We start from the raw sequence: 144,179 nt of genomic DNA, 5'->3' as shown, positions 1-144,179 counted from the left end.
ACCGTTTGGAGTTGCCCCCACGCGCCCGCATTCACAATGTTTTCCATGTCGGGGTCCTGAAGAAGTACCATGGCCCACTGCCGGAAGTTCCGCCGATGCTTCCACCTCTGTTTCAGGGTCGAGTACATCCAACCCCTGTCCAAGCATTGCGTGCTCGTATTGCCCGCGGTATCCAGCAGGTGCTCATTCACTGCGAGGGCCAGCCGGCGTCTGCTGCTTCATGGGAGGATGTTACAACCTTCCGCAAACGTTATCCAAGCTTCAAGCTCGAGGACGAGCTGCTTCAGAATGGAGGGGGAGATGTCATGTGGGGCCAGCCCTATAGGCGTAAGGGACCTGCACGGGCCGGCCCTGCACCTGCCAAAAGATATGTCCTAGTTTAATTACAGTCTTTTTAGATTAGGAGTCTGGGTATTAGTTGGAAAGGTTTAGTCCCAAAGAAGGTTACCCTGCCAACACCCAATTGTAATAGGAGTCTTAGTCTGGTCTTGTAATTAGGCTATATATAGCCAGCCCTTGGATCAATAAACGCAAGCAGAATATCCTACAACCTCTCCTCGCTTGCTCCTGCGCCACGGCGCCCTCCTCACCCCCTTCTCCAACCATAGGCAAGCGAGGGCCTCGCCCTCGTCCTCCTACCAACCACGACTACAACCTGCGCGGCAATCAGCCGGGCCGTGACATCCAGCCTCGATAATGAGATGAGAGTTGGGTGATGTGAGAGGAGCAGTAAGGGCACCATAGTTGGGCTCAGCACATTCAACAAGTGGTAGATGTGGAGGTGAGACGCTAACACCTCTAGACACATCAACAACGATACAAGATTTTTTGTTAAACAAAATGAGATGGCCAAAGGAAGCCCCCATGAAGGAAAACCATTCTAGACGTAGAGGAATTTCAGAGCAAAGGTTGGCACCTTGGTTGACTTTGGCTATATCTGTGACAAGATATGGACGATTGGGCACCAGGTTGTTGCTAAAGGGGCTAGCATTAGGAGGTGAAGAAGAGACATCAGGTTGGAGAAGGAGAGGTGGGAATGTTGCTATGGAGCCGGCAAAAGCAGTACCCCAAGAACGGCAGGTGGCAGCAAATGCGAGAGGATCTGGGGCAGAGCCCAGGCCCATCCTAGCGATGATAGAGTGCAGCAGGCCTTCTGGGAGGTCTGCCCAACCTGGGGTCCCGGACATGGCTTACACACAAAGACAACAGACCTTGCTCCAGCAAGTAATTCCAGCTTCTCTGCAGCACATTAGAAAATAAGAAGATACACACATTAGAAGAATGAATTTGGTAACAAAAGGAAGGAACTAATAGGATATGAAGTGCTAAGAAAAAAATAGCCAGTGCATGTATTGTTCCTGAACAATAGAGCATACAAAATTCTAGTAATGCAATAAACCTGCAAAGTACTTAAATGACTAGATTTGCATGAACTATTTCCCTACTAATATGACAACATCCGTGCAGTGTAAACATTGAACGGCTGTCACATCCTGACACATCAGCACGCTAGCAGCTTTAAGGGTTCAAGCAGAACAAAGATGTTCCCGGGCAGCTGTAAGTAATTTCGATCACATGTATGTGTGGCAATTGAGATGTTCAATTAGCGGAATGAGAATGATGTATTGGCTATCTGATCAACAATGTTTTCTTCGCTATAGAGCTGGAATTTGCCGTCCACAAGGACCACAACTAGCCAAATGATTGGACACTCAGCATGTGTTGTTCTTCATATGTAGTTAATGCATACTGCCTATGTATTCTTTTCCATGAAATTCCTACTGGGTACACATATAAAAGTTCTGATACACACTCGTTCAAATTTCAATATTTTTATGTTCAGGATAAGATACTACCATGTGTAGAAAAAAGGACCTATTTTAGTCAAATACCTCCATGCAGTTAAATCTTTCTGAGAAAGCGAGAAACGGTGGCAGAGGGTATTGGAGGGCAAAACCCCACCCCATCCCATCCCAATTTATGTGAGTAAGCTAATTTGGTGCCCGGTTGATGGCTGACATCAATAGTTATTTTTCATACAAATTAGCAAGCTCAAGTCCTCATGCTTGTCACCAGATGGTCAAATACATCAGAGCAACTGAAATTAGGCAGGCAAGGAGACATGGCGTTTCATCACATCCTTGAGTGCGCCCTACCCCTTTCCCTTATTCAGCTGCTATCCCTAATTTGGTTCATCCTAATTAATCTAGTAGTGCTGCAACAGTACATGCAGTTCACTGAGAACGCCCATCGGCCGCACCCCTTACGAATTTCTGCTGCCGATTGATGACAATCAAAATTCTATTTATATACAGTATGTCAGAGCAACTGAAATTAGGCAGGCAAGGAGGCTTCTAGTATTTCCTACTGCTGCTGTGGGTGATGTAACAGGACATGGCGTTTATTTCCCTACCCCTTACTGTAAGGGCCTTAAATGATTCAGCTTCTATCCCTAATATTTGGCTCATCCTAATTAATCTACTGGTGTCGCAACAGGACATGGCGTTATACTGGGAATGCCCATCGGCCAAACCGCTTTGCGCTTGGGCTGCTGATCGATGGGAGACAATTGAAAACTCTAATCATGTTTTGAAATTTCTTGTTTCCGTCTCCACCCAGCCCAAATCGGAGCCGATTCATGTACCAATTTCCGAGCCATACAAATTTATCCATGATCGAGAAACCTAACCACTACATTAATAATCGATGTATGTGTTCTCCCTGCAACAACAACAACAACAAAATCGCCTCGGGTAGCAACAACGCAGCATCTTGCCCTACCAAAACAACATCCAGAAATGCGTTCTTTGCTCTTGCGAAATGCTAAACTGAAAACGAGAAAACTAGGGTTCAAATGCGTGTGGGTGCGCGTGGGAGAGGGGGGAGAGGGACGGGAGCGGGGTAGAGAGAGCAGACCTTGCGGAGTTGGCGATGGCGGCCGGCGACGGAGACGCGGTGGCTGGTTGTTGCCGCCGCCGCCGCCTCCTCTGCTTCTCCGGCGGATCTCACTCTCCAGTCCTCGCCCCACCCTTTCTTTGTAGCGTAGTGTGTGTCGGGCCGGCGTGCTGCCAAAACCCAGCTAAAGATGGCCCGCTTCGCGCGCGCGCACAATACACAAGGCCCAACGAAGGACGCAACGACTATTTATCGCATTAAGCGAGTCGGATGTCTCGCGTAAATTTCCCTAAAAAAAAAAGGATGTCTCGCGTAAACCTGCATGGGCAGCCCCCAAATCACTAATTAAAAAGAACTTCTTTCAAAAATCACTCCCACCTCCTAAGGATGCGACGAGTGGCGCACCACTTTTTGCAACCTGGCAGTTTTCTTTTTTTCATACATCTATTTATTTGAAACGTTTTATCTCTTAAATCATGCGTCCAAATCTTAAATCGTTTTTACTGTTGGATTCTTCTCGTCGAGATCTTAAAAACTAGATCTCATGTTGATAGGATTTGAAAAACTTTTTTGCACGAAAAAAACCGGATGGAAAAACCGAATCGGGAGCACGTTTATTTTTCCTTTCCGAAAGAGGCACAGCCTTCCCTCTCGCAAAAGCACAACTGCGCCTCTCGCGGAAGCAATACCGTGCCTCTCGCAGAAAAAATAAAAAACCCATTTTTTTGTTTCCGAGAGGCACAAACTATGCCTCTCGCGGAAGCAAAACCGTGCCTCACGTGGAAGGGAAAAAATAAAACATATGTTTTTTCATTTCCGAGAGGCATGGCCATGCCTCTCGCGATAACATAACCGTGCCTCTCGTGAAAGCAAAATGTGCCTCTCACGGAAGGAAAAAAATAGAAAACACGTTTTTTTATTTTCGAGAGGCACAGCCGTGCCTCTCCCGAAAGCACAACCATGCCTCGCGCGAAAGCAAAACCGTGTCTCTCGCGGAAGAAAAAAAAAAGCTTGCTTTTTTCCGTTTATGTCTCTCGCGGAAGCAAAACTGTGTCTCGTGCGGAAGGGAAAAAACGTGTTTATTCGTGCAAAAAAAATTGAATTTTTTTGTTCCAAAAGCTAAGGAAGACCGGTGGAAAACCAAAATGTCAAAAAACACCAAAAAAACGTTTAAAAAGTTAAAAAGTCGTGCGAAACCATAAAAATACAAAAAACGGAGGGCACGCTCTCAGCCCACCCCCAAGTGATCGTTGGGAGGGTCCCGAAGATGAGCTCGCCAACTAGTTGCTCCCGGGCAGCCCGACGTCTGGGCCGGGCTCGGGCTTCACTTTTCCCACCAAGCCCAGGCTGAAGCCCAGGAAAAGCCAGGTAAAACCTATTTTTTAATATATTTTATGAAAAATAGGTCTAATATAGTATTATATAGCCCCGAAATTAGCTATTTTATTCTTTCTAGCAGACAAAATAGCCTTTTTGCCTGGCTGCGGGCCGGGCCAGGCCAGGCCCTGGCTTGGGATTTTGTGGACTGGCTTTTTTAAACCCGGCCCGGCCGGGAGATGCCCAGGTCCAGACTCTGTCGTGTTGAGGTAAACAATGTGGGGCCAACCCATTTTAGGGCATGTAGATTGAAAAAATCGGGAAGAAAATTAAGGGGCGCACCTAGAGACCCAAAGGTGAGAGCTCTTATACGCCGCCCGTGTACATGCGATCGTTGCGACTTCGCTTAAGCGACGTGCACACGGGCCGGCCCAATCATCACGCCATGAGGAAAATTCAAAAAAAGAAAAAAAAGAAGCGCATGCGTGGGATGGAACCTCGGACCTCACGGTGGATTCCAGTGAGGCTAGCTAGGCAATCGACCTCGAACGTTATAAATGCAGAGCCAGACTTGAAGTGCAAAGTACAGCCGCAATTCCTTTTTAAGAAAACGTTCAACATTTTTATATATACATTGATTTTTTTAAATACAGTGTTTTTTTGGTAAAAAACTACTGATCAGATTTTAAATACTGAAATGTATATTTATAGTATACATTGACCAATTTCTTAATATATGATGAACAAAATTTAGATACACAATGAACATTTCCTAATATATGTTGAATATTTTTATAATATACAATGAAATTTTTTGTAATACACGATGAACATTTTTATAGTGCAAGCTGAACCATTTCATAATATACGACAAACATTTTCTTAATACGATGAAGATTTTCGTAACACACGGTGAACTTTTTACATAATACACAATAATGACAAAAAGAACAGAAACAGAAAAAAAAGGAAACGTAAAAGATAGAATATGAAAGGAAAAAGGGAACCAAAACAGTAAGAAAAAAACAACTGAAACCTGGACAGAACAGTGAAAAAACTGAAAGCAAAAAAACATGGAAGAAAAACAAAAAATAAACCCCGCAAGAAACAAGGAAACAGCAGCGAACCAAATCTGTACGTCGGCCGGCCCAAGTGGCTTCCTTCAGCGAAGGACCGTCAAATAGCATCGGCCCCCAAATTTCACCTACGGCGCTCTCAGCCGCCGCCACGTGTCACGCTCTGGGTGCTCTTTCTGATTTTTATTTTTATTTTGTTTTTTCGGAGGCATTTTTTGCTTTTTAGTTGCTTTTGTTTTTTCCTATTTTTTGCTTTTCGGTTTTCTACCTGGTATTCTTAACTTATGAAAAAAAAACACGTAAAAAGAAATTTACGCGAAAAAAGACATAGATAGTGAGCATGATAAATTTGGTTACAACTACAACATATCAGTACTCCAATGAAACAAATGTACACAGAGAGGTAAGTCACAAAAGAATAATGAAATGGAAAGTTATGTGAGCCTGCCGGTTGTACTCCATCTCAGGTCAGACTACAATTACATAACATGGACTATTTGATATTGATGCTAGATACTACTATGCCTCAACATGAACAGGAAAAACTATATATATATAATCGAATGTCTCACAACCACCATTAATTATTCACACATACACATGTATATATATACAATTTCTCCTACATGTTGCCTTGGTGCCTTCGGAGCACGATGACAAGTGGTTCATGGGGTCGGTAGCGGGTAATAGTATTCTCCTTTGGGATCTATGACCTGGTCGAGCAAAAATCCCGTTATTTCCTCTTGAAGTGCTCGTATGCGCTCTGTTGGTAGGAGCTGGGCCCGCACCTCTTTGAACTGTTAAGAAGGAGATCAATATGCATGTGCATTAGTTGTGTGACTAGATATCGACAATCATATAAGATTTGTGAATAGTGTTCTGGCAAACGTACCCAGTCCTGTCTATCAGATCTGCTGCTTTCGGACGCCATCATGCGAATGTTCTCGCAAACGTAGTATGCACACACTTCAGTCCCCGGCGCCTGCTTCAGGGCCTTTACGAGAATAGAATTTAATCAGATAATAATTAATCAAGCATGTTAATTAATTAATGTTATTGAAACAAGAATTAAAGAGATGGTAGCTAGCTAGCTAGTACTACTTAATTACTTACCTTGGGTCGATACCAACATAGCTTTTGTCGCCATTTTCCTGGAGTCACCTTGATGTACTTTGCCCAAGCCCTGCCCGCCGGCAAAGAAAATTAGGGATAATTAATTTGGTGCCCTTAGTTGTGTCCCACTCGGCAGGTTTACCCCTAGTTTCCGAAAACACTTGTTCCTGCCCAAACCACTTTGCCCCTCTTATGCTTTTGCCCTTTGACCATTTGACCATCAGTTTGAAAACTTCGTAAAAAATTCATACTAACTCAGAAAAATCCAAATAAGATATCAAAATGTTTAGAAAAGCATCACCTATATGTGCATGTCATTTGCATTCATGAAAAAAGTGGCTAGTCCCCATCTAAGTTTTAGCTCATATGATCTTAGCATGAACAATAAAATCTAAAAAAATCTAAAAAATTTAAAAAAAATTGGTGGCAAACTTTCACCAATGTTTTGAGTGCTTGCCAAGTTTCATAAGGGAATGACATTCGTGGAAGTCGTGGTAAAAAAATGAAATTTTGGACCATTGATTTTTGTTTTTCTGCCATGACTTCCACGAATGTCATTCCCATATGAAACTTGGCAAGCACTCAAAACATTGGTCAAAGTTTGCCACCAAATTATTTTTAGAATTTTTAGAATTTTTTAGATTTTACTATTCATGCTAAGATCATATGAGCTAAAACTAAGATGGGGACTGGCCAACACTTTTTTCATGAATGTAAATGACATGCACATATAGGTGATGCTTTTCTGAAAATTTTGATATCTTATTTGAATTTTTCTGAGTTAGTATGAATTTTTTTATGAAGTTTTCAAAGTGATGGTCAAACAGTCAAAGGGCAAAAGCATAAGAGGAGCAAAGTGGTTTGGGCAAGAACAAGTGTTTTTGGAAACTAGGGGTAAATCTGCCGAGTGTGACCCAACCAGGGGCATAAAATCAATTATCCCAGAAAATTAATAAAGGGGTTATTAAAAATAGTTCATATCAGGAAATGACGAACTAAATAGGCCGAGATATAGTTAAGAATGATTGAAATAACCTGTCGACTATCCCCTTCATGATGTTGTAGTCACTATCTTTTTTAAGTAGTGAGTCCAGTACTTCAACTTTTCCTTCGTCAACTTTAATGTCTAACAAGATCCAGTGGAACCTGCATGCGCATACGTTTGCATGTATAAATTAAGCGGGCATGTGCATAACACTAATCAACTATAACCCTAAACCCTATACACTTATTAACATCTAGCTAGTAAGCAAAAACAGAATTTGTAGTACAAGACAGTGTGACTCACTCGAAGTTGTAAGGAAGTAGTATATCTTCATTGCTATTGAGGCGCTTCAAGAACTCTAGCATGTTTTTCTCTACATCTTGTCTACACCATTCCAATTATCATGTGTATTCATTAACGGTATTTGGGTCAATGAACCCAATGCCATAGCGTCCAGCTTTTTTCATTTCATACATCTTCATCCTGCATAATACCACAGAAAAGAATATATAGTGAGGATATATAATTACAGGTAATTAATGATCAATCAATGAGCACTAGAGCTAGCTTGAGACTTAAATTATAGAAAGAAATCACTTACAGACAATAGCAACTGACGATAGATTTGTCGAGTGCATCTTGATTGAATAACTGAAATAGTTCTGAATACTCAACGGACAGAGCTTTCTTATTGAAGTAATGATCTTCCTCGACTTGCACCATGAGGGACTCTTGATTGGAAATCTTGGTAATTTTCATGTACCAATCATGCAATTCATACATTCTCGTTGGGAGGTTCTTGACCTCCTCGAGCTCGACCAAAGGTTGGCCCCGGACATATTTTCGTTTTATTTCCTCCTCTCTAAGCGGATACATGGGCTCGATATCGAGGAGTTGTCCAACAGTGATCTTAAGCATTTCAGCCTGCATTATATGCTCCTCGGTTATTACCACATCGCCCAGCTCGGGAACGTAAACGGTTTGCCCACAATAATATTGGGCGCGCGTACTCTCATGTGTTGTTGGCACAACAAGCGGGGGGGGGGGGTCGATTGCGCCGCCTGTTCTCCCAGCTGGGGAACGGTTTTCCCGCATTTTTTGACAGCTGCTTGTTGGCTCGAGCTCGAGCTCGCTTCTTTCTGTAGTCGTGCTTGATGTGCCTTCCTTATTTGGCGCTCATAGTCTGAGTCAACAGGCTTGGGAGCTGGTGGTCTAGCCATACGAATGAAGTGGTCAATCTTTTCCTCAGGCACTTTCTCCCTCGGCGGCGGTGCCGGTTTCGGTCCAAAATGGGCGTCCACTTCGGCCCGCACTATTGCATCGTTTTGCTCCTCGGTCATGTCGTAAGGCCTCTGAGGAAGAGGAGCGAGGCTGCTTGGACCATATTTATATCGCTTGTATCCGCCTGTACTTCCTGTACTACCTCGACTCGTACCGCTACGCACCATAGCTGCGGCGTGTCTCTTCTGCGATTGCTTAGGCGGCGGAGACGAGTGACGTGGCTTAGTTGGAGCAGGAGGAGTGGCCTGACGCTGTGCCGGACTTGAAGCAGGAGGTGTGGCCTGACACGGTGTCGGACTTGAAGCAGGAGGTGTGGCCTGACGCTGTGCCGGACTTGAAGCAGGAGGTGTGGCCTGACACGGTGTCGGACTTGAAACAGGAGGAGTGGCCTGACGCTGTGCCGGACTTGAAGCAGGAGTCTGCTCATGCTTTCGTGGACTTTGAGGAGGAGTCGGCAAACGCGGTGTCGGTGGACTTCGAAAGATGATGCAATCCTTTCTCCATAGGATGATACGATGTATGGCCTCTCCCAGTGTGTGCTCGTCGTCACCTCCAGGAATGTCAAGCTGTAGCCCCGAATATGGGTCCACCACCTCATCAACCAAGACACAAGCATAGCCCGCTGGAATCGGGGCGCAATGGAAGGTTGCTTCGGGGGTAATTGTAAAAGCAACGGCGTCCGCCACCTTCATGGATATGTTCTTCATTTTGAAGTGTAGCTCACAGTTAGTGTTCTCTATGATGTCATCCACAGGGTATGTATCCAGCAGTGCGTCGCCCGGGGCGGAACCAACACTGCTTCTCGGCATGGATGGGACGGTGCTATCCAATGCCGGATGATCATCCGCTTGCTGCTGCCGCTGCTGAGACCCCCTTTCCTGGCTAAGTGAGTCGATCTGCTGCTGCTGGAATTTGAGTGCCAAGTCCGCGTGCCTTGCTTCTAGGCCTTGAAGGCGTTCCGCGTCCTGCTTCCTCTGCTCCTCCTCCAGCTTCCTCTTCTTCTCCTCCTCCTTCTTCTTTCTTGCACGGGTCCTGTAGTCGTCATTCCATTCCGAAAAGCCCTCATACCAGGGAATAACGCCCTTGCCTCGTGTTCTTTCCGGGTGTTCAGGATTTCCCAGGGCGCGCGTAAGCTCGTCGTTCTCTCTATTGGGCGTGAACACCCCCTTTCGAGCATCTTCTATTGCGTCAAGTAAATTTTGTTATGCTCCTTTTAGACTTGCCTTCTTCAAAACCAGGCCTGCCTTCGGTTCCAACGCCCCCCCATGCGCATAGAACCAAGTTCTACACCTGGGGGGGCAGCTCCTAGTAACCGGAGTGACCCCTGCATCCTCCATCTCTTGCTCAGACTTATCCCACTTAGGCATTGCCACCGCGTAGCCACCTGGACCCAGCCTATGGAACTGCGTCTTTTTTGCGGCATTGGCCTTGTTTTTTCTCGACCGTTCCTTAGATAATTATGATTCCTTGAATTTCACGAAAGCGGGCCAGTGTTCTCTTTGCTTCTCCAGTGTTCCCTTGAATTCTGGAGTCTTCCTTTCTGCAGCGAGGTAGTTGGCTCATACAGTTTTCTTGTGGGTGTTGAATGCAATTGCCATCTTCTTAAGAGCAGCGTCCTTGACTTTCTGCACATCTGCATCAGTGAAATAATCTGGTAGGGTGAAATGTTCCATCAGAGATTCCCAAAGCTTTTGTTTTGCTCTGTCGTCGACCCAAGTAACATCTGGGCGTTTAGTTTTTGGCTCTTTCCATTCTTGAATGGAGATCGGGAGTTGGTCCTTCACAAGAACTCCGCACTGACGAATGAACTTGTTCGCAATGTTCTTAGGCGTGAGAGGTTCGCCACTAGCTTTGATGGAATCGATGTTGTACTTTACACCCTCCTTCAACTTTTTGCCCGGGCCGCGCTTTGTCCTGCTGTCTGTAGAAGCAGATTTGCTCGATCCGGAGGGCTGAAAGAAGAAAGATCGATTCATTAATATATCTTCAAATAAAAAAAATGTGATGATCACTAGATGCCTGCTTATATAAATATACCTCGCCGGTAGTCTTTGTTATTTCAAGATCAACATTGTATTCATCATCATAATCATTGTCTGCGTCATCATAATCATAATCATAGTTCATGACTTCATCAGCTCGATCGTCGAGATCGAATATCTTATCATCACCCTCCCCGGTATTGTTCAGATATTGGGAGCCGTCATTTGCTTCATTCAGATCATCTGGCCTGTTAGGGCTGCGTATGATCTCGAACAGGGCCTCTTCTCCCTCTCTGCCGGTATTGTCCGCCATAGCTTTTATTTAACTAATACAGAAGAAATATAAAACAATTTAGTATTCAAATTACAATGCATGGATGCAATCAATAAGGAAAAACTGAATCATATAGTACATAATATGCATCGTCTCGAATAATATATAATCTCGAATACATCGTCTCGAATAATATATAATCTCGAATACATCACTAGCTAGGTAGCTAATAATGATCGAATACTATAGAAGAATCTAGGCCACTCGCGGTTCCTGGGGCGCGGGCGGTGGACACCCAAAGACAAGGAACCATCACAGGATCATATCTCCGGTCATCTGCCCAAAGAACCTGCCAGGTATTGGAGAACCTGACATCCATAGCAGCCACGTAGCGATGGACGTGCTCGTCCTCCTCCCTGACACGACGACGCACCACCTCCGGCGGGGCCGGCTCCCTCTGCACCGAATGTGGCCCACGCGAACGCCACCAAAGGAGATCAGGGTCGACGACGGGACCCGAGGCCGGGTTCCTCACCAAGCGGCGCACCCCTCCAGGTAGCACCTCCTAGTGCCAGCCCGGCGGAGCCCAATCCCGGACATGGGTCAGCCGGACGTCGTCGCGAACGGGTCGACGGCGAGGATGCGGGCTGGGCATCGTCGAGAACAAATACTATATGCCCGCAAAAAGTAACATTTTTTAAATGATTGGATTGTGATAACTAAAATTCTATATGCAAATTCTAACAATTTGACATTAATCTAATTCATCTAACTAAAACTAATTCTAAAATTTCTAACATTTCTATATATATATAACTAACATTTCTAATATTTCTATAACTAAAAAACAGAAAAATTGCTAAATTTCTATAAATATTTCTATAACTAAAAAACAGAAAAAAATATATAACATTTCTATATAACTAACATTTCTAATATTTCTATAACTAAAAAAATAAATTTCTATAACTAAAAAACTAGTGTGTGTGTGTGTGTGTGTGTGTGTGTGGACATGGCGGCCGGGGCAGGAGCTCACCGGCGAGGCGCGGCGACGGGGGGCCACGACGGGGACGGAGACAGGCGGTGACAACGGGGATGGGGACGGGGCGGTGACGACGGGGACGGGGACGAGCCGGGCGGGGACGACGGGACGACGGGGCGGGGCGCGGCGACGGGGACGGGGACGGCCGGGGCGACGGACGCCGACGGGGACGGCGACGGGGGCGGCGAGGAGGAGCGGCGGCGACGGGGCAGAGGAGAAAGAAGCAGAGGGAAAGATGAGAAACTGAATTTTTTTGAAGTGCTTTCTTATATAGAACACCCCTTTAGTACCGGTTGGAGCCACCAACCGGTACTAAAGGTCTGTTTTGGCCAGGCCAAGCGGCGGGAAGCGCACACCCTTTAGTACCGGGTGGTCGCTCCAACCGGTACTAAAGACCCCCCTTTAGTACCGGTTTGACCCACCATCCGGTACTAAAGGGGGTGCGCTGGCGCAGGTGCGGTGCGTCATGTTTAGTCCCACCGCGCTAGCCGAGGGGCGTCCGCACTGGTTTATAAGCCCTAGTGCGGTAGCTCTCTCGAGCTCCTCTCCAAAGCAGGCCTACTGGGCCTAAATGTTCTGTGCTGCCCTGTGGGCCTACTGGGCCTTTGCGGGCCTGCATCCTCGCCCAACAACAGGTTGGGTTTCTAGTCGTATGCAGGCCGCTGTGGCGCAGTAGGTGGGCTTTTTTATTTTCTTATTTTTTTGCTTTATTTATTTTTGTTTTATTTATTTTTGAGTTGTTTTTTGTTGTATTTAGAGTTTCTTTGTGAATATTTTTGCTTTAGGTACAAAAAATTACAGACTTTCTATTAGTGCGGTAGTTTACAAATTTGAATAGTTTACATTTTGAATTATTTGAAATTTGTGTGAATCACTAGTTTGTGAATAACTTAACTTCGAAAATAGATTTTGCAGTGATTCTTTTTTATTATGTTTAATATTAGTGTATTTTATCATTATATTCAATTTGGTAATGCTTAGGTTATTTAAAAAATGAAATGCCTTTGTAACGGATGAGTTTTCGTCCGAAACCCTGATACTTCGAAAGAGATTGTCCATTTTGTACACGAAGTGCATCCAGTTTTTGCGGTAACCCTCTCTACTTTTTTGCACATGCTACGTGGGTGAAATTATGATACCATGCCAACTTTCAACCTTTTCTGAGTTCATTTGAAATGCTTTTCAATTTCAGGGTCATTTAGCTGAAAAAATAAGTAAATGCATGAAAGTATTTGTTTGCACATAAAATTTCTTCGCGTTTCAAATGCCAAAACACATAACTACCCTAACTATTACAGAGATTCCCTTCTGGGTGTGAAACACAGAAGAAAGTGATGATAGCGAAGCCGATCACATCCCAGATATTTGGGTGTGAAACTTTTTCTTCGCGTGTGTCCCTTTGCGCCGTAGCCATGGAAAATCTTCATCATTTAACTGGATGCTCGGGTCAATATTCACTGTGAATGGAGCAATTTCATCAAACTTTTCATAATCTTCTGACATGTCTGTCTTGTCATCCACTCCCACGATGTTTCTCTTCACAGAAAGAACTATGTGGCGCTTTGGCTCATCGTATGATGCATTCGCTTCCTTATCTTTTCTTTTTCTCGGTTTGGTAGACATATCCTTCACATAGAAAACCTGTGCCACATCATTAGCTAGGACAAATGGTTCGTCTGCATATGCAAGATTGTTGAGATCCACTGTTGTCATTCCATACCGCGGGTCTTCCGTTACCCCGCCTCGTGTCATATTGACCCATTTGCACCAAAACAAAGGGACCTTCAAACCACGTCCATAGTCAAGTTCCCATATCTCCTCTATGTAACCATAATATGTTTCCTTTCCCGTCTTGGTTGTTGCATCAAAGCGGACACCACTGTTTTGGTTGGTACTCTTCTTATCTTGGGCGATCGTGTAAAATGTATTACCATTTATCTCGTACCCTTTGAAAGTCATTATATTCGAAGATGGTAACTGGGACAGCGAGTACAGGTCATCTTCAATAGAGGCGTCATGCATGGTACGTGTCTGCAACCAGCCGGCGAAACTCCTGGTTTGTTCACGTGTAATCCAGTCATCAGACCGCTCCGGGTGTTTGGAGCGTAGAAAATTCTTGTGTTCGTCCATATACGGAGCCACCAAGGCGGAATTCTGTAGAACTGTGTAGTGTGCTTCAGTGAGAGAATGTCCGTCCATACATATTTTTTGATTCCCTCCTAGCGTGCCTTTTCCATCCAGTCTACCCTTATGCCGCGATTCAGGAACACCAATCGGCTTAAGGTCAGGAATAAAGTCAATACAAAACTCAATGACCTCCTCATTTTCATGGCCCTTGGAGATGCTTCCTTCTGGCCTAACACGGTTATGAACATATTTCTTTAAGACTCCCAACTTTTTCTTGTCAGCTTCGCAATTCGGGTACAATAATTTCTTGTGATCCTCTAACATGCGCTGCAACTTCTTCTTCTCCAAATCACTTGCGCAGTTTCTTTTTGCATCGGCAATGGCCCGACCTAGATCATCAGCGGGCTCATCTGATGCCTCTTCTTCAGCTTCTTCCCGCATTGCCGACTCAGCTTCTTCCCCCATTGTTGTATCATCGTATTCAGGGAACCCATGGCCAGGATAGTTGTCGTCGTCCTCTTCTTCTTCATTGTCTTCCATCATAACCCCTCCTTCTCCGTGCTTGGTCCAAACATTATAGTGGGGCATGAAACCGGACTTAAACAGGTGGACGTGAATGGTTCTTGACGTAGAGTAATTGTGATCATTCTTACAGACTAAACATGGACAAGGCATAAAACCATCCGCCCGCTTGTTTGCCTCAGCCGCAAGCAGAAAAGTTTGCACGCCATTAATGAACTCGGGAGAGCATCGGCCATCGTACATCCATTGTCGGCTCATCTTCATTACACAACACCGAAAAGACCAAATTAATACAAGTTCATACATATAGTTCATACAAGACTTAAATGCAACAAACAAATAACTCTCTAACTAAAGCATTTAAATGCAACAACAAATGCGATCAAGATCGCAACTAAAGTAATAATTGATCCAACATCATAATTATACCAAGCCTCACTATCAACGACATATTTTCTAATCTTTCTAATCTTCAAGCGCATTTTCTCCATCTTGATCTTGTGATCATCGACGACATCGGCAACATGCAACTCCAATTCCATCTTCTCCCCCTCAATTCTTTTCAATTTTTCTTTCAAATACTCGTTTTCTCTTTCAACTAAATTTAACCTCTCGACAATAGGGTCGGTTAGAATTTCCGGTTCACAAACCTCCTAGACAAAAATATCTATGTCAACTTGATGGGCATAATTTGTCATAAACACGAAATGCAACAACTAGTTTTAAAAGAGAATATACCACATCCGAATCATAACAAGGACGAGGGCCGACGGGGACGGATATCAAAACCATGGTACTATGTATAACAAACAACGTACGGGTAAGATAATTATACGAGTAACTATATATCCAAATCACACAAACATCAATTTGGTAATGTAAAACATTCATGAACAAGAGGCTCACCACAAGGTGGTGCCGGCGACGGAACAGTGCGGGCGATCGACTGTGGTTACGACGGAGATTTAGAAGGCACTAAGTAAACCACACCTACATATGCAAACTAAGTGTTATTTTTGACCTCAAATTGCATATAAATCAAATACTAGCACATATATTTCCTCCCAAATTACAAAACTCATAAATTAATCACTATACAAAGCATTGCAAGAGCTAATCTAGCAATGAGAGATGAAAGGACAAAGTTGCTAACCTTTGTGATCATTTGAATGGATGGGGCCCTTCAAATCTTGACAAATTTTGGGCAAAATGTGTGATGAGCTCGAGAGGAAGAGGGGAAGAACAGAGAGTAGAGGGGAAAGGGGAAGAACAGAGCGAGCTCGGGTGGACGAAGGGTTTATGTAGGACGACCTTTAGCACCGGTTCGTGCCACGAACCGGTACTAAAGGTGCTGGAGGGGCCCCGGACTGACAACATCCTGCCACCACTCACTTTAGTACCGGTCCGTGGCACGAACCGGTGCCAAAGGTCGGCCACGAACCGGTACTAATGAAAGCGGCCGGCTAGCCGTTGGAACCGGCACTAATGCACACATTAGTGCCGGCTCAAAAGCAAACCGGCATTAATGTGCTTGACATTTGACCCTTTTTCTACTAGTGATCACACTTCCATCATGACGCCGTAGTATCATACCCGCCTCCGCCAAACCGTCCTCTTGCATGAAAGCCCCATCCACCGAAAGAGCAGCCCGGTCTGTCGGCGGCCGCGGCCAGTGAAGAGGGGTTCAAGGATTAGAGACCTCGACGGTTGCTTCCCAGACCATTGGCATCTTCCCTTTGAGAATTTCTTCCGTGGAGAATCTGCAACATAGGTTCAAGGAATTCATATAACTTTGGAGATAGTCTGACGTTGCCGTTACAGGAGGAACCGCCTTTCCATGTGTTATGTCGGATTGTAATGACCAGATCCTCTATATCAACATAATCGTGCAATCCCGCATGTGATCATCGCAGTTTGCTAGGACGTTTAAGAGCCACTCCTTCCCTGTATCATGAAGCACATCTTGGCTAGGGAGTCGCCAAACTGTTCTCATCTGAGCCCAAATCCTCCTCGCATGCTCGTAGGATACAAGAGCATGAAAGCTAGTCTCCTTCTCTCGGCCGCACACCGGACAACCATCTCTAGTAGAGATGTGTCGGTATTTCTTGCACTCATTTGTAGCGAGAGCCCCGGAGACAGCCTTCCACGCCATAATTCTCATCTTCAGAGGAACTTGAGAGCTCCAGATCCGCTGCCAAATGGGCCTCCGACCTGAAGAATTGTTACTTGACGAGATGAGTCGCATTGAGTACTGGACCTCCATAGCTAGGTGATATGCGCTACGGACAGTGAACTGCCCAGACCGCTCCGGGAACCAAGCGACGAAGTCCTGCCCATTCCTTGGGGATGTGCGGATCTTCAAAATCTCCCTTACATCCATGTCCCAAAAATGCTCCCGAAGCCGTTCCACATTCCATGCACCATGCTCGTTCAAAAAATCAGCCACCCAATTGTAACGACAATTCCTCTTACGTGTGACTGGTCTGAGATTGTGTCCATGGGGGATCCAAGGATCCCTCAAGTCTTTATCATTGTGCCATTGCCAACTCGCCATATAATGCCTTTCTTCACAAGCTCAAGTCTATGAACAACACCTTTCCACACCGCCGAACAGTTTGAAGAAAAAACCGTGTCCAGCAGGTTTCCCCTCGGGTAATATTTAGCCTTCAATAACCTCGCACATAAGCTATCTGGGCTATCCAGTAGGCGCCAGGCCTACTTGGCAAGCAAAGCCTGATTAAAAGCCCTCATGTCTCGGAATCCCATGCCCCCCATGTCCGTGGGTAGCATCATCCTCTCCCAGCTTAGCCATGCCATCTTCCTCTTGGCATTTTCCACCCCCACCAATACTGCCGCATCATCTTGGTTAGATCATCACACACTGAGGCAGGTAGTCTGACCACACTCATAACATAGTGTAACGCCCCGGATCCGTTGCGCCAGGTGTCTGCCAGTTATTCGCTGTCGTTGCCATCTCATTTGCTTGCGTGCTGCATTTTGCCATGTCATCATCTGCATTTCATATCATGTCATCATGTGCATCGCTTTTGCATACGTGTTCGTCTCATGCATCCGAGCATTTTCCCCGTTGTCCGTTTTGCAATCCGGCGCTCCTATCTCCTCCGGTGCACCCCTCTTGTTTTCTTTCGTGTGCGGGTGTCAAACTTTCTCGGAATGGACCGAGGCTTGTCAAGTGGCCCTAGTATACCACCCGGAGACCACCGGTCAAGTTTCGTTCCATTTGGAGGTCGTTTGGTACTCCAACGGTTAACCGGGTAACCGCGAAGTCCGTTTTGGCATTGCAGCAAAACCCCCTTTCAAACAGCCCCAAAACCCCTCTAAGTCTCCGCCATGCTCTCGGTCGTTCGATCACGATCGCATGGGCGAAAACCGCTCCTCGTTTGGACTCTCCTAACTCCCTCTACCTATATAAACACCCCCTCCCCCGAAATTCGCGGATGAATTCCACCCTAACCCTAGCTTCGCTCCCCTCGCGCCGCCGGACATGTCCGCGCCGCCGTCGGACATGTCCAACCGCCCCCGCGACGAATCCGGGCGCGACACCTGTCCGCCGCCGTCCCACCGCCGCCGCGGCCCGCGGAGCACATCCGGGGCCCGCGCGGGCCCGAGTCGCCGCCGCCGCCCGTGGCAGTCCCCGCCGCCGACGTGGCCCCGCCGCCCGGCCACGGCGCCCGCCGCCTCGCCTCCTCCGGCCGCCGGGCTCCCGCCGCACCGCCGCCTTCGCCGGCGCCGGCCGCGCCTTGCCGCCCCGTGCGCCGCCGGTGTGCCCGGCGCCTCCCCGTGCGTCGCCGGAGCCTCGCCGGCCCCGTCCTCTCCCTCCTCCCTCGGCCATGGCGCCGCCCCGCGCCGTCCGGCGAGCTCCCCGCCGGAGCACTGCCGCCTCTGCCCCCGAGCTCGAGCAGTCCATCCTCGATCCAGATCCACGGTAGCCCCCGTTGACTTTTCCTCTCTCCCTCGTTTTCACGGTCATTGTATTTCATCAGCATGTGCTCCTGTTCGAGATGCCCTAACTTCTTGCATGTAACTCCGATTCGCGCGTGTAATATGTCAAATTGTTCGCCTCGTGATGCTCTACATTTTGTTCAATTGCACCATGTTCATTAGAGGTCATCTTGATACTCTAATCATCGTTGCAAGAGTGCTAGTTGCTGTTATTCTCTGGTTCTTATCAGAACTTGGAGATTTGTCATTTTTGTATCTTTTAATCTGTGCATCTTTTGGGCCTGAGCTCTACATGTGTTTTGAAGTATGCCATGCCATCTTTCCAGTGGTGTAGTCCATGTATTTTTGTGATCTCTGTGGTGACTAGCACAAGCATGCAAAGTAGGCCCCGTAATATTTCTGATTTCAGAGACAGTGATTTCTCTAAGTCCTTGTCTGCTGTAATTTTGTTGCCATGTAAACTTGATGCTACAGAGAGATCCATGCATATTTTGAAGATGTTCAGTAAGGATGTTTTGTAGCTATAGTTGTAATTGATCCATTCCTGCAATTTTTTGCAATTATGGAGTGCCATAGCATGACTCAATCTTGCTCTACGTTTGCTATTAAATATTTCTGGCAGATTCTTAACATGATATGCATTTTTGCCAAGCTTATTGTAGTCGATCCATACATGCTATGCTATTGTTCTTGCCATGGTTAGCTTCATAAACATGCCATCTTGATGTAGGTATGCTTGGTTTGTCATGCATTGCTTTGTGGTGAGCGCATCAAGCTCATCAACATGCCTACATATTAATATTTCTGTCATGCTCTGTTTTCTGCTAAGTCTGAAACCTGATAACGAAACTTGCTATGTTTACATGCTTGCCATCATATCTTCTGGTTCTTTTTGGCTTACGGTCAGTAAGGGACTTTTGTTACATGCTTTGAGTAGATTCATGCCATGCCTTGTTTTGCCATGTTAAGTTCCTGTAGCATGTTGATTTCGTGCTCTGAACATTGCTACCTGATGTTATTTCTGCCATGTCCAGTATTTCTGCTAAGTCTGTGAATCTGTTATTATTTTGCAATCTTGCCATGTCATTTTGAGCATGCTCTAGTGATTTCTGGAGATAGCTCAGTGTTCATGTTTTGTTTTGCTTTACCTGTACATCATATCCATGCCTTTTGTTTTCATGTTCCGTTGCTGTAGCATATTGTTTTGATGCTTGCTAGATGTATAGTTGCTATTTTGGACAGATTGTTGCTATGACTTGTTTGGAGTGTATGTGTTGCACCGTTGCTCCGTTTTGAGCGTGCTCTATATGAAACTTGCTTAGTTTTGCATGTAGTCTCATATTATCATGTTGCATCCTTGTTTTGAGGTGTTTTCTTGATGTTTGTATGCATTTTGCATCAATGCCATGTTTATCTTGTCTTGCTCATATCTTCTAGGCCGTAACTCCGAATCTAATGAACTCTATATGTGACTTGACTAGAATTTCGTGTAGATCATCATGGTGCTCTTTAACTTGCTGTTTAATAACTTGAGCATAAGGCTTATTCAGTTCTGGACCAATTTCGAAATTTGCATATGAGGACTTACCGGATTTGTTATATGTTGTTTCCGGCCTCATTTAAACTTGCCTTGACGTGTTGTTCTTGTATGCATCATCTTTTGTCATGAGTAGCTTCGTTTAGCCTTGTCATGCATCATTCTTGGTTGAGCATCATGCCTTGTTCATGTGTGGTGTGTTTACCTTGTTGTGTGCTTCTTCTCGATAGTTCCCGTGTCGTTGCGATCGTGAGGATTCGTTCGTCTTCGTGGCTTATTCTTCATGGATTCGTTCTTCCTCCTAGCGGGATTTCAGGAAAGATGACCGTCACCTTGGATCTCATTACTATCATTGCTATGCTAGTTGCTTCGTTCTATCGCTTCGCTGCGCTACCTATTCACTTGTTCCTCAAGCCTCCCAAATTGCCATGAACCTCTAACCTTTGTCACCCTTCCTAGCAAACCGTTGTTTGGCTATGTTACCGCTTTTCTCAGCCCCTCTTATAGCGTTGCTAGCTGCAGGTGAAGATGAAGATTGCTCCATGTTGGATTATGTTTATGTTGGGATATCACAATATCTCTTATATTATTAATGCATCTATATATTTGGTAAAGGGTGGAAGGCTCGGCCTTATGCCTGGTGTTTTGTTCCACTCTTGCCGCCCTAGTTTTCGTCATACCGGTGTTATGTTCCCGGATTTTGCGTTCCTTACACGGTTGGGTGATTTATGGGACCCCCTTGACAGTTCGCCTTGAATAAAACTCTTCCAGCAAGGCCCAACCTTGGTTTTACCATTTGCTCAGCCTATTTCTTTTCCCTTGGGAGTCGCGCTCTCGAGGGTCATCTTTATTTACCCCCCCGGGCCAGTGCTCCTCCGAGTGTTGGTCCAACCTGTCAGTCGCCGGTGGCCACTAGGGGCAACTCTGGGCTGGCCTATCGGAAGCTTGGACAATCCGGTGTGCCCTGAGAACGAGATATGTGCAGCTCCTATCAGGATTTGTCGGCACATTCGGGCGGCTTTGCTGGTTTTGTTTTACCATTATCGAAATGTCTTGTAACCGGGATTCCGAGACTGATCGGGTCTTCCCGGGAGAAGGAATATCCTTCGTTGACCGTGAGAGCTTATCATGGGCTAAGTTGGGACACCCCGGCAGGGTATTATCTTTCGGAAGCCGTGCCCGCGGTTATGTGGCAGATGGGAATTTGTTAATATCCGGTTGTAGATAACTTGACACTTGACCTTAATTAAAACGCATCAACCGCGTGTGTAGCCGTGATGGTCTCTTCTCGGCGGAGTCCGGGAAGTGAACACGGTTTCTGGGTTATGCTTGACGTAAGTAGGAGTTCAGGATCACTTCTTGATCATTACTAGTTGACGACCGTTCCTTTGCTTCTCTTCTCGCTCTTATTTGCGTAAGTTAGCCACCATACATGCTTAGTCGTTGCTGCAACCTCACCACTTTACCCCTTTCTTTCCCATTAAGCTTTGCTAGTCTTGATACCCATGGTAATGGGATTGCTGAGTCCTTGTGGCTCACAGATTACTACACCACCAGTTGCAGGTTCAGGTTATGCGATGATCATGACGCGAGAGCGATGTTCGCTTGTTTGGAGTTCTTCTTCTGTTTCTTCTTCGATCAGGGGATAGGTTCCAGGTCGGCAGCCTGGGCTAGCAGGGTGGTTGTCGTTGAGTTTCTGTTTATGTTTCATCCGTAGTCGGATGTTGATCTTATGTATGTGGTATTGATGTATTCTTGCGGCATTTGTATGCCTTGTATGTATCCCCAAATATTATGTAATGTTGATGTAATGATATCCACCTTGCAAAAGCGTTTCAATATGCGGTTCTATCCTTGGTGGGACCTTCGAGTCTCTTTTGGATAGTATCGCATATGGGGCGTGACACATAGGTGGGTATCGCCTGAGCCACAGCCTTAATGAGAATCTCTTTATTTCCAACCGATACGTATTGTTCACTCCAATCAATAAGTCTTTTCCTCAGTCTATCTTGCAACGTCTCAAATTGCCCCTTATGGACTCTTCCTTCACGAACCGGTAGGCCAAGGTATTTTGGTTCAAACACCTGCTGTGTTACCTCCAATATATTCTTGATCTCCTCCGCAACTGACCCTTCGCAATTGTCAGAAAAAGGATGGAACACTTCTCGGGGTTTATGAGTTGACCGTCGCCGAGGAATAAGTGTTCAACAAGCCTTTAACAACATTCGCCTGCTGGCTTGAAGCTTCAAAAAACAGCATGGTGTCATCCGCAAATAGGAGGTGAGAAATCTCCGGTGCACCCCGACAAATGCTCACCCCGTTCAAGCTTCCCTCATTAACTGACTTAGACATGAGAGCAGATAAAGCATCAGCAACAAAGAGAAACAAGAACAGAGACAATGGGTCACCTTGTCGAAGGCCTCTAGATGGTGAAAAAACTTCCAATAGCTTCCCATTAAATTTAACCGAATATCGGACTGATTTAACACGTCATTATCCAGGCAACCCACTGATTAGAAAACCCCCATCTGCTAAGGGCCTTCTCCAGAAAGTCCCAGTCGACCCGATCATACGCCTTTGAGAGATCGAGTTTGTACGCGCAAGCTGCCCGACTGTTGCTCTTCAGAGATTGTATGTGATGGATGCACTCGAAAGCAATAATAGAATTATCCGAGATGAGCCGGCCTGGAATAAAAGCACTTTGGTTCTCAGAAATCAGCTCTGACAGCAAGGGACGGAGACGATTAACCAAACATTTAGAAACCAGTTTGTATATTACATTGCATAAGCTGATCGGCCTGAAATCCTTTAGCTCCTTGGGATGAGGGACTTTCGGAATGAGGACGATCACTGTATCATTAACCCCTTCTGGCATGGAACCAGAGACAAAAAACTCCAACACTGCTGCAGTGATTTCAGAATTTAGAGTGGCCCAATTCCGTTGATAGAACCTTGCCGGGAAACCATCCGTGTCCGGAGCTTTCAGCGGGCCGATTTGAAACAGGGCGTTGGACACTTCCTCCTCAGAAAACGGCGCGCTCAACATGGCGTTCATCTATTCAGTTACCTTAGGTTCAATAGCCTCAAGCACGACATCGGGTGTTAGAGTCGGGTCTTTGGTGTATACTTCCTTGAAGTACGAAGTGGCCATGCGTTCCATGTCCGACGGAGAAGAACACCACGAGCCATCAGTGCACCGTAATCTCTGGATGTAATTCCTTCGCGCACGCCACAATGCTCGTCTATGCAAATATGCCGTGTTCCTTTCACCCTCCTTCAACCACGTAATGCGCGACCTCTGTAGCCACACCATCTCTTCCCTATATAGTAGCTCATCAAGCTGAAACATCTTCTGCTGGATCAACATTCTGTCCACATCTCTTAGTTGTAAATTAGCCAGCTCGGCCCTTAACTTCTCCAGTTCTGTAGCAACATGGCCGAAGTTCTCCTTACTCCACGCCCGAAGGCCATTCATCATTTCATGCAGGGCGTCCCGCACAGCCGCCAGGTTGCCGGCTGGTTTACTCTTCCTCCACCTACTCGCCACCACATCTGACAGCGCTGGGTGGCGTTCCCACATAATCTCGTACCTTGGAGAGGCCCTAGTTCTCCTCGGACCCACGAGAGCAAGATGAACCAAGATCGGGCTATGGTCAGAACATGAAGATGCCAGATGAAGAACTTGCGCGGCAGGGAAGAGCTCCCTCCAATTTTCATCCGGACATGCTCGGTCAAGGCGAACTCGCACGTTCCTCTCGCTAAGTTGCCCATTATCATATGTAAAAGGATACCCCAAGAAACCAAGGTCCCACAACTCGCATGCCAACAAACAGTCACGGAACATCTCCATCTGATTTTCAGAACGCTGGGTTCTAGACATATGCTCATGCTACCACATCGCCTCGTTGAAATCGCCACACACTAACCACGGCTCCGAAGAGATCGCACGGAGCTGGGAAAGTGAACTCCACATGTGATGACGATTTTCCACTCGAGGTTCACCATAAACAAACGTCGTCCTCCAATTCTTGCCACTTGCCACATCTACAATCCGCACGTCAATGTACCGTGCACAGGAATCCAACACTGTCACTTGCAACTTCTCATCCCAATAGAGCACAAGTCCTCCACTGAGTCCATCACTCGACACACCCGCAAAACCCTTCATCTGTAATCTCCACTTTAGTTTCTACATCTTTGAAGAGGCCTGTCTTGTTTCCGAGAGAAAAACAAGCCCCGGGGAATTGGCTTTAATTAGAGAGGGCCAACACCTCACGAACTGTCCGGCGGTCCCCCCCCGACAGTTCCATACTAGGATATTCATTGCATCTGGCGGTCCTCCTCGAAGGAGGCCGCCGATCTATCACCTGACACACCGCTTGCTTGAGTCAACACGAGCTCTCTTGCTGTTATTGCTACTGGTAGGCGAGGCCCGCTCTCCATCCTCACCCATCCCCTGTGTGAGCGCCAACACACCACTCGGCCTTGAATAAGCTGTGGTATTGGCCCATGGTGCTACATCATCCATGGAGAGTCTCTTACGAGCAGCAGGATCTCCATGCTGGGCAATGTGTCCATCCTTGGTCGGGCTTGAAGCCGTATCTAGGATGTCCGGATCGACCATTGTCTTTCCCGGCGACTTCTGCTATTGAGATTGAGGTGTAGGTTGCTTCTGACTTCTTCCCCGGCCAAAACTGTCATTGGGCGGGGGTTTATTCAGCCCATCCGCATAGAGCCAAGAACCATATTTCTTGTCCTTCTCCTCATGCACACCTGATCTGCACTCTTTGCAGTCATGACCAATGAGCCCACATACGCTGCAGAAGCGCGCCAATTTCTCATAACGCACCAAATAAACTTGGTGCTCTTTTCCCCTTACAATACTGACATACTTGGTGAGAGGCCGACGAAAATCATGCCGAACCCTAACCCTAAAGTAGTCGCCACGGGTACTTCCGTTTAGTCTCATCTCCAAGATTTCACCCGAGTTTTTTAGCAGATTTTCCACGATGTTCTTCCTGCAGAAACCCTCTGGTATCTTGTGAATCTGTAGCCAAATTGACATGGACACCATGGGCACCTTCTCTGCCTTTGTGAACCCATCATATGGGACCATCAACACAAGCAAACTCCTGAAGAGCCAAAGCCATTGATACATCATGCGTTCCCAATCACCCAACACTAGTGCAGAACCGGGCTACAACATCGGTTCGTAAGGGCCTTTAGTGCCGGTTCTGCAACCGGCACTAAAGGGTGGGGACTAAAGGTCCCCCCCATTTAGTACCGGTTATGCATGAACCGCTGCTAAAGGGCCACCACGTGGCACGAGCCGGCGCCGGGGGCGGGGAGACCTTTAGTACCGGTTGGTAACATCAACCGGTACTAAAAGGTTTGGGGTTTTGGGTTCAGGGTTTCTTTTTCCTTTAATTTTGTGTTTTCCATTTAATTCTTTTTCGTTTGCTGGTATTTTACGATACTACATATTGTACACGTTATGCATATATATATAAATAGAATTTCTCGTAGAACCGATCATATATATATATATATATATATATATATATATATATATATATATATATATATATATATATCATCCATGGTGCAGAATAAGTTATTCTTCACCTGAGGTAATCTTACGATCACTTCATAATTAAATTACATTTGGAATTCAAATAGTTACATTCCTATTGATTCACTACGTAAAATTTGGTATAAGAAATTAAAATATAGGTCGTAAGACAAGAAAATTTGGAGTTTATGTATATTTTACACTATGTTTTTACGTTTGTAATTTTACATAACATAAAATATTTTTTACGGCGATTATATATTTTCTTACGGTCTTTTTTCACACCAGAAATAAGAAAAACTTATGGAACGTAAAATTACAGTGCATTCATGGTAAAATAGAGGGGGGTGAAGAATAACTATTCCTCACCCAGGGTGACGAATAGTCAATCCCTATATACATTGAATGTCTCGCACCACGATTCACACATACACATGTACGTATATATATATACAATTTGGTATATACAATTTCTCCTACATGGAGGCATTACTGCGGTAGCGGGTAATGAAATTCTCCTCTAGGATCTATGACCTGGTCGAGCAAAAATCCCGCTATTTCCTCTGCAATTGCTCGTACGCGATCCATTGGTAGGAGCTTCTCCCGGACCTCATTGAACTATTAAGAAGGAGATCAATATGCATGTATTAGTTGTGTGACTAGATATCGATAATGATGTAAAAATTGTGTATAGTGTTCTGGCAAACGTACCCATAGCTGTCTATCAGATGTGCTCCTTTCGGACGTCATCATGCAAATGTTCTCACAAACGTAGTATGCACATAAATCATTCCTCGGCTCCTGCTTCATGGCCTTTACGAGAATAGAGTTCAATCAGATAATAATTAATCAAGCATGATAATTAATGGTATTGAAACTAGAATTAAAGAGATTGCATGGTAGCTAGCTAGCTAGTGCTACTTAATTAATTACCGTGGGTCGATACCAATACAGATTTTCTCTGAACGGGCCTGGAACGTCTTTGATGAACTTTTGCCAAGCCCTGCCGGCCCGCCGGCAAAGAAAATGAATAAAGGAGTTATTAATTAGTTGATATCAGGACATATATATAATGATTGAAATTACCTGTTGACTATCCCCTTCACGATTGAGTACTCTTTAGGCTCCAGTACTTCAACTTTTCCTTCTTCAACTTTAATGTCTAACAAGATCCAGTGGTACATGCATGCGCACGTTTGCATGTATAAATTAAGCGGGCATGTGCATAACACTCATCAACTAACCCTAAACCCTATACACTTATTAACATCTAGCTAGTAACAAAAACAGAATTTGTAGTACAAGACAGTGTGACTCACTGGAAGTTGTAAGGAAGTAGTATATCTGCATTGGTATTGAGGCGCTTCAAGAACTCTAGCATGTTATTTTCTAATTCTTGTTTATAATATTCATATGACCATGTCTCTTCATTAATGGTATTTGTGTCAATGAACCCAATGCCATAGCGTCTAGCTTTTCTCATTTCGGACATCTTCATCCTGCATAATACCACAAAAAAGAATATAGTGAGGATAATTACATGTAATGATCAACGAGAGCACTACTGCTAGCTTGAGACTTAAATTACAGAAAGAAATCACTTACAGACAATAGCAACTGACGATAGATTTGTCGAGTGCGTCATAATTGAATAACTGAAACAGTTCTGTATACTCAATGGACAGAGCTAGCTTATGGAAGTAATCCTCTTCCTTGACTTTCACCATGAGGGACTCTCGATTGTGGGTCTTGCAAATTTCCATGTACCATTGATGCAATTCATACATTCTCGTTGGGAGGTTCTTGACCTCCTCAGGCTCGACCAAAGGTTCGCCGCGGACATATTTCCGTTTTATTTCCTCCTCTCTAAGCGGAGACATGGGCTCGATTTCGAGGAGTTGTCCAACAGTGATACCGAGTATTTCAGCCTGCCTTCTATGCTCGTCGTTTATTGCCAGATTGCCCAGCTGGGGAACAGTTTGCCCACATATATATAGGGCGCCGGTACTCTTATGTGTTGTTGGCACAACAAGCGGGCGGATCGATTGCGCCGCCTGTTCTCCTAGTTGGGGAACGGTTTTCTCGCATTTTTGCCAGCTGCTTGGCTCGAGCTCGAGCTCGACTCCTTCTGTACTCGTGCTCGATGTGCCTTCCTGATTTGCTGCTCATAGTCTAAGTCAACAGGCTTGGGAGCTGGTGGTCTAGCCATACGAATAAAGTAGTCAATCTTTTCCTCAGGCACTTTCTCCCTTGGCGGCGGTGCCGGTTTCGGTCCAAAATGGGCGTCCACTTGGGCCTTCACTATGGCTGCGTTTTGCTCGTTGGTCATGTCGTAAGGCCTCTGAGGAAGAGGAGCGAGGCTTGGACCATATTTATATCGCTTGCCTCCGCCTGTACCTCCTGTACTACCTCGACTCATACCGCTACGCACCATAGCTGCGGCGGCTCTCTTCCCCAATTGCTGAGGCGGCGGAGACGGCTGACGTGGCTGAGTTGGAGCAGGAGGAGTGGCCTGAGGCTATGCCGGACTTGAAGCAGGAGGAGTGGCCTCACGCGGTGTCGGACTTGAAGCAGGAGGAGTGGCCTCACGCTATGCCGGACTTGAAGCAGGAGGAGTGGCCTCAGGCGGTGTCGGACTTGAAGTAGGAGGAGTGGCCTGCTGCTGTGCCGGACTTGAAGGAGGAGGAGTGGCCTCACATCAAGGAGGAGTCGGATGACGACGCGGTGTCGGTGGCCTTCGAAAGATGATGCAATCCTTTCTCCATAGGATGATACGATGTATGGCCTCTCCCAGTGTGTGCTCCTCGTCACCCCCAGGAATGTCAAGCTCCAGCCCCGAATATTGGTCCACCACCTCATCAATCACGACACGAGCATAATCGGTTGGAATCGGGTTGCAATGGAAGGTTGCATCGGGGAGATTTGTATAAGCAATGGCGTCCGCCACCTTCATGGATAAGTTCTTCATTTTGAAGTGTACCTCACAGTTAGTGCTCTCCATGATGTCATCCATAGGGTATCTATCCAGTAGTGCGTCGCTCGGGGCGGAACCAATGCTGCTTCTCGGCATGGATGGGACGGTGCTATCCAATGCTGGATCATCCGCTAGCTGCTGCCGCTGCTGAGACCCCCTTTCCTAGCTAAGTGAGTCGATCTGCTACTGCTGCCACTGGAATTTGAGTGCCAAGTCCGCGTGCGCTGATTCTAGGCCTTGAAGGCGTTCTGCTTCCTGCTTCCTCTGCTCCTCCTCCAGCTTCCTCTTCTTCTCCTCCTCCATCTTCCTTCTTGCACGGCTTCTGTAGTCGATGTTCCATTCCGAAAAGCCCTCATACCATGGAACAACGCCCTTGCCTCGTGTTCTTCCCGGGTGTTCAGGATTTCCCAGGGCGCGCGTAAGCTCGTCGTTCTCTCTGTTGGGCATGAACACCCCCTTTCGAGCATCTTCTATTGCTTCAAGTAACTTATCTTCGGCTCCTTTTAGACTTGCCTTCTTCGAAACTAGGCCTGTCTTCGGGTCCAACGCGCCTCCCCATGCGCATAGAACCAAGCTCTGCACTTGGGGGGCCAGCTCCTAGTAACTGGAGTGACCTCTGCATCCAGCATCTCTTGCTCAGACTTATCCCACTTAGGCATTGCCACCGCGTAGCCACCTGGCCCCAACCTATGGAACTGATTCTTTTTGCGGCATTGGCCTTGTTTTTTCTCGACCGTTCCTTAGATAATTCTGATTTCTTGAATTTCACGAAAGCGGGCCAGTGTTCTCTTTGCTTCTCCAGTGTTCCCTTGAATTCTGGAGTCTTCTTTCCTCCTTCGACGTAGTTGGCCCATACAATTTTCTTGTGGGTGTTGAATGCAATTGCCATCTTCCTAAGAGCAGCGTCCTTGACTTTCTGCACATCTGCATCAGTGAAATGATCTGGTAGGGTGAAATGTTCCATGAGAGATTCCCAAAGCGTTTTTTGCTCTGTCGTCGACCCAAGTAAGATCTGGACGTTTCTTTGTTGGCTCTTTCCATTCTTGAATGGAGATCGGGAGTTGGTCCCTCACGAGAACTCCGCACTGACGAATAAACTTGTTCGCAATGTTCTTAGGCGTGCTTGGTTCGCCATTAGCTTTGATGGCATCGATGTTGTACTTTACACCCTCCTTTAACTTTTTGCCCGGGCCTCGCTTTGTCCTGCTGCCTGTAGAAACAGGATTTGCTCGATCCGGAGGGCTGAAAGAAGAAAGATCGATTCGCTAATATATCTTCAAATAAAAAAACATGTGATGATCACCAGATGCCTGCTAATATAAATATACCTCGCCGGTCTCTGTTATTTCAAGATCAACATTGTCGGCGTCATAATCATAATCATAGTTCATGACTTCATCAATTCGGTCGGCGCGATCGAATACCATATCATCACCCTCCCCGGTATTGTTCAGATATTCGGAGCCGTCATAGTCTTCACTCTGATCATCTGGCCCGCGAGGGCTGCGTATGATCTCGAACAGGGTCTTTTCTCCCTCTCTGCCGGTATTGTCCGCCATAGCTTTTATTTAACTAATCCATAAGAAATATAAAGCAATTTAGTATTCAAATTACAATGCATGGACGATGCAATCAATAAGGAAAAACTGAATCATAGTACATAATATGCATCGTTTCGAATAATATATAATCTCGAATACATCGTCTTGAATAATATATAATCTCGAATACATCGTCTCTAATAATATATATAATCTCGAATACATCGTCTCGAATATTATATATCGAATACATCACTAGCTAGCTAGCTAATAAAGATCGAATACTACAGAAGAATCTAGGCCAGTCGCGGTTCCCGCACTAGTAGAAAAAGGGGCTTTTACCCCGGTTGGTAAGGGCCTTTTGTCCCGGTTTTCGAACCGGGACTAAAGGGTCGTTACTAAAGCCCTAACCCTTTAGTCCCGGTTCTTACACGAACCGGGACAGAAGGTCCTCCACGTGGCCGCTGCTGCCAGCCCAGGCAGGGGGGCCTTTGGTCCCGGTTGGTGACACCAACCGGGACCAATAGGCAGGGCCTTTTGTCCCGGTTGGTGTCACCAACCGGGACCAATAGGCATCCACGCGTCAGCATTTCAGGGGCTGGGGTTTTTGTTTTTTTTGAAGGGGGGGGGGGGTTGGGGGGTTTTGGGGGGTTAATTTAGGTGTTTCATATATTGTGTTAGCTAGCTAATTAATAGAGAGAAGTGTCCTCTCTTATCTCCGTGCTTGGTCGACGCTACGTACTATATACGTATGGAGAGGACTAGACACGCTAGCTAGTAAGCAAATGAAGGAAACAAAAGATCGTCATGAACATATGCATACAGAGAGAAGTGATATCGACCACCTCTCCTTCTCCGAGAGATTGGTCGAACAACAAGTTCTCGTATATCTATCTGACACTACCGGCTACATATATACAATAATTATCTCTTACAATATAATCTCCTAATTAAATTGTAAGAACACAGGGCCCACATAGTATTCTCCGTTTTCAGCGATCACGTGGTCAAGGAAGAATGCCGCCAATTCCTCTTGAATTGCTCACATACGATCTGGTGCTAGGAGTTCATCCCGCATCCGAAACATCTAATTTGAAGAAGGGGGTCAATACATATATATATGAATAAATGAAACTCGAAACAAATGATGGTAATAAAATAAAATTGTGAATATTATTACTTACGCACTTCATATTGTTCGTCAGAGTAGCCCCGCTCACAGGTCGTGTGGCGGATAGACTCGCAAACGTAGTATCCACAGAAATCATTCCCTTGTTCCTGCCACAACCACTTTACAAGAAATAGAGGTCAATCTAACTAATAAGCAAGCATGCTAAATGGTATTGATGAAACTAGCGCTTGAATCACTAGGAGATGTGCGGAACATGCTACTATAGTACTTACTTTCGGGTGTCTAAATTGCAGCTTCTTCGGCAGTCCCGGAGCTTTTGTGGTGAATTTTCTCCAAACCCTGCCAGACAAAGAAAACAATTACTTGATATCAGGAAATGAACAAAGTTGCTGATATGGTGGATAATGATCGATTTAACTTACTTGTCGAGCATTTGAGTCATGTCCGCATAGTCCTGGGGATCTTTTCGTCTCGAGTATAAGACGATTACTACTCCCTGCTCAAGCTTAATCTCTAGGAGAATATAGTGGAAGCTGCGCATGCTTGCATAAGTCATCAATTACATTACCATAACCTGGACTAATAAGGGAAACTGAATATGCACAAGACAGTAACACTCACTTGAAGTTGTAAGGAAAGAGTATTATATCTTTGTTTTGATTTAATACCAACGATCATAGCAAGTTGGCCTCGGCTTCTTTGGCATGTTTTTCAACCGTATATGCATCTATGAGATTTGTGTTAATGAACCCAATATCACCGATTTGTCTTTTCTTCAATTCGGCAATCTTCAATCTGCATAATATAGTGAGGATAATTATAAATACATGCAATGAAAGAGCTGACCTATATAGAGAGACTTAATGACAGAAGTAGTACTACTTACAGACAGTAGCAACTGATCATTGATTTATCGAGGGCCTTTTGATTGAAAAACTGGAAGAACTCCTCAAGTGGAACATTCAGCAGTTCAATTCCAACGAGGTCATGCTCCGGTTTAACTCTCAGTGTCAAAGTATTCATCCCATCAGACTCTCTGCAGGTTTTCATGTACCAATCATGTAATCTTCGCATCATCGTTGTTAGAGATCTTTCATCTTTGATGAGAGGCTTCCCGTAAGGGTATTTGTGTTCGTCCACCTCCATGATTTCATAATGTACACCGTCGGGCAGGTAATCTCCAAGATTGCTATAACCGGCCACCATCCTCGGATCATTAGCGACGATGTCTTTAGACACCTGGAGCGGGGGGCACGATTGGTTCGCTTGTTCGCCGAGCTGGGCAATTTTTTTCCCAGCTCGTCGTTCTTTTAACCTTTGATCACTGACAGTACTTCCTGACCGCTCCGCTTCGACAAATGTCTTTGCAATAATGCGCTCATAGTTGCCTTTCGGCGGAGACTTTGGTGGTTTTGTCAGGGCAGCCAGAGTGCGCTTCGCTTTCACCAGATCTACCTTCTCCTCGGAGGTGGATGTTTCTTCGCTTTCACCCTTTCAAAGAAGTTCTTCACTTCGGCTCACACGATCTTCGCGTTCTCCTCCTCGGTCCTCTCGTATGGTAACTTCTCTGGAGTCTTTAGAGAAGGACCGAATCTGTATTGCCTCCCGCCTCTGGCAGCTGTACTGCTAGACGCCGGCAGAGCAGACGGAGCGGCTGCGGCTGTCTTCTTTCCTTGCTTACGAGGCGGAGGAGAAGGACTACGACGCGCCGGAGCAGCCGGAGCGGCGGCGGGTCTCTTCCGCCCTTGCTGACGAGGCGGAGAAGGAGGAGGCGGGCTGCTCTGGCACGCCGACGCAGGCGGAGAAGGAGGCGGAGTGCCGCCACGCGCCGGAGAAGGAGGCTGAGTGCCCTGATCACTCGCCGGAGGAGGAAGCGGAGGAGGAGGCGGAGTGCCGCCACGCGCCGGAGAAGGAGGCTGAGTGCCCTGATCACTCGCCGGAGGAGGAGGCGGCGGAGTGCCCTTACTCGCCGGAGGCGTCCAGTTCGGAAGGTTAATGAGCTCCTTCCGCCATAGGCACGGAGTCTTCAGAGCTAAACCCAGCCGAGTCTCCCCTTCACCGGTAGGGTGGTCAAGCTGGAGGTCCTCAAATCCCTCCGTTATTTCATCCACCATCACCCTAGGATATCCTTCTGGAATCGGCCGGCAGTGGTAGGTTGCACCGGGTTTAGGAGGTAAAACAGAGCCAACAGCCGCCTTGACTTTGAAGTTTTGCCATTGCGCCATAAGGTGGCAATGTTGAGACTCCGTGATAGCATCCACGGGGTAGCTAGCAGGAGCCGTCAAGACATGCTCCGGCTGAAGCAGCTCAGTGGAAGCCACGCTGCTTCTCCGCTGAGATGGCAGAGTAGCTTCGGGGGTAGTTTCGGCATGTCGATTGCCGTCTCGTTCCTCTAGCGCTTGAACCCTTTCGTGCAGCTTCTGAATTTGGGTCTGCTCCATTTTTTTCCTCCTCTCCTGGCTTTTGTTACCGCCTGCGTCCGGAAAACCAGCCATCCACGGAACGGAGCCTAGCGTGCCTCGTGTCCGTCCAGGGTGCTCAGGATTCCCGAGGGCCATTGTGAGCTCGTCGTTCTCTCTGTCTGGAACGAACGTCCCTTCCTGCGCTGCATCGATATATTGCTGAATCTTCTTGACTGGTATTCTCAAAAGCTCGTTCGTCCAAACGCACCTCCCTGATACAGGGTCCAATTTTCCGCCAGCCCCGAAGAACCAAGTCCGGCAACGGTCTGTCCAGTTCATTGTCTGTGGTTCGATCCCTTTTTCAAGCAGATCATTCTCAGCCTTGGCCCACTTAGGCCGGGCTTTGAGGTAGGCACCTGACCCCGTGCGATGGTGAAGCTTCTTCTTCGCAGCATTCTTCTTGTTTGTCGCTGACATCTTCTTACTCTTTTCCGATGTCTTGTGGGCCACAAATGCGGGCCAGTGATCTCTGATCTTCTCATACTGGCCGATGAATTCTGGTGTCTCTTCTTTGTCGACAAACGTTTTCAGCTCATTCTTCCACCTCCTGAATAGGTCTGCCATCTTCTTAAGAGCATGAGACTTGATTAATTGCTCTTTAACTGGCTTCTCCGGATCCTCCTCTGGTGGTAGGGTGAAATTTGCCTTTAGCTCAGTCCAAAGATCATCTTTATTCATATCATTGACATAAGACACCTCAGGGTCTTCCTTCTTAGGCTTATACCATTGGTGGATGCTGATCGGGATCTTGTCCCTAACAAGAACCCCGCACTGAGCAGCAAATGCTTCCTTTGTCCGGATGGGTTCAATCGGTTGGCCGTTGCACGCGATTGCTGTGATCTCAAACCTTTCATCCGAGCGCAACTTTCTCTTCGGGCCTCGTCTCTTTACCGAAGTTGTGCTTGATCCGGAGGGCTAGAAAAAAGAAGAAAGACGAGAGTTAATTAATATGTGTACATACCAAAACAATGAATGCATCAATTAGCTAGTCAGCACAGGCTTAACTAATATATTTACCTGGCCGGACTCTGTTCGGTCACCGGAGCCGTCACCACGGGCTCCTTCTTGCACCAGCATTGGGTCACCGGAGCCATCATAATCATGTCTTTCCTCCTCCACTCTTCGATCACCGTAGCCTGCTTCTTCACCCTGTTCTTCCAGACCATCATTGTTGTTAAGATACGACAAGATATCACCTCCGGCTAAGATTATGTCCCCCAACACCTCTTCTGCTTGCTCGTCTCGTCCGTGCTCCATTGTTTCTGCAAATATTACAACATGGCAATTATTACACAAACATGACAGCAGGTGGATATATTAGTGCAAACGTAGACCTAGCTTATTCCGGGTTTGGGGTGGCCTCGGCAACGCTTCAAGGGTAGGGGCGCGGCGGGAGGGGGTAGGAGCCCGACATCTTTTTTCTAGGGTTTGGGTGTCCTCGAGAGTTTTGGTCGAGCGAGAGGGCCGGGGGGTGCTCCCGTGGTATAAGTTATCACGGCCGAGAGGGGGTATAAATATCGACCGTCCATCATGTCGAAGTTATCTGGGAGGGAGTTATATATATCGACAACGACGACATACATACATGGGAAAATAATGTTATCGGGGAGGGGGTATATCGACCCCCCCCACGTGTTGAAGTTATCGGGAGGGGGTTATATCGACAACGACGACATACGTACATGGGAAAATAATATTATCGGGGAGGGGGTATATCGACCCCCCCTCGTGTTGAAGTTATCGGGAGAGGGGTATATCGACGACGACAGACCCGATAAAACATAAGAAAACAAAGAAGAAATAAAAAGAGGAGAAGAAGAAAGGAATAGAGGAGAAGATCGAAGAAAAAAAAGAAGAAAAAAAAGAGGAGAAGAAGAAAGGAATAGAAGAGAAGAAGAAAAAATAGAATTTTTTCTATTTTTTCTTCTTCTCTTCTATTCCTTTCTTCTTCTCCTCTTCTTTTTCTTCTTTTTTCCTCTTCTTATTTATTTCTCCTCTTCCTCTCCTTTCTTCCTCTTCTTATTTTCCTTTTTCCTCTCATTCATAAAAAAATGTTCAAATAGAAAATTTCGAAAAAAGTAAAGGTTTTGCCTAATGCATTGTTCATATGAATATACAAACATTTGCATATTCTACAATAATTAATATCATTAAAAAAATCTATGAACAGAAAAAATCCTAACTTTTCTAAAAATCTATCTTTTGCATATATACATGAACATATATATACATAGAGAACATATATACAAACATATATACATTTTTATAAAAATGCAAAAAAAAGATCTAAAAAAGCACATATAAACAGATATACACACATACATATACTCATACATATACATATAATCAGGAAAAAACATCATATATATGTGCAGAAAAAACAGGAGAGGAAGGGGGCAGTGCCGGCCCTGACCAAAGGATGAGAGGTGCGGCGTGGTCGGGGTAGGGGCAGAGGCGACGGCGGCGTGGTCGGGGCAGGGGCAGAGGCGACGGCGGCGTGGTCGGGGCAGGGCGAGGCAGAGGCGACGGCGGCGTGGTCGGGGCAGCTGGGGCGACGACGACGTGGTCGGGGCAGGGGCGCGCGGCGTGGTCGGGGCGGGCCGCCGCCGGCGTGCTCGGGGAAGGGGCGGCTGCGCGTCGACGAGGTAGCAGAGGGCGGCGACGGCGTCGACGGGGCGAGCTCGGGCAGCCTGGCGGCGTCGTCGGGGCGGGGGAACTGATGCAGAGATGAATCTGAAAAACGCGAAGTGCTTTCTTATATACTGAGAGCATTGGTACCGGTTCGTGGCTCCAACCGGGACCAATGCCCCCTTTAGTCCCGGTTGGTGCCACCAACCGGGACCAAAGGCCTCTTTTCAGTAGCCCAAAGGGCGGGAAGCGGCGGCCTTTGGTCCCGGTTGGTGGCACCAACCGGGACTAAAGGGGGGGCATTGGTCCCGGTTGGTGCCACGAACCGGGACCAAAGGGTGGCATTGGTCCCGGTTCGTGCCACCAACCGGGACCAATGGCCTTGCACAACGGCGTGGTGGTGGGAGTTTAGTCCTACCTCGCTAGCTGAGAGAGAGCCGCACCTGTTTATAAGGTGTGGTGCGCCTAAGCTGTCGAGCTCCTCTCTAAAGCAGGCTTACGAGCCTATCCTCTCTGTACATGCCTGTGGGCATACTGGGCCTTCTGCGGGCCTGAATCCTGGCCCATGGATGGGTTTCTAGTCGTATTCAGGCCGTGGTGGCCCAGTAGGTGGCATAATTTTTATTTTTTGCCTTTTTTTGTTTTTTTTGCTTTATTTATTTTGTTTTGTTTCTACTTACAACAAAAAACTTATTTATTTTATTTTATTTTGTTTCTAATTACTTATTTATTTTACTTTATGATAATTCTTTTTGCTATTAAAGTTTCTAACAAAAAAAGATCTTTATGAAAATTATTTTTGCTTTCAATGATTTTGAACAGAAAATACTTCGATAATTTTAGTTTCAATAATACTAGAGGTTGCTTATAATGTTTTGAACAGAAAATAATTTGATAATTTTAGTTTCATAAATTTTATTTATGTTATTAAAGTTTATTTTATTTTGTTTCTACTTATATATTTTATTAAAGTTTATATTATTTTGTTTCTAATTACTTATTTATTTTATTTATTATTTTTCATGCACCATTTTTCATGCATTTACTGATTATTTTGAGCTATAAGACCCTAAAATTGAAAAGCATTTCAAATGAACTCTGAAAAGGTTGAAAGTTGGCATGGTATCATCATTTCATCCACATAGCATGTGCAAGAAAGTTGAGAGGGTTACGGCAAAAACTGGATGCACTTCGTGTACAAAACGGACAATCTCTTTCGAAGTAGGAGGATTTCATACGGAAACTCGTCTGTTACAAAGGGATTTCATTTTTTTAAACTTATTTGAACTCCTGACTTTTTTTGTGTTCAAACTGCACCATTCAAAGCCACATCATCAATTTTCAACCCTTTCTGACTTCATTTGTTATTTTTCATGCATTTACTAATTATTTTGAGCTATAAGACCCTAAAATTGAAAAGCATTTCAAATGAACTCTGAAAAGGTTGAAAGTTGGCATGGTATCATCATTTCATCCACATAGCATGTGCAAGAAAGTTGAGAGGGTTACGGCAAAAACTAGATGCACTTCGTGTACAAAACAGACAATGGTGGTATCATACTCGTCTGTTACAAAGTTGGCATGGCATCATCATAATAGTTGCGGGAGAAAGTCTTCACTTTTTCTTCGCTTGTGTCATTTTCTTATTGCGCCGTAACCATGGATAATCTTCATCGTTTATCAGGATGCTTGGGTCGGCCTTGACTTTGAAGGGAGGAATTTCATGAAACTTTTCATAATCTTCAGACATGTCTGTCTTGCCCTCCACTCCCACAATGTCCCTTTTTCCTGAAAGAACTTGTGGCGCTTTGGCTCATCATATGATGTATTCGCTTCCTTATCTTTTCTTTTTCTCGGTCTGGTAGACATGTCCTTCACATAGATAACCTGTGCCACATCATTGGCTAGGACGAACGGTTCGTCAGTGTACCCAAGATTGTTCAGATCCACTGTTGTCATTCCGTACTGTGGGTCTACCTGTACCCCGCCTCCTGACAGATTGACCCATTTGCACTTAAACAAAGGGACCTTAAAATCATGTCCGTAGTCATGTTCCCATATGTCCATTATGTAACCATAATATGTGTCCTTTCCCCTCTCGGTTGCTGCATCAAAGCGGACACCGTTGTTTTGGTTGGTGCTCTTTTGATCTTGGGCGATCGTGTAAAATGTATTCCCATTTATCTCGTATCCTTTGTAAGTCAATACAGTCGAAGATGGTCCCCTGTACAACGAGTACAACTCATCACAGACAGTGGTGTCACCTCTGAGACGTGTTTCCAACCAACTGCTGAAAGTCCTGATGTGTTCACATGTAATCCAGTCATCACACTGCTCCGGGAGTTTGGAGCGCAGACTGTTCTTGTGTTCATCGACATACGGGGTCACCAAGGTAGAGTTCTGTAGAACTGTGTAGTGTGCTTGAGACCAAGAATATCCGTCCCTGCATATTATTGAGTCCCCTCCAAGCGTGCCTTTTCCAGTCAGTCTCCCCTCATACCGCGATTTAGGGAGACCTATCTTCTTAAGGCCAGGAATGAAGTCAACACAAAACCCAATGACATCCTCTGTTTGATGGCCCATGGAGATGCTTCCTTCTGGCCTAGCGCGGTTACGGACATATTTCTTTAGGACTCCCATGAACCTCTCAAAGGAGAACATATTGTGTAGAAATACGGGCCCTAGAATGACAATCTCGTCGACTAGATGAACTAGGACGTGCATCATGATATTGAAGAAGGATGGTGGGAACACCAGCTCGAAACTGACAAGACATTGCGCCACATCACTCCTTAGCCTTGGTATGATTTCTGGATCGATCACCTTCTGAGAGATTGCATTGAGGAATGCACATAGCTTCACAATGGCTAATCGGACATTTTCCGGTAGAAGCCCCCTCAATGCAACCGGAAGCAGTTGCGTCATAATCACGTGGCAGTCATGAGACTTTAGGTTCTGGAACTTTTTCTCTGGCATATTTATTATTCCCTTTATATTTGACGAGAAGCCAGTCGGGACCTTCATACTGAGCAGGCATTCAAAGAATATTTCTTTCTCTTCTTTCGTAAGAGCGTAGCTGGCAGGACCTTCATACTGCTTCGGAGGCATGCCGTCTTTTTCGTGCAAACGTTGCAGGTCCTCCCGTGCCTCAGGTGTATCTTTTGTCTTCCCATACACGCCCAAGAAGCCTAGCAGGTTCACGCAAAGGTTCTTCGTCACGTGCATCACGTCGATTGAAGAGCGGACCTCTAGCTCTTTCCAGTAGGGTAGGTCCCAAAATATAGATTTCTTCTTCCACATGGGTGCGTGTCCCTCGGCGTCATTCGGAACAGCTAGTCCGCCGGGACCATTTCCAAAGATTACGTGTAAATCATTGACCATAGCAAGTACGTGATCACCAGTACGCATGGCGGGCTTCTTCCGGTGATCTGCCTCGCCTTTGAAATGCTTGCCTTTCTTTCGACATTGATGGTTGGTCGGAATAAATCGATGATGGCCCAGGTACACATTCTTCCTGCATTTGTCCAGGTATATACTTTCAGTGTCATCTAAATAGTGCGTGCATGCGTGGTATCCCTTGTTTGTCTGTCCTGAAAGGTTACTGAGAGCGGGCCAATCGTTGATGGTTACAAACAGCAACGCGTGCAGGTTAAATTCCTCCTGTTTGTGCTCATCCCACGTACGTACACCGTTTCCATTCCACAGCTGTAAAAGTTCTTCATCTAATGGCCTTAGGTACACATCAATGTCGTTGCCGGGTTGCTTAGGGCCTTGGATGAGAACTGGCATCATAATGAACTTCCGCTTCATGCACATCCAAGGAGGAAGGTTATACATACATAGAGTCACGGGCCAGGTGCTGTGATTGCTGCTCTGCTCCCCGAAAGGATTAATGCCATCCACGCTTAAACCAAACCATACGTTCCTTGGGTCAGCTGCAAACTCAGCCCAGTACTTTCTCTCGATTTTTCTCCAATGCGACCCGTCAGTGGGTGCTCTCAACTTCCCGTCTTTCTTACGGTCCTCACTGTGCCATCGCATCAACTTGGCATGCTCTTCGTTTCTGAACAGATGTTTCAACCGTGGTATTATAGGAGCATACCACATCACCTTCGCAGGAACCCTCTTCCTGGGGGGCTCGCCGTCAACATCACCACGGTCATCTCGTCTGATCTTATACCGCAATGCACCGCATACCGGGCATGCGTTCAGATCCTTGTACGCACCGCGGTAGAGGATGCAGTCATTAGGGCATGCATGTATCTTTTGCACCTCCAATCCTAGAGGGCATACGACCTTCTTTGCTGCGTATGTACTGTCGGGCAATTCGTTATCCTTTGGAAGCTTCTTCTTCAATATGTTCAATAGCTTCTCAAATCCTTTGTCAGGCACAGCATTCTCTGCCTTCCACTGCAGCAATTCCAGTACGGTACCGAGCTTTGCGTTGCCATCTTCGCAATTGGGGTACAACCCTTTTTTTATGATCCTCTAACATGCGATCGAACTTCAGCTTCTCCTTTTGACTTTCGCATTGCGTCCTTGCATCGACAATGACCCGGCGGAGATCATCATCATCGGGCACTGGTTCCTCTTGATCTTCAGCAGCTTCCCCCCTTGCAGCATCATTGGGCACATCGTCTGGTTCCTCTTGATCTTCAGCAGCTTCCCCCGTTGCAGCATCACCGTATTCAGGGGGCACATAGTTGTCATCGTCCTCTTCTTCTTCGCCGTCTTCCATCATAACCCCTATTTCTCCGTGCCTCGTCCAAACATTATAGTGTGGCATGAAACCCTTGTAAAGCAGGTGGGTGTGAATGATTTTCCGGTCAGAGTCAGACTTCGTATTCCCACATGTAGGGCATGGACAACACATAAAACCATTCTGCTTGTTTTCCTCAGCCACTTCGAGAAAATCATGCACGCCCTTAATGTACTCGGAGGTGTGTCTGTCACCGTACATCCATTGCCGGTTCATCTGCGTGCATTATATATAATTAAGTGTGTCAAAAACCATTACAGAACATCATGAATAGATAATTAAGTGACCAAATTAAAAGTTCATCATCACATTAAAACCAAAGTACAAACATAGTTCTCATCTAACAACATATATATAGCTCTCCAGAGCATCTAATTAATTAAACCATTACATTGAAACTATGTAAAACATTTCAATGCGAAAACAAATGCGATTATAATCGCAACCAAGGTAACAATTGATCCAACGGCATAATGATACCAAGCCTCGGTATGAATGGCATATTTTCTAATCTTTCTAATCTTCAAGCGCATTGCATCCATCTTGATCTTGTGATCATCGACGACATCCGCAACATGCAACTCCAATATCATCTTCTCCTCCTCAATTTTTTTATTTTTTCCTTCAAGTAATTGTTTTCTTCTTCAACTAAATTTAACCTCTCGACAATAGGGTCGGTTGGAATTTCCGTTTCAACCACCTCCTGGATAAATAAAATCTATGTCACGTTGGTCGGCATATTTGTCATAAACAATAAATGAACCAAATAGTTATAAAAAGATAATATATACCACATCCGAATCATAGACAGGACGAGGGCCGACGGGGGCGGATACCAAAACCATCGCACTATGTAATAAGAAGGAATAATAAAAGTAACAAAATTAGACAAGTATCTATCTAAAGTAAGAATTTTTTTCTTTCAGAAAGAAGATAAGAACAAGAGGCTCACCACGGTGGTGCTGGCGACGAGATCGGCGCGGGCGATCGACGGCGGTGAAGACGGGGACGGGACGTGACGGACCGCTAAACCTAGACAAATCTCGGGGAAAATGGAGCTCGGAGGTCGAGTTTCGAGAGGAGAAAGATTAACTAGTGTGGCTCAGACATTTCATCGAACACCTCATGTGCATAGGAGGTGATCTAGAGCACCCAAATGCCCTCCCGTCGCCGGCCAGAAAAAACAGAGCACTGTGGAGTGCTCTGCTGTGGCGATGGGGTATATATAGGCAACTCATTGGTCCCGGTTCGTGGCACCGACCGGGACTAAAGGGGGGGCATTGGTCCCGGTTGGTGCCACGAACCGGTACGCATGCCCCCCTTTAATCCCGGTTGGTGGCACCAACCGGGACCAAAGGCCTTGTGCTGCCCCGCGTCAAAAGTTTAGTCCCACCTCGCTAGTTGAGAGAGCTCGAGAGTGGTTTATAAGCGCTGCTGCGCCCACCCTCTCGAGCTCCTCTCAACTGCAGGCTTTCGGGCCTAACCGTTCTCTTTGCCTGTGGGGCCTACTGGGCCTTCTGCGGGCCTGAATCCTGGCCCATGGATGGGTTTCAAGTCGTATTCAGGCCGTGGTGGCCCAGTAGGTGGCATAATTTTTTTCCCTGTTTTTTGTTTTCTCTTTTGCTTTATTTATTCCGTTTTGTTTCTACTTACAACAAAAAACTTATTTATTTTATTCCATTTTGTTTCTAATTACTTATGTATTTTACTTTATTTATTTTATTTTTATTTATTTTACTGCTGCTATTTTTATTTATTTTACTGCTGCTATTTTTACTTATTTTATTAACGTTTATTTATTTTATTTACTATAGTTTATTTTATTTTATTTTATTAAGGTTTATTTATTTTTATTTATTTTATTAAGGTTTATTTATTTTATTTACTATAAAAAATGAACATAGATGCGCCTATAGAGAAAATTCAACCTAAATTCATAATAAATTTTTATGAAATTCAAAGAAATTTACTATGAATTTAGGTCAAATTCCCTGTATAAGGGCATCTATTTTCACTTTGAGAGGAGCTCAACAAGGCAGAGAGGGACGGGCTTATAAACCGGTGTGAGCGCCCTTCGGTTGGCGAGGTGGGACTAAACTCTGACCGCTACTAGGACCAACCCTTTAGTCCCGGTTCGTGGTATGAACCGGGACTAAAGGGTGAGCCTCTGGTCCTGGTTCAAGCCACCAACCGGGACCAATGGTGGTGGGCCAGGAGCGAGGCCCATTGGTCCCGGTTTGTCCCACCAACCGGGACCAATGCCCCCACGAGGCCCGGCAGGCCCCTGGCCGCACGAACCGGGACCAATGCTCACATTAGTCCCGGTTCGTGGCTGAACCGGGACTAATGTGAATATTGCCCTGTGACCAAAGCCCAGTTTTCTACTAGTGTTGAGGCGCGGGCGGTGGACACCCAAAGAGAAGGAACAATCACAGGATCATATCTCCGGTCATCTGCCCAAAGAACCTGCCAGGTATTGGAGAACCTGACGTCCATAGCAGCCATGTCGCGACAGACGTGCTCGTCCTCCTCCCTGACACGGCGACGCACCACCTCCGGCGGGGCCGGCTCCCTCTGCACCGAATGTGGCCCACGCGAGGACCACCAAAGGAGACCAGGGTCGACGACGGGACCCGAGGCCGGGTTCCTCACCAAGCAGCGCGCCCCTGAAGGTAGCACCTCCCAGTGCCAGCCCGGCGGAGCCCAGTCCCGGACATGGGTCTCGTCGCGAACGGGTCGACGGCGAGGATGCGGGCCGGGCATCGTCGAAAACAAAAACTATATGCAAATGTAACATTTTTTAAATTATTGGATTGTGACATCTTATATACAAATTCTAAATTTCTATAACTAAAATTATAAGAAACTAAAAAAACATAGATCATCGTCTAACAATTTGAAATTAATCTAATTCATCTAGCTAAAACTAACATTTCTAAAATTTATAACATTTCTATATACTAAAATTTCTAACATTTGTATAAAAAACAGAAAAACCTTTGACATTATATTATAACTAACATTTCTATATACTATTTGACATTAATCTAATCTAATTAATTAATTCATCAAAAACTTTGTATGAAAAACAGAAAAAACTAAAAACTAAAAACTAAAAAATTGTGTGTGTGCGTGTGTAGTGTGTGTGTGTGTGTGCGCGCGCGCGCGGCCGGCGCCGGCGGCGGCGCACGGTGGAGGGAGGAGATCGAGGCCGGGGGAGGGGCTCACAGCGCGCGCGGGTGAGGTCCAGGCGACGGCAAGGCGAGGTCGATCCATGGCGACTGCGACGGCGAGGCGAGGGGACGGCGGCGGGGACGGCGACGTACGACGCGGGACGGGGCGGTGGCGCGACGGGGACGGCGACGACGGGGACGGCGTGACCGGGGCGGCGACGGCGCGCAGGACGGGGGCGGCGACAACACGGGACGGTGGGGCGGCGGCAGCGATTGACCTTTAGTACCGGTTGGAGCCACCAACCGGTACTAAAGGCCTGTTTTGGCCAGGCCAAGCGGCCGGAAGCGCACCCCTTTTAGTACCGGGTGGTGGCTCCAACCGGTACTAAAGACCCCCCCTTTTAGTACCGGTTGGATCCACGACCCGGTACTAAAGGGGGTGCGCTGCCAGGCGAGGGGCGCAAAGTTTAGTCCCACCTCGCCTAGCGAAGGGCAGCCGCACTAGTTTATAAACCTAGCCGCGGCTGCTCCTTCGAGCTCTTCTCCAAAGCAGGCCTTCTGGGCCTGTGCTACCCCATGGGCCTACTGGGCCTTGCGGGCCTGCATCCTGGCCCAACAACAGGTTGGGTTTCTAGTCGTATGCAGGCCACTGTGGCCCAGTAGGCGGGCGTTTTTTTATTTTTTACTTTATTTATTTCTGAGTTGTTTTTTTGCTGTATTTAGAGTTTCTTTGTGAATATTTTTTCTTTAGGTACAAAAAATTACAAACTTTCTGTTAGTGCCGGTAGTTTTCAAATTTGAATAGTTTAAATTTTGAATTATTTGAAATTATTGTGAATCACTAGTTTGTGAATAACTTAACTTTAAAAATAGATTTTTCAGTGATTCTTTTTTCTTATGTTTAATATTAGTGTGTTTTATCATTATATTCAATTTGGTAATGCTTAGGTTATTTAAAAAATGAAATGCCTTTGTAACATATGAGTTTTCGTCCGAAACCCTGATACATCGAAAGAGATTGTCCATTTTGTACACGAAGTGCATCCAATTTTTGCCGTAACCCTTTCTACCTTTTTGCACATGCTATGTGGGTGAAATTATGATACCATGCCAACTTTCAACCTTTTCGGAGTTCATTTGAAGTGTTTTTCAATTTTAGGCTCATTTAGCTGAAAAATCAGTAAATGCCAAAACACATAAGTACCGTAACTATTACAAAGATTCCCTCCTGGGTGTGAAACACAGAAGAAATTGATGATAGTGAATCCGATCACATCCCAGATCTTTGGGTGTGAAACTTTTTCTTTGCGTGTGTCCCTTTGCGTCGTAACCATGGACAATCTTCATCATTTAACTGGATGCTCTGGTCAATATTCACTGTGAATGGAGCAATTTCATCAAACTTTTCATAATCTTCTGACATGTCTGTCTTGTCATCCACTCCCACGAGGTTTCTTTTCCCAGAAAGAACTACGTGACGCTTTGGCTCATCGTATAATGCATTCGCTTCCTTATCTTTTCTTTTTCTCGGCTTGGTAGACATGTCCTTCACATAGAAAACATGTGCCACATCATTGGCTAGGACGAATGGTTCATCTGCATACGCAAGATTGTTGTGATCCACTGTTGTCATTCCGTACTGCAGGTCTTTCGTTACCCCGCCTCGTGTCATATTGACCCATTTGCACCGAAACAAAGGGACATTCAAACCACGTCCATAGTCAAGTTCCCATATGTCCTCTATGTAACCATAATATGTTTCCTTTCCCGTCTTGGTTGGTGCATCAAAGTGGACACCGCTGTTTTGGTTGGTGCTCTTCTTATCTTGGGCGATCGTGTAAAATGTATTCCCATTTATCCCGTACCCTTTGAAAGTCATTATATTCGAAGATGGTAACTGGGACAGCAAGTACAGGTCATCTTCAATAGCGGCGTCATGCATGGCACGTGTCTGCAACCAGCCGGCGAAAGTCTCCGTTTGTTCACATGTAATCTAGTCGTCAGACTGCTCCGGGTGTTTGGAGCGTAGAAATTTTTTGTGTTCCTCCATATACGGAGCCACCAAGGCGGAATTTTGTAGAACTATGTAGTGTGCTTGAGTGAGAGAATGCCCCTCCATACATATTATTTGATCCCCTCCTAGCGTGCATTTTCCATCCAGTCTGCCCTTATGCCGCGATTCAGGAACACCAATCGGCTTAAGGTCAGGAATAGAGTCAGTACAAAACTCAATGACATCCTCATTTTCATGGCCCTTCGAGATGCTTCCTTCTGGGCTAGCACGGTTATGAACATATTTCTTTAAGACTCCCATGAACCTCTCAAAGGGGAACATATTGTGTAGAAATACAGGACCCAAAACGTTATTCTCTTCGCATAGGTGAACTAGGACGTGCGTCATGATGTTGAAAAAGGATGGTGGGAACACCAACTCGAAACTGACAAGACATTGCACCAAATCATTCTCTAACCTTGGTATGATTTCTGGATCGATTACCTTTTGATATATTGCATTGAGGAATGCACATAGCTTCACAATGGCTAATCGGACATTTTCCGGTAGAAGCCCCCTCAATGCAACCGGAAGCAGTTGCGTCATAATCACGTGGCAGTCATGAGACTTTAGGTTCTGGAACTTTTTCTCTGGCATATTTATTATTCCCTTTATATCCGACGAGAAGCCAGACGGTACCTTCATACTGAGCAGGCATTCAAAGAAGATTTCCTTCTCTTCTTTGGTAAGAGCGTAGCTGGCATGACCCTGATGTGTGCCGTCTTTTCCATGCATACGTTGCTGGTCCTCCCGTGCCTCCAGTGTATCTTTTGTCTTCCCATACACTCCCAAGAAGCCAAGCAGGGTCACGCAAAGATTCTTCGTCACGTGCATCACGTCAATTGCGGAGCGGACCTCTAGGTCTTTCCAATAGGGCAGGTCCCAAAATATTGATTTCTTCTTCCACATGGGTGCGCATCCGTCAGAGTCATTTGGAATAGGTTGTCCGCCAGGACCCTTTCCAAAGATTACCTTCAAATCCTTGACCATATCATGTACATCAGCACCGGTACGGTGGCGAGGCTTCGTCCGGTGATCCGCCTCACCTTTGAAATGCTTGCCTTTCTTTCTTACGGGATGCCTGCTCGGAAGAAATCGACGATGTCCCAGGTACACATTCTTCCTACAATTATCCAAATATATACTGTCGGTATCATCCAAACAGTGCGTGCATGCACGATATCCCTTGTTTGTCTGTCCTGAAAGGTTACTGAGAGCAGGCCAATCATTGATGGTCACGAACAGCAATGCCTTTAGGTCAAATTCTTCCTGTTTGTGCTCATCCCACGCACGTACACCTTTTCCATTCCACAGCTGTAAGAGTTCTTCAACTAATGGCCTTAGGTACACATCAATGTCGTTGTCGGGTTGCTAAGGGCCTTGGATGAGCACTGACATCATACTGAACTTCCGCTTCATGCACAACCAAGGAGGAAGGTTATACAAACATAGAGTCAGAGGCCAGGTGCTATGGTTGCTGCTCTGCTCCCCAAAAGGATTAATGCCATCTGCGCTTAGACCAAACCATACGTTCCTTGCGTCACCTGCAAACTCCTCCCTGTACTTTCTCTCGATTTTTCTCCACTGCGACCCGTCAGCGGGTACTCTCAACTTTCCGTCTTTCTTACGGTCTTCACTGTGCCATCGCATCGCCTTGGCATGCTCTTTGTTTTGGAACAAACGTTTCAACCGTGGTATTATAGGAGCATACCACATCACCTTGGCAGGAATCTTCTTCCTGGGGCGCTCGTCCTCGACATCACCAGGGTCATCGCGGCTGATCTTATAGCGCAATGCACCGCATACCGGGCACGCGTTCAAATCCGTGTACTCACCGCGGTAGAGGATGCAGTCATTAGGGCATGCATGTATCTTCTGCACCTCTAACCCTAGAGGGCAGACAGCCTTCTTTGCTTCATACGTACTCTCGGGCAATTCGTTGTCCTTTGGAAGCATCTTGTTTAACATTACCAGCAACTTTCCAAATCTCTTGTCAGATACACCATTCTCTGCCTTCCATTGCAGTAATTCCAGTGTGGTGCCCAGCTTTTTCTTGTCAGCTTCGCAATTCGGATACAACAATTTCTTGTGATCCTCTAACATGCGCTGCAACTTCTTCTTCTCCAAATCACTTGCGCAGTTTCTCTTTGCATCGGCAATGGCCCGACCTAGATCATCAGCGGGCTCATCTGATGCCTCTTCTTCAGCTTCTTCCCGCATTGCCGGCTCAGCTTCTTCCCCCATTGTTGTATCATCGTATTCAGGGAACCCATGGCCAGGATAGCTGTCATCGTCCTCTTCTTCTTCATTGTCGTCCATCATAACCCCCCTTTCTCCGTGCTTGGTCCAAACATTATAGTGGGGCATGAAACCGGACTCAAACAGGTGGACATGAATGGTTCTTGACTTAGAGTAATTGTGATCATTCTTACAGCCAGCACATGGACAAGGCATAAAACCATCCGCCCGCTTGTTTGCCTCAGCCGAAAGCAGAAAAGTTTGCACGCCATTAATGAACTCGGGAGAGCATCGATCATCGTACATCCATTGTCGGCTCATCTTCATTACACAACACCGAAAAGACCAAATTAATACAAGTTCATACATAAAGTTCATACAACACTTAAATGCAAACAAACAAATAACTCTCTAGCTAAAGCATTTAAATGCAACAACAAATGCGATCAAGATCGCAACTGAGGTAACAATTGATCCAACAGCATAATGATACCAAGCCTCACTATCAATGGCATATTTTATAATCTTTCTAATCTTCAAGCGCATTTTCTCCATCTTGATCTTGTGATCATCGACGACATCGGCAACATGCAACTCCAATTCCATCTTCTTCCCCTCAATTCTTTTCAATTTTTCTTTCAAATACTCGTTTTCTCTTTCAACTAAATTTAACCTCTCGACAATAGGGTCGGTTGGAATTTCTGGTTCACATACCTCCTAGATAAAAATATCTATGTCAACTTGATGGGCATAATTTGTCATAAACACAAAATGCAACAAATTGTTTTAAAAGAGAATATACCACATCCGAATCATAACAAGGACGAGGGCCGACGGGGACGGATATCAAAACCATGGCACTATGTATAACAAACAACGTACGGGTAAGATAATTATACGAGTAACTATATATCCAAATCACACAAACATCAATTTTTTATATAAAAAAAATCATGAACAAGAGGCTCACCACAAGGTGGTGCCGGCGACGGGATGGTGCGGGCAATCGACGGTGGTTACGACAGAGATTTACAAGGCACTAAGTAAACCACACCTACATATGCAAACTAAGTGTTATTTTGACCTCAAATTGCATATAAATCAAATACTACCACATATAATTCCTCCCAAATTACTAAAACCCACAAATTAATCACTATATAAACCATTGCAAGAGCTAATCTAGCAATGAGAGATGAAAGGACAAAGTTGCTAACCTTTGTGAACATTTGAATGGATGGGGGCCTTCAAATCTTGACAAAATTTGGGCAAAATTTGTGATGAGCTCGAGAGGAAGGGAAGAACAGAGGAGAGGGGAAAGGGGGAAGAAGCGAGCTCGGGTGGACGAAGGGTTTATATAGGACGACCTTTAGTATCGGTTCGTGGGTACTAAAGGTGCTGGAGGGGCCCCAGACTGACAACATCCTGCCACCACTCTCTTTAGTACCGGTTCGTGGCACGAACCGGTACTAAAAGTTCGGCAAGAACCGGTACTAATGAGAGCAGCCTGCCTAGCCGTTGGAACCGGCACTAATGGACACATTAGTGCCGACTCAAATTCAAACCGGTACTAATGATCTGAACATTTGACCCTTTTTCTACTAGTGCAAACATGATGCCTGCACAACAAAAAGCTTCGGACCTACCGGGCGAAACCTCACCGGCTGCGCAGGGTTCCAAGCCGCACGCATATCCTTGTAGAAAGCCGCCTAGCTGAAAGATTTATCGGTGTGAACCCTAGCCAGCGCAAGCCATCTCACGTTGTCATTGATCTCCGGATCAGCCTCATCTATCACCAGATCATCAAAGTCTTCCTCTTCCAGATTGAGTTGTTCAATGAAATCTCCAAGATCCGGCGTTCTGAAGGAGCCGCCCCAGCACTGGTGCCCGACAGGGCGTCCGCAAGAGGATCCATCGCTTCCGAGGAGGAGGAGGATCGAGGGACGGCCGATCGAGGTTCCACTCGGGGGGAGGGGGATCGGTCGGGATGGGAGACTCAGAGGCGACGGAATCGCCCAAGAGGAAGAGAAACCCTAGCCTTGCGGACGGGGAAAGTATGTGTACAAATCTAACCAGACTTTGTTGATTTTACATTTCATTTCATTTCATTATTGGTTTTACATTTTACATTATCTCTTTGTTGATTTTCATAGGTTTATTTTTCACAGATGTAAAAAAAATTGTACACATTCAACATTTTTCATATACATTAGGCATATATTTTATACACACGTTTAACATTTTCAAATAGATGATTAAGATTTTTCAAAACTTATAATTTTTATTTCTAGTTTTCTGCATACACATTGCACATTTTTTTCCAGATCTAAAACATCTTTTTAATACGTGTTTAACATTTTTCAGTTACGGGATTAACATTTTTTGAATACATGGACAATATTTTTTAAATACAAAATAAACATTTTTAAAGAGAATAATTTTATTTCACACACAATATACAATTTTTTTTCTAGTCATCACGAACATTTCTATATACATTTTTTTATGTTTTTTCAAATAAGTAATTAAAATTGTGAAAATATAAGTTTCTATGCCTACTTTTATTTAATGTACTTTGTGCATTTTTTATACAGAACGTATATTTGTTTGATACACATCAGGAATATATTGTTGATACACATTTCACATTTTTAAAATTAAGGATCAACATTTTTTTGATACACATAGTTTTTTTATACATGACAAACATTTTTTATAAACATTTAACATTTTAAAAATTCTTGATTATTTTTTCAAATACATGATCAACTTTTTTCATACTCATTATATATGTTTGTTATAGATTTTTTTATACACCAAAAACATATTTTCTATACACATTTAACAATTTATAAATATTTATTTTTTAGCATGTTTTGAAAGTCTTTTTTAATATATATTACGGAATATTTAAAAGCATAAACATAAGGAAACGTAAAAGAAAGAAAATGAAAGGAAAAAAGAAACCAAAACAGAAAACAAAAATTAAACCCGGACAGAACAGTGAAAAAACTCGAAGCAAAAAAACATGGAAGAAAAAGTAAAAAATAAACCCCGCAAGAAACAAGGAAACATCAGCGAGCCAAGCCTGTACGTGGGCCGGCCCGAGTGGCGAATTGCTTCAGCGAAGGACCATCCTTTTGACGCCTGCGGGCGTTAAATAGTATCTACCCCCATAGGTCACCTACGGCTCTCAGCCACCGCCACGTGTCGCGCTGAGGGTGCTCTTTCTGATTTTTGTTTTATTTTTTCGGAGGCATTTTTTCTTTTAGATGGTTTTTTTTTCTATTCGGTTTTCTACCAGCCGTTCTTAACTTTTGGAAAAAAAATACATAACAAGAAATTTACGCGAAAAAAGACATAGATAGTGAGCATGATATATTTGGTTACAACTACAACATATCAGTACTCCGATGAAACAAATGTACATAGAGAGGTAGGTCACAAAAGAATAATGAAATGGAAAGTTATGTGAGCCCGCCAGTTGTACTCCATCTCAGGTCAGACTACAATTACATAACATGGACTATTTGATATTGATACTAGATACTACTATGCCTCTACATGAACAGGAAAAACTACATATACAAATCTAACCAGACTTCAACAAAAAACAGAGGTACACTTCATTTCATTATGGGAAATATTTGCCATTGGCGCGCCGGCCGAACGTCGCGCCGGCCGCGTGCGAGGCGTACGATCAAGCTTCATCATACGGCCACAGCTAGCTCCCGCAAGTGCCACGTGTTGGTACACTGATAGAAAAAAGGTCTTTAGTCCCGGTTCGCAAAGGCCTTTAGTCCCGGCTGTGCAACCGGGACTAAATATGCGCGACTAAAGACCCCCCCTTTAGTCGCGCCTCTTACGAACCGCGACTAAAGGCTTTAGTCCCGGTTCTTGTGGCTGACCGGGACTAAAGGCCCGTCCTTTAGTCCCGGTTCTCGTGGCTGACCGGGACTAAAGGCCTCCTCCGTAGGTTTAAACCTGGTATTTTTGCGAATTTTTTTAATTTTTTTTTATTTTCAAATTTCTGATTTATTTTAACCTCTAATCTCTAATCACCACCCCTCATCACTGCTCAATTTATCATCTAATCTCTAATCACCCCTCATCATTCCAAATCATCTAACTTTCCGGACGGTCACCCATCCTCTTACTACTCCAGCCTGAGCACGCTTAACTTCCGGGTTCTATTCTCCCTCGTTTCCAAGTCTGCACTTGTTGTTTTCCTGACAATAGTAGGATGTCAATTCTATTAACCCTCAGGAATTTAGCTTGAGCATGAAGTGACACATTTCACTTTTGAGTTTGAAACTATTGTTCTAAAAAAAATTATTTAGTAACACTAATATTTCTGGAATAATTAGTTTGACCATTGTTTGACCACAGTTTGACCAGATTTGACCAAAATTTTAAAAAAAGAAATAATTATTTAGTAACACTAATATTCTAGAATAATTATTTTGACCATTGTTTGACCACAGTTTGACCACAATTTGAATTTTTTTGAATTTTTTTGCCTCTCCAGATCTTAAAAGCCCCGTATCTTTTTTCTGTTAGGTTTTTGAGGATTCTAAAAATGTTTAACGGGGTTCCCCCGGTTAAATTCGGATGTAACTTTTCGAGTAGATGATTTTTCATATAAAAAACTTTTTATCCGAGTTCGTATGCAAAAGTTATGCCCATTTTAAGAATTTCCAGAGAGATTTTGCAAATAAAGTCGAAATTCATATTTGTTAATTTTCCCAACAACTAAACCACATATCACATGGGAAACTTATTTTATTTTATTTTTTTGACATTTCCATCATTTTCTTTTGTTTTTTCTAAAACTGAAAAGGCGATCCGGGGGGGTAGAGTTTGAAAATGAGGCTTCCTTTAGTCCCGGTTGGTCTGGCCAACCGCGACTAAAGGTTCGGGCTATTAGTCGCGGTTGGCCAGACCAACCGGGACTAAAGGTCTAACCTTTAGTCCCGGTTGGCCTGGCCAACCGCGACTAAAGGCCTTCGGGCCAGCCTGAGGACCTTTAGTCCCGGTTGGCCAGGCCAACCGGGACTAAAGCCCCTCCCGTCCGCCAGCGCGTGTTGGGCCCAGATAGTTGGTCGCGGGCCTCCTCCCGAACCGCGACTAAAGACCCCTTTAGTCGCGGTTCGATTATTTTGGGGGCTAATGGGGGCGTATGGAAGCCTCTTTTTCTACTAGTGGTAGGACCCACTCACCGCTCAAACCACTCCTACCTTATCTCTTCAGAACCAGTTATTCCTCATCCTTTTTCTTGGTAGACAGCCATGGGCGACATCCATCCTGCTCTCGCTACCCAACCCGTGCGGCACGGCCATGGGCGCCGTGGCAGGGAAGACTAGGGTGCATGGGGCTGCTCGGCGCTGCTCCACGGGAGGTGCCGGGCGCTGCTGTAGAGTAGACGGAGGAAGGGGGAGAGGTGAATCGGGAAAGGTACAACCATGGCGGCGGGGGGAACTGCGAACGGCGGCGCTCGGCGCTACAGCCGCAACGACAAAAGCTACATCCGGTGGCGCGTGGAGCTGCAACCATGGTGGCGACCGGGAGCTACGACGCCGACGATGCTGGAACTGGCCAGTTTTTTTGCTGGAACGGGCGACAGGAGGTGCTACGACCGTGGCAGCAAAATGTTGGAACCAACAGCCATGGCCTCCAGCAGGTTTTTTTTTGCGACTACCAGTCATTGTTTTTGCTCGAACCTTTAAGCATTTTTGCTGGAACCAGCGATTTTCATGCATGTGAGTACAGAAGTATTTTTTTTGCTGGGATTGCAATTTTTGGTGCAGCGTGAGAAAGTTTGCTTCAACCACCCATCTTTTTTGCTAGAAGCATCAGAATTTTTTGCTACCACCTTGTTTTGTTTTGTATTTTGCTGTAACCAGCCTAAAATTTTGCTACCAACGTCTGAAGATTTTTGTTGCTTTCAATTTCTTTGCTAGATGAGGAACCGGCTTTTTAAAAAGCTTCAACCATGTACTGGGAAGCTGCAACCGCATGCACGAGAGCTGCAAGCCGTCTACACCGGAGCTACAACCAGAGGCGCCGGTCACCGGCGAGGCTGCAAGCACGAGCACTCGGAGTTGTAGCCGACAGCGATGTATGCTGGACTGGAGATGATGTGTGCTTCAACGACGGGAGATTGAAACCTGCTGCGAGGTCCGGCGAGCGGCATCAATGGAGGGGGCGTTGCTGGCCATGAAGCGTGGCGGCAGTGATTTTTTTTGCGACCTGCGCGACGAGGTGATGCGAACCCGGGATGCCGAAGGTCTGCGGCGGCGATGATGGTGACTAGCGGTGCTGGAGCCGCGGGCGCGTGCCCGGTGGCACGTCGGTTGGTGCGTGTGGGCTGCACTTTGTTCACGATCCACTTTTTCCGGGTAGGGATAATCAGTGCGTGGAGACGTTGACGTTGACTTTGTGCTATGATTATCTGACGGCCATCAGCACATTAATATAAGGGTTTAAAACGGACCGGCCGAAAGTTTCCACCGGCGCACCGGCGCCTATCACCCGCCTTTCATTATTGGTTTTACATTTTACTTTGTTTCTATGTTGATTTTCATAGGTTTATTTTTTACACATGCAAAAAAATAGTACACATTAAACATTTTTCATATACATCAGGCACATATTTTATACACACGTTTAACATTTTCAAGTAGATGATTAAGATTTTTCGAAACTTATATTTTTTATGTGTAGTTTTCTGAATAGACATTAAATTTTTCGTGTCCAGATCTAAAACATCTTTTTAATATGTGTTTAACATTTTTCAGTTACAGGATTAACATTTTTTGAATACATGGTCAATATTTTTTAAGTAAACAATGAACATTTTTTAAAGACAACAAACATTTTTCACACAAGACATACATTTTTTCCGTAGTCATCACGAACATTTCTATATGATTTTTTTAAGTTTTTTCAAATACATAATTAAAATTGTGAAAATATATGTTTCTGTGTCTACTTTATTTAATGTACTTTGTACATTTTTTATACAACAGGAATATTTGTCTGATACACATCAGGAATATATTTTGACACACTTTTCACATTTTAAAAATGCATGATCAACATTGTTTTCATACGCATTGTTTTTTTTATACATGACAAACATTTCTATACACATTTAACATTTTTTAAATTCTGATTAAAAAAATTCAAATACATGATCAACTTTTTTCATACTGAACATATATGTTTGTTTATAGATTTTTTTATATACATCTGAAACATATTTTCTATACACATTTAACACTTTATAATATTTGGTTAATATTTTTTCACTTGTTTTGTGTAAAGTGTTTTTAAATATTTGGTTAATATTCTCAGTATGAACTTCTTCAGTCAATGCAAGTACCTGCCCAGCTATCAGCACATGTACTAGTACTCGCTTTTCATGAAAATCATTCCTATTGATGAACACACACTTGTTTTGATGGATGATACTCACAGATTAAAATCGCGGGCAAAACGTTTAGCGGCAGAGAATTTCCCCGCGGTGGCTAACAAAGGAATGGAGCGATCTCGGGCGATAGCGGCATTATCTCCCGCGATTTGTACTACTGGAAAATCGCGGGAAGATTTCTCAGCCGCGATTACCGGGAGATCGCGGCCAAATAGCGGGCGATTTTAATCTATGATGCTACTCCACATGGGAGCCTAGAGAGCACAGAGAACTCTGAACCCACTGCATATGTCCCTATCAGTACAAGAACACAAAGTACTTACTGAAGAAAAACAACCTTGCTTTCTAGACAGCTGATGCGTTCACATGGCAAGCGTGTCTCTTATTACAAGCCAACAAAAGAAAATGAAATTAGTGCAAAAATGTCCAAGTCTGATTGCTGATGCTCTGCCTAGAAGAATAAACAAAATAAATTCAATAACTTGCCATTGCCACTGCCTAGCATTGGCAGTTCGGCACTTAAATAAGAAAAGAAAAAGAACTTCTAGAGCAGCAAGATAAATAAATATAGTGATGTGTGCCACCACAATCACCGGCCATCGGAGTAGAACATGCTCGGGTACACCCACATGGCCATCGCTGTGGGCACAAACCTCTTACGCCAGTTGAAGTTGGGATGGCTGGTTGGAGCAAGGTCCACATGGCCGCGCAGCTAGTGCACGCTCCAAGGCTGGGAGTGATGGGCGTAGTACAAGTTGTTGCTCGTCCCTCCCCACCGCTCCGGGCGCACGCAAGCAAACGGAGGGCTCCGCTCATCTCCCCCGACGAAGATCGCCCAGTTGTCCAACGTCTTCACCTTCACCCACTTCGCGGGCTCGGTCGACATGTCGAGGCGGTGGCACACAGGATCTTCGGACGATAGGTGCACAAAGTGGTCGACTATGAGGAGATTGTCTCCACAGACCACAAGCCATGCCTGCACAAAAGATTCTGGCTCTATCTCGCTGCACCACTCGATTGATATCTCCCGCAGGCCTAACCGAGGGGCCAACCGCAAAGTATAGATCCCCATATCGTGGTCCATGGCGATGAACTGACCGTTGAACTGCACGATCTGAAATATCCATCCATGAGGAAGTTGGAGTTCCTGCCAAGAGTCACTTCCAACGGGCCAATCAAACAGGGAGGATTGAGTGCTTACAAGGAGATGTGAGTTGGGAGATGTAAGTGGAGCAGTGAGAGTGCCACCATAGTAGCTGTTGCTGAAAGGGAGACGTGGAGGCGAAACCATGGCCCCGGTGAACACATCGACAACAAGACAATCTCCACGGTAGCAGCAGATGAGATGGCCATGTGAAGAGCCAGCAAAGTGCATGTTCTCAAAAGTTTCTTGAGGAATCTGGCAGCGAATGGCGCTATTGTTGCTAGCTACATCAATGACTTTACGTATGCGTAGCATGTATCGAGAATTCTCAGGAACAGAAGAACATTTTTCAGAAAAAATGGAAGGAAGAGAAGAACCTTGGTTAGGACCAGCGGGTCGGATAAGAAGAGGTGGGATTAATGTGCATAAGTTAGATGCAGATCGGTAGGAGGAGAATGCTGCACGCCAAGAGTGGCAGGTTGCAGCAAAAGCAAGAATGTCAATGGAGGATCCCAACAGAGCAACAATGGAGTAAAGGGGGCCATCCGGAAGATCGGCCCAACCTTGTAATCCAGACACAACAGGGCTAATTGAAGTAGAAACCACTGACATTTTGCTGGGGCTCTGCATGATGGGAACTTTTCTGCATCACATACCAAATTCAGGGCCTAATATCAGAACCGATGAACCATTTCAAGGATATGATAAAATAAAGAGACATATAGCATGCAAGAACAATTGGTATTTCCTCAGGGGGCTAAAACAGGCCTATGCATGAAGAAACTTCTTATACAGTAGCAAAAATAAGGAATTTGATTCGACTACACTCTTGCGGGATGCCGAAGTTCAGGCCGTTTGTTATCAGATAATAAGACCTGTACTGTTTAGCAAATGTCTCACAACAGTAGACACTTTTAACGAAGCCCATCATTTATAAGAACATGAGGTTAAAAGAGGTGACAATTATTTATACCGTGAGACCGATACGTTGATGATATTTTTATAAGATCATTTCATGCATGGAGCGCCAATTTCTGAGGAAAATCAAAGCCTAACCGGATCAATACATTCTAATTCAGGGCACCCAAAGATCCAGCGCGAGCCGAGTTCTAGATGATTCGTAGACATATGCATGACCCCATATAGATGAAACAAGGGAAATGTGTACGGGAGAGAACGAGCACAACACAGACCTTGCGGATCAGGATGGGAAGGGGGAGGCGGTGGGGGTGGGCTGTCGCCGGCGTCTTCGATCTCCGGCGTTGTGGCGCTGTGGCTGGATCGCCTCAAGAAACCGCCCGGCCGCTTCGCCTGGAAGGGAAACGGGTTGTTCTGGACGCGGAGTATGTGATGGCGAGTGCACAGGAGCTCGGTATCAGGTTCGTCGAGAATTGCTATGAGATTCGATACATTTAATTACTGAGCCTGTTGGCAGTTCCATGGGGAGCACGGGAAGTGAATATATACTGAACTATACACACCCGACAGATGGGCCTGGGATGAATGCCGTCGACTGTCCATGGATGAGCCGTGGCTCGACGTTGTCGGCGGGGTCCTGATCCGTGGAACAGGTACAGTGGCTGACGGAAGCGCCGGCAGTGCACGCAGTAAATGCAATGGTTGTGCAAGTCGGTGGATAAGAAAGTGAAGTTGGATTTGTATCTTTTCCCTGTGGGGGGTGAGGCTGAGAGAGTGGGGAGTAATTGACTCCGGCGACGGCGAGTGGGCGGCCCGGCGATCTCGCAGGGGTTCCGCCGACCATGGAATTCTTGCTGCGGCCAATAAACAGGTACAGATCTGCGACGTGAGCTATTTTTTACCATGTTTCTGCGCTGATTTTTTGGCTGACTGATCTATACTCTGCGCGTGATGAATTTGTGTGGAATGATTAGAACTCTGCTTGAGGAGGTCAATGAAAATAACGGGACAATGGAGCCCGTGCGGTTCCCTGTGGCCGCGCCGGCGGAGATTCCTGCTCCTGCTCCGGCCGGTTCAAGTGCGGACGCCCAGATCTATCGGCCGGCAGCATCCTGCGGGGATAAGGCTCAGGGGTCCGAGCACTCAATAGAGCAGTTGGACCCGAAGACACCAGGATGGACGCAAAGGTAGTGAACGCCCTAGCCTATAAATTTCATGAGAATTTAGTAGTACCAATATGCAATTGTTTGAAAATACGTTGGAAAAAATATATATAAGAATTTCCGTTTTGGGTATGGTAAAGACATGATAGAATGGTTGATTTACAATATATGATTGAATCAGATTGTCTGTTTAAAAGAACATAGGATTTTAATCTGCGCCGGTGAGCACTCTGAAGATGATGGATTATGAAAATTCAAGTGAATTGGCTGTAAATGCCCACCATCTGGCTCAGCGGTGTTGATATTCTCTAACTGATTGAACTGACTGTAACTGTGGACCATTTGGCTCAGAGGTGCTGATATTCTCTTGGTGACCCGTGCCTTATTATTGTTCGTGATATGAATTGGCAGGATGCGTGTAGGTGCTGCTGCTCCAGGAAGGCCTCCTTGTGCGGACAGGATCACGGCGCTGGAGCAAACCGTTAGAGAGTTTGCGGATCATCCAAGAGACATAGTTATGGTGCCAAAGATTGGAACAAGTTTTGACACCCTCGTAGAAGCATACGACTTTTACAATTTATACTCATGGGAGAAAGGGTTTGGAATTCGCTACGGAAAGAGTAGGCTGAACGTGAACAGGAGCAAGTGTATGCAAGAGATCGTGTGTGGATGCGCGGTAAGAGGAAAGATAGACCAAACATATATTAACAATATTTAATGCTAGGACACATATATGGTGTGGAAATTAAATAAGATATTGTTTCCATTTCGTACTACTGAATTGTTTCCTATTTCAAGGTGACCATGTATGCGTATCTATTATCTGTTGAAACAGTTACATCGTATTGAAATGTCTTCTCTAAATTGTCTCAATATGTACCGTACATGTTCATCATGTATCTCGTTTGGGTGCGGTATAGAGTGTAAGCTCATCTGCGGTCCACGGTTTAAATTCGTGTTACTTGAATATGAATTTTTGCAGACTTAAAATACTGTATATTTGCTGCTTATGCCTGGTATCTTAGTGAGTGGAATTATATGTGGCATCAAATAAGTTACATATTACTTGAAGCGCACTTGACAGAGGCTGACTAGTTTAATTGTTTCGTCAGGGGAAGCCAATCATTGAGAATACTCGTTCGTGCCGGTGTGAATGCCCATCCCTCATCAGACTACTGAGAACAAAAGACAATGGATGGTACATAGCAGAGCATCGAGATGGACACAACCATGCATTGTCACAAACATATGGCCAGACAATACACTGGCCGTCACACAAGCATATTGACGTTTACAGCAAGGATTTAGTGAAGCAGTTGAGGCAGAACAATGTCAATTTGTCAAAAGTCTACAACATTATTGGCAGCTTTTTTGGAAAGATGGAGAATGTGCCATTTACCAAAAGAGCTCTGCGGAATTTGTGTGGCAAGATAAGCCGGGAGCAAGCAGAAGATGATGTTAGGAAAACAATGGAAGTGTTTCATGATCTGTGCTCAAAGGATCCACAATTCACGTATCGAGTTCAGGCGGACAAAGAGGGCAGGATCAGCAACTTGATGTGGGCTACAGGGAACAGTAGGCTCCAGTACAACTTCTTTGGGGATGTCATTACATTTGACACAACCTATAGGACCAACCTGTATGACATGCCATTTGGGTTATTTGTTGGAGTGAACAACCATTTCCAGAGTATCATACTAGCTGGTGTGCTAGTTCGGCATGAGACAGAGGAAACATTTGAGTGGGTCTTCTCAGAGTTTGTTAGGATAATGGGGGGGAGGGCGCCACAAACAATACTTACCGGTAAGATTGGATGCAAATTTATTAGTGTAATTTAGAACTAATCCGTATAACAGTTAGTCCAAATAAGACTAATGAGTTTAGTATGAATGAACTGCAGATCAAAACAGGGCGATGGAGGTTGCCATAAGTAATGTCATGCCAAACACGGCTCACCGGTGGTGCAAGTGGCATGTGCTAAAGAAGGCAAAAGAGCCGCTTGGCCCATTGTACACAAAGAAGAGTGATTTTCAACCAGAGTTTCACAAGGTTGTCAACCACATGCTAACCATAGATGAGTTTGAGGATGGCTGGAAGTACTTAATAGAGAAATACAACTTGAAAAGTCATGACTACATGACTAATTTGTTTGAAATACGGCACAAATGGGCAAAGCCCTACTTCAAGGGGGTGTTCTGTGCAAAAATGACCAGTACACAACGGAGTGAAAGCGCAAATCACATGCTAAAGAACTACGTGCCGCCTGGTTGCCCTATGCATGTTTTTGTGAGGAAGTATATGAGTTTAATTTTTGACCATGAGTCAGAAGAAAATTATGAGGAAAAGCGGACAACAATTGTAAGTGCAAAACTAAATAATAAATTGCAACGTTTGGGGCGGTGATATTGAGCTGATCAAATGATATATTACTTACAGATGACTTTTTTTGCAGGGGAGGCCACTTATGCGAGCAAATATGGCAACTGAGAGACACGCTGGGAAGATTTACACAAGAGCTATGTTCGAGCAGTTTGGCCATATACTGTATGAGTGTGGTGCATATCAGGTAGAAGAAAAAGAAAAAGGGAAAGAGTATATCGCAATACATACAGATGCTGCACGGCGGGAGAAGTGGTGCAGAACCTCATACAAGGTGACGGTGATTGAAGGTGGAGATGAATTTGATTGCGAGTGCGGACAGTTTGCCCACATGGGGCTGTTGTGTAGCCATATACTGAAGGTGATTCAAAACAGCATGACTACATATAGGATTCCTCTGTTTTTTGTAAAACTGACCTCCTCAGCTACATGATGTAGTTCTGACCAAAAAAATGCTCCCGTTTGCAGGTAATGGACTTCATTCGTGTGACAGAAATCCCAAAGAAGCACATTGTGAAAAGGTGGACACGAGATGCGAGAGATGTGCTTCCAGCCCACCTGATGCAGTACCAGAGAGACAACGCTCAGGAAAACCCATTTAGTTTCAGGCATTTCAATCTGTACAAGCAAGCCATGGAGCTTGTACGCATGGGAGACTCAAGTGTGGCAGCTTACGACCGCTTGACATCACTATTCAATCACTGTGAAGCCGAGATGAAGCCGTACACGGATGTCAGAGATGGCCTAGGTTTGGAGGACAGGTTAGCCGGCAATGGTACTGTTCAGAAAATGTTACAATCAGGAGGCGACGTATGCAATCCGTTCGAAGCTACACAAGTCGACGACGGAAACGATGACAGCAACTCGTCTAATGAGTCTGCAAATAGGATCGATAACCTGCTGGCACCTGCCAGACGGAAGCAAGTTGGGAGGCCGACAATGAGTAGGGAGAAGGCGCCATACGAAGGTTTAAGTAAGAGAACTAGGTTCTGCGGGATATGTAGGCAGCAGGGACACAAGCGGACAACCTGTCCCGAACGAGGAGATGTACCAAAGCAGCCACGCAAACCAGCAAGATGCAAGAATTGTGGAGTTGAAGGACACCGGAGGAACAATTGCCACAAGGCCGCGCAACTAAGGCTGGTTTAATGCTCGAAAGAGCTATATGGTGTCCATCTTAATAAGATAAATTTCAATTTCATCCTACTGACCTATTTTTGATATCTGAGGACTAGACGTAACCCAGGTACCATGTATGTTTAGCTGTTATCTGTTAAACCAGTTTCATCCTATTGAAATGTTTGCTCTGAATTTTCTGAATATGTACTGGTCATGTTGATCATGTATACGGTTGTTAAAATTTAGAGTTAATACCACAATTGGTACATAAACTTGTAGGGGTGGGAACAGATTCATACAAAAACTAAAAATCCGCACATAACTAGTCCTCCAACTTGACTGTTGTAACAAATTCATACAAAACAGTTCTGGAGGCGACATGTGGCATGCCACGTTGGCTCTGGTAAACATCCCAAACTGATTGATGTGAGAGGTGAAATCATTTGCTTGTTCTTGTAATGATTCTCTTATTTGACATGAGAATAAACTCATGTTGACATGATTGACAGTACAAGCTTTAGCACAAGCACACAATTTTGGAATGTTGGCATATTAGGCATAAAGTGAGCACATGGGCACATGGGCAGAGAACATAGATAACAACAGTACTTAGGAACATGCAGACAACAACAGTTCAACAACAACTGCTCAAAATAGATAACACCAGTTGAACATCATCTCCAGGTCCACATACCTAACTACTATGGTTGCAGAGAATGATCACTTCTTCTTCTTCACGTCTCCATCTGTTGCAGGCGGATGGAGCGGCGCACCTTCTTCAGCTCCTTCTTCACTGCCCCCTTCTTCTTTTGCTCTGGCTCCTTCACCTCTTCTTCTTCTTCGACCTTCACCTCTTCTAGCAGGAGCTCGACGTCCGGCAGGAGATCGGCGTCGATGGGCATGTTTCTGCCACCCTCAACGGCGGCCGGCGCAAGGAGCACAACCTCATTAGTGTCGTCGTCACTGATGCCAACCATCTTTGTCAGGTCGTCGTGAGAGGCGTACTCCGCAGGGTCGACTGGAGCAGGCATCGCGACAACGACGCCGACGGCGTCCGCGGGGTCGCCGTCGACGGGGGCCGGGGCGAGAGAGGTGGTGGAGCGGTACATCCACCACCTAGCTCGCTGGTATGGATCCACGCTGAGCGTGGCCTCCCGCATTGCCCAGACGAGGAACGATGGCGGCGGCACCTGAGCGTGGCCTCTGGGGAAGGCACGCGCCTTCTCGCCGTCCGTCAGCTGCTTGGCCAAGCCGCGCGCGTGATTGAGCAGGAGCTTTGCGCTTGGGAACCAGCTGCAGACCTCTCTGATCTGCGCGCGGAACGACTGGTCGTCGCCGGCCAGATCCTCCAGTGCGAGCTTCCAGGGCTCGATGTTCGCCATGGCGGCGGTGGCCGGCGGCGGTGAGTTGGGAGTGGAGGCGACGCGGTCGGCGGGTGGGGACTGTTGAGTGGATAGTGGTGGGCGGTGCGGTGGGTGGGTGAGTTATATTGATGGAGTGAGTGGGAACGCGAACCGTATAGAGTGGAGGAGTTAATTGCAACGCAGTCATTAAGGACTTTGACTGATTTCATGGTCTCATTTCATAGCATAGACACTGTGATACAGCTCCCACCCCATGCTGATTACTATGTATTCAATTTCTCTGTACTACATTACTCATGGATTACACTGACGGGTAACCATGATAAATTAAACTTTCTAGACCAAAAAAACAACCAGTATCCGCGTGCTGAACCCAGACCCAAATTTAGTACTAATCGAATAATTTAGCTAACAGCTTCTAGCTACAGGGTTTGGCAGGTAATCATACCTTCGTATCCATCCTTGAGCTCGTGGATGAACTTGCTCGATCGAGTGTTAGTGCTTCAAGATTGATCTCTTAATATGTCTGCAGTGATTATTAATTTTAGAGCAAAATATCGCTATTTTTTTTGTTTCAGAAATAGGAGAACGTCGGGGTTCTGACACTTGCGAGAAACCAAAGGGCCCGGGGCGTTTGATTTTTCGAGGCAACCGTGCGCCCCATGTCTCCCCCCACTAGCAACTCCCCACGATGCAGAGGGAGTTTGCGGAGTTTGGGTTTTCTTCCAGTCCAGTTAACTCCCCTCGTATTCCATTGCCGCTCCATCTTCCTCCCTCTGCCTCCCTCTCCCTCCCTCCTCATTCCATTGCCGCTCCATCTGCCTCCATCGCTGGTCAGGAGGGCAATGGCGGAGGAATCATGGAGCAACTCCCCTCCGTCTGTCAAGCGAATGGCGGAGGCATCGTGGAGCAACTCCCCTCCGTCTGCCAAGCATCACCGTGGTGAGGCGTCTGGCAAGGAGCCGATGGTGGACGACGATGATGTTTCGGTCCCCGGGCAGAAGCTGGACTACACCGTGGCGCTCAAGGTTGATACCCACCTGAAGGAGCCGCTGGATGTCATATGCACGAGCAATCCAGACGAAGCCAGCAAGAGGATCCGCGAGATCAGGAAGAGGCTCGGAGGCATGCTTCCTCGGTCGATCGACGTTGATGTCGAGTATACCAGCGAAGACGAACCTCCACAAATGGCTGCAGTTCTGCAGTTATGCGTGGAAGATCTCTGCCTAGTATACCACATCACCGCGGCAACCAAATGGTAAAAACATACATTTGTGCAGTTTCTGAAGTTCTCAAGTTTCTGTATTAGTAGTTTCTGAAGTTTCTGTAGTTCTCACGTTTCTGAAGTTTCTGTACTTACGAAGTTTCTGAAGTTTCTGAACTAGATGCAATAGTTCTGAAGTAGATGCAATACTAGTTCTGAACTTCTGAAGTTTCTGAACTGGCTGTACTACTGTAGTTTCTGCAGTAGATGAATTTGATGCAGGCCCAAGGAACTCCGCCCGCTCCTGCAGGAGAAGGAGCTGTACACCTTTGTTGGCTTTTGCATTGGAGGTGACAAGGAGAAGCTGAAGTTGTCTGGTTTGGAGATCAACCCCGACAAGTTCGTCGACATGCAGCGCCAATGGAGAGTTCCAAACAATGGAAAGAGGTGGCAGTCTTCGGCTGAGTTTGCAGCCAGCCTCATCCACCCATCCTACAAGAAAATGAAGCAGAAGATCAACAATGAAGAGGACCACAAACTATGGGGGATCAGCCCACTGCCAAAGCACCTCATCGAGTACGCAGCGAAAGATGCGTACGTCACCTACGAGGCATGGAAGAAAATCGAAACCACCAGAGAAGGTTTCAAGCAATGGCGAGAGGCGGAGGAGCATTGGGATGACCCCTACTGCTGGGGACAATGAGTTGCTTGTGCTTGTGCTTGTGCTATTATGTGTCTCACTTTGTAGTTATGTGGTTCAACAAGTTTGCTTTTGTTATGTTGAACAAGTTTTTAGTTATGTGGTTCAGTGATCATTTTGAAGATGCTTTCTTGAACTGGATTTTGATGGAGCTGTTGTTTCGGAGCTGTTTTTGCCAGTGAGCATTTTGATCTTGTTTTCATCAATTCTGATGTTCAAAAAAATCATCAAACCAGTCAAGTATCAAACACACAACTAGCTGACAAGTTGGCCCCACGCTGTCAAATAGGTCCCACCTGTAAGTGAATTGGTCCCACTTGTCAATGAGTTAGGACTGCTACTGGATATTTTTTTACAGAAACTGCTACTGGATAAATCCAACACCCTGTCCTCCTGGTCATTGAGAAGTTGATGGACATCTTCAACTAGTTTGTCCATCGTAGTTGTCCTTTTCTCTTCTTTAAGGTGGTGGATAGTAAGTGAACTTTCCAGGTTATCCTTCCTCCTAGCAGTCCTGCTGTCTTCAAACATTTTCCAAAGGTTCAACAATGCATTTTGCATTGTGGGAGGCCACTCTGCGTCAACCCAAGCAAGGAAACCACAATTCACAGCTTCCTGCAATATAGCAAACGCTTATATTGATAGTCTCTGAAGAATTACCATTATGAAAGGGCACTTTTAAAAAATGAACTGACAACTGCAGAACTGCAACCTATACTACCTCAAGTAAAATTTAGCAACTGCACTGCCAACTAAGTGTCCAACTAAACAATGCTACTTCAACTGCAACCTGTACTGCCTCAACCTATACATGTGGTCAACAATTTGCTTCATCATCATTACTAGTGAACACAGCCAACTGAGCTGCTGCCCATACACATAATACAGTGAACATAAGCATCAAGACCATAATCATCAGAAGTACTAATAAATAACTAAACCATAAATATATTACAGTGAACAAAGCCAACTAAGCTATTGCAGTGAGCATGAGTACTAGATGCATCAAAACTACTAAGTGGTAAACTATGTGCTTCATCATCAGTACTAAGATCTATATTACACCTAAATTACAGTGAACATAAATAGAGCATGAATCTTACGGGCTGGGCACGAACTAGAAACCTCTTGCCCGTCTCAAATGATTCAAGAGCTACACGGCGCACAGTTGGCAGCCAATGCTCCACGCAGAGCCCCTCTGATGCATTCTCCAAGTCATTGTAGTCTTGGTCTTCAATGCTAGCAGGAATCTACAGAGAGCAAATCCTCAAATCCCGAATCCGCGAATCCCCAAATCACCTAACCCTAACCCTAGCTCTACCAGTGACCTGATAATGCATCCCGTGGTCGAAGGAGGAGATCTGCAGGCCAGACAAGTCGTCGCTGCTCTCATCCTCGAAGACCATGGCGTGGCGGCGGTGGCGGACGCGGCGGTCTGCGTGGCGAGCGGCGGCGGCTGGAGAGACGAGGGCGATGAGGCGAGGAGAGTGACAAAGTGCGGCTGGCTCCGGTTCGGATCGACCGGACCCGGCTACATGGAGCGACCGAGACAGGTGCGAGAGTTACCGAGCGGGTGCGCGTGGGTATGCCACCGTGACACCTGACAAGTGGGCCGGGTCGGTCAGATACGTGGTCAATACGAGCTTATACGGCTATCAGACAGTTATGCAGCCCTTAGGCTTAGAGTTGGCACTGCATGGCAAAAAAATGACTACTGGTACTGATTCGTCACAACGTGCCGAATTGTGGTACTGCCTTGCAATTAACTCAGAGTGGAGTGGGCGACTGCGAGTGGGCGTCTTTGTGAGCAGTACAAGTAGATTAATCCATGTAGCACTAACAAGCTCATACTCTTACCGCACTGGCATTGTACCCTACTTCTCGACCCACATGTCCTGGGTCGGAGACCGAGGCCAAACATTTTTTTGTTTTTATTTGTATTTTTTAATTTTGGGCGTCTCCATCACACACAATAAATGGAGTTCTCCGAAATTCAGTTATTTCAGTAAAAATGGAGTAATTCTGCTTCATCAGCATATTCAGTTACTTTAGACATTCAGTAAATGCACAAATTTTAGTACATTCAATAAAGTGGAGGTGAAAACATTCAGGAGGCAACAGGGGAAGCAGATGAGGAGGAGGCAGAGGAGGCAGAGGAGTGCTTAATGTATTTAGGAGGGAACTCGCCGGGTTACCTATGCCGCGGCTCCATGGCGCCTTGTGTCGCCACTGATGAGGCCGACGGCGGCGTCGCCTCGCAAGAGCATGAGCAGATGAGGCGGACAGGACGGGCGAAAGAAGGAAAGCTTTTGGAAGGGGTTTGCATCGGGGCCGACGACCAGGGGGTTTCTGCCGGGGGCATGGACTTGTCTGCGAAATTGCTAAAGCGTGAGGGTTTGTTTGTAAAAAAACGCTTCAGGGCCCGACAGAGCCTACCTGGCGTGCCACGTGTGCAGTTCAGGGTGGTTTTGTATGAATTTGTTACAACAGTCAAGTTGGATGACTAGTTTTGTGGGGTTTTTTAGTTTTTGTATGGATCTTTTCCCACCCCTACAAGTTTATGTACCAATTGTGGTATTAACTCTAAATTTTAAGATGCTATTTGATGCGGAATTAAATTTGGTGTTGCACGAATATGAATTTGGGGAAACTGCAACTCTTGGATAAATGTTGCTTATGGCTGAATAGAAAAATTGCGCTACTACATGGTAACCTGTGGCATGTCACCATGGGGCGTGGCGCATGTGTAAGCCAAGAAACCAGTTACTAGAAAATTAATGAGGTGCAGGGTTAGATGGGGCTGGAAAACTGGTGTGGCCGGCATTGAAGCCAGGTGAGCGGGCTTTTGTTTCAAATTCAAACGACATGGGCGGGATGAGAATGACGAATCAGTACAAATGGGGAGGTGGTGCTGGCTCGTCGAGCGGCTCAACCATTTTCATTGTAGAGGTGCCTCATGGGAGCCTCAGAAGTCTCCCACCCTGCATCGTCATTGACCAATTCTGAAGACTGCACAAGGGTTTGCAACGATCCGATCCAGGTACATCCCGCTTGCTTTATTCTGTCTTGAGATGACAGTGTTGTTGATGTTAATAACTGAACGAATGGTGGTCCAATGCAGGCAGAGGAGGTGTCTGAAGCATCGGTTAACCAGGGGGATGAGCCTACGATTCGTGAGAACTCAGGCATCTCCACGGTGTCTCTGCAGGGGTGCATGGTAAGCCAGGGATTGTTAGTGAAGAATGTAGTGTGCATGCATGCTTACTGTACAAGCATTTCAGCAGGTTAGTGGGCCTGGCGACCAGCGGGAGGAGCAAAAGCCTGCCGAGCATATGATGGATCAAGGCATTGATGGGTATCCAGATGCAGAGGAAGGTTTCGGAGAGCATGATCCAGCTTCTAATCAACTGGAGCTGGAGCAAGATGAATCCCTTAAGCTGATGATAACAGCGGATGGCGATGTGGAGGAAAGCAATCGCCACATCGCCAAACGTGCTAGAAAGAATATCTGATTACCCCTTGTTGCTAGTACACTCAGTTTAGGCAAAGATGCCTTTGCCTTGTTGCTGTCATGTGTACCAGTAATCAGTTTGAGTCTGCTACATAGATCTCTATGTTTGTAAGTGGATCATGAGTGTAGTAGTGAATTCTGTAATGTAAAGCACGCCTGCTGTTGTCAACCAGTATAAATCAACCGTTGTAAGCGAGGCTTATTTGTGTGACGTGCATTCCCATTCAAAAAACTGGAATGATTCACTGAGCGAACTGAGATAGCTGTGTTTTAAGTATTTTAGTAGTCATGGGGATCAGTTCGTACGTACGGTCTATCTTGAAGCGAACGCAAGCCCGGTGGCGACTCGTAAGCACTGCATGCATTCTTTAGTGCATCCGACCGGGAACAGTGGTCCCATAAGATACATGCCGATGGTAATTAGAACTGTCCATGCATTGGTTAAGCGCGCACGACTCGTACTGTGCAACTACAATAATGCATTGGAGACCAGTCCATGCATGTGCATGCCTTTGTCCTTACATGCTGTAAGCTCGAGGGAAAAGGTCAACAGGAGTGAGAGGGAGCGATTGCAAAATATCCTGTGTCTTTGTCAAGTAGCATATTTCGAGATGGACCCCCCAATTATGAACTTTCTATATAAAGGGGTACCAGCAGTGTGGGTTCTGGTCCCAAAATATACATGGGTGTATCAATATAGTACTTGCAAAAAGTACGGACCACAATGCATGAGTGCTGCATGCAAGCGCACGTGCATGAAGAAATTTCACCGGGGGGGGGGGGGGGCGATTTGAGCGACCGGTCGGTGGTAAAAACTTGTTCGAACAGAAAATATACAAGGAACGCTACTGTTGTGCGGCGCAAGCAGCGTCGCGTGGGGGTAATTCCCGCCCATGAAGTCCAAAATGTGTGGCTGTGAGAGGTTTCCAGGCATCAACGTAATAAATTTTTTTGCATAGACAAGCAGTAAATTCGGAGGGGGGGAGTAGATGGAACAATGGTGACAGCGGAGGCTGGCTTTAACCGCACCCCACGAGCTCTCCCCTGCTCATTTCCCCCCCCCCCCCCCCCCCTGGAGCATTGTACGTCTCTGTTCTAGCTTTGGAGCTTAGCAGTGAAGAAAGGGGAAAATCCAGATCTGGCCTGACCTCCGGCGGACAGAGGAAGCAAGCCTTGCCTATCTGGTAAGCATGCTCCGGCCTGACACTTTCTTCCTCATACTCTTCCGACGGCCGTGCTCCTGCCAGTAGTTATCTTTTGGCATCGGTTCTAACTCCACCGTACATTCTGTTCTGCTCCGGCCTTCCTTTCTGGCAACTAATCTAGCTCGCTTTCTTACTCCGGCTAAGATTTTCCCGCCATCGATGAAGTAGATTACCAATGGTTCGTTCCGTACGGGCTGTTTACAGGTTGTGAATGTATGAACTAACCCAGTTGCATGTGCGTGTGCTTTGTGCAGATCGGTCGAGGGCAATGACTAGGCCTCCGGGGGCGCTGAAACGGCCAAGATCCGGCAGCCGCACCCGGGGGCGCGCGAAGAAGAGGAGCAGGCAACGCGGAAGTGATGAGATGTTCTGCACAAGGCCAAGGGAGCCGTCTTACAGATCCATGTTCGCCACGGGGCCTTTCATAGGTTTAGGTACCTTGTTTTATGATGCAATGGAGCCGACGGGCATGGCCGGCTTGCTGACCAACAGATATGCCGGGCCGATAGATAGGGTTTACGTCGCTGACCTACTAGGTAGGGTTGACACTAGAACTAGGACGTTGCGAATGCCCGATGGACAAGTGAGAACAATCACTGATGATGATGCTGTTAGGATCTTGGGCGTACGTGGTCATGGTAGGATCGTTCAATTTGGAACACCTGTGGATAGATGTAGGCTTGTTAAGAAAGTTAGGGGTTTGCTTGGACTGCGAGGAAGAGGAGGCTTGAAGGTATCAGACCTTGAGTATGTCATAAGCACACTAAACCCTTGTTGCATGGATGAGAATGAGACCATAGCATTCGCAGTTGCATCCACTCTGCTAGCTGTATCCACGTTGTTGGGCCCAAGACAGTCAGTTGCTACAATACCAGAAGAGATGTTACCCATTGTGCAAGATCCATGGGCTATAGGCGAGTACAACATTGCACGATACTCGGTCGATCTCATAATGATTACTGCCGACCGATATCAAAGAAACGTAGCAAATGGAGACGAGCTGGCTATCCTAGGTGGACATTTGCTTTTCTTGCAGGCAAGTAACGTACCTAGAAAGTTGGTTACAGTAATTTAGTTAGTTTGGATATTTTGAGTGACTGCTTAATAAATCCCACTTGTGTTCGCAGTATTGTCAGCTGGACTGGGTGGATTATGGACCAGCAAGCCTGAGGTCAAATCTGCTGCCAAGAATTTGTGCTTACTCAACTCCGATTGTGAGGAAATTGATACAATTGGAGAGGGAAAACCCAGGATATTACCCGGTAATGACAGTAATAGTCTCATGACGTGTACGATCTTAAATAATTGTATGTAAAAGGTACTAACGTTTGTTGTAAAATGAAATAATGTAATGCAGACGAGGCCTGAATCGTATATGGTACAACGAATATGGATGTGGCAGCCCTCATGGCTGCAACAGCTGATTCGGTAAGATGTCCCAATGAACATGTTTTTGACCTGCCATGGTATCGTTCGAGCTACATAATAAACCGCAATTTGCGGGACCTTTCAGTTGTTTGCAGCACACAATGAACTTGGAGCAGTTGAACCGCAATATGGCGATGCAGACCCCGGCTTCCACATTATGGACGAAGAAGTTGCAGACGACAGAGAACCACATGGAGATGGCGACTTGAGTGCACGGGGCCGATGCGTGGGCACTACAACTGAGGCGGCTGACAATGCGACTGACGATCATATATCAAGCAGTTGGCAGGTTGCTCTTCTGAATCAGGGTTTTGTCGTCGAAGAGTGTCACAGCGACTGCAGCGAGCCAAGAGGTTAGCAAAAATGAACTACAAAACATGAGCAAAATTATACTGGACATGTAGAGATGTGTCTAACATTATAAAGTTTGGTTTTCTAAAACTGCAGTTCCAGTATATGACACGTACGACGAGGTGGATGAAATTCCATATGACAGGACTGCACAAGAGCATGCCTTGGCAATTGTTAACACAATGGGAGATATGCGAGATCAGAGTAATGATTCAAGAAATCACCTGGAAGACAATACAAAATTATCACAATCGAGGTCCCGGAGCCAAGAATATGGTAAACAACATCATCTTGGATTTCATTCCTGTTTGCTGCATCACCTCGAGCATATAATGTTCATTGAATTAGAATTAACAGTTGGTCGTTGCGTTGTACTCTCAGATGGTGATGACTCCAGTTTGGGATCTGAAAGTGATGATGAGGTTAATCAGGCAGTGGTCAATTTGACAGGTGTGTTGGTCAGACAAAAACATGATAACCATGAATATGTATATATAAAATGTGTAATAAGATTAATGTGAAAAATGCTGGTTTGCAGATGCTCCGCTGCATGCTGTAAGGGAGAGAGAGCTGCCAATTGTAATCAATGAAGGAGGTTATGAGGCCAGACGGCAGAGCCGCATGTTGCGAATCGATGCAAATGATAAAGGAAAAAACCTTAGAAGAAGAGAGTGAGTTGGAGTCCTCAGATAGCGACGACGATGTGAAGACACAGTATGAACGCATAGGAAGGAACGTTGCAAGGATCTTGCAGCAGCAAGGTAAGCTTAAGATATTTATGACCGGAGTGAACACCTTGTGCTTTCCGAGAATAGAAGATGACAGGTCATAGTTGTTGAACAAATTTAAGAGAGACGAGGAGCAACTTGGGGGCGGCAGCGGCCACCAGTGGTGAGCATACAAGGTAAGAAAAAGATCGTCTAATTAATTAAACCCATTCATTGAACATCCATTGATAGAAAAATGACTGTTGCTGTTGAAAAATATTGACAGCGCCAGCAGGAATTGCCCCAATACGGATGAACACTGGAGGAGGGCGGGAAGCGCATCCGGAAAAGATCTCTGTCCCACTGCTTGAGGGTGCAGGTTGCGAATCTGATTGCACTTCAATTTACTTTAAAAAGATGGTTACCCGTTGTACCTGATGCAACTATGTTGAGTAACCATATTAAAAAGGATGGATGTTTTCTGCAGATGGACCTGTAGATGGTACGGGTGATTCAACCAATGATCAATGCAAGACCCCGATAACTCCTGCAGATGTAGTGATCAGGAGTAGAGTTCCAGGGTCCGAGCCCCCGATAACTCCTGCAAGTGCAGTGCTTAGAGATGGAGTTCCAAATTCTGCTGAGTATGTAGTCCATCCAGAACAGAGGGGGGACGACAGCATACACAGTGGCCTCATAAGAAGGTTTCTGCAAGCATCAGCAGATATTGAAGGTTAGCCACTGCTCATGGTCACATATTGTATTTTTTAAGGTTAAACTATAATCGAAGAAGCGCTCACACTTAAAAAAATGCTTTCTTCTAGCGGAAGGTGTACTGATGAGCATGGGGGTTCGCGATATGATGAATGCTATGCTTGAAGAAGCTACACCAGTTGTGGATGCAATGAGATCTGTACTCACAGGGCCATCAACTCCGGATGCTGATAGTATGGAAGGATACGATGAGATGCTGGAAAGACATCATGGTAGTATTATAGAAGATGAGCCTATGCAAAGGGTGGAACTGAGCGCTGATGCCCTCTTTGCAACATCAGTACAGAATTTGTATGATGTGAATGGTTAGTTACATCTCCTTGACAGAGTTGCATATTGACTATGATATATATAAGTGCAGTTGTAATGCATGTTGTTGATGCAGAATTGGAAGTTCCATTCATCGACTTGGTCACAAGTGTTGCTGAAGCGAATAATGAGGTCATTGTCATGGCACCAGGTACGTGTGACCGACAGATAATGTAAAAATATGTGAAAAATATTTTAGAAATTGACATTTGAAAAATGTATTTGTTTTAGTGCCATTGATTGACTTGATCGTGAGCACTCCAGAAACAGATGTTGACACAGGGCCATCTAGAACAGGTATGCATTTCGTTGAGATGGTCAGAAAATAATTATAAGAAAAATATGGCATGCATCAAGTAAATGTATGAAGTTTTCTTTTCAGATGTAAATCGAGCAATGGGTTACATTAAGACAGAAGAAATGACGGAGGACCTTCTTTGCGAAGGGCCAGAGCAGGAAGCGGGTGCAGAGCTCCCACCAGCAGTAAGGACAATAGGTGAGGACCTCGAATGTACTTAGAATAGATAATGAGATAACGTTGGCAATGATTTAAGGCTGATGTCGTATAAATGATGCTTACTGTTTATTGTTCACAGGGGATGAAGTTGGATCAGAGCTGCAAGCAATTGTGAGAAATATGGATGGCAATGAAAACAACACATGCACTTGCCTGAAGTTTCATACAATTATAGATGGTAAGTGTTGTGTCTGACTTAGTTCAATACGTGCAGTAGTTAGTCGACTAATATATTTTTACCAAACTGAAGGGATGGCATGTGTTGGTTCATCACCACCGGAAGGATACCGTAGTATGGCATCAGCATTGGTGATTGCATCTGTGCGGGGTGCAACCAATGATATAGGTGCTGCTGCTGTTGATGTACATAATTGACCAGTGGCAATGGGCAAACTCTCTCATTATAATTTCTGTATGCACACCTAGGAAGAGGATCACAAGGGATCAGGAGGGGACAGAAGAGGAGCGCAAACAGAGCAAGCCAGTGCCACCAGCAGAGGAGACGGCTGGGAATATCGAGCAGGGACTCAGCATCAACACCAAGTTTGGATGATGGCGGTGATGATGGAAATGGAACAGTGCAGGATGACGTTGATTCTATGGACACTTCCATAGGTGCTGGCCATAGGCTACTACAACATCCTATAATTGATGGAGGTTTGTGCGCTTAATACTGACTTTGTTAAATGTAAACTGACTAGCATAATAATAACAATTTATATTGAATTGATTTGCAGCACCGGAGGAAGCTGGAGTAGTGGTTACAGGAAGAGGTGTTCTCGGTAGCATCACAGGATACACCTTCCCAGGGATCACAAGTGAGTGGAAAAAAATGATTGTGCTGAGAAGCTGTTTTATTGTTGGCCTGACCCATTCACTGTTTTGTATTTGTACCAACCAGTCAGGGAAATCGGAGAAGGTTCGGGAGGACGGGCTAATTCTGGAGGTGGTGGGCATGGGGTACACACAATGGCTGGTAATGGAGACAATCATGAAGGTATGCAAAAGATGCTACAACTTACTTAAATGATTGGGAAAAAATGATGCAGTACCATAACAAATGTTAGTGGGTGAACTTGTATGACCAGGACAAGCAGGAGCGATGCCGATAGGGAATGTTTCAAGAATTGCTGAACATGCTACACACGAACAGCCCACCGGCAATCAAGGTTGGTTAGCGGGAAAAGATAGAATGCAAAACTACATGTGTCGCTAAAATGGGAAAATAGTAACTTTGACTAATTTTGTAGAGACAATGGATCGGGAAGGGAATGCTGACGTACATAGGGGAGTAGGACGAATGAACAGAAACTTGAGGTTGCGTGTTGGCATGGTGAGAACCATAGTGAAAGTGGAAATGAGTGAGAAGGGGGACGTATTCCCAGGAAAAGCTGGTCTGAAGCATGAAGAGACCCTTGCAAGAGAGTTGTGGAATTCTGGGACAGAATGTGTACCAGCAGCTCTAGGAATCGAAACAGGTGGGTCAAGTTTGTAATCATGTGGACATAGAAGATATGGATTTGTTATGGTGACTAACAATGCTGGTGGCTTGTGTTTTGCAAACTTGCAGGAAATGGTACAAACACCCGGTGCCTTACCTGATAGTGTTATCCGGTGATGACTTTGTGAAGGAATTTGGTCCTGCTGGGCGCATGACGACAATCGGTTGGACAGCTGTGTCGAGAATGCTTGTGTACAAGAAAGGGGGAATGTACGGGGACTGGGAGATCAGGTGGCGACACATATTTGACTTGCGGTTTGTGGTGAGTCTGCACTTAGATGACATGAAACTAAGCAGCTTAATTGCAGCATCAGACAGGTTGCCATAACTTACTGTGTCTTTCTGTAGCTCGCCCTTATGTACCGGTCATACAATTTGGACTTTGAATTCATGAATACAATGATGAGTTATGAGGCACTCGGGTATCGCCTGCACTGGACAAAGAAGGTACAAAAATTTCAGCGCATGATATGATATAAAATCAGAGTGTTATGTGCATATATATTATCAATTGGGGTGCATTAATATGAACTCATCCAATGTTGTGATTTTTCAGCTGATGCTGCCGGTTCCAATGATGGAAAGCTGGTCACTATATGTAGTTGATGGTGAGGAGAGGAAATTATTGGTCATGGACCCATGTTTAACATCTGGGCCAATCGGACAGATGCAGGACAAGCATGAAGACAATGCAAACTTCATCCTCGCAGGACTACGGCGGTGCATACATGAGAACATCGCTGGTTGGTATGTCCCGGCTCAGGGATGGAGAATCGAGTACAACGTCGGCATGCATGACAGCTCCACAATGTATGTTCAAAGAGTGCCCCTTTCAAGTTCTAAAAAATTGTATGCTATGGATTAATAATCTGACTTGATTGATGTGATAATGGAAAACAAGCAGGGAGGACAGCTGGCTGCACATTGTCAACTACAGCAGGAATTACACTGGGCTATATCTTCAGAATGTGCTTACCCCGGTGAGCACTGAACTGTACAAACATGTTGGACAGTTTTATTAGCCGTTTCAATCACATTGATGAGCCTGCTAATAATCAAACTCAAATATTTTGCAGGCACGCCTAAACTACATGAGGCAGTCAATTGCATATGAAGTTATATCAATGAGGGGGAACATGGGGGAGCTGCCAGATTTCATGGTTGAGGAAGTGCTCCCATTCTAGAGTGTTAGGCGATGACACAGCTAATTTTGGACCAAATGTTGCGGCTTCGGAACATACACCTGGTTGCATAGGGTGATAATTGGGAACGTTAGTTGCCATCCCACATCTATGAGGTGTGGTAATGGTTCCCTAGTTTTGCCAGCAGCAGCAAACTGAAGACATTTTGGAGCCGGGAAAGGATGCAATTTAGCTTGCACCCCACCGCGGGCGGTGTGTAGGTGATTGTGAGGACTTATTGGCTGCCATCTCTAAGTTTGTGAGCTATTATTTTGATCCATATAAGTAGGGTCATCATTTCAGATATAACTGGCATGTTGGTTGCAACTAGAGATGCAATTTAGCTTGCACCCCACTTCCGGATGGTGTGTAAGTGATTGTGATCAGTGCCTGGGTTCGGAACCACCTATTCATGCATCATCGATGGACGTGCTCATTTTTTTAAATGTCGGTCATCTATGGCCATTCAGACTGTGAGACCTAAACGTAAAACCTAAGTATGTGTGAACCTTCGACATGTGTGATTGCCATTTATTGATGTTGTCCATATAGGTAGATTGATTTTGTCATGAGGTGAGGTCAGTATATCTCTTCCATACGCTGACCCAACTACAAACAAATTTTGGAATGGCAATCTTTTCCAATCTTTTAATCCTTGTTCTGACTGTTATACAAAAACATGCACGCCATGATTCGCGACTCTCCAAAATTGTTCGCACCTATTGTCTAGTTTTGTTTGTGTGATGCATTCCAATTGCAAAAAAAATCGTTTGATACGGAAGTGTTCATGTTTAATTGGATCGGCCTAGCTGTGATATAAAAGACCTGACCGTGACATGTCAGGTTGCACTAGAAATGTCATCAGGTGTAGTCTCTACAGGTGGATTCATGGGGCATTGGGTCGTTAGGTTTGGCGATTCATGGTTTGAGCCATTTCATTTGGTAAAAAAGCATATGGCCTAAGGTGCCGATTGTGTGTGAAGTTGGGCATGTCATTTGCACCTCAGATGCAGCTAAAAAAATAACCATGGGGATCGATGCATGTGGTGACTATGGGAACAAAATATAGTCCACAGAACCCACAAATCCACTTAATTAGTACATGATGCTTGAAGTACTAGTCCGCAACATGGTAACATAGAACGATTGGATGAAAATGATGCCCTCAGTTCACATATTTGCTACTGGTGATTAAGATGAAGGTCACATACTTTCAGGTGGCTAGTGTGCATAGGCAAGATAGTACAAAAGCATAGCTCCATGCCGATGGTGGTCCTTTGCTACTCTATTCTGCTTCAAAGATGGAGTCTGATGGTGCAAGAAGGCGCCATAGAGCATCACGTGCATGTGGTGAGAAATTTCCCTGCAACTTCATGCACTCATGAAGCATTTCCCGCTTTGCTTTTGACATTGTGTGCTGTGCAATGACAACGGTTCGGTAGTCAGTTAGCATACAAACTTGTGAAGTTACAAGCGCTGACTTTGGCCACGCATAAAATTGGCAAAGGTGACATGATAACCAACCTTTGTGAGGGGAATCTTCAGCTTCTTGCCATCAAAATGACGGGTGATAAAGACAACACATGCACCAGTTTCTTTTCTGAACATAGCAAACAGAGCTAAATAAGAAGAAAGTCTATGAAATTGCGCATAGGGGCATCCAGAAAATACGGATGTTGAAAACTATACCGGGAAAAAATGCTATCAGCAAGGGCAGGGAACTGGATAGTCCACCGATCTTTGCTCACGGGCCACCCAGCATAGTACTCATTTACACAACTGAACAGTGCTCCATGTAGCTTCCAAGCTAAAATCTCGTCTCTGTGTTGTGTGGTCAGGGGTTGGCTCTTCTTGCTGTACATGGGATCAACAACAAAAATGGTGCGTGTTACCATGTCCCAGAAAATGACGATCCACCCTTCAGGTCGTGGGACTGGCGTGAAGAACTGCATAGGAGACATGACACGTTTGTGGACAGATGGGTAGACATGTATGAACGAACTGTGGACGGCTAAGTCAGTCATACCAGTTGAGCCGATGTGATGTCATACTCGAGTCCCGCCGCAGATAATGCTTTCTGGATAGACAGCGTATGGATGTAATCATGATCGGATAATACCAGAGTCTGTATATACAGCAAAAATCGTTAGTATATGAAAATGGAGATTTGTGTTGCAAGGTTTTCAACAAGTGTAAAAAACAATGTATGACTGACCGAGAATTCTGGTTCAAGCGGGTGCCTCCACGTTAAGTATGGTGAATGTTTGTCTGCTTCCTAGTCAGACTGAGAATACCTTCTAATGATGACTGACATCATCTCATGGTCGATTAGTTCATCTTCGACAAGCTGTTGTTTGAGCGCTAATCCAGTTATCCGTAAGAATCTAGGATTCTCATGCACAAGGAAATTCCTGTAAATACACGCATGGCGATGTGAGCGGCCTAAGTGAGACAGATGTACAGGAAAAGATGACAAACGGTAAGAGCATGGTTTCAAGATATCACCTTGATAGCTCTGTTGCCGGTGCGGTAGCAAAAAAAACTTCCAATTGTTCGGACACATAAGCCTGCGGTGGGCACGGGACAACACCCCTGATCCATGGGTCTGTCTGGAAGCCAGCCTTGAATACATATTTCCTCCCTGGCAGACCGTCAGACTTCTGTCCAAACACAGTGGTACTGCCATCGTTGGGAAGGTCAATAAACAGTTCACTTATTGCCTGCAGAGTCTGCCTTGCAAAATGTATTATCTGAGACGTCATTGACGCGACTGCTTCTTCGTCGATGCGCACCCTCTTGTTCTGTTGCCGGTCCGACCGTTCATCGGAAGTAGGCTTGGAAGTAGAATTGGCACCTGCAAAATGGAGTTGCGAATGTCGTAGCAAATGAATTAGTGGCAAAGTGAAAAATTCATTGTAAACTGTGAGGACGGAAGATAGTAATGAAATTGCAAGGAAGAGTGACCAAGAACCTTTGCATGCAGACATATCGAGCCTGACACCTGGGATTTTGGGACCACACGGAGTTGTGAGCGTGTCAACTTGACATGTATCGATTGCTCTTGCTGGACAGTCCGAGAAACCTCGTGCAGCACAACATATGCACCTCTTGCTGATTGACGCCATCAGTTTGTCCACAAACTTGATCATATCTGCTTGCAGATTGGACCGAGCAATGTTAATTTCGCGCTGGCATCTGGCATTCTGCTCCTTTAGTATAATGGTCAGCTCATCCCTGCCCTGCAGCAGAAAAATAAACGCAGGAACGATTCAGGAACAAGTTTCAAAAAAAAATCACCAAAATCGCGAAATTAACCCACTGACCCATACCAGCATGGGGTATCGGTTCTGCATGTGCTGTACAAAATCTATTGGTCCAAGCATATGTATTGGTGTCTGTACATCGATTAGATTGACAGCTGATGAAGATGAGACCTGGACTGAATCGTGCCTGTCATCCGTGTGATTGCCAGCATGTTGATCCATATTGCCAGATCCTACTGGCTGGTTGGATGTTGTGAGGTTGCAATCAGGTATGTTGCAGCGGGCATAGCATAGGTCGCTGCCCTGGCGAATCTGCCAAGGATACACATGGAAATCCCTTAATACAAAAACAGAAAAATTCATAATGAATGAGCTATGTTGTCATCTGTGCTGCAATGTTTACCATGCATTTTGCATATGAAGTGGGGCCCTTCCCAATGTCAGTGGCCATCGTTATCATGTTCTTCAGGCTATTCTGGTCGAAATCACTAATGCGTGGAAGAACATTGTGCTTCTTGTTGAAAATTCCAAGGTCAACATTGTGAAGGAAGAATATCTGAAAAAGAGAATGCATGTACCATAAAAGCAAATGACAGATTTCGGTGCACAGGAGGGTGTGTACTGAAAAACACATGTTTACAAACCTAGAGAAACAAGTGGCAACCAACCAGGTTTGTACTATGGTTGTTGGCCATCATATCATTCCTAAGCCGCCGGACTGCCTCGAGCAAAAACTCCAGTACAAACTCACACCAATTATATTGCGTGATATTCTCCGTGTTTGCAAGTGCACCCCAATAGTCTATGGTGCCATAATCGTGTTTTGTCCTAGGTGCCAGAACGTGTCCCATATCAAAAATGACAAATGCAATTTGGAAGCAATCCTTCTCTATCTTGCTGGACGCCTCAGAAATGTCGCGCATAACGAATTCCTCAGCCGCGCGTAGACTATGCACACCCGTCCTGTCCATCCCTAGCGTCCTCTTTATGAAGGTCACAGCCTCTGGCTTGATGAACCCATCGCGGCCTTTAACATTCCGGTGGCCACATGGTATGCCGAACACCTTGTGGATGTCCTCCGCAAAAAACTTGAGTACTTTTGTTTCTGATAGAACAATTGCTCGACGCTCAACACAGACCTTGCTCATAGTCCATGCGCTGAACTTAAGATTAAGCTTCTGCAACATGGTTAGCTTTAAGATTCCACCAAACCCAATTTCAGTGAGGAGCCACCTTTTGTAATCGTCAAATGTCTGGATTACTTCTACTGCTTTTCTGACTGAAATTCGAGATGTTGGAACAGGAGGTGCCTGCTCTTCCATAGCATGCACTGGCTGCTCAAGGATGTCGTCTTGTGGTGCATCCCACGCAGCTGCGGCCCCATCACAACTACCGGCATCAGACATGGTGCCTACAGATATCATCGTAAGCGAAAATTGAAAAAATCGTATGTATAAATTGTTTGCGGATATAGTGCCTACAGGAAAATGAACTTATTTCGAAAATCCTAGACGAAATCGACCCTAAATGACTTCACTAGTTTATGGCTTACGGCTTCACTAGGTTGAGTAAAACGGACTGTGATCCTATATATTAAAAATGCACAAGAGTCGCCAGGCTTGCATACATGGTAGCGGATCGGGATAGAGCAATCCGGGAATAGAACAATTTGTGGGATCCAGATCTTGGGATCTGTCGTGTTCCTAGTATATTGACTGGCTAATGGGTGGATTGTTGCGGTCGGAATGCGAGATTGAGGGGAGGGGAGGCGGTTGGAACAAACTGCGCGCGTACCTGTTTAGCTCCGGCACCGGACTTGGCTCACCGTCGGCCAGATCGACTGTGGGAGCTGAAGAAGAGTCGGGCGAAATAAATGGTTGGTATGAGGAGCGTTGGGTGGGTGCGAGGCTGTGGCCTGAGATAAGGACGGCAATTATGTATGGAGACGGGTAGGTATTAATTTATTGCGTTCCGCCAGTCGTGTCGGTGACAGCGGCTATATGTGTTAATGAACGTAATTAAACGCCTGAACTAATCAGAAAATGCCAAATGGCAGCGTGGGGAAAAAGCATTGGGGAAGTGCTGCTGGAAAAGTGTACCATATGAGCGTGTCAACATGTAGAACTGACCATAACTTCATTAATAGTGACATATTTCTTAGCAAACAGGCTTACAAATCAAAACACTGCCACACCTCACAAACGACCACTGCGATTAGAAAAGAAACAAACGCGCGTTCTAGAAATTCCTTGTACTGTGTGAACAAGACCACTGACTACCTGCTAAGGAGTGATACAACTTTGACCAACGCCAACAGGATAAGCAGAAGCACTAACAGAATGCCTGCCTCTAAAAGCACAAGAACACGAAGAGCGGCGGCGGATGAGCCTGCTTGATTAAGCAGTGGTTGGGCTCTGGAAGCTTGGGGACTGACTGGACCACTGCGCTGCTACTCGACAACTCGAGCTCTGCGGTTCAGACAAGCTCCCGACTGGCTGCTCCCCTGCAATGGCTGTTGTGTGGTCGCCATATGGTAGCTAAGCTTGGCTAGGTACTCCGCCTTGGTTCTCATGTAGTTGCAGATGCCAGCCTGCAACAAACAAATTGATTCCAAATGCAAAAAGATTGCATTAGATGGTGTGGATGTTAATGGGGATTCAGATGTATGGATGGGGTAGTACTCACGTCCTTGTTGACGCACTTGTAGAAACGAACGCCCGCATTCTGACCCGCCCGAGCAATCCAGGTGAAGACGCGGCCGCCGCACTCAGGGCAGCTGATTAGCGGTGGGAGTTGCTCGAACCCGGTTAAGGATGAAGATCCAGACATTCTCTACGCCTGGATTGGTGTTAGCTGCCTAGATTGGTTAGGTCGGAAGATGATGGATTGGGAGGAAGTGCGCTGTGCGATGTAGAAGAGTGGGGAGGAAGTGTGCTGGAGAAGATTGGTAGCTCCCAACGGTGCTGCTATTAATGAGCTAAACGGCTCATTTGGTCCGGGTGGGGGAGTTAAATGGCACAGCAAGTCCAATCCCGTCTGTTCCGCCACCTCGCTAACTGACGGCGGTTTCTGAACATTGGGCCATCGCAACAGCCCCGTGAGCATTGCACCCTTCGCTATACTCAGCGCTTCGTCGATAGGCATAGAAACAAATGGCACAGATTCCGAGATCACAGGTGCTCGGGCTCACATGCGAATTTTCGGGTTGTTCTCTCTCTCTCAGACTCTCGTTACTTTATAAGGCTTTCCGTTGTGGGCCGACTTGGGTTTGCATGGGTCTAACTACTGATTGCTTGCTCTAAAAAAAATATACTACTCCTTGTTTCCTGAAAAAACAAACTAACTGCTAGTTGGCTTTTCCCTCAAAAAAAAAAAAGACTGACGGCTAGTTTCTGCTTTGTCTTTGCGGGGAACTTTGAGACCTTTATTCAAACAAAAGTACTCATGGGACAATCAGCCATAAGGCTGGTGAATGTGATCAGGAAGGGGGGTTCAGAGTCCAACCAACTCTCGATAACCATCAGCGAGCAGGCACGGTTCGCGCAAAGATTGGCCGGAAAGTTAGCTGTCCTGCTTACATGTTAAATAATACATGAAGTAAACAATGAAGTAAGCTCTCGAATTTCTAATTGGATATGAGCCACAACTGTTTGTGAACCATGGCGAGAGTTCCAGAGATTTACCACCTTCGCGGAATCTGTTCCCAAAATCACATGGGAGTAACCCTCAATTCTGCGAAGATAACTCCGGCACGCAGTGATAAGGATTCCGAGATCAATGGTTCCATGACCCTGGGGTGAGGTTTGCATCATGCACCTTGCAAAGCAATTCGCGAGCGAGCGACACCTCCGACAGCCAACCCAGCTTCGAAATTAAAAGCAACGTCAGCAGGTGGTCTTAACCCAACCGTCAGCAGATGGTCTCCAACCATAACCTGAAAGAACAACAACTTGATCACTTGGGATATCAAGTGCCGCTAGATCCTCTCCGACTCGGCGGATAGAAAACATCTGATCAGTTTGCACCTCACGGTAAGTCCAATTGTTCCTCGAATTCCAGATCGCCCACATAACTGTAATGTTTTACATGATCTTGATTTGAGCAGGCCCGTCGATGATGGGAAGCGAACTGAGCGACCGCACAGTGCCCCGGCCCCAAATTGTGGGGCCCCACCGAAGGAAAAACCTTTAGATGGAAGCTTGGTTAATTGTCTCGGTTGCCACTAAAAAGACGCTAAGAGATCACTACATTTTTTTTCTAAGGAATCTCTATTATATTATTTAAATAAGATATAAAAAGGCAACACATTCATCGACATAAGCTGAAGTATTTCGGATGGTGGGTCCAAATTATAAACCTTTGAATTTACAATGTATAAATAGGAAAATAAGGATATCTTAGATTGTTAGATTCCTTGTGGTGGAGCAAGCCCATAGGGGTTCATGTTCTAGACTTGGGACAGGTGCTCGCATATTTCTTGGATTTATTTCAGACTTTCTGACAATATTATTTCGTTGGTAAGATGCCCAGTTGATTATGAGGTGTCTGTAGCGACTTCATCAATGTCAGGACTTGTCGACTTAGTTTATTGGAAGCGCTCATAGGAATACAGTGAGATTGTGTGTGTGTCGTGATCATCTATGTCTCCACTATGTTTGAAAAAAATAGTATAAACATTGCAGTGACAGAGAAAAATAATCAGCAATATCTGATGAATTAACATGGACTTTGCATTCGATGACAAAGTTGCAGAAGCACTTAGAACAACAAAAACATGCACGAAATCATCCAGGAGGATGACATTGCACGAGACTTTTACACATTCTTCAGATTTTTTTTCTGTGAGTTTCTCGGTGTGTTATCAATCATTAGAAATAAGTTAATTACGAAGAAATGAAAAGTCCCGTTGTGTTATTGATCATCAGTATAATTCCTAAAATGATTCACTAATTGGGACCAACTACATGTATATGTTTTTTTGCAAGAAAAAAAATTGAGTTCATATCTACTTATATGCGCAATTGCATAGTTTCAGTTGGTAATTTCCATTCAGTCTGACCTAAGACATTTACCGATTAGCATTTGATTTAGCTTTAGAGCATCTCTCTAATGAATTTTATATAAAATATCATAAGTTAAATTATGTTATGTACGAGAAACATATGAGACCAATATGAGACAAGAAAAGGATTGACATGCTCCTTTGAGTGCCATTTTATCCATATCTCGCCTTTTCACCTGGCATAATACTTTTATGAGCCTCGGTTCATATTATTGTCACTAGACTTCCATACTCTTCTTGGACTAATCAATTGTTTTATCATTGTTAAGGTTGGTGACCATGAAAATTGTGGTAGAAGTTGAGAATCAATAGAATATGCACATAGATCACCATGATGTGCCAACCTAGGAGCACACAGTACATCGAGTTCTCTATGGTCTTCAAGTTTATGACTGCATCTGTTTAAACCTATGTTTTACCTTATAATGAGAAAAGTTCAGTCTGGGTAGTACAATTCAGAATTCTGTTTTGAATAGGAAGGTGGAAATGTAATAAAGCACACCTTTCATGAAAATAGTATTCACATATTATACCAGTATTATGAATTTATGAGAGATGAATGGCTCATGTACAAGCTAATGATCCATTGTGTCAGTGACTTGAGTTAGGAAAAGGACAAGTCCCACAAAGGACATGACTGCTATGCTGGATTTAGGAACATCATGAGTGATAAATCAAGATGCAATAGGGGTTTCCATCTGAAATATGTCTGCTTACCCATTAGATGTTTTAACTTCGGTTTACATTACTTGGGCAAATGATTTTTTTCCATAGATTCATCCGTTATAGACTTGCTTTGTACCTTTTGTAAGACTCATGTGTACTCACATTGTCCTCAAAACTAGGCACCACCACATGATCTCAGGACAGAGTTGTAGAGAGTCAGCCACACTGCCTGCTCAAAAGGCATCTCTTTAGTTAACAAGATTTTCTTTAAACCATCTAAAATAAGCATTTAAATTTTTCAATAAATGTTGGCTTGATCATTGGTTCAATACCAAAGATCCCTCTTCAGGTACAAAACACGAACGCATGTGTAGTACCATCATATAGTAGCTTATCCAAATGATTTACTATTTGAAATTTTTTTGAGACAACATAGAACAAAAGTACAATATGAATATTTTCTATAGACCGTAATGTGCTACTCCTATATGTTTAGGGATATAGTTAATACCAAAAACCAAATGTAATAAATCAACTACATAGATATTTGTATTTAAGAAAATACATGAGTTCTCATCTAATTACACGTCTATCTTATATCTTATATCTTATATTTACTAATTAGAGGCACCATACGAGACACCACGTTAATCCTAAAGATTAATTAATTACGTCCATCTGATTAAATTACAATGTATTTGTAGCCGTAGGATGAAGCATAACCCGCCCCTTGGTTATCCCACGCACATGAGTTGTACAACCCTTGGACTCTTATCTCCTAATGATTCCCAAACCATACCAGACGCCAAATCATCAATCAATGGCTGTGATGAAATTTCCACTACTTCCAACCAATTAAGCCTCCATCTGATCAGCTCAAAAAAAAAAACCCTCCATCTAATCTGTTTACTCCTCTACGCCTCCTACCCTCCCTAACCTCCAGCTTACAGATCGCCCGCTCCTCCCAAGCCCCTAATCACTGCATCACGTGAGTCTTCCAGTCCTTGGGCTCTATCTCCTAATGATTTCATAAAAGAACTGATGAAATTTGTTACCCCACTCAGAAATACAAGCGCTGCAAGAAGCATGTTCCATGGTTCAAAAGACCGATCTGATGATCTTGCAACTCAGCGAACACTTTCTGGCGAGCGTGTTATGGCGCTGTCCGAAGCTGATGGCCGGTAGTTTTGACCTTGACAAACACATGTAGATGAAGCCATCGGGAGGTAGGAGAAATAGTTCCTGCGGCTGGATGCGTACACGGCACGCCTACACAAACTGATCCTGGAGCGGACGAACGACACCGACGGGGTCCAGGTATTTGAGCAGTTCGTATTATTTTTTCGATTGCAAATATATGGAACGTGCCTCTTTCCTTCTTTTCCTTGACGTTGGTGGTTCACCGACGTACCACGTTCTGCCTCCATGCCATGGTTAGCAGAAAAACAGTTGCTCTTGGAGCAGACGTTCAAGTGCCGGCACAATCTACACACTAGAAGTCTGCTTTTTTTTTTTTTAGAACGGTAAGCAATTTTCATATCATCAAACAAAAGAACACGATCTTGATCTTTGCCAATGCTAGAAGATTTTTCACGAGCCGACAGTACAAATATTCTAACAAAAACAATGAAAAAATAAAAATTACAAGGTGCTGAACGAGTCTCTGAATAGTTGAATAGAGTGGTTTACATTCAGGGTATGATTTGTACGACATGCATGGCAATGTGAATACATACGGTAAGTTTAGTTGACAAGCTTCTCCGTGCAGGCACTATCTGCATATACATCTAAACTCTACTGATAACCAGAAAAATAGCATGCATAGTTCGGCCACAATTAATTTGACAGCATTCCAAATTAACTTGGGCAAAATCATATTTTAATATAGTTTTAAAGTATAAAATTGACATGTGTGTGTAACAAATATATAGATGCATATACCCATACGAGGAAATTTGATAATTTTTTAGCTGAGAAAATTAACAAATTCAGTTAACGCACACTAATTAAGCAACACTAGGTGACGGTAACAGATACATGCCGTAAAAAATGTATTTAAACTACAGTAAGTAGATATCACGAATTATCGTATTATTTTCTTCGTGTGAAAAATTATCATATTATTTTGCCAAATTCTACATATGTATGTCCTACCTGATCTCCACGTGTGTACATTTTTGACGACCTTTTAGAACTTAGAATTACCTTATGTCTTATACTAAATTAAATATAGTGGCCAGTTGAAACCGGGTAGGGTTACTGTTAAAAATATTAAAATAAATGGAGACTAACTATATAGTACTCTGAACTAAACTAACTAACTTAAGCTTTTGAAGAAGGGCCAATTCCAGTTCTGCCCCTAACTCGAACCCACTACTCAGTTTTGCCCCTAGTTTTCGGGTATGCTCAGTTTTGCCCCTCTGCCGTCAGTGCCACTTATAAAAATGCCCCTCCGCTCCGTTTCCGTCCAGTCAAGGCTGTTTGACTGCTAACTTGCCGTCAGTTTGACATATTTGCCCCTCTTTCTTACATGTGGGCCCTCTCTTACCTCTTCGCTTCACTCTCTCTCTGTTCTTCTTCAACCTCTCGACGGCTCGATTTGGAGAGGGGAGAGAGCGACCGCAGCGGGATTCAGAGGCCGAAGGTGGGTCAATTTGGAGGGCGGCGGCATGTCCACGTCGAGCTCGTCGGTGGCTTGCGAGGTAAGTGTGGCTCTTCGGTGGATCGATCTGGGGGGATTTCTGTCCCAATTAGGGTTCATCAGATTGGGGATTTCCTGCGTTTAGGTCGATGGTGTTGGGATTGTTCAGTTTCAATCTGAGTTCTACCTCCCCCATCCGTCATTCTCTGGGCTGGAGATGAGCATGACGCGGCGGTGCGCAGGGCACGGTCTCATCCCCGCTCGTCGCGTCGCCTGGGGAGGTGCAAGCACGGGAAGAAGATTCTTAGGCTGCCCCCTAGATGTAAGATTAACTCTCATTCCTGCTCTGTCTGTCCTCTCATTTGGCTGTCATTATTTGCCAATTTTTTGTTGTATAATGTAAGATTAATTCTGCAGCTCCCTAATGAATGCGACTGGGTAGTTTGGATTGATCCCCCTCCCACAGATTGTGTTGCTCGTGCATTTGAGGAACTTCATGCTGGATTAGAGAAAAGCTGGCTAAAGTCCCATCATTTGGAGAGGAGGTTGATGTACTTAACAGAGAAGAACAAGAAACTCAAGTTGAAGATCAAGAAGAGAAATGAACTTATGCAAACATGGGGATTTCTCATAGTAATTTGCATTAGCATTTTGGCATCAGTTTGTTCTGAGTGGTTTAAGAATCCATACTAGCTGGATTATGGTATTTAATGAAATGTAATGTATTGTTGTGTGAGCTATCTTAATTAGTTGTATTTGTTCCAAAGCACATTGGAAATGAGTTTCATCTAGTGTAATGTGACAAGTTTTAACTGCAAATGAGTTTGCTATTTTGGGTATATTGTGTTCCATTTTGTAGCAGTGTAGTAATGTGACAAAACTTGACAGTGCAGTAGTAATGTGACAAAAATGACAGTTAAATGGGCACACTAGCAACTGGACCAAACATAGGACATGATCACATTGAGACATAAGAGAGTTCACAGCATTGTGCCACAACAAATTTATTACATGACCTTACAGTTTTCACACCCACAACAAATTTTCACAGCATTACAAGTACTACCACATCTACTTGTTCTTCTTGCTCCTGGTATTGCAAGCTGGGTTTGAAGAGAGCCTAGAACTCCTCCTGGTGCTCACAGTTTTGCTCACAGCCTTGTTTGGAGTAGAAGAACTGGTAGGATTATTGTTTCCAGTGACAGAACCTATAATCTCCTCTTCTGCAATTTTGAACTTCTTCTTATGTGGTGACTGTCCCCTCTCAGCTGGTCTTTTGTAGTTCTTTCTTGGGCTGCAAAGTCACAAATAAATGGGGGAGGCCAGTTAGCAAACATTGAAGAATTTAGGAAATAATTTCAAAAATAAACCAAAAAAGTACCTGACTGCACTACTGGCAGTTGTTGCATCTGCAGAAGTTGCATTTGCATTAGCAGCATCTCCAGCACCTGCATTTTTTTCACTTACATCATCTCCAACGGTTGCATTTGCATTAGCAGCATCTTCAGCACTTGCATCTGCATTTGCATCATCTCCAGCACTTGCATTTGCATTTACATCATCAGTAGCACCATCTGCCATAGTTTCATTAGTAGCAGTTGTTGCATCAGTAGCAACATCAGTTGCTTCATCATTTTTAGCCAGAGGTTCATCATTGGCATTATCAGCACCCCAATGTTCTTCCTCTCCAAATGCAGGGTCAATGGACTCTTTGAAATGGCTGCCTTTGTGCCCAAGCTTCCCACATCTTGAACACTTATTCTTTCTTCCTCCAAGTCCTTTTCCCTCTGATTTAGCCCTAATTCTTGTCTTCCTAGGTCTACCAGGTGGCCTATTTTGCAATGGAGCACTCAGTTTAAATCCTGGGTCTACAACATCCCATTGTTGCTTGCCTCCAGAAGTGGTAGATTATCAGCACAAGTAGCCTTGAATTTTGCCACAGAGAAATACTCATGAACATAATGATCAATCTCACTAACTGGACCTCTCATTGAAGTGATAAAGTACAATGCATGTATGCATGGTTGTCCTGTTATTTGCCACTTTCTACAACTACAAGTATGTGTTTGCAAATTAACAGGATATCTCCACTCTCTTTTTTCCTTGTCAATTGCAGTAATCTCTGCCTCAAATGTGCTTCTTTTCACTATGGACATATCAAGGTCTTTTGATTTTGCATGAAGCATAACCATGATTTTTGGGATTATGATGTGCCCATTGTATGTCCCAGCTGCAATCTGCTGTCTCAAGTCAAACTTTTCCATTATGAACTGCCTAATTTTGTCAAGCAAGTCCACAATGTGTACCCCCTTCCACTTCTTAATTTTTGAATTGAATGACTCAGCTAAATTTTTATTGACATAATCAACTTTGCATATTTCATTGAACAAGGCCCTGGCCCATAGTTTGCTATGATGCTCTTCTAGGTACTCTTGGACACCAGGTTTGCTGTATAGCCGTCTAAGATGATAATTGTGTTTTTTCATGCTATATGTCAATGAACAAGGCCACAAATTATCATCAAAAAACTTTCCTCTAATTTTTTTTGGAGAAATTAGCTGCCAAATGCCTCATGCATTCCCTGTGCTCAACTCCTGTGAATACATCTTCAACAGCAGTCTCTAGTCCTTTGCATGCATCTGTGTGGATGACAAGACCTGGTGGATGTCCTGTTAGTTCTTTTAAATTCTGGAAAAACCATGTCCAACTATCTGTATTTTCAGACTCAACAACTCCAACTGCTACTGGGAAGATCTAGTTGCAAGCATCCACTGCACATGCACTCACAAGTTGGCCTTTATATCTGCCATTCAGTGTTGTGCCATCTACTGCAAGATAGGGCCTACATCCATCTAAAAAACCCTGCCAGCATGCTTTGAAAGAAACAAACACTCTTCTAAAGCACTCTTTTTGTCTAGTTTTTCCAGCTATTTTGTACTCTACAGTGTGCTTGTCAATGTTAACTACACTTCTAGGAGATGCTTTCTCAACTTCTGCCTTGTAAGTGTACAACAATTGAAATGAGTCAGTCCACTTACCATAAATGTTGTCCAGTGCCATCTGCTTTCCATAGAACACTCTCATGTATGGGACTTGCAGGCCATATTTTTTCTTCAGGTTCTTTTTCAACTCTGTAACTCCAACCTCTGAATCCTCTAAACCCCAATGCTTCACTGCATCAGCAACCCATCTGCACTTAGCTGACTTCAGTCTTTGCCTTTTGCTTACACTTGGACAAGTATGTGCAGACTGATTCACTTTGACCTGCAATATTGAAAGTTAAATTACATGTCAGACATACTTGCTGCAACAAAAAACTGAAAAATATTTGCAATGTAACTACATATGCACCTACTGTTTGTACCTGAAACAATGAGCTATTTCTCATTAAGGAGGCATGCATCCTCAATCTACACCTCTTATAAGCACAATGAACAGTCAACCTAGTAGGATCACTCTTGTCTACTACATACTCACTCTGAGTTTTAATTGAAAATGTAGCTAGTGCATTCCTACAGTCTAAAGCACTGGAAAATATAGTTCCTTCTTTTAAAGAAGGATCATCTCTGTTGTACTGCACATCTGGCCTTCCATCATCAGAATCCTCACTATATCCCATGTCCTGGTCCTCCTCCAACTCATCTTCACCTGGCTCATCAAACATTCCTTCTGGTGGTGGCATATAATCTTCATCCCCATCATCATCTGTCTTCTTGGCCTTCTGTTTTGTAACAAACTGAGGGAAAAGCCTTTCATCCTCATCATCTGTAGGCCAGTCATCAGGAAGTCCCTCCTCAATATTTGGATCAACAGAATCTCTGCTCTGAGTAGGACCTGCATGTTGGGGAACGTAGCAGAAATTCAAAATTTTCTACGTATCACCAAGATCAATCTATGGAGTCATCTAGCAACGAGAGAGAGGGGAGTGCATCTACATACCCTTGTAGATCGCGCGTGGAAGCATTCAAGAGAACAGGGTTGATGGAGTCGTAATCGTCGTGATCCAAATCACCGATGATCCTAGCGCCAAACGGACGGCACCTCCGCGTTCAACACACGTACGGAGCGGGGACGTCTCCTCCTTCTTGATCCAGCAAGGGGGGAGGGGAAGTTGATGGAGATCCAGTAGCACGACGGCGTGGTGGTGGAAGTAGCGGGATCCCGGCAGGGCTTCGCCAAGCGCAAGCGGGGAGGAAGAGGTGTCACGGGAGGGAGGGAGGCGCCAGGGCTTGGGGTGCTGCTCCCATGCGCCTCCCCACTATATATAGGGGTGGAGGGGGCTGGTTTCTTGCCCTCCAAGTCCATTGGGGCGTTGGCAAAGGTGGGGGAAAGAAATCCCATCATTTCCCTTCCCCACCGATTGTTATCCCCCTTTTTTAGGGATCTTGATCTTATCCCTTCGGGATATGATCTTATTCCTTCTAAGGTGGGATCTTGGTGCGCCTTGACCAGGGGTGTGGGGCCTTGCCCCCACTACCGACGTTCATGTGGGTCCCCCCATGCAGGTGGGCCCCACTTCGGAACCTTCTAGAACTTTCCCGGTACAATACTGAAAAATTCCGAACATTTTCCGGTGGCCAAAATAGGACTTCCCATATATAAATCTTTACCTCCGGACCATTCCGGAACTCCTCGTGACGTCCGCATCTCATCCAGGACTCCGAACAACTTCCGGTTAACCGCATACTAATATCTCTACAACTCTAGCGTCACCGAACCTTAAGTGTGTAGACCCTACGGGTTCGGGAGACATGCAGACATGATCGAGACGACTCTCCGGTCAATAACCAACAGCGGGATCTGGATACCCATGTTGGCTCCCACATGTTCCACGATGATCTCATCGGATGGACCACGATGTCGAGGATTCAATCAATCCCGTATACAATTCCCTTTGTCAATCGGTACGTTACTTGCCCGAGATTCGATCGTCGGTATCCCAATACCTTGTTCAATCTCGTTACCGGCAAGTCACTTTACTCGTACCGTAACGCATGATCCCGTGGCTAACTCCTTAGTCACATTGAGCTCATTATGATGATGCATTACCGAGTGGGCCCAGAGATACCTCTCCGTCATACGGAGTGACAAATCCCAGTCTCGATTCGTGCCAACCCAACAGACACTTTCGGAGATACCTGTAGTGCACTTTTATAGCCACCCAGTTACGTTGTGACGTTTGGTACACCCAAAGCATTCCTACGGTATCCGGGAGTTGCACAATCTCATGGTCTAAGGAAATGATACTTGACATTAGAAAAGCTCTAGCAAACGAACTACACGATCTTGTGCTATGCTTAGGATTGGGTCTTGTCCATCACATCATTCTCCTAATGATGTGATCCCGTTATCAATGACATCCAATGTCCATGGTCAGGAAACCATAACCATCTATTGATCAACGAGCTAGTCAACTAGAGGCTTACTAGGGACATGTTGTGGTCTATGTATTCACACATGTATTACGGTTTCCAGTTAATACAATTATAGCATGAACAACAGACAATTATCATGAACAAGGAAATACAATAATAACCATTTTATTATTGCCTCTAGGGCATATTTCCAACAGTCTCCCACTTGCACTAGAGTAAATAATCTAGTTCACATCACCATGTGATTAACACTCAAAGTTCACATCGCCATGTGACTAATACCCAAGAGTTTACTAGAGTCAATAATCTAGTTCACATCACCATGTGATTAACACTCAATGAGTTCTAGGGTTTGATTATGTTATGCTTACGAGAGAGGTTTTAGTCAACGGGTCTGCAACATTCAGATCCATGTGTGCTTTACAAATCTCTATGTCATCTTGTAGATGTAGCTACCACGCGCTACTTGGAGCTATTCCAAATAACTGCTCTACTATACGAATCCGGTTCACTACTCAGAGTCATCCAGAATAGTGTCAAAGTTTGCATCGACGTAACCCTTTACGACGAACCCCCTTTCCACCTCCATAATCGAGAAAATTCCTTAGTCCACTAGATACTAAGGATAAGTTCGACCGCTGTCATGTGATCCCTTCCTGGATCACTATTGTACCCCTTGACTAACTCATGGCAAGGCACACTTCAGGTGCGGTACACAGCATAGCATATTGTAGAGCCTACGTCTAAAGCATAGGGGACGACCTTCGTCCTTTCTCTTTCTTCTGCCGTGGTCAGGTCTTGAGTCTTACTCAATACACACACCTTGTAACACAGCCAAGAACTCCTTCTTTGCTGATTTATTTTGAACTCCTTCAAAATCTTGTCACGGTACGTATTCATTTGAAAGTACTATTAAGCGTTTTTGATCTATCCTTATAGATCTTGATGCTCAATGTTCAAGTAGCTTAATCCAGGTTTTCCATTGAAAAACACTTTTCAAATAACCCTGTATGCTTTCCAGAAATTCTACATCATTTCTGATCAACAATATGTCAACAACATATACTCATCAGAAATTCTATAGTGCTCCCACCCACTTCTTTGGAAATACAAGTTTCTCATGAACTTTGTATAAACCCAAAATCTTTGATCATCTCATCAAAGCGTTCATTCCAACTCCGAGATGCTTACTCCAATCCTTAGAAGGATTGCTGGAGCTTTGCATACTTGTTAGCATCTTTCAGGATTGACAAAACCTTCTGGTTGTATCACATACAACCTTTCCTCAAGAAAATCGTCGAGGAAACAATGTTTTGACATCCTATCTGCAAGATTTCATAAATAATGCAGTAACTGCTAATATAATTTTAACAGACTCTTAGCATCGCTACGAGTGAGAAAGTCTCATCGCAGTCAACTCCTTGAACTTGCCGGAAAACATCTTAACGACAAGTCGAGCTTTCTTAATGGTGACACTTACCATCATTGTCTGTCTTCCCTTTAAAATCCATCTGTACCCAACAGCCTTACGACCATCAAGTAGTTCTTTCGAAGTCTATACTTTGTTTTCATACATGGATCCTCTCGGATTTTATGGCCTCAAGCCATTCATCGGAATCCGGGCCCACCATCGCTTCTCCATAGCTCGTAGGTTCATTGTTGTCTAGCAACATGACTTCCAAGACAGGATTACGTACCACTCTAAAGTAGTACGCATCCTTGTCGTCCTATGAGGTTTGGTAGTGACTTGATCTGAAGTTTCATGATCACTATCATAAGCTTCCACTTCAATTGGTGTAGGTGCCACAGGAACAACTTCCTGTGCCCTGCTACACATTAGTTGAAGTGACGGTTCAATAACCTCATCAAGTCTCCACCATCCTCCCACTCAATTCTTTCGAGAGAAACTTTTCCTCGAGAAAGGACCCATTTCTAGAAACAATCACTTTTGCTTCCAGATCTGAAATAGGAGGTATACCCAACTGTTTTGGGTATTCTATGAAGATGCATTTATCCGCTTTGGGTTCGAGCTTATTAGCCTGAAACAATTTTCACATAAGCGTCGCAGCCCCAAATTTTTAAGAAACGGCAGCTTAGGTTTCTCTAAACCATAGTTCATACGGTGTCGTCTCAATGGAATTGCGTGGTGCCCTATTTAAAGTGAATGCGGTTGTCTCTAATGCCTAACCCATAAACGATAGTGTAATTCGATAAGAGACATCATGGTATGCACCATATCCAATAGGGTGCAGTTATGATGTTCGGACACACCATCACACTATGGTGTTCCAGGCGTTATTAGTCGTCAAACAATTCCCACAATTTCTTAATTGTGTGCCAAACTCGTAACTCAGATATTCATCTCTATGATCATATCACAGACATTTTATCCTCTTGTCACGACGATCTTCAACTTCACTCTGAAATTACTTGAACCTTTCAATAATTCAGACTTGTGTTTCATCAAGTAAATATTCTTAGCATCTACTCAAATCATCTGTGAAGTAAGAACATAACGATATCCACTGCGTGCCTCAGCACTCATTTGACTGCACACATCAAATGTATTACTTCCAACAAGTTGCTCTCTTGTTCCATCTTACTGAAAACGAGGCCTTTTAGTCATCTTGCCCATGTGGTATGATTTGCATGTCTCAAGTGATTCAAAATCAAGTGAGTCCAAATGATCCATATGTATGGACTTTCTTCATGCATATATACTAATAGACATGGTTCGCATGTCTCAATCTTTTCAAAAACGAGTGAGTCCAAAGATCCATCAACATGGAGCTTCTTCATGCGTTTTATACCAATATGACTCAAGTGGCAGTGCCACAAGTATGTGGTACTATCATTACTATCTTATATCTTTTGGCATGAACATGTGTATCACTACGATCGAGATTCAATAAACCATTCATTTTAGGTGCAAGACCATTGAAGGTATTATTCAAATAGACAGAGTAACCATTATTCTCCTTAAATGAATAACCGTATTGCGATAAACATAATCCAATCATGTCTATGCTCAACGCAAACACCAAATAACAATTATTTAGGTTTAACACCAATCTCGATGGTAGAGGGAGCATGCGATGCTTGATCACATCAACCTTGGAAACACTTCCAACACATATCGTCATATCACCTTTAGCTAGACTCCATTTATTCCGTAGCCTTTTATTTCGAGTTACCAACACTTAGCAACCGAACCGGTATCTAATACACTGGTGCTACTAGAAGTACTAGTAAAGTACACATTAATATAATGTATATCCAATATACTTCTGTCGACCTTGCCTGCCTTCTCATCTACCAAGTATCTAGGGTAGTTCTGCTTCAGTGACCGTTCCCCTCATTACAGAAGCACTTAGTCTCGGGTTTGGGTTCAACCTTGGGTTTCTTCACTAGAGCTGCAACTGATTTGCCGTTTCATGAAGTATCCCTTCTTTCCCTTGCTCTTCTTGAAACTAGTGGTTTTACTAACCATCAACAATTGATGCTCCTACTTGATTTCTACTTTCACGGGGTCAAACATCGCGAGTTGCTCAAGGATCATCATGTCTATCCCTGATATGTTATAGTTCATCACGAAGCTCTAATAGCTTGGTGGCAGTGACTATGGAGAACCATCACTATCTCATCTGGAAGATTAACTCCCACTCGATTCAAGCGATTGTAGTACTCAGACAATCTGAGCACATGCTCAACGATTGAGCTTTTCTCCCTTAGTTTGCAGGCTTAAGAATCTTGTCAGAGGTCTCATACGTCTTGACGTGGGCACTAGTCTGAAATCCCAATTTCAGTCTTTGGAACATCTCATATGTTTTGCGAAGTTTAAAAAACGTCTTTGGCGCCTCAATTCTAAACCATTAGCATTACACACTGAACTATCACGTAGTCATCAAAACGTGTATGTCAGATGTTTCGCAACATCTACAGACAACGCTCGAGGTTCAGCACACCGAGTGGTGCATTAAGGACATAAGCCTTCTGTGCAGCAATGAGGACAATCCTCAGTTTATGGACCCACTCCGTATAATTGCTACTATCAACTTTCAACTAAATTTTCTCTAGGAACATATCTTAAACAGTAGAACTAAAGCGTAAGCTACGACATAATTTGCAAAGACCTTTTGACTATGTTCATGATAATTAAGTTCATCTAATCAAATTATTTAATGAACTCCCACTCAGATAGACATTCCTCTAGTCATCTAAGTGATACATGATCCGAGTCAACTAGGCCGTGTCCGATCATTACGTGAGACGGACTAGTCATCGTCGGTGAACATCTCCATGTTGATCGTATCTACTATACGACTCATGTTCGACCTTTCGGTCTCTTGTGTTCCGAGGCCATGTCTGTACATGCTAGGCTTGTCAAGTCAACCTAAGTGTTTCGCATGTGTAAATCTGGCTTACACCCGTTGTATGCGAACGTTAGAATCTATCACACCCGATCATCACGTGGTGCTTCGAAACAACGAACCTTCGCAACAGTGCACAGTTAGGGGGAACACATCTCTTGAAATTTTAGTGAGAGATCATCTTATTTATGCTACCGTCGTTCTAAGCAAATAAGATGTAAACATGACAAACATCACATGCAAATCATAAAGTGACATGATATGGCCAATATCATCTTGCGCCTTTTGATCTCCATCTTCGAGGCGCGGCATGATCACCTTCGTCACCGGCATGACATCATGATCTCCATCATCATGATCTCCATCATCGTGTCTTCATGAAGTTGTCTCGCCAACTATTACTTCTACTACTATGGCTAACGGTTAGCAATAAAGTAAAGTAATTACATGGCATTTTTCATTGACACGCAGGTCATACTATAAATTAAGACAACTCCTATGGCTCCTGCCGGTTGTCTTTCTCATCGACATGCAAGTCGTGATTCCTATTACAAGAACATGATCAATCTCATACGTCACATATATATAATTCATCACATCCTTTTGGCCATATCACATCACATAGCATACCCTGCAAAAACAAGTTAGACGTCCTCTAATTGTTGTTGCATCTTTTACGTGGCTGCTATGGGTTTCTAGCAAGAACGTTTCTTACCTACGCAAAGGCCACAACGGTGATATGCCAATTTCTATTTACCCTTCATAAGGACCCTCTCATCGAATCCGATCCGACTAAAGTGGGAGAGACAGACACCCGCTAGCCACCTTATGCATCAAGTGCATGTCAGTCGGTGGAACCTGTCTCACGTAAGTGTACGTGTAAGGTCGGTCCGGGCCGCTTCATCCCACAATGCCGCCGAATCAAGATAAGACTAGTAACGCCAAGCAAATTGAACAAATCATCGCCCACAACTACTTTGTGTTCTACTCGTGCATAGAATCTACGCATAGACCTGGCTCATGATGCCACTGTTGGGGAACGTAGCAGAAATTCAAAATTTTCTACGTATCACCAAGATCAATCTATGGAGTCATCTAGCAACGAGAGAGAGGGGAGTGCATCTACATACCCTTGTAGATCGCGCGCGGAAGCGTTCAAGAGAACGGGGTTGATGGAGTCGTACTCGTCGTGATCCAAATCACCGATGATCCTAGCGCCGAACGGACGGCACCTCCGCGTTCAACACACGTACGGAGCGGGGACGTCTCCTCCTTCTTGATCCATCAAGGGGGAGGAGAAGTTGATGGAGATCCAGTAGCACGACGGCGTGGTGGTGGAAGTAGAGGGATCCCGGCAAGGCTTCGCCAAGCGCAAGCGGGGAGGAAGAGGTGTCACGGGAGGGAGGGAGGCGCCAGGGCTTGGGGTGCTGCTCCCATGCGCCTCCCCACTATATATAGGGGTGGAGGGGGCTGGTTTCTTGCCCTCCAAGTCCATTGGGGCGTTGGCAAAGGTGGGGGAAAGAAATACCATCATTTCCCTTCCCCACCGATTGTTATCCCCCTTTTTTAGGGATCTTGATCTTATCCCTTCGGGATATGATCTTATTCCTTCTAAGGTGGGATCTTGGTGCGCCTTGACCAGGGGTGTGGGGCCTTGCCCCCACTACCCACGTTCATGTGGGTCCCCCCATGCAGGTGGGCCCCACTTCGGAACCTTCTAGAACCTTCCCGGTACAATACCGAAAAATTCCGAACATTTTCCGGTGGCCAAAATAGGACTTCCCATATATAAATCTTTACCTCCGGACCATTCCGGAACTCCTCGTGACGTCCGGATCTCATCCAGGACTCCGAACAACTTTCGGTTAACCGCATACTAATATCTCTACAACTCTAGCGTCACCGAACCTTAAGTGTGTAGACCCTACGGGTTCGGGAGACATGCAGACATGACCGAGACGACTCTCCGGTCAATAACCAACAGCGGGATCTGGATACCCATGTTGGCTCCCACATGTTCCACGATGATCTCATCGGATGGACCACGATGTCGAGGATTCAATCAATCCCGTATACAATTCCCTTTGTCAATCGGTACGTTACTTGCCCGAGATTCGATCGTCGGTATCCCAATACCTTGTTCAATCTCGTTACCGGCAAGTCACTTTACTCGTACCGTAACGCATGATCCCGTGGCTAACTCCTTAGTCACATTGAGCTCATTATGATGATGCATTACAGAGTGGGCCCAGAGATACCTCTCCGTCATATCGAGTGACAAATCCCAGTCTCGATTCGTGCCAACCCAACAGACACTTTCGGAGATACCTGTAGTGCACCTTTATAGCCACCCAGTTACGTTGTGACGTTTGGTACACCCAAAGCATTCCTACGGTATCCGGGAGTTGCACAATCTCATGGTCTAAGGAAATGATACTTGACATTAGAAAAGCTCTAGCAAACGAACTACACGATCTTGTGCTATGCTTAGGATTGGGTCTTGTCCATCACATCATTCTCCTAATGATGTGATCCCGTTATCAATGACATCCAATGTACATGGTCAGGAAACCATAACCATCTATTGATCAACGAGCTAGTCAACTAGAGGCTTACTAGGGACATGTTGTGGTCTATGTATTCACACATGTATTACGGTTTCCAGTTAATCCAATTATAGCATGAACAACAGACAATTATCATGAACAAGGAAATACAATAATAACCATTTTATTATTGCCTCTAGGGCATATTTCCAACACTGCATAAATAGGAACTTGCTCTGATGGTGTTCCTGGTACCTGCATAGAGCTTTCTCCTGCATCTGAAGCTCTCTTCTGACTGCTAACACTTGTTTTTCTCCCCCTGGATATTCTGCTCCTACCTCTAGAACTAGTAGATTGTGATTTTCTGCCACTGCTCTCTGTCAATCCTCTTTTTCTTTGTATGACATTGATTTCCAATTTGAGTGGGAAATGAGCATGAATTCTAAACATTTTTTCTAACTCAGCATCACATTGGACTGGGACCCAAACTGAACTATCAATATCCCAGTACCTGAATTCAACTGCATCATGTATTCCCCACGGGTATTTAGCACATATTTGAGATCTGAACTGCACAAACTTCAGTGTGCTCTCCACTGCCAAAGGAAATGAAAATCCTGTGTTCCCTGCTTTTGTACCAGCAGGAACTAGAAGAGTTGTTTCCATTCTACAATCCAAACATATATAGTCCACCCTACGAATGACAATGAAAAACAGGAAAAAAAAATTGAACCAAATGAGCACTACGAACGCAGATGAACACTAGGAATCAAATCGAACTACAATACGTATAACAGGCTTCAGATCTGAAAGTACTGCACTTACCCCTTCGGATTTGTGCTCCCTTCATGGCCGCCGCCGGCGCCGCAACCACCGTCGACCTCCGTCCACAGCGGTTGGCTCCGAATCGCAGCACAACTCACGTAAAGAGTCAGGTCCACCGAATCTCCACCGTGCCCGCCATTGATCTGGAGTTTTCCATGGTGGGGATCGAAGCCGCTAGGGTTCAGGTGAGGGGGCCATTTGGGGAAGAGAGAGATAGGGTTAGGGTCGAGCGAGAGAAAGAGCACACAGTGAGAGTGAAGCGAAGAGGTAAGAGAGGACCCACATGTAAGAAAGAGGGGCAAATATGTCAAACTGACGGCAAGTTAGCGGTCAAACAGCCTTGACTGGACGGAAACGGAGTGGAGGGGCATTTCTATAAGTGGCACTGACGGCAGAGGGGCAAAACTGAGCATACCCGAAAACTAGGGGCAAAACTGAGTAGTGGGTTCGAGTTAGGGGCACAGATGTAAATGTCCCTTTGAAGAAAACAAAATATTATGTTTTCTTATTTTAATAGGAGATGATGAACATACCCCATGCTTAATCCAAAAATCTTAACAAGACAAAAAGAATGAATATTAAATAAATGAATTATTATTATACTTACCATTCAAAATTAAGTTACTTATAGGATATTTGCGTTATGTTTCGGGATGCTAACAAATATTACCAATTTGTTTTCCAGTTTGTTGTAATATTAAAGATAATCACTTTCATGATTATTAAACTTTCAAGATATGATTGCTGTATTTTCATATTCATCATTCCTTCAATGGTTCGCACACAACAAATGTATTTTTCTACTAGATGGGAAAAAAATGGTTACCAGAGTATTGAACCAATGTAGCATTACAAAACTAGCCCGTACAGATGCACGGGTTCATGACTAGTTGCCATAATTTGAATTGAAAATTTCTGATCAATCCGATCTGATACTTTTATATATTCAACATTTGATCTAGCTTCAGAGCATTTCCCAACTGAATTTTGTGTAAATGATTATAAGCGGAAGTTCTTGATATACGCGGAAATATGGTAACCAATATAGAAAAATATACTTAAACTCGCATATTACTAAGTTATTAGCTGATTTTCAACCCTGCCCTCCCAAACGTTGCTAGTGCAAATACAAAGAGGACAGTTAATTACAATTAAAAAACGGCGTGGCATTGCACGCTTCGGACATGGATCAATCGTACACTTAGCTTCATTGGTCCTTGTGCCACAATGTAAACCCTAAAGCAGCCACACACATTCCCCATGACAAAATGGGCAGGTGGTTGGATAGCTAGGGATAGTGGAACGCTGTAGCGATAAAGTGATGGCCGGTTGCACATTTCAAGGCGCATGGATGGCTATCAATGCACAATCACCGAATGACGACGCATTGCCATCTCGTATACATACAGACATACTGCACTTAATCAACACGTATAGAGAACCTTCAACGACGATCGATGATGGCCGGCGCTCAAGAGCAAAGGCTCAAGCTGCTGGGGCCGGGGACCGGGGTGAGCATGTACACGATTCGCGTCCAGATGGCGCTCTGCATCAAGGAGCTGAGCTACGACTTCCTCCCCGAGGACCCCTGGAGCAAGAGCGACCTCCTCCTTGCGTCCAACCCCGTGTACAAGAAGCTCCCCGTCCTCATCCACACTGGCAGACCCGTCTGCGAGTCGCTCATCATTGTGCAGTACCTTGACGACGCCTTCGCCGGCAACAGCACTTCCATCCTCCCCACCGACCCCTACAGCCGTGCCGTCGCCCGCTTTTGGGCTTCCTACATCGACGACAAGGTTTGTTTCCTATCGTTTGGTTTGAGCTTGGAGAGTCGGAGTTGCATCTGTTGGTGCTGCCTCCTCGCAGCGCCTCTTCTGCCTTATTAGCGCTGCCTGTCACATCTCTCTCTTCTCTCAAGAACACACAACCATGGTAGAAACTAACACGCACAGTCGCTAAGGAGAAAACTACCTTTGTGTTTGCTCCCGGTGAGAAACACGTATGCTACATTGTTTCCTCCAACTGACTCAACTTTTTCATTACTCAATGTCATCCGTATATACACAGCTAACACGGCCAGTACTAGCCTGATCTACTTCATGCGTACGTGCACCCAGAACGTGTCCCACTAACTCCACTAAGCAGCTACATGCACGTCATGCTCAACGCTTGTCAATCTCTTCTCTACGGCCATAGGACCTGGCTAGCATGCGATGCACACGCACTAACGAACTACCCTACAAGGCGACTAACTAACTAATCCATGCAGCTAACATACTCTCATGCTCTACGGCCTTTGACTGTGGCAGCCGCTTCACACGGCCCTCCGGCATCTCACACGTAGTCACGTACGCCGTCTCTCACGGCATGTACAATGATGTACAGTCAGCCGTCCGTAACATCAGCCACGTAGGAGAAAAAATGACATGGGAGAGAGAAAGGGAAAACTGCTCGCATCTGTCTGTAGAAATAAAGACGGTCTGTTCCCATGTGAATCGCTGCTTATAGACGGTCAATTTGCCGTTGTACCGAGGCCGCCGCTTATCGTGCGTCGCATTTATCTCATGCTTCGGGAAAACATACTTTCCCCGTCTCCCGCGAACCTAAAAAACAGTTTTTCCTTCTCCCATGGACTTTGTATGCACATACGTTACAGCCGGCCAAATAGCCAACTTGTTGTACGTGCTGTCTACAGCGTAGTCCATAGATGACGTGTATTCATGCTATAGACAGAAGCCGACTGAACCAGTGTACATGCCCAACTCACCGTCCACCCTCTCCGAAAAAATGACTAACTGTCTTCGTACGCAAAGCACGTACACCTTGCTGGCACCAACTACAACTAGCTACATGCGGAACTCAAAACTACCTGCTGATACATCATGATAAGATTACTGCTAACAACATCTCACAGGCGCCGTTGTGTTTTGTTGCCGCAGTTGTTCCCTTCATGCATCGGCATTCTCAAGACGGCAAAGCAGCATGAGAGAGCCGACAAGGTGGAGGAGACCTTGGCGGCGTTCGGGCTCTTAGAGGCCGCCCTGGCGGAGTGCTCCAAAGAAGGGGAGGCTGAGGCACTGTTCTTTGGCGGTGGCTCTCTCGGGCTGCTCGACATTGCCCTGGGGTGCTATCTTCCCTGGATCAAAGCGATAGGCCACCTTGCCGCCATGCCGCCGTTCCTCGACGCGGCTAGGACACCAAAGCTGGCCGCGTGGGCGGAGCGGTTCAGGGCCGCCGAGGCGGTTAGGGCGCTGCTGCCTGCGGAGGACAAGGTGGAGGAGTACATCTCAACGGTTCTTTATCCAAAGTGGAACGCCGCGCTCACTGCGTCGGCAACTAATTAGAGATCATGTCGCCCCGTTCCATCGTTGTTGCTGTGCTCGCCTTCAAATTCAGTTGGTGTTTTCACGAGTTGTTGTGCTCGTTGAACTTTTTTACTCCCTCTGTCCCAAAATGTAAGAACGTTTTTAACACTATACTAGTATAAAAACATTCTTATATTATGGGACGGAGGGAGTACTTGGTTATTAGGGTCTGATCGCCATGGATGGTGCACATGCGTGCACTGTCTTGGATCTGACTTTGCTGTTTTGGGAATAAATTAAAGCTTCGTCTATCTTTCATCGCTTTGTCAAGGACGTTTTTTTTTCGAAACTATCATATCTTTCCCTAATCTCTCCCTAATAATAATAATAATAATAATAATAATAATAATAATAATAATAATAAAGCACGGATTGACTTTGTCGGGTTCACCGTCACAATGCGCTTTCTTCTCATGTCATAATACGCTTTTATGATTTGTATGGACAAAATTGTAATATAAACGAGGTGGTACTAATCTCCTAAGCACGTAATTAATTCAGATTTTCGTCCTCGTCCGAGACGGGCTGCACTATTTTCCACCGGCCCATCTCAGCTGGCAAACGATGCAAAAATAGAGGAGCTACGTGGAGTCGAACTCAGGTCCTCCCGTTCAGCGTATAAAGCAGCGACCAGTTGACATAGCACATGTTTGTGTGTTGTATGTAAGAGGGTTCGTCCAATTATGAATAGTCCCACCTCGGCCCTCTACATCCAACCATAACAGTTTTTTTAAGGGACTAGCAAACAAGCCCGTGCGTTTTTTTAAGGGATACGTGGAGACATTCTTTGTTTGATTGCCATATGTCACGTTGTGTCTGGGCCCTGGCTGATCAGGAACTGACAGAGAAATAACGATCTCAAACCGAACAGAGGATGCTCGACTGTGGATGTTCTGGTTACTGGATACTCTAAAAGAGCAGGAAGTTGTTCATATTTTGATCACAATGTGGGCCATATGGTGGGCGCGACTCCGTGCTATCCATGATGAGCAGTACCAAAGCCCCCTGAGCACTTCGGTTTTTATCAAGAAATTTCTGGTGGATCTTGATTGTATGGCTATGTACAAGTCACGCCTGAGGGACTTGCATGCAAAGCCAAAGGACCTGCATGTATCAGCAGGAAACTCGAGGACTAGAGCGACATCATCTGGTTGGCTTCCTCCAACCGATGAAGAAGCGAAGCTAAACGTTGATGGAGGCGTGTCCAGATCTGGTAGAAGGGGCGCAACAGCTGTGGTCTGCCGTGACAGAGCGGGAGCTTTTCTTGGAGCTTCAGCCAGAGTTTTTGAGGGTCTCATGGATCCGCCCTTGTTGGAAGCACAATCATGCAATGAAGCCCTTGCTTTGGCGATGGATCTCAATCTCGACTCTATATGCGTGGCTTCGGACTGTGCTGCTGTTATTTCCATGATAGGCTCGGATGTTCCCTGCCAGTTTGCCTCGGTTTTGAGTGAGATAAATCATAGGGCTAGATTTTTTCCTAATATCCGTTTTATTCATGAGAATAGGAAGCATAATTTTGAAGCGCATGCTCTTGCCAGATGATGTCGCTCTAGTCCTCGAGTTTCCTACTGATACATGCAGGTCCTTTGGCTTTGCATGCAAGTCCCTCAGGCGTGACTTGTGCATAGCCATACAATCAAGATCCACCAGAAATTTCTTGATAAAAACCGAAGTGCTCAGGGGGCTTTGGTACTGCTCATCATGGATAGCACGGCGTCGCGCCCACCATATGGCCCACATTGTGATCAAAATATGAACAACTTCCTGCTCTTTTAGAGTATCCAGTAACCAGAACATCCATAGTCGAGCATCCTCTGTTCGGTTTGAGATCGTTATTTCTGTCAGTTCCTCATCAGCCAGGGCCCAGACACAACGTGACATATGGCAATCAAACAAAGAATGTCTCCACGTATCCACTGCCGCTTGGCAGAGCGGGCAAGCCGGCGAGTCTGTCATCTTCCTGTGCTTCTTAACCTCGCCGGTGGGGATCGATGTCTTGGCTAGCCGCCAAGCAAAAAATTTGATTTTGGATGGGATGCTCAAATTCCAGAGTTTGCCCCAAGACTTCTTATCTGCATCCGAATCTGAATGCCCCGGAACATGCTCCAACCAGTCCGTTCTCTGTTGCTTTGTAGTCGCCAGTAAACGGTATGCAGACCGTACTAAAAAAGTGCCTCTTCTGTCATAGTGCCAGGCCCAAAAATCAGATTGAACTCGTGTACTCAAAGGGATATTCAGTATCGCTTCCTTGTCCATTGCATAAAAGTGCTCATCGAGAACATCAATATTCCAGCCCGCAGTAGTGTGGTCAAGCAACTCTGACACAAGTTGCGGCGGGTTTGGGGTCTTTGGGCACACCGGCCGTAGCTTATAATCTCGCGGTATCCAGTTGTCATGCCAAATGCTCGTCTCGCTTCCCGTCCCAATCCTTTTGATGATTCCCAATTTCAGGGTGTCACACCCCTCATGTATGGAGCGCCAGACTTGAGACGGATTGCTTCCCAGCTCAGCTTCCAGAACGGTGCAAGTAGGATAATAAACAGCCTTTAATATGCGTGCACTTAACGAATCAGGATCTTGCAAGAGGCGCCAGGCTTGACGGGCAAGTAAGGCTAAGTTAAAAAGCTCGATGTCACGAAAGCCCATACCTCCCATAAATTTCGGTTGCGTCATGACTTCCCACGAGACCCATGCAGTTTTCCTTTCTCCCTTCTTAGTTCCCCACCAAAACTTCCGAAGCAAGCCATTAATATGAAGGCATAGGCCCCTCAGTAGCTTGAAACACGCCATTGAATATGTAGGTATCGCTTGCGCCACAGATTTTATAAGAACTTCTTTGCCACCCACCGAAAGGGCCTTTTCCATCCACCCTTGGACATGTTTCCAAATCTTGTCCTTTAGGTACTTGAAGGATCCCTCTTTTGCTCTTCCGACATCCGAAGGGAGCCCTAAGTACTTCTCCGATAATTGTTCATTATTAACATCCAAGACTCACATAACTTCTTTCCTCAAGTCCTCAGAACACCCCTTGCTGAAAAAGATTGATGACTTGTCTTTATTAATACGTTGTCCCGACGCATCACAATATCTCTGAAGCAAAACATTGACCCGTGTTGCCATCTCGGGTGTAGCGTCAAAAAGAGCAAACTGTCATCAGCAAAAAGGAGATGATTAACAATTGGAGCATCTGGAGCTACCTGAATGCCATGGATACTCTCCCCTGGGATCAAAGATTTCAACAAAGATGAGAGGCCTTCTGCCGCCAACAGAAAGAGATAGGGCGAATTGGGGTCACCCTGTCGTAAGCCTCGGGTTGGCTTGAATTCCTCTAACTTGCCTCCATTAAACATGACTGAAAAAGAAACAGAAGTAACACACTTCATGATAGTTTCGGTGAACCGAGGACTGAAACCTAGTTTCAACATTACTGCCTTCAAATATGGCCACTCGAGTCTGTCATAGGCCTTCATCATATCGAGTTTTAGAGCACAGAATCTGTTTCCCTTCAACTTCCTTGTTTTCATAGAGTGTAGGAACTCATAAGAAGAGATGAAATTGTCGGTGATTAGACGACCAGGTACAAATGCAGATTGTTCCTCTGAAATGGTCTCGGGGAGAATGAGTTTGAGCCGGTTAGCCAATACCTTTGAAGCAATCTTGAAGATCACATTGCATAGGCTTATCGGTCGGAACTGTGCTAAATTTTTTGGACTAGCAATCTTGGGAATGAGAACGATGAAAGTTTTGTTTATCTCCTCCGGTGAATCATCACCACTCAGAACACGCAGCACCATATCGGTTACCTCGTCACCACATAACTCCCAGTGACGCTGAAAAAAGTGAGCGGGAAAGCCATCGGGCCCCGGGGCCTTTGTCGGGAACATTTGGAAGAGTGCAGACTTCACCTCTTCCTTGGTATAAGGGGCGTTCAACATACTATTCATTTGGCCATTCACTTTAACCGGTATGTGAGAGAGAACTTCTTCCATTCCAATGGTATTTTCCGAAGCATATAAGTTCTCGTAGAAGCTAGTTGCCATCGCTGCCATCTCCTCCGGATCGGACGTCATAGAGCCATCAGCTCTCTGGAGCTCCAAAATGTGATTCTTGGCTTTCCTTGCACTAGCTTTTTTGTGAAAAAAATTTGTATTACTGTCCCCTTCAGCGAACCATTGTATACGGGCCCTTTGACGCCACATGATCTCTTCCCGACAGCACAACTCGACCATCCGAGCTTCAACTTCCTCCTCTTCCGTGCTTGGTCCGACTCGCATAGGTGCCGCTCGCAATTCCTCAAGCCTCTTGCGGAGTTGTCTGAGTTCAGATCGAACTGAACCAAAAGTGAATCGCCCCCACTTCTGTAGGTCTGTCGCCAAACTAGCTAGCTTTTCTGAAAATTCAGAAACTGACTGAGCCCTGTCTTTGGCTTTCCATACATTCTCCAGAACAGCCCCAAACCGACCATCTCGTTCCCACATGCATTCATATCGGAAGGGCCGCTGGGCTGCCCGAACACTCTCACTGACTAAGTCAGTCGCCAATAGAATTGGGGAGTGGTCCGACTTGACCGCCGTGAGATGCTCTACACTGGCAAACGGAAATAGGGCGGACCAAGAAGCTGACGCAAGTGCCCTGTCGAGGCGAACTCGACAGTAATGACCACCAGAAACCTTCTTCTCCCATGTCCAGTCCAGCCCCCTATAGCCCAAGTCCGCTAGGGCACATAAATCAGTTGCCTCACGGAAAGCCTCCATCTGCGCACTATCTCTCTCATTTACTCCCATCTGCTCTTCTTTCCTGAGAATTTCATTGAAGTCCCCAATACACAGCCACGGCAGAGTGCTTTCGCTTCTCAAACGCTTCATCATATCCCACGTTTTATAGCGGAGGCTTCTATTTGCTTCACCATAGAAACACGAGAGCCGCCATTGTTCCTTCAATGGTTCCTTAACCCATGCATCCACATGATACCGAGAAAAGTTTTTTATTGAAACATCCAGAGAATTTTTCCAAAACATACATATGCCGCCACTGCGGCTAGAACTACCAACTCCAAAACTGAAATCAAAACCTAACGAAAAACATAGACCTTCAACACGATTCTTCGGCAGTTGAGTTTCAACTAAACAAAGAATCAACGGCGAACTCCTCTCCACGAGATCACGGAGTTCTCTGACCGTCGCAGGGTCGCCAATCCCGCGACAGTTCCAGCATAATGTTTTCATTGGGCCTGGCGGCGCCCCGGCTCGGAGCCCGCCAATAACGCCATCTTATTATCCTTCATCGGTGAGGAGCCTTTCTTAGCTTTCTTCGATTCCCTTGGAGACACCTACGTCGAGGTGTTTCCACGGGAGAGTTTTCTGGTTCTCCCGATTCGTTTCAGTCAAAAAGACAAATCAGGACGCAATGGGCCGGCCCATTAGCGTACCAACAGCCCAAGCCAGTAAAAACCTTTCCAAGGAAAAATACTGCCCAACCAGGAATCGAACCCAGCAGCTCACGCTAGAGCGTTCAGAAAGCTAGCGCTGGAATAAACAAGACTTACTATTTAATTGGCCGCGTGAAAGTATAAATTAAGCTCACAGTCACGCCTGATACTAAGAGGAGAAGTTTTTTTTCAAAACAAAAATGAATATATTTTAGAACGCGAAAATTTTGCGAAGCTGTTAACAGAAAAATTAAACTTGAACATTTAAAAAGAACAACACTTCTCTTTTTATTTATTTTGAAACCTGAGTTTTTTAAAACAAAAAATAAACTAGGAAGTACTGCTGTGATTATTTTTTGAATTTGCAAACATTTCAAAAACACAAATAATTTTTGAACTTTAAATTTGAAAAGGCCATCATTTTTTAAAAACATGATTTTTTTTAAATCTATACCTATGAATAAAACTTGGAGAATTTTTGAAATATGTCCACCTGATGCATTGTTTTAGTTCAGTTTATTAAACTAGGATATGGAAGGATTCTTTTTCTATGTCGCGTCTTCACGTACGACCAGTCTCACTCGGCCCAACGACTCCCGTCAAAATGCATGAGGAGTCGAACTAAGGTTTCATGGTCTATCTGACACAAACTACTCAATTTACATTATGTGCAGTGCTTTTTCCTATTACATTAGCCAAATGATAAAAAAAAAACTTTGTTCAACGCGCTTGATCTTCGCCGGGCACGAAGGCAGCTCAACAATCCAGCTGTTGGACCTGGCCAACCTTGGTTAGTGACAACTGGTATTACGACCACCAGTGACGAGGACCGCAAAGATGACAAGCGGAAACATGTGTCTGGTGTTATATTGAAATGAGGATGTGTACCTGAGGATGAGGTAGTCATGTTTATTATGTTATGGGCATGAGGGTGAGGTCTTTAGCCATGCTCAGTGGGTAAGGGCGTGTGAGGGCTGTTTTCTCCCGTTGCGACGCACGGGCATGTTTACTATAGACATTCATTTGCAAGCGTAGTTCAGTGACAGGTGTGAGTGCGGTGGCCTAGATCACCACCTTGGAATTGACCATGTTCGGACGCATTGTGATCAGGTGGATACCGTGATCATGGTCAGTGAAGACGGGAAGGAGGATAAACCACAACACAGATTGAAACACTATGTTCAAATAAATAATGTGGACCTGCGAAGGGGTTTAAATAGTTAACTTGGACCTACGAAGGGGTCTTGAGTCGTGCTTATTGTGATAGGAGTATGCGAATTTTTTCCCGTTGCAATGCACGGGCATATTTGCTAGTCCATTATAAAGGTTCACTGAAAGTACACAGCACCCAAACATAATTAAAATTACATGGGGATCCATGGACAATCGAACAACCATTGCCGCCGCCCAAACGAGCCGCCGACGCGCCCCTGTCGCCGCTCCCGTACCGAAGCCGGCTGGGCCTTGTCGATGACAGCCGGGAAGTATCCGTGTGTGTGCCCTAAGGGCAAGCATTCGGGGGCCGCAATCATCGTGATTGAATCCTTCAATCGATCTGAAGAACTTGACACCAAATCTTGTTGCCGCGTACGCACGACGAGAAACACTAACCTCGCCTCTCCGTGAAGCTGGTGGGAATCTACGCCGGAGCTCTGTCTAATACGCCCCGACGAACAAACTTGAGGAGGATCAGAGTCCGGAAGACTGACTCGAAGAAGAAGCGCTGCCATCCATCTGAGCACTGCCCTTGCGAGAAGAAAAACCCTACCTATCTAAGCCGAGGCACCGGGAATACCCTTGCCGTCACCGGCTGCCGGAGTGCCAGGAGGAGGGGAGGCGAATCCACATACTCACCGGCGGAGATCAAAAGGAAGATGGCTTATTCAAGTCGCCTTGCGAGAGGGGAAACAAAATCAGTGTCTACTGTACTTATGCGATTTGACCCTATCAAAGACGCTACTAGTACGAAATGCAATGTTCTCCCGTTGAGTTCTTAATATCTATAAGGAAAAATTAAAACATGTTAATACCCGATTTTGGCATGGCAATAAATATAAATAGGACGGCCTCGAATGAAAAATTGATCAACACGAAGAATCTCCATTTCATCAAAACGGAGAAATTTGATGTTCAGGCCATCTCCATCCGATTTCATACCGAGGGCCGAAGTAGTGCCTGGGTGCTGAAAGTTGCTGCTCGGGGTTTACACACCCAAGATCACCTCAGATGAAAAAGGGTTACTGCTCGGGGTAATGCGCGGAGGAGAAAAGAAGAAGGATATGTGCAGCATTGCCCGCGTGAGTGTATTGTTTTACTTGAAAAGAAAGAAATGAACTGCCACCATGTGGAAGAACCCTACCCCACCGAGCCTCCGATGTGTCTCGTTCTTGCTGCCAGACGGCCAACCACGCGTGGCAGCGAGCAGTACTCCACTTCCCTGTCATGTCTTGATTGGCGGCAGGTCCTCTCCTTCGACAAGGTGACATGCTACCTGGCGTCGCAGCGGCCCTTCGTCATTCCGCCTCTGCGGCTCAGACGCAATGGGTATTCCCGTCTTAGGTTTTCCCAAATCCGAACTTCTCTTGCTAGATGCCGTTGTTCGATGCCTTGATTGAAACTTGATCTTTAGCTCTTAATGATTTCCTCTTTCCATGTTATTTCCTTCCTTTAATTTCTAATTCTAATGTGTCTAAATGTGGAAACCGGTTTAGTAATTTTTGTTTCTATATAATTTTACAGGAAGGTGAGATGAATAAAAGAAACAAGACAATGACACATTTTCAAGTTCGAATCATCGGATCCTCCTCCGGAAACGGTCCATTAACTCAAACAACTAATAATATCCCTCATATTAGAGCTCAACTCAACCCTGATGATATTGAACAGTAAGAGAATACCAATTGACTCTTTTTACAATTTGCATCTGTATTGTATTTCAAAATTTATCGTTCAAGGTTTAGCTTTTATTGAAGACCATTGGAGGGTGAGATTAATCACTCGTTTGACTTGTATCTAAAACCACAATAGTTATTTCGGTTCGGAGGGAGTAAATGTCCTAATTTTTTAGTATCACCATTGAATAAATACTTTCATTGATTATTGTGGTTGGATTCTTATTTGTCCGAGAAGATTTAACATGGCCCATCTTAACTTCTTTTTTCATGCGAGATATAAAGGAACATAAGGCTGCTCATAGTGGAAGTAACATAATTAGTAACAGGCATGCCACATAGGCAAAAAATATCATGTGACAAGTAATTAATAAGGAGAGATGCAAATGAAGTAATATAATATGTTACCATCACGTGACGGTTCCGAATATAAAATAACTCTACAAAGTAATGAACGAACCTCTCTATGTCATCGCACGTATGACAGTACCCACCAGTCTAAGTTACTTCCTTTTATGACTGAGCTGGTGATTTTATTATTAAGTAGCGGGTTTGAGTAACTCTTACCTTACCATGTTAAAATTGCTCATGCCTTGAAACTGGGTTGTTTTAGTTATTTTTTGACCTTTACTTTCTCGCTCGCGGCCTTAGCCAATCTTGGCCCGGCTACTGTTCATAAGGAATGACACTTACAGGATTAATGTAAAAGACTTGGGAGCATTTTTTTGGTTGAATGAAATTAGGAGAGGGTGTTAAACTATAATCTTGTTTCGCCAACTAATATGCATGACGCACGCTCTCCGCAAAAAGAAAAAAACTAATATGCATCACGCAGGCAGTGCTAAAATATCCAAGGACATCAGCAAGAAGCATTTGTTACAGTAGCTAGCAGTAAAACATATTTAATTCATGTCCGCTCAACTTAGCTAAGGAAGTGTACGTGTTACTAGCAGAATGGTGCATGCATGAGCTGGACATGCAAGAAATAAATTATTGTATGTGGTAGGTGCTACCATGTATACGTGGCTCAGTCTGTCCCTCTCAGGCTAGACAGTACAGTAGTATCTACTGCAGCTCACGTCATGCATGACATAGTATGGCTGCCAAATTCAAGTCACCTTGACTGGCAGGTCTTCCACCCCTTGCTGCGAAATTACTAGGCAAGTGAGCAACACTTCATACGTGAAACTTGAGTCCGTTAAAAATGGTAAAATCAAGCGATGAGAGAGACGTAACAAGAGGCAGCAAGATTAAGGAGGTGAATGTTAGACTAATGTAATCTAGCTTGGCCCACTAATATGCAGCACGGAGGCAGTGTACCTAAAATATCCAAGGACGTCCGCAAGAAGCATCTGTTAGAGCAAGGATAATAAGAGAGGCAGCTGCCGGCTCTATAGCTATGTCCATGTCACCTATAGTCTTTATAAAGCCAAGATCATATAATCGGATAGCTATATGTTGACTGTTTGGTTGGATTTGATTATTAATCCTTGCATTTTTTTTAGAAAAGGAGGATGCACCCCCGGCCTCTGCATCTGGACGATGCATACGACCACTTTATTAATTATTAAGCACAAAAGACCTTACAAAGTAGTGCATCAGTAAACCTGAAGCCATCATCTAGGCAACATCTGTCACTACTCCTATCCCCTTGATGCAGTGGTGCCGAATGTCCGAACCTAATACCAAACAAACATCGCACCAAATCCTGACATCTAATGCCGGATGCCCCATCCTAGCCACATACCGGGACTGGGTCACACGCCGGTCCGGCGCACTCACCGAGGCTGCCGCCGCCTTGTTCCACCGATCCATCTCCAGAGCAGGTACTGACGCACAGACCTTGCCAGGCCTGCCGTCGACGCCACCATGGCGCCAGACAGCTCGACCACCCTGCGCTCGTCCATCTAGCCGCATCCGTCGTCGATATGCAGCTGCACCATGCCGCCACCACTCGTCGTCAATGACGCGGTAGATACAACGCCGCACCACCTGGCAACCTCCACACCATCGCCACTGCTGGAGCTACTCGGAGCCCACCATCCACAACATCTCTCCCCCGAACAGCAGTTCCTCCCAAGGCGGCGCCTCCATGGAGGATACGACGCGCAGGACGCCGCCGCCGCCCAATCCAGACTGAATTTTGGACTTTCGTCCGGGAGGGGTTCGGGGGTGGATAGGGGGGACCTCGGCTTCGCCTCCAGGAAGGGTAACGGCGTCAAGTGACGTCGCCGATGCCGGGCCGAACACGCCGGCCAAAGTTTCCTCCGGTCCCCATCCTATGCCACCAAACTTCCGTGTACTCCGGATCCAGCAAGCCACGATCCGAAACCCGCGAAGATGAAAGAGCCATGGGGCTCAACCCACCAGAAAGGAGGATCGAGAAGAACTCCTTGTAGATCTACAGACGCCGAATCCAACGATCCAACGTGGCCAGCGACGATCATCACCACCCCGCGGCGGCCGACGGAGTCCGAAGAAAGGATCCAGGTGGATCCGATCTGGATCCGGCGGCACCCGCGACCACCGGTCAGGCCAACGCAGCCACCACCTCACGACACGCAGGTCGCCACCGCCGCGCCGCGCACGACGCCGATGGGAGACCCGCCCGCCGCGCCGCCGGACCCCACGTTCGCCCGGCGTTCCTCTGGATCTCGTTGTCCCGCGCCAGCCAAGACGGAGAGGATGGGGAGAAGCCCCGCCGCCGCCCAGCCGGCCAGGCTTCGCCCGGCGGCGCTATGGACGGCGGCGAGGAGGGGGAGAGGAGGAGGAGACTCGAGGGGCGGCGGCTAGGGTTTTCCCCCCGGGTCGCCCGCGGGGGCGACGCGAGGGGCTAGCTAAGTTTGGTCCTATTAATCCTTGCATGCTGGGATTGGGAGAAAAAGGCAAAGCGTCGGTCAACAGGTGTTTGCTGATGCAGGTGTTCACTGATACAACTACATATATGTGCAGCTGCTGCATCTTCTCTCTTAGCTGCTGCATCTGCAGTATAGCTAACAGATGGGGCCCACCCAGTTGAATTTGGGGGTTGAAAGATTGATTTAACAAATTTTACATAAAGAACACGTAAGTTCTACCGTAGGTGTAGCATTTTCTGTATTTGTCACATTGTTGAATTTTTTTAGCTGGAGGTGGAGGGTAGAAGCCTAGAAGGTGCGGTAGGTGGGGAATGGGTACGTGGCGCAGCAGCATGCGCTCCTATAATTAGTTTTTCCTGCCTCGGAGTCCAACTTTTGTCTTGTTCCCTAAAAAAAAACTTTTGTCTTGTTTCCTTCAGACGATTTCATTTTTGCCACTCGTGCTTATAAAGATCCTGCCATATAGTATACACTTAAGCAACAGATACACAGGGCAGGAGTATCAGGGAGGAAGACGAGGAAACGTTGATGGCCGGCGATGCAGAGCTGAAGCTGCTGGGGTGGTGGGCGCCCGGGGTGAGCCCCTACGTGCTGCGCGCCCAGATGGCGCTTGCCGTAAAGGGGCTGAGCTACGAGTACCTCCCGGAGGACCGCTGGTCCAAGAGCGACCTCCTCGTTGCGTCCAACCCCGTGTACAAGAAGGTGCCCGTCCTCATCCACGACGGCAGGCCCGTCTGCGAGTCGCTGCACATCGTGGAGTACCTCGACGATGCCCCCGGCCTTGCCGGCAACGGCACGTCCATCCTCCCCGCAGACCCCTACAGCCACGCCGTCGCTCGCTTCTGGGCCGCCTATGTGAACGACAAGGTTAGTAGTTCATTTCATACACAGATTACCTCTGGTTGCGCTTGGAGTTACATCTCTATCTCAACTCGCTTTGTTGCCACAGCTGTTCCCTTCGTGCACCGGGATCCTCAAGACAGCAAAGTAGGAGGAGAGAGGCGGTAAGGTGGAGGAGACCCTGTCCGGGCTCCGACACTTGGAAGCTGCCTTGGCAGAGTGCTCCAAAGGGGAGGTGGAGGCGCCGTTCTTCGGTGGTGGCTCCATCGGGTTCCTCGACATCGCGCTCGGGTGCTATCTTCCTTGGTTTGAGGCAGTAGGCCGCCTGGCCGGCTTGGGGCCGCTCATCGACCTGGCGAGGACGCCGAAACTAGCTGCGTGGGCGGAGCGGTTCAGCGTCGCCAAGCCGATCCAGCAGCAGGCCTGGGGTCGACAAGCTGGAGGAGTACATCACTACGGTGCTTTATCCAAAGTGGAACATCGCGGTCACCGGCAACTAATTAAAGATCTCGTCGTTCCACTATGGCAAAAGAAATAAAAAATGGCGTCGTTCGATTACCAGCGGATGATCTCTGCCTTGTGAGTAGCTGTTTTCACGCCAAGAGTTGAACTGTTACTACTAAGTCGGGTTTCTTTTTGCGAGGGTTAGTGGGTTGTGGTCATGAATAATGCACAGGCGTGCACTCTCTTCGATATGAGTTGTGATATGTTGTTTCGTGAATAAATTGAAGCGTCGTCGATCTTGCATCTTGCAATGTTTTTCCATTGAGCTCTTTAAGACCTCACATCTTATTCTTAGTATGTTCTACCAAGCATATTATTCCGGGGCTAAATAGCTGTGGGTAGTGATTTCTAAGGACTAGATTTTACCAGGGCTGGGATATTTTTTAGGAATCACTACTCCCTCACATCCATATTAATTTTGGCTGATTTAGTAACTTTGTACTAAATCCGTGACAATTAATATGGATCGAGAAAGCACTAAAACTAAGTTATGCGTGTAGTGCAAGTACTCCCTCCGTTTTTATTTACTCTGCATATTAGATTTCACTTAAGTCAAAACTTCATAAAGTCTGACCAAGTTTATAAAAAAAATATGAACATTTACAATAACAAATCTATTTGATGTGAAAGTATTTTCAATAATGAATCTAATGATATTGATTTGCTATTGTATATGTTAATATTTTTTGTCTATAAAGTTTATCAAAGTTTACAAAGTTTGACTTTGACCAAAGTTACTATGCAGAGTAAATAAAAACGGAGGGAGCATCATAACTAGTATCATGCATGCCAACTAAGCAATTTTGATGAGGTAACATAGAATTAAATGAAATTTTTTATTGAGTATCATATCATTATAAATTGAAGCGTCGTCAATCTTGGTTCATGCGGAAGCATGCCTTGGTCTACACAGATTCATGCGGAGTATATGTCTTATTTTTTGTGAGTGTCACTAGTATATGTCTTGCATGGCTGTAAATAAGGTCATATGGTACTATGCACTGTGGAGGTATTACTTCCCACTATGGGCAGCCTAATTTCCCTTCCAGCATACATGAAGTGATATAATTAAATCATCACCTAATTTAGCTATCTACAGAAACGAGCTTTGTCGAAAAAATCTACAAAAACAAGAAAATATGTGTGTGTCACAAAATGTTAGCAAATAACCTGTGTGGACCAAGGCATGCTTCCGCATGAACCAAGTTGGTGCAACCGAGAAACACCAATAGCATGAAGCTCATCACATCACCATGAATTATTTGCTAATATTTTGTGATATTGTTCCCATCGAGGTGGCGACTGCACTAGTAGAAAAGAGGGCTTTGGTTCAGTCCACAACCGGGACCAATGGGGGCACTGGTCCCGGTTCGTGAGGCCAGGGGCCCGCCGGGCCTCGTGAGGGCATTGGTCCCGGTTCGTCTGGCCCCTTTGGTCCCGGTTGGTGGGCGAAGCGGGACCAATGGGCCTCGCTCTTGGCCCACCACCATTGGTCCCGGTTGGTGGCTTGAACCTGGACCACAGGCCTTTTAGTCCCGGTTCATGCCACGAACCGGGACCAATGAGGTGCCTATATATACCCCTCGCCCGCGAGCAGAGCACTCCAGTGCTCTGTTTTTCTCTGGCCGGCGAGGGGAGGGCTTTGTGGTGCTCTAGCTCACCTCCTATGCACATGAGGTGTTCGATGAAATGCCCGAGCCACACTAGTTAAGCTTTCTCCTCTCGAAGCTCGACCTCAAAGCTCCATTTTCCTCGAGATTTGTCTAGGCTTAGCGGCCCGTCATGTCCCATTCCCGTCTTCACCGCCGTCGATCGCCGGCGCCGATCTCGTCGCCGGCACCACCATGGTGAGCCTCTTGTTCTTATCTTCTTTCTGAAAGAAAAAAAATTACTTTAGATAGATACTTGTCTAATTTTCTTACTATTTTATTGCTTGTTATTATATAGTGCGATGGTTTTGGTATCCGCCCCCATCGGCCCTCGTCCTGTCTATGATTCGGATGTGGTATATATTATCTTTATAACTATTGGTTCATTTATTGTTTATGAAAATTATGCCGACCAACGTGACATAGATTTTATTTATCTAGGAGGTATGTGAACCGGAAATTCCAACCGACCCTATTGTCGAGAGGTTAAATTTAGTTGAAGAAGAAAACAATTTCTTGAAGGAAAAAATAAAAAAAATTGAGGAGGAGAAGATGATATTGGAGTTGCATGTTGCGGATGTCGTCGATGATCACAAGATCAAGATGGATGCAATGCGCTTGAAGATTAGAAAGATTAGAAAATATGTCATTCATACCGAGGCTTGGTATCATTATGCCGTTGGGTCAATTGTTACCTTGGTTGCGATTATGATCGCATTTGTTTTCGCATTGAAATGTTTTACATAGTTTCAATGTATGGTTTAATTAATTAGATGCTCTGGAGAGCTATATGTTGTTAGATGAGAACTATGTATGTACTTTGGTTTTAATGTGATGATGAACTTCTATTAATTTGGTCACTTAATTATCTATTCATGATGTTCTGTAATGGTTTTTGACACACTTAACTATATATAATGCACGCAGATGAACCGGCAATGGATGTACGGTGACAGACACACCTCCGAGTACATTAAGGGCGTGCATGATTTTCTCGAAGTGGCTGAGGCAAACAAGCAGAATGGTTTTATGTGTTGTCCATGCCCTAAATGTGGGAATACGAAGTCTTACTCTGACCGGAAAATCCTTCACACCCACCTGCTTTACAAGGGTTTCATGCCACACTATAATGTTTGGACGAGGCACAGAGAAATAGGGTTTATGATGGAAGACGGCGAAGAAGAAGAGGACGATGACAACTATGTGCCCCCTGAATACGGTGATGCTGCAACGGGGGAAGCTGCTGAAGATCAAGAGGAACCAGACGATGTGCCCAATGATGCTGCAACAAGGGAAGCTGCTGAAGATCAAGAGGAACCAGTGCCCGATGATGATGATCTCCGCCGGGTCATTGTCGATGCAAGGACGCAATGCGAAAGTCAAAAGGAGAAGCTGAAGTTCGATCGCATGTTAGAGGATCACAAAAAAGGGTTGTACCCCAATTGCGAAGATGGCAACACAAAGCTCGGTACCGTACTAGAATTGCTGCAGTGGAAGGCAGAGAATGCTGTGCCTGACAAAGGTTTGAGAAGCTATTGAAAATATTGAAGAAGAAGCTTCCAAAGGATAACGAATTGCCCGACAGTACATACGCAACAAAGAAGGTCGTATGCCCTCTAGGATTGGAGGTGCAGAAGATACATGCATGCCCTAATGACTGCATCCTCTACCGCGGTGCGTACAAGGATCTGAACGCATGCCCGGTATGCGGTGCATTGCGGTATAAGATCAAACAAGATGACCCTGGTGATGTTGACGGCGAGCCCCCCAGGATGAGGGTTCCTGCGAAGGTGATGTGGTATGCTCCTATAATACCACGGTTGAAACGTCTGTTCAGAAACGAAGAGCATGCCAAGTTGATGCGATGGCATAGTGAGGACCGTAAGAAAGACGGGAAGTTGAGAGCACCCGCTGACGGGTCGGAGTGGAGAAAAATCGAGAGAAAGTACTGGGCTGAGTTTGCAGCAGACCCAAGGAACGTATGGTTTGGTTTAAGCGCGGATGGCATTAATCCTTTCGGGGAGCAGAGCAGCAATCACAGCACCTGGCCCGTGACTCTATGTATGTAGAACCTTCCTCCTTGGATGTTCATGAAGCGGAAGTTCATTATGATGCCAGTTCTTATCCAAGGCCCTAAGCAACCCGGCAACGACATTGATGTGTACCTAAGGCCATTAGTTGAAGAACTTTTACAGCTGTGGAATGGAAACGGTGTACGTACGTGGGATGAGCACAAACAGGAGGAATTTAACCTGCACGCGTTGCTGTTTGTAACCATCAACGATTGGCCCGCTCTCAGTAACCTTTCAGGACAGACAAACAAGGGATACCACTCATGCACGCACTGTTTAGATGACACTGAAAGTATATACCTGGACAAATGCAGGAAGAATGTGTACCTGGGCCATCGTCGATTTCTTCCGACCAACCATCAATGTTGAAAGAAAGGCAAGCATTTCAAAGGTGAGGCAGATCACCGGAAGAAGCCTGCCATGCGTACCGGTGATCACGTACTTGCTATGGTCAATGATTTACACGTAATCTTTGGAAAGGGTCCCGGCGGACTAACTGTTCCGAATGACGCTGAGGGACACGCACCCATGTGGAAGAAGAAATCTATATTTTGGAACCTACCCTACTGGAAAGACCTAGAGGTCCGCTCTTCAATCGACGTGATGCACGTGACGAAGAATCTTTGAGTGAACCTGCTAGGCTCCTTGGGCGTGTATGGGAAGACAAAAGATACACCTGAGGCACGGGAGGACCTGCAACGTTTGCACGAAAAAGGCGGCATGCCTCCGAAGCAGTATGAAGGTCCTGCCAGCTACGCTCTTACGAAAGAAGAGAAATAATTCTTCTTTGAATGCCTGCTCAGTATGAAGGTCCCGACTGGCTTCTCGTCGAATATAAAGGGAATAATAAATATGCCAGAGAAAAGTTCCAGAACCTAAAGTCTCATGACTGCCACGTGATTATGACGCAACTGCTTCCGGTTGCATTGAGGGGGCTTCTACCGGAAAACGTCCGATTAGCCATTGTGAAGCTATGTGCACTCCTCAATGCAATCTCTCAGAAGGTGATTGATCCAGAAATCATACCAAGGCTAAGGAGTGATGTGGCGCAATGTCTTGTCAGTTTCGAGCTGGTGTTCCCACCATCCTTCTTCAATATCATGACGCACGTCCTAGTTCATCTAGTCGACAAGATTGTCATTCTGGGGCCCGTATTTCTACACAATATGTTCCCCTTTGAGAGGTTCATGGGAGTCCTAAAGAAATATGTCCGTAACCGCGCTAGGCCAGAAGGAAGCATCTCCATGGGCCATCAAACAGAGGATGTCATTGGGTTTTGTGTTGACTTCATTCCTGGCCTTAAGAAGATAGGTCTCCCTAAATCGCGGTATGAGGGGAGACTGACTGGAAAAGGCACGCTAGGAGCGGACTCAATAATATGCAGGACGGACATTCTTGGTCTCAAGCACACTACACAGTTCTACAGAACTCTACCTTGGTGACCCCGTATGTCGATGAACACAAGAACAGTCTGCGCTCCAAACACCCGGAGCAGTGTGACGACTGGATTACATGTGAACACATCAGGACTTTCAGCAGTTGGTTGGAAACACGTCTCAGAGGTGACACCACTGTTTGTGATGAGTTGTACTCGTTGTCCAGGGGACCATCTTCGACTGTATTGACTTACGAAGGATACGAGATAAATGGGAATACATTTTACACGATCGCCCAAGATCAAAAGAGCACCAACCAAAACAGCGGTGTCCGCTTTGATGCAGCAACCGAGAGGGGAAAGGACACATATTATGGTTACATAATGGACATATGGGAACTTGACTACGGACATGATTTTAAGGTCCCTTTGTTTAAGTGCAAATGGGTCAATCTGTCAGGAGGTGCGGTACAGGTAGACCCACAGTACGGAATGACAACAGTGGATCTGAACAATCTTGGGTACACTGACGAACCGTTCGTCCTAGCCAATGATGTGGCACAGGTTATCTATGTGAAGGACATGTCTACCAGACCGAGAAAAAGAAAAGATAAGGAAGCGAATACATCATACGATGAGCCAAAGCGCCACATAGTTCTTTCAGGAAAAAAGGGACATTGTGGGAGTGGAGGGCAAGACAGACATGTCTGAAGATTATGAAAAGTTCCATGAAATTCCTCCCTTCAAAGTCAAGGCTGACCCAAGCATCCTGATAAACGATGAAGATTATCCATGGTTACGGCGCAATAAGCAAATGACACAAGCGAAGAAAAAGTGAATACTTTCTCCTGCAACTATTATGATGATACCATGCCAACTTTGTAACAGACGAGTATGATACCATTGTCCGTTTTGTACACGAAGTGCATCCAGTTTTTGCCGTAACCCTCTCAACTTTCTTGCACATGCTATGTGGATGAAATGATGATACCATGCCAACTTTCAACCTTTTCAGAGTTCATTTGAAATGCTTTTCAATTTCAGGGTCTTATAGCTCAAAATAATCAATAAATGAATGAAAAATAACAAATGAAGTCAGAAAGGGTTGAAAATTGATGATGTGGCTTTGAATGGTGCATTTTGAACACACAAAAAGTCAGGAGTTCAAATAAGTTTTAAAAAATGAAATCCCTTTGTAACAGACGAGTTTCCGTATGAAATCCTGATACTTCGAAAGAGATTGTCCGTTTTGTACACGAAGTGCATCCAGTTTTTGCCGTAACCCTCTCAACTTTCTTGCACATGCTATGTGGATGAAATGATGATACCATGCCAACTTTCAACCTTTTCAGAGTTCATTTGAAATGCTTTTCAATTTTAGGGTCTTATAGCTCAAAATAATCAGTAAATGCATGAAAAATGGTGCATGAAAAATAACAAATAAAATAAATAAGTAATTACAAACAAAATAATATAAACTTTAATAAAATATATAAGTAGAAACAAAATAAAATAAACTTTAATAACATAAATAAAATTTACGAAACTAAAATTATCGAAGTATTTTCTGTTCAAAACATTATAAGCAACCTCTAGTATTATTGAAACTAAAATTATATAAAATTGATGCAACTAAAATTATCGAAGTATTTTCTGTTCAAAATCATTGAAAGCAAAAATAATTTTCATAAAAAACCCTTTTTGTTAGAAACTTTAATAGCAAAAAGAATTATCATAAAGTAACATAAATAAGTACTCTTTCCTTACAACTTCAAGTGAGTGTTACTGTCTTGTGCATATTCGGTTTCCCTTATTAGTTCAGATTATAGTAATGTAATTGATGACTTATGCATGCGTGCGCAGCTTCCACTATATTCTCCTAGAGATTAAGCTTGAGCAGGGAGTAGTAACCGTCTTAGACTTGAGACGAAAAGATCCCAAGGACTATGCGGACATGACTCAAATGCTCGAGAAGTAAGTTAAATCGATCATTATCCACCATATCAGCAACTTTGTTCATTTCCTGATATCAAGTAATTGTTTTCTTTGTCTGGCGGGGCTTAGAGAAAATTCACCAAAAAAGCTCCGGGATTGCCGAAGAAGCTACAATTTAAACACCCGAAAGTAAGTACTATAGTAGCATGTTCCGCGCATCTCCTTGTGATTCAAGCGCTAGTTTCATCAACACCATTCATGCTTGCTTATCAGTTTGATTAACCTCTATTTCTTGTAAAGTGGTTGTGGCAGGAACCCGGGAATAATTACTGTGGGTACTATGTTTGCGAGTCCATCCGCTACACGACCTGTGAGCGGGGCTACTCTGACGAACAATATGAAGTGCGTAAGCAATAATATTCACAATTTTATTTTATTACCATCATTTGTGTTGAGTTTCATTTATTCATATATATATATTGACCCCCTTCTTCAAATTAGATCTTTCGGATGCGGGATGAACTCCTAGCACCAGATCGTATGTGAGCAATTCAAGAGGAATTGGCGGCATTCTTCCTTGACCACGTGATCGCTGAAAACGGAGAATACTATGTGGACCCTGTGTTCTTACAATTTAATTAGGAGATTATATTGTAAGAGATAATTATTGTATATATGTAGCCGGTAGTGTCGGATAGATATACGAGAAATTGTTTTTCGACCAATCTCTCGGAGAAGGAGAGGTGGTCGATATCACTTCTCTCTGTATGCATATGTTCATGACGATCTTCTGTTTCCTTCATTTGATTACTAGCTAGCGTGTCTAGTCCTCTCCATACGTATATAGTACGTAGCGTCGACCAAGCACGGAGATAAGAGAGGACACTTCTCTCTATTAATTAGCTAGCTAACACAATATATGTAAGACCTAAATTAACCCCCCAAAACCCCCAAACCCCCCCTCCTTTCAAAAAAAAAAACAAAAACCCCAGCCCCTGAAATGCTGACACATGGATGCCTATTGGTCCCGGTTAGTGCCACCAACCGGGACCAAAGGCTCTCATGCCTGGGCTCGCCGCACCGGCCACGTGGAGGCCCATCTATCCCGGTTCGTGTAAGAACCGGGACTAAAGGGTTATGGCATTAGTAACGACCCTTTAGTCCCGGTTCAAAAACCGGGACAAAAGGCCCTTACCAACCGGGACAATAGGCCCTTTTTCTACTAGTGCTGGTCGGTCATCACCTCAGCGAGACATCACCTAGTTTAGCTATCTACAGAAACGAGCTTTGTCGAAAAAATCTACAAAAACAAGAAAATATGTGTGTGTCACAAAATGTTAGCAAATAATCTGTGTGGACCAAGGCATGCTTCCGCATGAACCAAGTTGGTGCAACCGAGAAACACCAATAGCATGAAGCTCATCACATCACCATGAATTATTTGCTAATATTTTGTGATATTGTTCCCATCGAGGTGGCGCCTGGTCCGTCATCACCTCAGCGAGACATCGTCTTCCCTCCCAAGGTTAGACCGGAAAACTGTTAAGTGGCGCAACCTATGGAATAAAACAAAAATACAAGATAAATGCCAGAAACTGTGTATTAAATCAGTAAAAAGTCCAGATTCAAAATGCCGGCAATTGGTGTCAATAAGTGAGCTATCAAATAATAAGAGAGTTACGTGCATGACTTTGATCCCCGCTATGGTGTAGGTGTAAAGTTGCTGGTCGAGATGCATGTCATGTAGTGACACTTTGCAATATTTTAAATCAAGATGCTAAGCCGATAAGGTCTGGTTGGAATGCTTCCAAACGCTATGACCTGCAAGTCTGCAACTACAATCAAATTAATGGAACTGCCTCCATATAAAAATATAATAGCGTTAGTGATCTAAATGCTCTTATCTTTCTTTACAGAGGGGGTACTTGTTAATTAAAGTTTGGCTGCATGCGTAGAACAGGAAAATCTGATACCTGTACACGAAAGTGTCAATAGTTAGTCTTTTTTCTTTTTGCGGGGTGTGTCAATAGTTAGTCTTGGTACTCCTTGTTTAAATATGCTCAGGCAGGTCGTTTTCCAAGACAAAAATACTGCAGAGCTGCAACCCTGCTTTGATTTGCTTGGGAGACCCAGAAATTGTGAGCTCCGAACTCTGTCCCTCTGCCCCCCCCCCCCCCCCCCCCCAAGAAAAAACTGTTGTGACAGGATCGGCGAGGTCCACACTTTTCTTGTTTTCGTTCTCTCTCCAGTGATGCGATGACGACCAAACGGGACGTAGTTTTATGTGGAGTACCTCAACGATGCCCCTGGCCTTGCCGGCAACGACACGTCCATCCTCCCCGCAGACCCCTACAGCCGCGCAGCCGCTCGCGTTTGGGCCGCCTATGTGAATGACAAGGTTAGTTCATTTGACAGATTACCTCTCGTTGCGCGTGGAGTTGCACCTCTCAATTCGCTTTGTTGCCGCAGTTGTTCCCTTCGTGCACCGGCATCCTCAAGACAGCGAAGCAGGAGGAGAGAGCCAGTAAGGTGGAGGAGACCCTGTCCGGGCTCCGACACTTGGAAGCTGCCTTGGCAGAGTGCTCTAAAGGGGAGGTGGAGGCGCCGTTCTTCAGTGGTTGCTCCATCGGGTTCCTTGACATCGCGCTCGGGTGCTATCTTCCTTGGTTTGAGGCAGTAGGCCGCCTGGCCGGCTTGGAGCCGCTTATCGACCCGGCGAGGGCGCCGAAACTAGCAGCATGGGCGGAGCGGTTCAGGGTCGCCGAGCCGGTCAAGGCGCTGCTGCCTAGGGTGGACGAGCTGGAGGAGTACATCGCTACGGTGCTTTATCCAAAGTGGAACGTCGCGGTCACCGGTAACTAATTAAAGATCGTGTCGTTCCATTACCGGCAGAGGATCGTGTCAATCCAATAATTCCTCCGCCTTGTGAGTTGTTGTTTTCACGCCAAGAGTTGAACTGTTGCTACTAGGTCCTTAGTGTCTCCTCGTCGTGGATGGTGCGCATGCGTGCACTCTCTTCGATCTGAGTTGTTGACATGTTGTTTCGTGAATAAACTGAAGTTTCGTCCATCTTGCATCTTGTTTGTGTTAGCTCTTTTATGACCTCGCATATTAATTACCAGTATATGTTTTTCTTTCTGCGAAAAAATTACCAGTATATGAATCTTCCTCCATCTTGCATCTCAATTACCAGTATATGTTCAACAACAAGATTATTCCCGAGCTCTTTTTTTTGATAAAGGGCGCTTTTATTAACTCATAATGTAGCATCAAGTGGATATAAAGCATAATGAGCGACACCCGGCCTCTGTATAGCTAAGATGCACACAGACTTAACGAAGAGTCTAGCAAAGTATGTATAAAAAAACGACAAGTTGGCAACAGTAAAGCCATATGAGTCCAAAACTATGCCCATGTCGACGGAGGAGGTGGACCGATCCGGAGATTATGTTGCCACCCATGTTGGGTAAAAACCTCACTGGCCACCCGCTCCAACCGCATACACACCGCCTTGAACAACGATTGATACTCCGTTCGCTGTAGCGTAGACCACATACGAAGCTAGTGCGTACAACGGTAAATAATCTGCATAGAAGAAGAGGTTTTGCCATTAAAAACACAATCGTTTCTACATAGCCAAAGCGACCATAATAAGGCAGACGCTCCCACCCGTATTAGCATACTAAAAGTATTTGGTATTCCATCAAGCCAGTGACCATATATATTGGCAACACTTGTTGGTGGATACAAATTGGACGCTATTTGGATGACTGACCATATAGAACGCGCGAACTTGCACTGAAAGAAGAGGTGTTTAATTGTCTCGTCATGAGTACAAAAGCTACACTTCTTACTTCCTTGCCAGTTGCGTCGAGCGAGGTTGTCTTTTGTTAGCGCAACTCCTCTCCGAAGATACCACATGAAAATCTTATTTTTAGTGGCATCTTTGATTTCCATATTAGTTTATTATTATTCAATGGAGCCTCTGAGTGCGAGAGTGCACGGTACATAGAGTCAACTGTGTAGGACCCAGACGTAGTGAGATTCCAGCGAAACACATCCCTCCCTTGTGTCAAGTTAACCGAATCCAAACGGGATAGAAGATGTTGCCATGACGCAAGGCGGAGGCCAATCAAATCCCTCCTAAATGATACATTCGGCGGGGAGGAGCTGAGCACGTGCGCAAGAGTATCATTCTTATCGCGTACAATTCGGTACAAGGCCGGATATTGTTCCTCAAGAGTGGTGGTTCCTAGCCACCTGTCCTCCCAAAAAACGTATCTCAGAGCCGTCCTTTATCGCGACTGATCCAAAGCGGAATAGATGTTTCTTTACCGCCATCAGACCAGACCAAAAATGTGAGTCACCAGGTTTCCAATACGCCTGGGACAACGCTTTTTGGCCTAGATACTTATTGCGCAACAGGGCTTGCCAAACACCATCCTCGGTAAGTAGCTTGAACAGCCATTTACTGAGCAAGGCATCATTCTTAACCTGGAGGTCCTGAACACCTAAACCTCCCTGGTCTTTTGGTCGACAAACCACACTCCATTTGGTTAGCCTATACTTTTTATTTTCACTATCTCCTTGCCAAAAGAATCTGGATCTGAAGTAATCCAGTCTTTGCAGAACCCCTTTGGGAATTTGGAAAAATGACAGCATGTAGAGAACCATGTTTGTGAGAACAAAATTGATCAAAACTAGTCGCCCTCCAACGGAGAGCAACTTGCCTTTCCAACTGCTCAACCGTTTCTCCAATCGCTCTTCCACATGTTTCCACTCCGCATTAGTGAGAGAACGATAATGAATCGGAATTCCCAAATATTTAATCGGGAATTGGCCTTGTGCACAACCGAACAAGTCAGCATATTGTGCAGCCACCTCCTTGGCTTCTCCGAAACAGAACAATTCACTTTTATGGAAGTTAATTTTCAGACCTGACATTTGCTCAAAAGCTGAAAGCAATAGTTTCACATTTTTAGCCTTATCTAGATCATGTTCCATAAAAAGAATTGTATCATCGGCATATTGCAAGATAGAGAGTCCGCCATCCACAAGATGTGGCACTACTCCTGCAATTTGACCGTCTTGTTTGGCACATTTGATCAAAGTAGCCAACATGTCAGCGATAATGTTAAATAACATTGGAGACACTGGGTCACCCTGTCGTAAACTTTTTCGTCTGGAAGTAATGACCTACATCATCATTGACTTTTATAGCCACACTACCTCCAGTAACGAAATTTTGGACCGAGTCACGCCATTTATCTGAGGAACCTTTCATTCTTAGGGTACGTTGGAGAAATGACCATTTGACTTTGTCGTATGCCTTTTCAAAGTCAATTTTAAATACTACTCCACTCATGTTCTTCCGGTGCATCTCATGGACGGTCTCATGAAGGATTACTACTCCATCGAGTATATTTCGTCCTTGCATGAAAGCCGTTTGGGATGGCTGAACAACATGATCGGCGACCGCGTTGAGCCTATTAGTCGCAACTTTGGTGAAGATTTTGAAGCTGACATTAAGGAGGCAGATCGGTCTGAACTGTTGAATCTGTTCAGCCTCCACTAGTAGAAAACAGGGCTTTGGTCACAGGGCAGTATTCACATTAGTCTCGGTTCAGATTCCTCCCGGTTCGTGCGGCTAAGGCATTAGTCCCGGTTCACGTGGGCCCTTTAGTCCCGGTTGGTGCCACGAACCGGGACTAAAGGGTGCGATGCCCATTAGTCCCAGTTGGTGACCTTTAGTCCCGGTTGGTGCCACAAACCGGGACTAATGGGCTTTGAGGCATTAGTACCGGTTCATGGCACAAACCGGTACTAAAGGTCCCATTTTCAAACTCTACCCCCCCCCCCCCCCCCCCCCGACCGCCTTTTCAGTTTTAGAAAAAAACAAAAGAAAATGATGGAAATGTCAAAAAAATAAAATAAAATAAGTTTCCCATGTGATATGTGGTCTAGTTGTTGGGAAAATTAACAAATATGAATTTCGACTTTATTTGCAAAATCTCTCTGGAATTTCTTAAAATGGGCATAACTTTTGCATACAAACTCGGATGAAAAAGTTTTTTATATGAAAAATCATCTACTCAAAAAGTTACATCCGAATTTAACTGGGGAAACCCCGTTAAATATTTTCAAAATCCTCAAAAACCTAACAGAAAAAAGTTCCGGGGCTTTTAAGATCTGGAGAGGCAAAAAAATGCAAAAAATTTCAAACTCTGGTCAAACTGTGGTCAAACAATGGTCAAACTAATTATTCTAGAATATTAGTGTTATTAAATAATTATTTCAGTTTTTTTGAATTTGGTCAAATCTGGTCAAACTGTGGTCAAACAATTATTCCAGAAATATTAGTGTTACTAAATAACTATTGTTTTTTAAAACAATAGTTTCAAACTCAAACATTGAAATGTGTCACTTCATGCTCAAGCTAAATTCCTGAGGGTTAATAGGATTGACATCTTACTATTGTCAGGAAAAAAACATGTGCAGACTTGGAAACGAGGGAGAATAGAACCCGGAAGTTAAGCGTGCTCAGGCTGGAGTAGTGAGAGGATGGGTGACCGTCCCGGAAGTTAGATGATTTGGAATGATGAGGGGTGATTAGAGATTAGAGGATAAATTGAGCAGTGATGAGGGGTGGTGATTAGAGATTAGAGGTTAAAATAATTCAGAAATTTGAAAATCAAAAAAAATTCGCAAATTTTTTTTAAAAAAAAATTCATAAAATTTCCTTTAGTCCCGGTTGGTGTTACCAACCGGGACTAAAGGTGGAGCTCCACGTGGCCGCGGCCTTTAGGGGGAGGCATTAGTAACGACCCTTTAGTCCCGGTTCATAAACCGGGACTAAAGGCCGTTACCAACCGGGACAAAAGCCCCCTTTTCTACTAGTGCTCCTTAGTCTTTGGAAACAAAACAATCTCGCCAAAATTAAGCCTAGATAGGTCTAGTTGGCCGGCATGAAAAAAATTGAACAACTCCATTAGGTCAGTCTTGATGACATCCCAGAAGTTCTGATAGAACTCCGCGGGGAAACCATCAGGGCCTGGAGCTTTGTTATGTTCCATTTGGAACACCGCAGCTCGCACCTCCTCTTCAGAGAAAGGTGCCGTCAGAATATCATTCTCTTCTTCTGTGACTTGTGGAATGGCATCTGTTCGGGTCTCATCTAGAGTGAAGTTCCCTTCCTCTGGAGCCCCAAATAGACACTTGTAGTATTTGGTTATATAACGCTTGAGCTCTGCCTGACCCTCGATCCGTCCCTCATCCTGTTGGAGGCTAAAAATACACTTCTTCCTATGCCGCCCATTGGCGACCATTTGGAAATATCATGTATTGTTGTCTCCCTCCAAAATGAATTGGGCACCTGATCTTCGATACCACTTGATTTCCTCTTCTCGCAATAGACGTGCAATCTGCTCATTGGATTGATTTGTCATATCAATCTCCTGTTGAGACAAAATGCGAGTCTCTGCTATTTTGTCGAGGTCATCTATAATAGTAGAAAGGCGTTGCTTTTCTTTTTTTTATATACCACTTGTGTGTTTGGCCCATCCAGTTAGGAACCGCCTCATGGCTCGAATTTTGAAGTTCCATCTTTGAATCGGTGTGCGACCAACGGCAGGCCTCTCCCATAAATTCTTAACTATATCCGCAAAACCATCCCGATGTAACCATCCCAATTCAAATTTGAATGGACGGCGAACAGTGGGAGAGCTAGTAGAGTAAGAATCAAGAATGATGGGTGCATGGTCCGAAAGTAACTCAATACACTCTAGGGCACGCACTGTTACCATAGGGAATTTTAATTCCTATTTGGTATCCATGAGTACTCGATCGAGCTTCTCGTATGTTGGCACCGGACGGTTGTTAGCCCAAGTGAACTGTCGCCCCGACATACTAGCTTCTCGAAGATTCAAACTGTCAATTACATCGTTGAATAAGAAAGGCCAGTGTGTGTCAAAACGATCATTATTTTTCTCTTCCTGGTATCTAAGGATATTGAAGTCGCCTCCAATAAGCATTGGATGAGGGTTATCCTTAGCCAAGTTAACCAATTCCCGAAGGAAAGCGGATTTATTGTCATCTTGGGCGGCCCCATAGACTGCAACCAGACTCCATGTATAATTGTCAGCTCTATTTCGTAGGTGGAATTTGATGTGAAATTCACCAACCGAAAAAGCTAACAAGTCCATGGTTGTGGTATGTATCCCAAGTAAGATTCATCCGGACCTTCCACGTGGTGGTAAGCAATGCCATGTATATTCCAAACCACCTGATAGGTGATCAAAGACATGTGCACGAAAGTCACATTTACCAGCCTCGGAAATTGCCACAAAATCTAACCCATGGTCACGCACACAGTCACCGACGTGTTTACGTTTAGCCAAGTCTGAAAGACCTCTGGCATTTCAAAACATGCCTCTCATGTGGAAACTCGGGTCAGGGTGGATACCTTCGCCTTCTTGGGCGGTTTTTGTTTCTTTTTTGAGGAGTGGGATTTTGATTTACGCGAGGACGCGGTGAAGTCACAAAACATGGACCCAAGTCGTGCGTTATCTAATCCGACCTCAGTTACCGCACCAACCAAGTGGGAGAGAAGCGGACCGTCATAAGCAGCCGCCGGTTCCTCCTCCTCGGTTTCGGGGTATGGTAAGGGGCTCGAACACTTTGGAGAAACCTTTAATCGGTCTATCTCCATGTGTTTAAGCACCCCCACCGAAATGCACACATCATTATCATTTTTTCCAATTTTAATTCCAACGTTATTTAAACTAGAGGAAATACGAGAATCAGGAAAAGAAAGAAATGATTTATTGCAAGGTGTACCTGTAGGAGGGTCGAGGTTACGCTCCGCCTGACGCTGCATCGCCTTGGAGAGGGAGCACTCATCAGTGGCCGAGGACCCGTCAGCAGAGGTGAAGTGACGACCACTGCGCCGTAACGGAGTATCCGTCGGCTTGGTTGGAGTAGAATGGAGCGCCGGCTGCGGCATTGGAGAAGACGGAGGCGATCCCAATGGTGCAGCAGCTCCTGGCTCCATTAGAACGTCAGCAACGGGTGACGAGGATAGCTCCATGCTGCGCCCTGTGGCTGGACCAAGTGTCACCGCAGCAGCCAGATGACAGCTCGGCGCGCTCTGTAGCGAGGGTGACGACGCAGGTGATTGCAGAACCTTTGCCTGAGCAGTCATGGGCTGTACTGGGCGTCCATCGCCGGTAGGTGTTGACGAGCCTAGCTCAGCGACAGCGGCCTCCTGTAGCGTCGGTTGCACAGAGCCATGCAACCCCACGGGCGAGTTCTTGTTGGCTGAAGCATCCATGCAAGTATCAGTACGTACACATGCAGCTACAGTTGCACCCATGCAAGCATGCACTTCCATGCGTGGAGATTCCACGGCCGCCACTCGCGGCGTCGTGAGCAAAGGCAGCTCATTCTGCAGAAGAGGTTGGTGCAGCGGTGTACCAAGGTTGACGGATACCGGAGGCGGCGCCGGCAACGACGACGGCGAAGTGTAACCTGCAGCAATCTCGCCAAGCATGTTCGAAGGCCCTGTAGTGTGCTGCAGTTCAGACAACGGCGCGGCGAGAGATGCAGTCAGCATAGGAACTGGAGTGCTCGAGCTCGAGTTCGGAGGAGGATTCACACTCGCAGAGTTTCCTTTCTTTGCTTTTTTGCTAACATCACCACCGTTAATTTCATCATCACGGCCATGACCTCTATCTGGGCCATCATCATCTTGCTTCCAGATTAGAGGTATGAAATCTGCATCTGGAATATAGTCATCCTTTTCAACCTGGTAACAAAAATTATACCAATCAAGCTTGACAAATGCCTCTGCAGTTGTGGAATCTCCTCCCAAGTCATTATTATAGGTGAATATATCCAAAGAGCGCACAGCAACCTGAATGCGTATAATACCATGACGACGTAGGGCATAAATATCAACATCTTGAGTTGCTCCAATGACCGATCCAATAGCCCAAAGCCCGAGGAAATGTCGTAGTGAATGAGGAACGCCGTAAACGTGCACCCAAACAGTCTCCAGATAAACATAAGATGGGACATCTTCAACTTTCCATTCTTTAAAAGAAATTTCAACACCATGCGACTTGACTCGAACCTCTATGTCAGCCATTCGGCGAAGATCGTCAAAGGAGGGGAATGACACCAAAAAGGCATCCTTGCCATGCGGAATAGCCTCCCACTTCCACTGAGTCTGAGTCCGAATGATCTTAGCAATCTCAGCTTCAAGCACCACTGCAGGTAGCTCCCCACCGGAAACTGTGACTAAGGCAATTGGCGATGCTGATGGAGAAGTGTCGATGTCCTTGCACACGTGCTCTGGGATCTGAATGAACATGGAAGCATTAGATCCTTGTCCACAAAAAGATGCCGAGGGCCGTGGCTGCTTCAGAACGGGACAACGAAACATAGCGTGCTTGAAATTGTTGCAGATGTAGCAAAAGTGATCATTAGACCGGCATTTGAAACAGTGCATCTTTTCTTTCTTGGTTTTAGGCACGTTGGCAGAGGCTTCGTCCTGTTGAGCGGCAACCGTGCCGTCGGACTCAGCCAATGGTGGCATGGCGTGGGAGACGGCCAAGTTTGCGGCAACTGGGGGCGCCTGAGGTGTTGGTGTTGTATGTGCGCCTGGCCGACGCCCATTCTTCTTCTTCTTCTTTCCTCCATGCTTCAATGGTCCGCCAGTACCAAAAGCGTAGTCTTGCCCGCTCGTTTGTGAGGGGCCCGAACTGGGGCCAGCGGCCTGTTGACCAGCACCAGCACAGGTGGAGCCAGCTTGGTAGTGTTGTTGCCTAGCCGGAGCGCCAAAACCTAGGGGGTCCAGCCGCCGGACCAAACCCAGCGAAAGGAGCAGCCAGGGTCGAGGCGCCGATGGAGTTCGTTGTAGCAGGTGCCTTAGTGGTGTTGGAGGCGAGGCCGGACGTCGAAGGGTGCTGCGGCGCCCCAGCCATCGGAGCCGGCGAGGAGATGCGCAGCGCGTCAGCGTAGGAACGGTGCGAGGTGATTGAGGGCGATGCGAAGGAGCGAATAGGGTTCGCAAGTCGTGCCCAGCACCTAACCACACCCGGTCTACGGCTGAGATCGGCTTGACGCAGTGGACGTCCACGATTCGCTTGCAAGGCTGGCCCATCAGACAGTGGCGGTGTCGATGGATCGCCCGCGATGGCTGCGACTTCCACGGCCGCCGTTACGCGAGCAGTAACTGCAGGAGACGACCTGTCCGGCGCCTGAACCGCGGTTGTAGAGGACGTCGACGCCGGCAGAAACGCTGCGAGGGCCACCGGCGGCGTCACCCGAGGACGCGGCAGTGGCCCATGCCATGGCCGGATTCGAACGCCCTTCGGCTGCGCCCGAACTGAAGGAGCCGTCGAGTTTGCCAGCACTTTCTCCGGCGATGTCGCGCCCCTCGGGGAGGAGCAACCACTTGGAGACGCCGCTGGTACTTCACGATCGCTGCACACGGGCCCGGCGTCCATACGATCTGGCGAAGACCTGCGAACATCATCCTGAAGCACATCAGCTGAAACAGAACTAGGCCTCACCTGCAGGGAAGAGGATGTCGCCGGCGAGCCCCGTTCCCAAACGCGTGATGCCGGCGTGGGGTACCCAATGTCCATCCAGAACTCCTGAGCAATCTCCTCTTTCGTTTTCTTCCTCCTAGACTTGACAGTGGACCAACGGCCGCCCTCGTCTGCAACCCCGCCGCCGGTGAGTACCACGTCAGCCATGTGAGACGCCAAGCTGGGCACCTCCCCAACCTCAGCATGCTCCTCCTCCTCGACAGGCAAAGCCCCGAACCGTGATCCAGTACAAGTCGACAGGGAGAGAACTCTAGGCGACAGATCTCCCGGCGCCAGGGTGAGCCGCCTCCGCCTTCGCTGCGTCCGATCCGGGAAATCTAAAAATTGTTGCTAGGGTGCTGATAAACGTCGGCCGGGGTATAGATGCAGCTATTGGCTGCCTCACACGCCGTTCCCGAGCTCTGTGGGTGGTGATTTCTAAGGGATGGATTTTACTAGGGATAAGATATATTTTTTGAGAAAATCACGGGATAATCCTTTACCTAACTATATTGCTCAAAAATGTTATCAAGACTATCCTGCTGAATTTTTTTTGGGTGTGGCTAGGTCGCAGTCGACTAAAATTTAACCAAGTCTTAGACAGGTGACATAGTATATAAAAAGAAGAAAAACTGAAAAGAAAAAATTGTACGAATGCCCATGCAAGACCAAAGGAATATAGCATCGACTGAGACATAGCGAAGTCTCAGTCGACTGAGACTTAGCAAAACTGTTGAGTATAATGTTTATTTAGTAAACATAAAATAGACTAGGATTTGTCCTACCTTGTCTTGTACTTCAAGTTGGTCACTGTACTCCTATATATATGCCCACGAAGCTCAAGCAATACAATAAACTATTCCACCAATTCTCTCTCTCCCTTCTAAGATGGTATCAGCCTAATCGATCCAACCCTAGCCGCCGCCCGCCGCTTCCGCCCCGCGCGCCGCCCTTGCGCGGTCGGCCTCCATGACCGCCGCCGGGGCCGCGCCGCCCGTACCTAGGGTTCGTTCGCCGATTGTGTTGACCGGCTGCCCTAGAGAGTCTTTTTCCCGAGCCCTTGCTCCGGGTTTTTTCGCTCTCTCGCCGGTCGTTTTGATCGGCGTTTTCTTTTTGGTTTTCTGATCTATACTTGATCGGTTTGCGTCGCCCGCCGCTGCCGTCGACCCCCGTGCGCCTCTACGCCGACACCGGCAGGCTTCTTCACCGACCCCTCACGGCAGTCATCCGCGCGCCGGCCCGCCCTTGATCTACGCCGGCCGTCACCGCCCTGCTTCGACCGGGACACCTGCATCGCCCTGACCTGGCAGCCTCGCGCCATGCGGTGGCCCATCATAGTCGCCGTTCGCATGTCGGCCCGCCCATCGATCCACGCCAACTACCTCCGCCGCGTCTGCACGGCGGCCCTGTGGTCTGCCTCGCCGGCCTCGTCCCCGACTGCGATAGGATCGTCGGCTCCCTCAGCTCGGGTGCCGCTGCTATGTTGGTCGCTCGGGCCTCATTTCCCGGGCGCCGGCTGCTTCGGCAGCCCGGGTGTCTGTGCTGACGCGCTCTTCCACACGACGTCCCACACCGTTCGTCATCGCCAGCTTCATCTCGGACTCCGGTGCCACCCCGCCTGCACCGAGCGGCGTCCCTTATATCGTGCACGATCGTCTTGATCACCCGCTCGCCGTTGCGATCAGCCCATATACGCTCCGCGACCGACCTGGCCCATCGGTTGCTCGCACCTCCGCAGGTCCCGTAATGATCGTCCCCGATTTCAGTGTGCCCCTCCATCGATCGAGCAACGGGTTGCCGCTCCATCGCCTCGTCGGGCCGCAGCGCCGCCGCACCGTGGTTCTCCTCGTGATTGCATCAACTCGCGCGTCACCGCTATGTCACCCCTTCGGGCCGTAGTGCCGTGATACGCGGTCCCCGCAGCCGCCCCAAGGCCGTCCCGCGGTTGCACCGACCCGCGCTCCACCGTTGCGCCGCCCCTTTGGGATGTAGCGCCGCTGCCCACGGTCCTTGCTGCCGCCCGAGGTCTTCCCGCCGTCGCCTCAACCCGCCCGCTGCCGTTGCGTCGCCCCTTCGGGCCGTAGCGCCACGGCCCGCTGTCCCCTTGGCCGTCACCGCGCATCGACCTCCCTTGGTATGTGCCGCGCCGTCTCCCTCGGCGCGGGAACGCCACTCTCTGCGCCGGTCTTCGTCACACTATTGGGTTCCTCGCCTACTTCGATCACCGCCGTTGCGCTCCTAACCTAGCAGTCGCCGCCACTCTTCTTCGGCCTCTGCCGCCGCTACCTCTGTAGCCGCCGCTGCCACCGGTCCACCCCTTCGGCTTTGTCCAGCACCAACCCATCACCAGCGTTGCCGTCATCTTCCTCGACCACTTCGTCTACTCCGACCACCGTTGGTGACATCGGGCGCCACTAACGTCGTCGAGTCTCCTTCTCTGCTAGCCTCTCTGACGCCTCGACTTGGCGTATAGCTCTTGCTGGTCCCTCGTCTACGCATGTCCGGTGCTGGCAACACCGATGCATGCCTTCGTCCATGATGTGTCCCCGTGCCTGGCAAGCCTAGAGCAGCGCTTCGTCAACTTCGTCTTCGTCGGTCTATGCATGCCCGGTGCTAGCAACACCGATGCGTGCCTTCATCCACGATGTGTCCCTAGGCTTGGCACACCCGCCGCGATGCATCATCAACACCGTTTTCTTCCCGGCGCACCCCTACTTCGACACCACTGTGCCCATGCTAACTCGGCGCATCCTTGCGCCTGCGGCTCCATGGCGACGTCCTCGACACTGGCTACCCGACTCGACATCGACCACGACATTCTTCGCACGGCTACATTGACCACGGCTACACCACCTACGCTCTCGGCTACATCGACAACCTACACAAAGGGCTACCACTTTGCTTGCGCAAACTCGTCGATTTCCACTCCAGCCACGACACCGCAATGCATCGCCCGTTACGACTGTGTGTGTGTGGGGGTGGGGGGGGGGTCCGTCGGCTTGCCTTCGGATTCTTCTCCAGTCTCACCGTCTGCGTCGCTACCGTTGTAACTGTAGGGGGGGGGGATGTTGAGTATAATGTTTATTTAGGAAACATAAGATAGACTAGGATTTGTCCTACCTTGTCTTGTACTCCAAGTTGATCATTGTACTCCTATATATATGCCCACGAGCACTACTAGGGAAACCTTACCAGTAGCGCTGGTTTTTGAGCTACCAGTAGCGCGGGCGCCCGCGCTACTGCTACGGCGCTACAGCTATTTTGTAGCAGTAGCGCTTGTTTAGGCCAGCGCTACTGGTATGTTCAGATACTAGTACTGCGCCTCTGGAAAGCGCTACTGGTAAATGAGCGCTGCTGGTAATATTTTGGCCCGCGCCACTGCTAAAGTTTATGTTTTTTCGCATTTTGACGTTGTACATGTTTAAACAAATATATCTTTTATACAATAACAACTCATCATGAACTAGTCTGTTTAAATAGCATATTCATTACTACTAGTCATCACCACCAAAAAATGTTCGTCAATGAGACATCATATAACAAGTTGGTCACTAGTCATAATCACAACTCCTCATCATCATCATCAACTCTAACACATTGTAGCACATAATAACACATTCTACTAGGACCTACTCCTCTCATAGGACCTACTCTATCCTCTCTTAGGTAAAATATCATAAAACAAGATAGGCATTGAGTCTCCATTAAGGAAAATGGACTCTCCATAATGAAGAACGGAGATCATCCTGTCTCCAAATCTTGGCCTACGCACAATGTTGCTTCCAAGTAGCTCTCTACGATGGTCGAAACATTTTTTCCAACCATTTATTATCATGGCTTCCTCGCTCTTAGAAATCCGGTATGGACAAGAGTGATGTGGATACTGCGGCTGACCTGGCTGTGGTGGCCGTAAGCTCATAACATCAACGCGACCTGTCGGCAACATCTGATGAGGCACACAATCCATCGGGATTTTCTGTTCAAAAACATAGTAATAACTTTGTAGTTAGCAATGTAGTTTAGTTTTAGAAGAATTTATGCAAAAGATGCACGTATGTCGTAATAGTAGAAAGTCTTACCGTGCTATCTCCATTGATGTTACCGTAGCACACCGCGTGCACTAGTGGCACATATCTTACATTCTTAAGAAGTTCATCCCCACTACAAGGCATTCTCTGAACATGCAGATTGTCCACATCAGCACATTGCCATGTCACCACTTCAGTTACAGATTACAATCTCACCCTGGCAATTACCTCTCCCTGACTATTTCTCTCTCTCTCTCTCTCTCTCTCTCTCTCTCTCACGTGCCGATTGTGGTCCACTGCATGGATGCTCCTAGGCCATTAATTTGTTAATATTTTGACGAGCGTACAGATAGCCTTGCAACAACACCTTCTCTACTTTAAGTTCGGTGAATCAACTCGCCAATCCATACGTAAATACATTGCATTGACTCGCTGTTGATCGTCTTATGTTCCGCCACCAACGGCCGCGTCCTTCCGATCACAAATACAGCCACAAATGCATGTGAAACTGACTGAGGCATTAACCCATCCGTTTCCATCGATTGGTTTCCTTTCCGGTTCATCTTTTCAGTTTCCTACGTTAAATACCCTCCGTGCACTTCCGCCATGGCCTACTACAAGGATAGGCGGCAGGCCAATGCTGCAGCTTGCACGTCCAAAACAATGGAGGTCTGCTGATGCTTTGTACAGCAGCACATCTTAGATCAAGCAGGTCACTGTCGTTTCAATCAAGTGCCCCCTCCCAAACCCCCAAGCTGAGAATATTGCCAAGACGTGCCGTGAGCATCCATGGAATTTATATGTTCAACTCCTTGATGGCAGGTCTGAACGTGCGTTGGTCTGGCGCAATTGTTGGGGCGCACTTCTGCTCGCGCTTATTCTATCTATGTAAGGACCAGGTTTCGTATTCTTTCTGCTACTGATTTATTCACCTCACTTTGGAGCTACATTTCAGATTGCAGTTTTAATTAAAGTATTGAAACAATATGTCAAGTTCCCTTTCATGATGTTTGCTGAGAGACGTCAAGTCGCCTCCTCTGCAACATGGTGGCCGCCTCCGTCGTGCTGCTACGCATGACACGCCCTCAAGTACACCATCACTGGTAACGGGAGCCTCCCCTATGGTGCCGCTAAGTGGGACACGCCGCCGGCTACGGCGTCACCAGTAAGCGGGAGAAGGCACAATACACGCGTACATGGCATTTTTTCACAATTCTATTTATAAAATTACAATCTTATCTTTATATTATAAATTTGTCTGGGTTTTCTATTAAGGGCAATAGAAAAATGTGGAAATAAGAAGTACTAGAACTGATTCGCAAAAAGGTACTATAACTGAAAATACTACTTCAGTACTGCATCTTTACATTTATAAGAATTTCTGCATTCTTCTACAAATAAGTGGGTTACTTTATTCTTAATTTTTCAAAATATTATGCAAATGATGTCCAAGATTCGGTGAAGCTAACCCTAACATTCATGAAAGTACAATTAGTGAGTTAACATAGTGACAAGAACTGCCTTGGTGGTATGTAGATATACTGTAAATACCGCATGCATGTATATATCCAGTTTGTGGTCAGTATATATATCTAACATGGTTGATTTGTAGCTTACCAATATCTAATGAGAAAAAAACATGTCAATAATTCTGTATCCGGATATTTTACATTGTGAAAACTAAAAATCCATGTGTTGTTGCCCCCCTACCAAGTCCCGCAACAACGTGCGGGGTATCATCTAGTTGACCATAATTTTGAAGAATTCGATAATAGCTATTGTAATTCTCAAGATCAGTAAAAAATGTGATAAGACCATCTTTCTCCTTATAAGTTAATTGTGCTTCATCATTGTAGTAGTAGGTTCTGTCTACCATCTTCCGTACATTTTTTGAAGAATGAAAATAAGCAGTCAATGAAAATAAGCTGTCAACTATTTTGAAATAAACAATATAAATTACTTAATAAATATGTTTGAGAAACTCACACAGCGGTAGAACTGGAAGCGTGTCAACAAGGACCCAAATGGTCATATTCTTTTCGTCGATGTTAGGATCACCAAGATCGAAGGTGAGAAGCATACCCTCATGAGAATCATACGCCTTGCAAAGTGCTTCCCAATTCAGGCAACGAAAATTGGACGAGTTCACAGAATTGTATAGATTTACGGCAAAATCATAACCATGATGGGTCCTTAGGTGAATTATCTTTGTCTCCATGCTTTCATGATCTTCAAAACTCATCTTCTCCAAGACATAGCGTCTTTCATGACATGGGATAAGCTAGTCGAATTGTAAAAGACGAAAATTACACGTTGAAGAAGCAGAGAAGTCGTGCAAAAAATAACAAAAAACACTTGTCGTCGTTGCATACCGTTTCAACATCGAAGGTCTCCTGGAGCTTGATGCTGAAGCGCGGACCTTCTACCAGGTGAGGCCTGTCGCACAGACCGCGTTCATCTTCGCAGTACTCGCACATAGCGAATACCCTTTGGTCGTCAGACATTTCCTATATGTTCATTGTTGAAATAGACGTGCATTCAATAAGCAAAACTAAATCATAATAGAGATAAAACAAATTACTCCATTCAAATTAGCATGCATTCAATAAGCAAATAACTAATAGGTAATTAATAATTCATCATCGAATACATATATAGTAGTTTGTAGCAAAGATCATCATATAATATCACTAATACATCCCGAATAATAGTTAATTAATAATGTCCTATCAAATGCATCTCGTGTAATAGCTCCTCTAGGTTCAGTGGGCCGCGAGCGGTGGACACCCAAAGAGAAGAAACCATCACAGGATCATAGCTTCGGTGAGATCCTTGAAGAATCTGCCAGGTATTGGAGAACCTGCTGTCTGCCAACGCAACCATGTAGCGATGGACGTGTGCGTCCTCTTCCATGACACGGTGCTGTACCACCTGCGCGGGGGACTCAAGCCTCTGCACCGATGTAGGCCCACATGACCGCCACCAAAGACGCTCTGGGTCGACGACGGGCTGGCTCCTCACTAAGCTGCGCTCACCGGAAGGTAGCACAACCAAACCAGCCCGGCGGAGCCCAGTCCCGGACATGGCCCCTCTGCTCAAGCAGGCCTCCTCCGCCGAGTCGACGACGAGGATGCGGTATAGGCATCGTCGACGTCGAGAACAAAATGCTTAATTATGAAAACAAAATTAATAAACACTTAGCAAAATTTGGCATGACCTTTGCTAAAAGCAAGACATATCGAGCGCCTGAAATTTACCAGAACGTGGACGAATCAACATTCTGGCAAAACATAGGCCACTCGGTTAAACAACTAAGATTGTGACATGTTCAAAATATGG

At 45.6% G+C, this 144,179-nt stretch overlaps 5 protein-coding genes, 1 long non-coding RNA gene and 1 pseudogene across 6 annotated transcripts; 6 read left to right on the top strand and 1 right to left on the bottom strand.

Moving 5' to 3' along the window:
* The first annotated feature begins 53,958 nt into the window (after positions 1 to 53,958).
* On the top strand, positions 53,959 to 55,138 carry LOC123497755 (uncharacterized). The gene is made up of 2 exons (XR_006671490.2): positions 53,959 to 54,326; positions 54,607 to 55,138. It is a non-coding gene; the product is annotated as an uncharacterized lncRNA (long non-coding RNA).
* Positions 55,139 to 56,790: 1,652 nt separating this feature from the next.
* LOC109776773 (uncharacterized) lies at positions 56,791 to 57,852 on the bottom strand. The gene has a single exon (XM_020335437.2). The coding sequence runs from the start codon at positions 57,850 to 57,852 to the stop codon at positions 56,791 to 56,793; it is 1,062 nt and encodes a 353-aa protein (XP_020191026.1).
* A 1,299-nt stretch (positions 57,853 to 59,151) lies between these two features.
* On the top strand, positions 59,152 to 63,112 carry LOC141020782 (protein FAR1-RELATED SEQUENCE 11-like). The gene is made up of 6 exons (XM_073495725.1): positions 59,152 to 59,327; positions 59,715 to 59,979; positions 60,416 to 61,106; positions 61,204 to 61,661; positions 61,756 to 62,043; positions 62,151 to 63,112. Exons 1-6 carry the CDS (start codon positions 59,152 to 59,154, stop codon positions 62,829 to 62,831), a joined length of 2,559 nt encoding a protein of 852 aa, XP_073351826.1. The 3' UTR covers positions 62,832 to 63,112.
* A 1,898-nt stretch (positions 63,113 to 65,010) lies between these two features.
* On the top strand, positions 65,011 to 66,072 carry LOC141020781 (uncharacterized). Its single transcript, XM_073495724.1, has 2 exons — positions 65,011 to 65,423; positions 65,652 to 66,072. Exons 1-2 carry the CDS (start codon positions 65,011 to 65,013, stop codon positions 66,070 to 66,072), a joined length of 834 nt encoding a protein of 277 aa, XP_073351825.1.
* Positions 66,073 to 103,726: 37,654 nt separating this feature from the next.
* LOC109769788 (probable glutathione S-transferase GSTU6) lies at positions 103,727 to 105,917 on the top strand. Its single transcript, XM_020328525.4, has 2 exons — positions 103,727 to 104,097; positions 105,241 to 105,917. The coding sequence occupies exons 1-2, from the start codon at positions 103,759 to 103,761 to the stop codon at positions 105,643 to 105,645; spliced, it is 744 nt and encodes a 247-aa protein (XP_020184114.2). The 5' UTR covers positions 103,727 to 103,758; the 3' UTR covers positions 105,646 to 105,917.
* Positions 105,918 to 117,299: 11,382 nt separating this feature from the next.
* On the top strand, positions 117,300 to 118,441 carry LOC109769697 (probable glutathione S-transferase GSTU6; annotated as a pseudogene).
* An 8,727-nt stretch (positions 118,442 to 127,168) lies between these two features.
* Positions 127,169 to 128,556, top strand: LOC109757373 (probable glutathione S-transferase GSTU6). Its single transcript, XM_073495723.1, has 4 exons — positions 127,169 to 127,196; positions 127,286 to 127,359; positions 127,500 to 127,619; positions 127,691 to 128,556. Exons 1-4 carry the CDS (start codon positions 127,169 to 127,171, stop codon positions 128,081 to 128,083), a joined length of 615 nt encoding a protein of 204 aa, XP_073351824.1. The 3' UTR covers positions 128,084 to 128,556.
* Positions 128,557 to 144,179: the final 15,623 nt, after the last annotated feature.

This window comes from Aegilops tauschii, chromosome 3 (assembly GCF_002575655.3).
Source record: "Aegilops tauschii subsp. strangulata cultivar AL8/78 chromosome 3, Aet v6.0, whole genome shotgun sequence".
Taxonomy (NCBI): Eukaryota; Viridiplantae; Streptophyta; class Magnoliopsida; order Poales; family Poaceae; genus Aegilops; species Aegilops tauschii.
This window is presented reverse-complemented; position numbering and strand designations above follow the sequence as displayed.

What these genes read in the sequence shown, in the direction of transcription:
- LOC141020781 (XM_073495724.1), top strand. Translation starts at nt 65,011, where the DNA reads ATGGCGGAGGAATCATGGAGCAACTCCCCTCCGTCTGTCAAGCGAATG. An exon ending in ATCACCGCGGCAACCAAATG is followed by an intron (nt 65,424 to 65,651) that starts GTAAAAACATAC and finishes AATTTGATGCAG; the next exon opens with GCCCAAGGAACTCCGCCCGC.
- LOC109757373 (XM_073495723.1), top strand. Translation starts at nt 127,169, where the DNA reads ATGCGTAGAACAGGAAAATCTGATACCT. An exon ending in AACAGGAAAATCTGATACCT is followed by an intron (nt 127,197 to 127,285) that starts GTACACGAAAGT and finishes AAATATGCTCAG; the next exon opens with GCAGGTCGTTTTCCAAGACA. An exon ending in CCGCCTATGTGAATGACAAG is followed by an intron (nt 127,620 to 127,690) that starts GTTAGTTCATTT and finishes TTGTTGCCGCAG; the next exon opens with TTGTTCCCTTCGTGCACCGG.
- LOC109776773 (XM_020335437.2), bottom strand. Translation starts at nt 57,852, where the DNA reads ATGCAGAGCCCCAGCAAAATGTCAGTGGTTTCTACTTCAATTAGCCCT.
- LOC141020782 (XM_073495725.1), top strand. Translation starts at nt 59,152, where the DNA reads ATGGAGCCCGTGCGGTTCCCTGTGGCCGCGCCGGCGGAGATTCCTGCT. An exon ending in AGATCGTGTGTGGATGCGCG is followed by an intron (nt 59,980 to 60,415) that starts GTAAGAGGAAAG and finishes TTGTTTCGTCAG; the next exon opens with GGGAAGCCAATCATTGAGAA. An exon ending in GCCACAAACAATACTTACCG is followed by an intron (nt 61,107 to 61,203) that starts GTAAGATTGGAT and finishes AATGAACTGCAG; the next exon opens with ATCAAAACAGGGCGATGGAG.
- LOC109769788 (XM_020328525.4), top strand. Translation starts at nt 103,759, where the DNA reads ATGATGGCCGGCGCTCAAGAGCAAAGGCTCAAGCTGCTGGGGCCGGGG. An exon ending in CTTCCTACATCGACGACAAG is followed by an intron (nt 104,098 to 105,240) that starts GTTTGTTTCCTA and finishes TTGTTGCCGCAG; the next exon opens with TTGTTCCCTTCATGCATCGG.